Source organism: Myotis yumanensis, unplaced genomic scaffold, assembly GCF_028538775.1.
Source record: "Myotis yumanensis isolate MYYU_CA2020_CCGP unplaced genomic scaffold, mMyoYum1.0.hap1 SCAF_17, whole genome shotgun sequence".
NCBI lineage: Eukaryota > Metazoa > Chordata > Mammalia > Chiroptera > Vespertilionidae > Myotis > Myotis yumanensis.
Window position 1 is genome coordinate 7,839,587 of NW_027223768.1, and position 127,847 is coordinate 7,967,433.

General features: G+C 41.5%; 4 protein-coding genes and 2 non-coding genes across 11 annotated transcripts; all 6 read right to left on the reverse strand.

The window, feature by feature from the left end:
- Positions 1 to 245: 245 nt before the first annotated feature.
- PHTF1 (putative homeodomain transcription factor 1) lies at positions 246 to 26,650 on the reverse strand. Of its 3 annotated transcripts, XM_070395834.1 has the most exons (19): positions 26,181 to 26,650; positions 25,845 to 25,918; positions 24,639 to 24,695; positions 17,708 to 17,777; positions 17,081 to 17,239; positions 14,076 to 14,232; positions 12,720 to 12,854; positions 11,429 to 11,588; positions 10,218 to 10,391; positions 10,019 to 10,108; positions 9,113 to 9,331; positions 7,068 to 7,196; positions 6,401 to 6,673; positions 5,542 to 5,673; positions 4,738 to 4,824; positions 3,513 to 3,668; positions 2,062 to 2,157; positions 1,447 to 1,572; positions 246 to 706 (listed from the first exon to the last, which is right to left on the reverse strand). In XM_070395834.1, exons 2-19 carry the CDS (start codon positions 25,887 to 25,889, stop codon positions 686 to 688), a joined length of 2,286 nt encoding a protein of 761 aa, XP_070251935.1. In that variant the 5' UTR covers positions 25,890 to 25,918; positions 26,181 to 26,650; the 3' UTR covers positions 246 to 685. The 3 variants fall into 3 exon arrangements, with proteins under 3 accessions (XP_070251935.1, XP_070251936.1, XP_070251937.1); XM_070395835.1 differs by lacking the exons at positions 24,639 to 24,695; positions 25,845 to 25,918; positions 26,181 to 26,650 and adding an exon at positions 20,194 to 20,476; XM_070395836.1 differs by lacking the exons at positions 17,081 to 17,239; positions 17,708 to 17,777; positions 24,639 to 24,695; positions 25,845 to 25,918; positions 26,181 to 26,650 and adding an exon at positions 16,426 to 16,892.
- A 1,935-nt stretch (positions 26,651 to 28,585) lies between these two features.
- Positions 28,586 to 58,591, reverse strand: RSBN1 (round spermatid basic protein 1). 3 transcript variants are annotated; one of them, XM_070397156.1, is made up of 9 exons: positions 57,853 to 58,591; positions 50,211 to 50,291; positions 46,603 to 47,276; positions 36,723 to 36,860; positions 36,255 to 36,397; positions 35,115 to 35,282; positions 33,801 to 33,909; positions 32,733 to 33,209; positions 28,586 to 30,729 (listed from the first exon to the last, which is right to left on the reverse strand). In XM_070397156.1, exons 1-8 carry the CDS (start codon positions 58,562 to 58,564, stop codon positions 32,736 to 32,738), a joined length of 2,499 nt encoding a protein of 832 aa, XP_070253257.1. In that variant the 5' UTR covers positions 58,565 to 58,591; the 3' UTR covers positions 28,586 to 30,729; positions 32,733 to 32,735. The 3 variants fall into 3 exon arrangements, with proteins under 3 accessions (XP_070253257.1, XP_070253256.1, XP_070253259.1); XM_070397155.1 differs by having other exon boundaries at positions 28,586 to 33,209; XM_070397158.1 differs by lacking the exon at positions 50,211 to 50,291 and having other exon boundaries at positions 28,586 to 33,209; positions 57,853 to 58,579.
- Positions 58,592 to 59,961: 1,370 nt separating this feature from the next.
- PTPN22 (protein tyrosine phosphatase non-receptor type 22) lies at positions 59,962 to 105,783 on the reverse strand. 2 transcript variants are annotated; one of them, XM_070397701.1, is made up of 21 exons: positions 105,612 to 105,783; positions 94,930 to 95,038; positions 94,581 to 94,657; positions 94,371 to 94,466; positions 93,652 to 93,690; positions 92,469 to 92,540; positions 92,294 to 92,353; positions 91,364 to 91,506; positions 90,786 to 90,852; positions 89,391 to 89,468; positions 86,887 to 86,973; positions 78,432 to 78,508; positions 77,469 to 78,283; positions 75,911 to 75,994; positions 75,653 to 75,762; positions 74,376 to 74,403; positions 71,339 to 71,419; positions 70,972 to 71,087; positions 65,919 to 65,949; positions 63,654 to 63,731; positions 59,962 to 60,555 (listed from the first exon to the last, which is right to left on the reverse strand). In XM_070397701.1, exons 1-21 carry the CDS (start codon positions 105,696 to 105,698, stop codon positions 60,491 to 60,493), a joined length of 2,400 nt encoding a protein of 799 aa, XP_070253802.1. In that variant the 5' UTR covers positions 105,699 to 105,783; the 3' UTR covers positions 59,962 to 60,490. The 2 variants fall into 2 exon arrangements, with proteins under 2 accessions (XP_070253802.1, XP_070253803.1); XM_070397702.1 differs by lacking the exon at positions 89,391 to 89,468.
- Positions 81,163 to 81,326, reverse strand: LOC138996544 (U1 spliceosomal RNA). The gene has a single exon (XR_011468822.1). It is a non-coding gene; the product is annotated as a U1 spliceosomal RNA (small nuclear RNA).
- Positions 89,527 to 89,633, reverse strand: LOC138996535 (U6 spliceosomal RNA). Its single transcript, XR_011468813.1, has one exon. It is a non-coding gene; the product is annotated as a U6 spliceosomal RNA (small nuclear RNA).
- Positions 105,784 to 117,478: 11,695 nt separating the features above from the next.
- Positions 117,479 to 122,685, reverse strand: BCL2L15 (BCL2 like 15). The gene is made up of 4 exons (XM_070396567.1): positions 122,108 to 122,685; positions 121,461 to 121,582; positions 118,218 to 118,442; positions 117,479 to 117,680 (listed from the first exon to the last, which is right to left on the reverse strand). The coding sequence occupies exons 1-4, from the start codon at positions 122,238 to 122,240 to the stop codon at positions 117,663 to 117,665; spliced, it is 498 nt and encodes a 165-aa protein (XP_070252668.1). The 5' UTR covers positions 122,241 to 122,685; the 3' UTR covers positions 117,479 to 117,662.
- Between the last annotated feature and the right edge of the window lie 5,162 nt (positions 122,686 to 127,847).

Consider the following 127,847-nt stretch of genomic DNA (forward strand, 5'->3'; position numbering starts at 1 on the left):
ACTGCTTCACTTCGAACTGCGATGGGAATCAGCCCAGACAATCGATACGGAGGCCATGTGTGCACACACTTAAATCTCTCCATGGCATATCATAGGCATGACTCGTTCACCAACAACTGTACCGCTACCAAATTAACCTCAAATATATAATCGAATTAAAAATGTGTCCACAGTTTAACAGAAACTCAGTTTAAAAAGTTAGTTTTTTCCTTCAATGACAACAAAAAGAAGCCTAGAAACTGACATTCTCCAATAAAGTTCTTTTATTTGAGTTCAACCTAAAATAGTTGGATCTCTCTGCCGGAGAAATGAAATCTCCAATTGTGTTCCCGTACTAGGAAGGACTGAATTTGCTATTTCCAATAAAGCATGTTGGCGTCACGGTCCAGGTCCCCGCCATAGTTACCCAGGAGACCATTTCCGGGAAACGTCCAGAACACGTGTCCTGCCTTGGAGAGCGGCCCTGGTGCTCCCGTACAGTCTCCAGTGTCCTTGCTGTCCAGCTGCCGGAGCCCCTGAGAGCAGGTTCCGAGCGCGCACGCCCGGCTGGACACGCCGTGGACCAGGCCGCGCAGAGGCCCCTCCGTGGAGAGCGGGCGGTGGCATCTCACGGTTTCTCGTCATCTCTTTCCTTAGTGGGTACGTGTCGCCAGCAAGGGGAGCGAGTCCAGGCGCCCGGCTCAGCTTAGGACTTGATTTTCCACAGCTAAGAAAGGAATAAGTTGGTGTTAGGACAAACAGGTGGGGTTAGAAGAACACTTACATGGCTGAGAACCTAGGACCCTTTAACAGGAAGAAAGCTGGCCGTCGCAACCACAGGCCACCGTAGAGAGAAAAGCACGAAAAGTGTCCAGGATGGAGAACGGCACCTGCGGTTCCCGGTTCTGGGTGTCACTCATTCTGACTGGACGTGGCCTTCGACCAGAGAAGACCCCACTCAGCCCAGACTATGAATCTGACATGAGATTCAAGCTCCATATTGTGTGCAATTCAAGAGCACAGGGTGCTGTGCTTCTGTGAAAGGAGGAAACCTAAGCTGAGAAGCCTGTGGGCCACCCGTCAAAATGGCTATTTCTTTACTTCAAGAGTTATTTTGCCCTGGCCAGTTTGCTCAGTGGTTAGAGCATCGGCACGTGGACCAAAGGGTCATGGGTTCAATTCCCCGTTAAGAGCACATACCCGATCCGGCCGGGGTCAGGGCACATGTTGTAGGCAACCAATTGATGTCTCTCTCTCACATCGTTTCTCTCTCTCTCTCCCCTCCCTTTCACTCCCTCTAAAAAAATCAACGGAAAAATATCCTCGGGTGAGGATTAAAAAAAAGAAGTTATTTCCATGCCAGACACACACACACACACACACACACACACAGTGAAGAACAAAGGTAATTATTACATATAGTTTTTAAGACCAAGGCGGATGCTACGGAGTGGCAGTCCTCCTTACTCGAATATTAAATCCTAGAAGATCACTTATAACGCCCGAGACCGCAGACAGGATGACGACGCGTGTGATGTTGAAGATTAGGGGATTCATCGTCAGGCCATAGAGGCGGAAGGGGGTGTCCAGCTCCTACAAAAGCACAAAGAACCGAGATGAGACGCGTGGCTTCTCAGTGTCGGTGACTCCGGGCTGATGTGAGGTCTTAGGTGAGGGCGACTGCTTGCGGCCGTCTCCCCTTGACCTTCAGTAGCTGTAATAGGAGGTGCGGGGGCCGAAGGGGAAGACAGAGGGGACATCTGCAACACCTGCCACATAAAGGGGAAAGGAACAAACAGCTGTAACGGGGCCCACCCTTTCCCATTCGCTAACTGTTAGGGTGGGTCCCAGCAGCAGGTCATTGGTTATTTTCTTAAACGTAATTTAAGAGATGTGACGGGCGTCCGGTCGCCAGCACCCCGTAGCGACGGGAACGTTTTCCTGTACAGCCATTAGCGTCCACTATCGAGTTGGCATTTGAGTCTCCTCGGCCCGGCATCGGCCCGTTCCGGGGTCGTCTCCGAGAAGTAAAGCGACGACTTGATTTAACTGGTAGTGAAAGTGTCACAGGGCCCTACTTACCTTCAACAACTTGGTGGACAGTTTTAACACATTGTTCACTAGAGTAAGCTGTTCCTTCTTGGTTGGCTTTTTTTCCATCTTAAGATATAAATTAATCTAAGGGAAGAAACAGATTACGGTAAATGTCATAGAAAAAAATACAAATACTGCATTACATCTGGCAGATTGTAAGGGTCATATTCCCAAATAAAGTAAGTTTTGAAATTCCAGCAGCTTTATATATATTTTTTTTTAATTGATATTTTACAGAGAGGAAGGTAGAGGGATAGAGAGTCAGAAACATCAATGAGAGAGAAACATCGATCAGCTGCCCTCTGCACACCTCCTACTGGGGATGTGCCCGCAACCCAGGTACATGCCCTTGACCGGAATCGAACCTGGGACCCCTCAGTCCATAGGCCGACGCTCTATCCACTGAGCCAAACCAGCTAGGGCAATGAAATAATTTTTGATGGGCCCAGCAGCTATTTCTATGGAGCACATATGTCATGGACCCTAGTTCCCATCCCTGATCAGACATGTTTGGCAAAGAGAAACTATTTAGTGAAGAAAAAAATGCTAAAGCAATTTAAATACCAAAACAATGAAAACTTTCATTATTTTTCCCTTGTAGGACAAATTCTTCATTATAATTCTAAGGCAAAAAATAAATAAAAACAAAGAACTAATGATTCCAAATACTTTCATTTAAAACTTATGGATAAGCATAAAATTATTTTGCATGTTACATACTACTCTGTATTTATAAGAAACACTTCTCAATCGCAATAGCTACTCACATACTAAAGAGCAAGTATTTTCCAAACACTGAATGTATCCCATGGCTGATACAGAAGAAATTCAAGAAGTTTATTAAACACTAGAGGCCTGATGCACGAAATTCATGCACTCGGCAGGGGGGGAGGTGGAAGAGGGTGTCCCTCAGCCCGGCCTGTGCCCTCTCACAGTCCAGGACCCCTCGGGGGATGTCCAATTGACGGCTCAGGCCCACCTGAGCGGCACTCCCCTGTGGGAGCGTACTGACCATCAGGGGGCATCTCCTGTGTTGAGTGTCTGCCCCCTGGTGGTCAGTGTGTGTCATAGCGACTGGTTGTTCCGCTGTTTGGTCAATTTGCATGTTACCCTTTTATTATATACGATACTTAAATGACAAATACTCCTAAAATCTAATACTTGATGTACAATATGAGGTTAACAGTATGCTCCAGTCCCACCAATAAGAAAACCTTTATAGTATACAAGGTATTTTCAATCCACTAGATCTTAATTCTTATAACAATTCCTGGAGCAGGTGGGGAAGATACTGTCCTCATTTTATAAGGAGACAATCACATAGGGACTAAGGTCATGTGGCTAGAAAGTGACAGACTCTGAATGCCACCCCGAATCTTCTGCACGAATCTTACGGTGCCATCTCTAACCACTGGGCAAGCCGGCAGGGACAGCAGTACCTGTTCAGTAAGCAGTATGGACACGTTGCTGTATTTCTTATTGGTTTCAGACCCCAGTGAGGCCAGGCGCAGTAAGAAAAGCAGTAAAGCTGTTTCCCAGATCAAAAACTCCCAATTATAAGCGTCATTCAGGAAAGTTTTATGTCCTTGGAGAACCTATAGGAAGGACCAAAAAAAGTAAACTTTTTCATTTGTCTTAAAATTTATAATTGCTCCTCTATGCCAGCTACTTAAAAATGTTTACAAGATAGCAATATCTTAACACTCAGAAGAGACTTAACTCATAAAATATTATCTATTTAATTAGTCAATATGTATTTCTCCATCTTTACTAGACTTCTCCCTTTGCATGAAAGACAGCAAGGGTCTGGAAGTAACAAAGGGGGAAACATAAGTAAAATAAAACCAACGCATGCCCAGCCTCTAACCACCGTGTGCCCACTCACAATGATATGGTGACCATTTCCAAAGCCCTAATTTGCCTGTGGCTAGTAGCGCTCCCTGAAACGCGTGGCCCATCCCACCAGGGTGACCAGAAAATCCTAAGGATCCATCCGTTCTTCACTCCCTTTTAGAATCTGAGTAACAGCAGAGGCAGCTCCCAGTTATCAATACCTGTTATATGTCAAGTTTTCTGATAAAAGTTTTGGGTGTGTGTTTCTTCAATTTTTTGTTGTTGTTGATTCCAAAGTAAAGACACTCATGCAAGCCCAAGGTAAAGTGGAATTTATTGAAAAATATACAGAGAGAGAGAATGCTCAGAGACCACATGCAGGCTTTTGAAGAACAGAAAGTCACAGGCAGCAGCCCTCTCCCCAGGGCCACTTGGGCTCCCCTCCCTCCTCTCCTTCCTCTCCCCTCTCTCTTCTCCCCTCTCCCATCTCTCTTCTCTCCTCTCCCCTCACTCTTCTCCCCTCTTTCCCCTCCCGTCTCCCCTTCTCTTAGCGAATTCCACTGCCTTCCAAGACCCTTGTTGACTTTGCCACCATCATGGTGCGATAATTTTATCATCACTCAAAAATTATCAACTAAACAAAACAAAACAAAATTACCAACTAAAATTAAATTAGAGTGATCTTGGAGTCTTAAAGGACCTTTACTCTCATGACAAAAGTTAGGAAAATTAATAAGTATTCAAAAGAGCAAAAGCAATTTATATATATATATATATATATATATACACTTAAATGCAGCGAAGTGTCCAAAACAGAGATGAAACGCTTACCTGGGCGCAACAAATGAAAGCAATGGAAAGTGTCAGTAAGAAGACTGAAGATACAACCACGTCGACGGAACGCTGCGGGCCCCGTCTCTGTGGAGAGACGCGGGTTCATTGCTAGGTTACCAACAGAGACAGCAACAGCGTGAATTTCACTGCGTTCATGTATGTTTGGTTTTGTTTCCTTTTTCTTTGGTCTTTCTGCATCAATGTTAAAATATACACTCATAAGAAGTTCCTGGCCGAAACTGGTTTGGCTCAGTGGATAGAGCGTCGGCCTGCGGACTGAAGGGTCCCGGGTTCGATTCCGGTCAAGGGCATGTACCTGGGTTGCGGGCACATCCCCAGTGGGAGATGTGCAGGAGGCAGCTGATCGATGTTTCTCTCATCATCAATGTTTCTAACTCCCTATCCCTCTCCCTTCCTCTCTGTAAAAAATCAATAAAATATATTAAAAAAAAAAAAAAGAAGTAGTTCCTGACGTGGGATTCTAGCGCCTTCAACTGTAATTAAGCACTGAAACCCCCAGGCTGTTCCACATGAAGGGCCTGAGTGATTCACTGACATCTTTCCAGCTGAGATATTTGCCCCAAAGTCAGAAAAAGATGCGATATCTGATGTTCCGCTCCGCCCTGGGAACTTACACTTTCCTTTTCCTGCCTAAGCTCTTCTTCACATACACGGGCCCGGAGATGAATCACCTCCAGCCACTGACACCATCAGAACGACCGGCCCGAACTGCCCTGCCCGGCGCTGTCCCTGCAGGAGTGTCGCCTCCATGGCCCCTGCTGCCCCTCGAAGGAGACCCACCTTCAGGAAGGAGCGCAGCGAGAGCCATATCTTAATGTTCTCCACCTTCTTCAGTCGGAAGTGAGGTATTTCGTATTTCCTAGCTTTCCTGGCGGAAGTAATGTGGCTGAAGAGTTTTGCAAACAGAAATCTCTAGAGGAGGCGGAAGAAATCACAGAATGAAGTGGACACGTGCGCCTGCGCATCTGTCTGACTGTAAGCGATAGTCCCAGCACATAAAAATGGCTAAAAGGATTGCACTCGAGTCGCCGATCACTAGGCCGGGCAGTGGCGAACCATGACCCGATCCTTCTCCTGCTGCTCCCAGGGAGCACGAGAGGGTCACAGGCTCCTCACGTTTGCATGGACTATTGCTGGAGACCTTTGGGAGACCCAGCTTCAAAAACAAACGTTTACACAGAAGTCTGGCTTCCTCCCAAATTACATTCCCATTCAAAACCCTGTTTTTTGCACATGCCACTGATATATTAAGTCCTCAACCCCTAACTCTTACCAAATTTCAATCATTTTAATTCCCGCTCGGGCATTTTTCACAGAATCCTTTTACTGTGAGAATTACTCCATGTGCTACGGGTGAAAACCAGCAAAGGCACCCTGAGACGCAGGCCCGAAGCAGTCAGCGGGGCTCGCTCCCTGGCTCAGCCACCTACTTCTCCCCCATCTCCCCCCTCAGCTCAGTGAGCTTTCAAACGGCAGGAAGTCACTGTGGAGATTCATAAACTCGAAAGTACCAGAAGCCCGCTGCTCCACCCTTCACTGCCCACATTAACTTTCGGAGAAAGAACAAACTAAGAGAACAGAACTAATCCATGAAGCGTCAGACATAAACGCAGAGGTAAGCAGCTGTATTCCCACCAACCTGTTTGTACGTTCTCTCGGCCACACACATCATGAAAAAAAAGATCCACGTAAGACACAGCCGTTCAACAAAGTTAATTACGGACAAAACGACAACAGGAGTGACAGGCGGGGCCCCACAAAACAGAGTCAGGATCTCCTCGGTCGAGACGGACTTGAGCTGGTCCAGGCCCTTGGCGTGGAACAGGCGATACAGGAAAGGGAAGAAGGCCAGCCCCACGGTGACCGCGTTGCCCAGCATCTGGTAGCCCAAGCCCTGCTGATACGCGTTGACCTGGGAATTAATTCAAAATGCCTGGCATTACTACATACTGAACACAGTTAGGCAGCAGTATTTGTCAAATACTACTTGGGTGATTAAAGACTTAACCTTTACATCTAAAAGAAGTAAAAATAAAAACGATGTCCGGATTTATGTCTTTTAGATCTTACTGCAAATCAGGCTCACACGAGATAAGGAACATGTGTAGGATATACCTGAACGGATCGTGCTCGGAGACCTTTGTAACACAACAAAAGTATTACCACCTAAAGACTCTGACTGCAAAATTAAAAATGCACGTGTCTGTGTTTCGGAAACTGCTCGATCACTGAACACTTCTGTGAAACTGCTGCTGGCCACTAAATAGATTTTTTGAAAAACCAAAAACTCACGACGAAGAGCTCACCCTGCTCATGATGATGCCGCTGATCTCCAGCACAGACATGTCCATCTTCTTGCACTCGTTTCCCTCCCAGATTATGGCACTGACTCGGTCAGAGGCGGGACTTGAGTTCTGAAGCCAGAACAAGTGGTTCTGAGAAGAAAAACAGAGCTGTTTCTATCCACGCTTTCTCTCCTCCATCAGCATGTCCCCCGCGTCCAGCTCCCAGGCTGCCTCGGCCACGGCCAGCCTCCTCCTCCTATTGTCTCCCTCACAAAGCTCATCACCCCAATGGCCACCTCCACGATGCTGAGTTCTGGTCCCTTCCTCTTTGCTAAGCCTTTTTTTTTTTAACCTGGAGAGAAGCTGAAGGTCTTCTACAGCAACCGGACCACGATCTCCAAGGTTGCTTCCCTCTCTAAACGCATGGGCGTGAGGATGAGCTTGGAGTACTCATCGGATAGCAAGGAAAGCTGTCCTAGAGTAACACAGCTCTCCTGGGGTTAGGAGAGGCGCGAGGCCGCGGGTATCACGTGAGTAACTGAGCAGGAAGCCTTTCTCCAGTCTAACCAGGACACAAAAGCACAGGAACCCTAAGAAGAGACGGTCGCAATGACAGCAACCCCTCTCCTCGGCCAGGTCCTGCCTGTGCTTCTGGCAGCGAGCAGCTCGGGTCCCATCTCGCCAGCATGGTCCTCTCTGATCCCCACAAGCCTCCTTGTGGCTGTCCCTGAAACTATAGGCCTTACAGTCTATATCAGACAAGTCAGCATCTAATTACAGGCTGCATTTCCAGTGTCCTTTACTTATTCACCGAATCGTAATCTCATCCCAAACTGGACTATAACTTTCCAATAGAGGACCCTAAGGTGTATGCTCTCTCTACCCCAATGCTTAGCATGCTGATGAACACTTAATGATTTTGCCAAAAAAAAAAAATTCTCAGGCACCTACTATGTGATATGCACTATGGATACAACGTAAACAAGACAGATGTGGTCCCTGACATGTGGTCCTTGCACATGAGCAGGGAAGGAGCGGTCAGAGGTGAGACTGTATCAAAACAAATAAAGGAACAGAATCGAATAATCCAGAAGGGGAGAAGCCACGGACGTTAAAGGGCTGACATCAGATCTGATATCACTCTGGCTGCAGCGTGGAAAACGCAGTGCAGGGGCCGCTGTGGGGAGCCGCTGTGAGGACCAGCTGGGAGCCGATGATGGTGGGCACTGAGCAGTGGGTGGGGGGAGGGGGCCCAGGAGGACAGACAGATGCTCAACAGCAGGATCGAGAGCAAGTGAGGACCCTGAGAAACACGGGGAGGAGGGGAGGGCATGAATGCCCACAGCTTCTGCCTGGGGTGGCTAGTGGTGGCCTTCAGAAACATGGGGACCGAAAGAAGCTGAGGTGTGGGGACTGGGACATGGTGAATCCCATTTGACATGTGAATTTATCTTACCTAGTTATCTATCTACCAGAGGCCTGGTGCACGAAATCCATGCACGGGTAGGGTCCCTAGGCCTGGCCAGCGATCAGGGCCAATCGGGGCCTTCTGGCTGCCGGCCGGGGCCTCCCTTTATTCCATGCTGCCCCCTGGTGGTCAGTGCACGTCATAGCAAGCGATTGAACTCTAGGTCTCCCGGTCGAACACCCAAGGGGACACTTTGCATAGATATATGTAAAAGCCTAATATACAAAGTGTCCCCTCGGGAGTTTGACCAACTGGAAGTTCAATCACTCGCTATGACATGTGCTGACCAGCAGGGGGCAGCGCAGAATGAAGGAAGGCCCCGGCCGGCGGCTGGCAGCCAGCCACTAGGCGCCCTACCTGTGCATGAATTTCGTGCACTCGGCCTCTAGTTCTTACATATGCCTTAAAATTATACTGTAAGTCCAAAGAGTACAAAGGAAGTCAAAATCATCATGCTATGCTCCATTTCCTCATCTCTAAATTAGGGATAATAAAAGCATCTCCTAATAGGATTATAAAGTGAAACGAGACCATACGGTGCTGGCACAGGGGAAGTACACAGTACATCCTGGCTACTGTTGCCATCGCCTGTACAGACCTGCTGAAACACATCCTCTTTGGGGTCACGTTTCGTCCCTGAGTGCAGGGTGGGCGCTGTCCCCTCGCTGTCGCTGGTGACGGAGGACCTGCACTCTGGGCCGTGCAGCAGGTCATCCCACAACATATCCTCGGTCTCCGAGTCGTGGCGGGTGCTCTCGGAGTCTCTTCTCGACATGTTGAGGCTGCGAGAGCCGCCACTCATGCCAGATCGAGAGCACTTTAAAGGAAAACAAAGGGATGTTCTCACTCATTTTTAGAAACGGTCACACATCTGAAGTAACAGGAACACAGTTATGGCGACGGCTGGCTAGCTTTCCCGCGTCAACCACAGGCTTCACCTCACATGACGGAGATGCTCTACCCTGATCACAACATTCCCACGTACCACAGGCCCTCAGCTTTCCTGATGGGACCGTCCGCTCCCACCTCTCAGGGGGCCTTTCCCAACAGCCCGTCCTCGTCAGATGTAACCTCCCCTTTTCAGGTGAATATTCAGCAAGCTTCTCGTTACCTGAGCATCACCCATGACCATAAGACTAGGTCACAATGGGGCGGTTCGTAAAGGGTGACGGGGCCAAGTATACGGCGACGGAAGATGATCTGACTTTGGGTGGTGGGCACTCCATGCAATAAATACACAGGTCATGTCATAGGAATGCACGCCTGAAACCTATATACTCTTACTAACCAATGCAGCCCCAATAAATCTCATTAGAAAACAGTAAAAAAAGATCAGGTCAAATAAAAAGAGTTCGTTCTCTTTCTGAGTGAGAAGCTGTTAGGTGGGCAGAGCTGGAGGCAGGAGAGGGACAGGCAACTACAAACACCGCTTTGGAACAACTATCCGAAAAGGGATGAGAAAGTCACTGCGTTTGAACAGTGCTCTCTCCAGGGGACCCATTACCTGGCTGAAGGCCACCGATTCGAATTCGGACTCGGCCAGACTGTCGGAATCCCGCATAAAATGACACCACTTGGTAGAGGTTTTCGTTACCTGCCAAATATCAAGCCAACGAGCAAGAGGAAACATGTTAAACACTGTGTGACTATTCGATGACTCAGAAGTTAATGCCTAGACTTGCATCAACTACAATAAAGGCCACCTGAGAGCTGATGTGCCTTGGGAGCATCGACTTCCTATGCTTGACTTCGCAGCCGTTGTCGCTCGAGGCCCCTTCCACGCTCCGGCGCAGGATCATCATCTGCGTCCGGGCTTCCCCGTCTTCCTCGCTCGACAGATCATCCGACATGCCGTTCCCCACACGCCGGAAAGCCTCCTGCAGAGAGAGCAGTTCCTCCAGGGGCGCCGACACGCCAGCACCTGCACGTGCACACACCATACAGCACAACCCAGGACGCAGTGCAAGGCAACTCCACCACCGCCCACAGACCCTACAGCGCTCGACCACAAGACAGCAAAATGCTGAACTTGAAACTAAGCGGCCTAAGCCATGAGGCCACGGAGCAGTGAGAAGCGCGGGCAAGAGTCACACCCTAAGTCTCAACCCCAGCCCGGCCATCGCAGGTCAGTTCCTGGGTGTCTGGGGCTCGGTTTCCTCCTGAAAAGCAATGGCAGTCAAGGCGCCCGGGTCGCAGGCCTGCTGAAAAAATGGCCTGAGTTACTCCAGGCAAAGGCCTAGGAGAGCGCCCGGTTGTAGGAACAACTCAAAAATATTCGCTACTTTTGTGATTTCATGATGTCACAGTTTAACAAGTGAGAACACATTTTCAAGATAAGCAGTCCGTCTCAGACACAGAGCAGAACGCCTCTCCCCAAACCTAGGACGCAGGCTCCCACGCCTCACCACAGCTCGTGCCTCTCCCCGAACCCGGCGATGACACCCCCAGCCCTGCCGCAAGGCGGGTCCGCAGCAGGTGCATCACAACCCTAGTCCCAGAAATGGGAAGAATAAGCTACAGCAGCGGTTCTCAACCTGTAGGTCACGATCCCTTTAGGGGTCGAACGACCCTTTCACAGGGGTCGCCCAAGACCATCGGAAAACACATATATAATTACATACTGTTTTTGTGATGAATCACTATGCTTTAATTATGTTCAATTTGTAACAATGAAATTGGGGGTCACCACAACATGAGGAACTGTATTAAAGGGTCGCAGCATTAGGAAGGTTGAGAACCACTGAGCTACAGTCTTACAGCCTCCCTTTCACTTCCTGTGCGTTTATATGGCGCTTATTTGTTAAGAGAAAGTACACAAGCCCATTAGCACGATTTCCCACCTCTCAGGGTGTCAGAAGGGAAACATTCACACGGAGAGAAAAGATCCTGTGAGACTTACACCCACAGCTCTTACCCTGCGGCACTTCTCCCCGTCGGAAAACTTTGCCTTCTCTGCTGTCGGCCACACTTTAACCTCTGGTCGAGCTTGTCGCTTCTTAATGATGGGACGCAGGTGGCCCGTGTCCTTGTTGGTTTCCGTCTCTTTGTTGCATGTTAATTTTACTCTTTTAGTCCTATTTTTTAAAAAAGAAAAAAGATGACTGATGAGCATCCTGAAATTAGCCTCTTCCATGAAATCCAGTAAATTCGGGATTTTACTCTGAAAATCTAGAAGATTCAGAAACCATCCTGGTTAGACTTGTCGCTTGCTGAGGTGGAGGAAGGCGATGATTACCCCTCTACCCGCCCCGTCTCTAAAGCCTCGGTCAGTTCCTTGAGAGGAGGCCTGTGCTGCCAGTTTTGCCGGGAAGCAGGTGCCGTCCTCCCCACTTTCCCTCAAACACAAACGGCCCCTCCCTCCATCGCCTGACGTGCCGCTTTGCAGAATGTCCGTCCCTCTCCTGTGCCTCAAAGCCCGGCCACGCTCAGCTCCGTGGCTCCTGGGGACTCCTCCACTCCAGAATGACCGCTCCGCCTGCGGGCTGCCTGGCCTGCGGTCAGCATGCGGTCATGTAACATCTGTGCCGTGACCGCCCCCTCCCCCCACTAACTCCACAGTAAGCCACCGAGAGGGGAGGCCAGTGCCCAGCACGATGCTCAGTAGAACTCACACACGCCAGCTAAGGAGTGTAAATATCTCTTTGGGAAAATATGTGAACAAACTTCATCTTCAAAACGGTCACTAAAAGAACTTTATTTTCGAGTCACACTCATTAATATGCGGCCAGTCTTGCTTTGAGTCCTACACGTGTGGTCACAGCCTGCAGGGCACTGGGAGGGAGGGTGTCTTGGACCCACTTCCCTCCACCCCACAGCCCCCCACGCCAGCTCCGCCTCCCCTTCCCCAGGCGGCATCAGGGAGGACACTGAAATGACCTCATCTTTTCCAGATCCTTCTTCTCTCGTGATGTAGGTTCGAGTGGCTTACGACAGTTACCCTTTGGGAGTGGCTGTATTTCTGTGATCCTGTGGCTGACCATCACTAAAGGCCCAGCAGAAGGGGACCCTGATGGTAGGTTACCGGGCTTACGGGTGACTGACAGACAGTGGGGACCTGCCGAGTAAGCAGTTCATGCAGCGCCTCCAAACACCAGCCGCGAGGAGAACGTGCTGCACTGGGTGCTCCGGAGCCCAGGCGGAGTCTACGTCACGTCAACACCAACGTGAAGACAAAGTCACAAACATTCCCACGCGAGGCTGCTCACCTGCTGCCAAAGAGAGTCCCCCAAAAGCCACCGGCGAAGTGTCCGGGTTCCACAGCTTCGACTCCTCTGACCTTATCGGAGGAGTTATTTCCATTCTCTCGGCTCCCGTCACCATTCACAGTTTTTCGTAATTTTCTATAAAAAACACAAACATTTCAACACTTCAGATGATTCAAGACCTTTTCTATTTCTGCCCAAAATATCCCCTCCAGAAAGTGATCCTAACTGCTGCCACCTGAAATTAAGGGTAATGAACTTCCTATAACGAAGATCAATTGGCAGGGAAATTTCTGACTGAAGGGCAAAAAGAGGTGCCAAACAAAGACCTGTGCTATCATCCTGTTCAATCATTAGAGAAATAGAGCCGCTATTCAAAAACACTGCAGGACAGCTTTCACCTGCAGACACCGTCCTTCCGGGCACCCCCAGCAGAAGGCACGATGCCTGTAAGTTCGGACGTCGGAAATCCACCCATTTGGCACATTTAATCAGGAGAGCACAAAATAATAGCAACTGTCACCTAGTACTGCTCTCCCATGCAGTTAAAGGATGCGTCCTATAAATACCACCGAGACACAGCACAGCATGCGATTCCCTCAGCAAACATTACAGCAACTGACCTGAATTTTCAAGGAATCTTCTTTTGGGGGGGAAAAAAAATTTATTTTGAAAATAATACTCAAAAAAAGGAAGAAAATAATACGAAAAAATAAGGATAAATATGTTAAAATTCATTACATCAAATGGAAATAATCTTATTTAGCACCTGCTTAGGGAAACAAAAATCTACAGGTACCCTGAGGAAAAATAAAAGCACATAAGCCTAAGAGACCTTTAACAATTGCAAAGCCTGCACATAGCACCCAACCAATCATGACATGAACTCAACGTGGAGAAAAGTCAAATCAATCTTTATTAGAAGTTCAGAGCACTTAGAAATCCATTCTTATCATGCACTATTGAGACAAGGTGAAATTTTTAGTAGCAGTAACCCAACTGTATCAAGATCCTTGTTTATAGTGAGCTTTCACCAAATTTTTATTAAGACTGAATTCTAAAGAATGTTTTTTCAAAATCATTATTTGATATATTTTAATAAATAATATGAAAATAGTATAGGAATTTCCTTTTAAGCAATTGTCCTGAATGACAAAGTCCTACCTGCGATTAAAAATTCATGACAAGTCTCCTTAGCAACAGGGAGAAAAGTGAAAAGCAATTCTTTTCTTTTTTAGCCAAAAAATAATAAAAAATACATGCAAATGGGAAGGTTTTTTATTACTTTAATCCAAGGTTTTTCAGTATCTACAGTGCCTCCCAGAACATACCCGACCACCAGTGCACGTCTCAGCTCACCTTCTTCTCCGACTCCCATTGCTTCCCGACGGCCTTGCGATCTGCGTCGACACGATCTGACAGTGGACAGTCCCCATGAGCAGCATAAGGCACAAGGGCCCAAGCACTTCGCTGACACTCACAATGGGCATCATCAGGTACAGCACAAGTGCCATCACTGAAGAGAAGAGGGTTCAGAATGTAAAGCCTCAGGGGCGTCTTAAACAATTCTAATGAGTCTCAAATTATTTCTACAAAAAACTATCATTTTACCAAGTACCCCAGTAACAGCACATGAGCCCTGCCTCGCAATCCACCTGCACATTAGCTGAGAGCTGAGCCCTTTCCGGCAGAGCGAGCCCAAGAATCACCGCACGAGCCGACGGTGCCAGACGTGTAGCCCAGACAGAGACCACGGGTCTATGAAACCTAACACACAACTTATCTCAACACAAAAAAAACTCTTCAGTAACGAACACGTGGAAAAATATGGAGCTTTCTCTTTACAAGTGACCCAAGAAACGCACATTAAAGGAGCACAATACTATTTTCTAAATAATTATTGTACAATACCATTGTTTGTGTATCAAATTAGGTGACATTTTTTAAAATTTATAATAATGCTGCTAAGACTATGGTAAAACAGGCACCCTCATCTATTATTTTCCAAAAGAACTGTGTCACCAACAATTTCACTATACAAGGTGGGGCAAAAGGAGGTTTATAGTTGTTTATATGGAAAAAACAATAATTAATAAATAATACAAGAGTAAACTGTTCCATGTACTCACAACTATAAACCTACTTGTGCCCACTTGGTATGTACTAAAATCCTTAAAATGCTGACACTCTTTGGTCTGTCAATTCTGTTTCAGAGAATAAGTGCTAAAGAAATAACATAAAATATGGAAAATTTTGTTCGTGGTGGTATAATTAAAAGAAAAAAATCAGAAACAACCTAAATGCTCACAATTTGGAAACAGTTATGTAAATTATGGATCTATAAAATTTTATATAATGGATTACTGAGCAACTGTAAGAAGGCATATATGGTAAATCCATATGACAGACTATTATAAAGACATTAAAATGAGCCCTAGCCAGTTTGGCTCAGTGGATAGAGCATTGGCCTGCAGACCAAAGGGACCCGGGTTTGATTCCGATCAAGGGACGTACCTCAGTTGCAGGCTCCTCCCCGGCCCAGGCCCTGGTCAGGGCTAGAGCAGGAGGCAACCAATCGATGTGTTTCTCTCACATCGATGTTTCTGTCTTTCCCTCTCTCTTCACTCTCCCTAAAAATCAACAGAAAAATATCCTCAGGTGAGGATTAACAACAACAAAAGGCATTAAAATGAGTGTATGCCCATATAGTGGAATATTATACAGCCATTAAAATGATAGTTATGAAGACTTCATCACAGTGAAATGAAATTTAAAACTCAGGTCCGTATTCACACTAACTACATTTCGAGCACCAGTAGCCACATGGCCAACAGCTGCTGTGCTGGGCACTGTGGATGCAGAACATTTCCATCCGCACAGAAATCCCACTGGGCAGCCCTGTCATGCCTTTAGAAAATGCAACTTACAGGTTTGTAAGTTCAGACAGTTTTGTCATTTTTATAACTTAATTCAAAAAAACCAACATAACAAACACAGAAATCCCTCTAAATCCTTTCACCCAACCCGACCGCCACTGCTCTGTGTTCTAACCCGTGTCTTTTTGCACAGGGACAACCAGTGTCCACTGCCCTCCTGCAGAAGGCATCCCTGGTCATCAGTGGCCACAGAGTGCTAAAGAGGACAGCCTGGTCCCTGCACAGAGCGAGGAGAGGGAAACATCGGGTGGTGCTATGCAATAGGCAAATGAGAATGGATTCCTGCGGCCTGGACTCGGGGGGGGGCCTGATCAGGAAGCAGAGAGAGGACAGCCTCTCTGTGGAAGTGACAGCTTCCATCCGAGCTGAGAACTTAACAGAAAAAACACATCCCCTGAGAAGCCTTAGGGTTGTTTCAGAGAGAAAAGCTCTGTGTGAGGGACAGAGAAAAGGCCACTGCGTGGAGAGTGAGCACGGAGGAGAGCGGTCAGCAGGAACAGGTCACGTGGGCACTGCGGGCCACGGTGAGCGGCTTGGATTGATTTTATTTTAGAGGCAGTGAGGAATCACTAGAGGGCTTCAAGCAGGAAAAGGACAGGATATGGTTCCTGTGTTAAAAGCCTCCTCCAAGTGCTGTGAGAGGAACGGCTGGTAGGAAGAAGACTCAGAGCGGAGGGATTCCAGTGGCCCGAGCAGAGGGATGCCGGTGCTGGGACGGCAATGGCTCGAGACAGATAAATAGAGTCAAGACGTGTTTCGGAGGCTGAACTTACAGGCTTGGTGACAGGTTGGATGTGAGAGCTGACGGCAGGAAAGCTAGAAAGACAATATTTCACTTGAAAACTGAAAATTGGCTGGTTGATGACATCATTTAATGAAATGCAAGTCCTAAAAAGGACAAGCTTGTACCAAAAAAAAAAAAAAAGTTTTTGGATAAAAAATCTAGAGTTCCATTTTGGATATGACTAAGCTCAAGAGCCCTGTCACATCCCCACGGGAATGTCAGGCCAGCAATGGCATTTGGAGTCTGAAGCTCAGCAGAGGGATCTGAAGGTACACATTTGAGAACCGTCAGTGTATCCATTCATTATATTTAAAGCAACGGGACTTGAGAATACCCAGAGGTGAGAAGAGAATCGGGATCCCACCGGGAGGTGACCCAGTGCTCAGTGCCAGACCGAGGAAGAGACTGAGAGGCCTGGTGGTGAGGCAGGTGGGGAGAGGAGAGTTAGACTGTTGTGTCTGCGCTCTCCGAGCAAATAATTTTAAGATGCTCTCCACACGCTGTATGTCCCCATGTCCCTCCATTTCTGGGCACTTTCAACCATCAAATGAAAGGATCAATGTAAGAACGGTAAGGTCTGTTCCATCTAACAGCAAAAACAGCAAAAAGAAATGGTCATAGCTTATTCCGATTCCCCCAATTACCTTGCATGAGGTAAAGCAGTAGCAGCCAAACAAAGATTTTTAAAGAGGTAACCTGAATCCACCAGCTGCTGAACAACGGGAAAAGTACCACTCGCACGAGCCCCTTCCGCGTCAGGGATGTCCACGGAATTTCCGGTTTGGCTTTGGCAAATGTTGAGCCTTTAAATGGATAAGAAGACAAAACAGCAAGCATTTGCATACACTGTACACTGATGCCCACTTGTAACACTGTATGATAAACAGGTGAGAGCAAAAATCAGTACATAAAAAAGTCAGCATTTAGCCGAATCAAAAGAATCCTCTTAGACGTAATAACTTCTTGCCTCAATCATGAGGACACACCCTCAAAATGAGTCAGGCTCACCTGAATGTCATACGATGCTGCATATCTGCCTTAATTATAAGTTCATCCCTCCCTCTTGACTCATGTGGAAAACCATGTAATTTGTGTAGCCACCCAGGACTTAAGCAAAGGGAGGGGGAAATGCTGATGCCTAAATGGTGAGGTAAGAAGATTACTTTGAGAAATTTAAGTACACTATCACATAGGGACGATAGCTAAAAGTAACCTTTAGTACCGCATGAAATAATAATACACATGAGAAACCAACCCAATTTCGAACTCACCTCGGATTAAGTCAACGTCAATCAAGTCTGCCTTTATGTGACCCATCTTTTTTGGTTTGTTTTTGAAGCCCTAGGACGGAACAGAAACAGGAGTAAAGAAAAGAAGCTCTTTGAAATGCAAAAGGTAAACTTACGTTTCTTGGTCTCTATCTCTGACTCCCTCTAACTGGAGAGGCTTAATCCTCACGCTCCTTAAAGGAGCTGGTCCTTTCTAGACTTTTCACCTATGTTATAAAATGAAAACGAGCACTGACCAGCGATAAATACCAAACTATGAAAAGCTCCCTTAGCAACAGAAACACATTCGTTCATTCGTTCAATCAACAAATATTCAAGGTGTGTCTGCCACGTGCCAGACACTCTACTGGAGCTGGGAAGACAGCATTGTCATCATGGCTCCATGTTCGAAGGCTGTACGGGATAGAAGGGAAGACATTCAATAAAGCCAAATGGCTGGGGGTTCTCAGGAAAGGCCCGACCCTCCCTCACCATCTTTTCTTTCCTAAGGGAATAGAAGTCATTAATAAATGCATCACCACTGTGCCCGGGAGCGATGAGAAAGTCCCTGTACACTTTTGTATGTGTCTGTGCTGAGCAAAAATAACAAGCACACGCCATGCTTCTGTTTCCGGGGCCCTGTGCTTTCTCCTGCACCTTCTATAGGGGTGTGATCAGAGGAAACATGCGCCAGGAACCGCTAAGCGCCCTACGCGTACTGCTGTAAACGTGCTGCACGCCTCCGGTCCTCGCCACTGTCCTGGGAGGTAGGTACTTGGATGACGCTCCCTTTATACATGAGGAAACCAAGGCGCAGATTCTAACTCCGTCATGCTCCCTTCAGACCACCAGGCACCCTGCCTCCCCCGATGGTACACGATGCCTGCCTGGTCATACACCATGCCTGCCTAATCAACGCAGGGGAAGGTTTGGTTTGAGACCAGACGAGATCGCTGGCCTCTGAAAGGTTCAATGAGAGTGACGCCTGGGAGCTGGGAGTGAATTTCCGAACTGGCCACCAGCGCTGCCCTGCAGCCCAGGAAAAGGCCCCGGGGAAAATCAGCACAGGCTTCTCCAGGCGGCAGAGGAGCGGGCTGCAGACTCTGCAGAGCCCAGCCGCGGGCTGTGTCAGCCCTCTCTCACCTGCCCCTGTTCAAACAAATAATACCGATGGAGTCGCAGCTGCCACCCCAGAGGAACTGCCTTGCCCGTCTTACTCCTCCAACCTCTGGAATGTTGGGACTGGCAGCAACCTTTGGGCTGGGCCTCAACAACATTGTGCCCTAAAGGAACTGTTTGCAAGGATAACAAGCAAACAGGTAATATGACCAGGGGACTGAAAGGAAACGCACAGTTTAGAACTAGCATCACTAATGAGCTGTCCGCGCCTGTAGAAAGGCCTGCCTTCCACTCTGTACTCGGTCCCCTTCCCTTTCTCGGAAGTGCCCCTGCCTTTGCCTCCTGATTGGGACACTAGTCGGGCTTCTGCCTGAATCCGCGCTTCCCAACTAGCTATGCTTTTATAAAATCTGAAATAAATGCTGTTGCCTTTCACCTTGGCCTTTCATGTTTTTTTCAAATATTTTTATTGATTTCAGAGAGGAAGAGAGAAAGAGGGAGAGATTGAAACATCAATGATGAGAGAGAAATCGCTGATCGGCTGCCTCCTGCATGCCCCCTACTGGGGGTCGAGCCCACAACCCAGGCATGTGCCCTTGACCAGAATCAAACCCGGGACCTTTCAGTCTACAGGCCTACGCTCTATCCATTGAACCAAACCGGCTAGGGCTGGCCTTTCATTTTTAAGTTAATACCCCCAACATAACAGCAACAATTGACCAATGTAGTCCTACCTTTAGCAGAGGGATGAAAGCATGGGGGTGTGACTGCCCTAACGGACTCTATTTAACAGGGAATAAAAGATCTGTAAGCCCTGCAATACATCTCTCCCTCTCAGTGTCTGAAATTGCCACTGTATTGCCATTAAAAGAATCAAACTACTCTAGAGCCAGGCCCAGAAAAGGAAGTCACCGCTGACTGAGGGCACACGGTGAACAAGAGAATAGCGGCAAGGCAAGGCCAGCTCTCAGGAACACGTTCCAACTCAGATTTAAAGTCCTAGGAAGATTCCCAAAGGAAAAGGTCTAACCTGAGGCCCGGAGGGTGGATACGAATTTGCCAAGATGGACATGGGTATGTGTGGCAACAGGGGGAATCGAGAAGAGCATAAGAAATAAGACACAGCATGACGCAAGCTGAAGGAATGTCAAGAAGTGAAGATTATAATCAAGCTAAGAATGTGAGTTTGCCGGAAGGATACTAGGAAGTCAGAGAACAGTTTCAAATACGAGAAAAACAGTCGGATTTGTGTGGAAACATTAACAAGATCACAACAAGCCCGCTTCGGTGAGGATGAGGGGCGAGGGGAGACAGAGGCAGAGGAAACTGAAAAAGCTGCTCCAGTCGCCAGATCAGTCGCCAAGTTTTACCTGGAAGGCCAGGCGGGATGTCAGGCCCGTGGGCTCCGCGGTCTCGGGCAGCCACCCCACTTGGCGGCTGCTCATCAAGCTGCTCTGCTCAGACGCAGCCGATTCACAGGGAACACGCAGAGCCCGCTGTGCTCAGCGGAGGCGGCCAGACCAGGTCATCAGAAGCATGAACTGGGTAACGTGTTATCTCAAAAGGTATTAGAAGGCAGAATCTAGAAGTTCTGGTCATTGAAAATGGGGATCGGTGTGAAGACAAAGCCACAACGTGAGCCCTCTAGCTCCTCAGTGAACAGGAAAGACAAGAGACATGCCACTCACCAAGCCTGAAGTCTGTGGGAAGAATTCTCCTCCCACAGGAAGGACTGCAAGTCACATGACCACACAGCCATCTTCTCACGAGACACTGGGATACCCACCTATCAACATGCATATTTACTTCTATAACTATTAATCCACCTCAAACATATTCCATATGTCTATCTTATTATTCAAGTAATTTCATTTAATACATTTTCCATTTTTGGAGTATTAGTAAATGGAATTCTGACTCTTTATTTCTGTAAATGATTTGGCCATATTACCCAAGGCAATATTCAGATACAGTGCAATCCCCACCAAAATCCCAGTGTCATTTTTTAAAGAAACAGAATGAGAAATCATCAGATTTGTATGTAACCAACCACAAAAGACCCTGAAAAGCCAAAGCAATCCTGAGAAAAAAGAATGAAACTGGAGGTATCACACTACCTGACTCCAAATTATACTACAGAGCTACGATAATCCCAACAGCCTGGGATTGGCCGAAAAACAGACGCACAGATCAATGGAACGGAATTCAGAGCCCAGAAATAAAGCAACAGGAGTTGAGAAAGGAGCCAGAAACACCCAATGGAGAAAAGAAAGCCTCTTCAATAAGTGGTGCTGGGAAAACTGGAAAGCAACATGTAAAAGAATGGAACTAGATCACAGTTGTCACCATGCACAAAAAATTAATTCAAAATGGATCAAAACCTAAATATAAGATCGGAAGTGATAAATTAAAGAGAAGAAAACACAGGTACTGCCCTAACCGGTCTGGCTCCGTGGATTGAGCGTCAGCCTGCGGACTCAGTAATTTTTACTCATTAGTATTATCTTATCTCTGTTTCTCTCCCAGTTTATTGTAAGCTCCATGAAAACAACAGTGCTGAGTGTTTTTTTGCTCACTATTATTTGCACAAAGTGCACAGCCTCCTGCCTGACCTATGGTAGGTATGTACTCAACAAATACTGTTAAATGAAGAATTCATAATCACTGTTTCAGTTTTATATTTGGCATTTCTTCCCCTTCTTTACTTTGACTTATTCTTTTCTTTCTCTGGATTCTTCATATATGAACTTAAATCGTTGTACTCTTTCTTCTCGGTCAGTCTAGACATTCTTTTGTTAATATAGACATTTTGATGAATTGACCAACAAAATAAGACCCCAAGCGTGGAAGCATGGAACAGACTAACATACCTCAATATGGGGTGGGGGGGGAGGGGGAGATGAGAGAGAAACAAAATAACTTATATTTATATGCATAGTTCATGGACACATTCAATAAGGTGGTGAAGACCTGGGAAGGTGGGTAGGGGCTAGGTTGTAAGGGAGGAGGGGAGAAATGGGAGACATCTGTAATACTGTTAACAATAGGTGTGTGTGTGTGTGTGTGTGTGTGTGTGCGTATATCTGCTAAAATATATACCCACATACATGCACACACACATACATTTTGAGTGATATAATTTCATCAAGTATTACTTGGGAAATATTCTGTAGATTTTATTATATCTATTTGACTTCTATCCTTCAAAAGTACAGAGAGGATGTAGGATGTAACCTTTCTCTACTCAAAATCCATAAAAAATTTTCCATTTTCTACAGAATAATATCTAAAGTTCTCAGTAAAACAAGCGAGTCAGCTCCAAACTGGTTTATATCCTATCATCTAGTTCATCTACAAACCTTATCTCTAATCAGATTGGACTTCTAGCTCTTCCCTTTACTTCCATTTGTAAATACTTTCTGTTGTGCTCAGCACCTAGCAGAATGCCTTAAACACAGTAGCTCAATAAATGTTTGTGGAGGAGTTCATACCACTTTTCATGATTCAAGTTAAGATTTTTTTTAACATTTATATCTTTTATAATTTTGAATTATATTTTATTATGTAATTTTTAATTTTATTGTACTGTGATCTGAAATTACTCTTTTGTTTTTTATTCCTTTTTATTTGTTTTCAAAATATTTATATTTGTGTAATCTATTTGTTGTTGTTGTTATTAATCCTCACAGGAGGATATTTTGTTCCATTGATTTTTTTAGAGTGGAAGGGAGGAAAACAGAGAGGGGGAGAGACAGGGAGAGGGAGAGGGAGAGAGAGAGAGAGAGAGAGAGAGAGGAAAACATCGATGTGAGAGAGGCACATGGATTCAATGCCTCCTGCACGTGCCCCGACCCCGGGCCGGGACTGAACCTGCAACCCAGGTACGTGCCCTTGACTGGGAATATAATCACTGAGCTACATTTGCCAGGGCTGTGTGTAATCTATTTCTAAATTGCATTAAATACTACTTTGTATCCCATATTTTGGTCAATTTTAAACCTCTAAAACGGCTTTTCTCCCACCACCATTAGACTGCAGACTTCACGAAGGCAAGAACCATGCTTGTCATATTGAGTGTACTAGTATCCTTAGCTCCTAGGACATGTTGGTGCATGTTTAGAGTTGTCTTTAATTTTATTATTTCCATTGCTACTAAATTAAAAGGCATACATTAAGGAGTTCTTAGATTACCTTATGAGAGAACAATGAATAAAAATATACATAACAGATGGGGTTCAATTAAATACAACAGACACCGAGTTCCTATTATGAATCAAGATGTGTTACGAGTGAGCAAATACAATTCCCGCCCTTGAGGCCTATGAAGATGCACAGATCAACAAATAACCTTGATCAGAGAACTAGAAGGAAGGTAGTGCACAATGGCTTGGAAGTAGACGTTGAGGAAGTGTTTAAACTGGGTAGGGGAGGGAGGGAGGGAAGGGCATTCTACGGTAGTAAGTGAAATCCTTTAAAGGACAAAGAATCCGAACCCCCCCGGCAAAGCATAGCGCGTGCGCCAGATGCAGCTGGAGACCACGAAGGAGATAAGCGCCCAGTTCCGGGCCCTTTCCCTTGCACCCCGCACACTAGCCATACTTTTTAGCTGCTCACAAAGGAGTAACAGCAGAGGATTTAAAAGTGGCAAAATGAAATTTGGGAATTTAATCATCCTAACCCCATCTCCCATTAACGTAAAAAAATCAAGGACTGGACAACATAGTGAAGTTAGCCAAGCACCATGTAGTTCAAACAACTTTCTGGTTGACGGGTCTATAACCAGAACGCACCCTAAACGTGTTGGTTAAATGTACTTCACCAGAGAGATGCATGTCCCAGGCCAACCAATGCGACGCAGGTAAATAGAACAAACTATTAAACTGTGTTACACCCACATACACGTATTTTTTAGAAATGTTAGTAGAGGGTCTGTAGCAAATCTTTAAAAAGGTCCAAAACCACGAATCCGCAGCCCTTACTCGGCACTTTCCAAGGAAGTGAGACCCTGACTGCAGATTTAAGTATTAAAGTCAATGAGAGAGACACTCTTTAGGGCAGGGCTGGCGTTTAGGCTGTCCCACATCTCAAGACTATCCAGTTCCAGGTGGCACCAAGCCGCCTTCCCATGACTAGTCTGTACCATCCCCCCAGCCCCCATCCATGCCGACCCCACCACCCTGACTTTGGCACAGTCGAATGTGTAAGCCCCCTCCCCTATCATAAGTTAATAAACTGGCACTCTGAATCCCACATCGGTGTTGGTTGCTTAGTTAGCATGAAATAACCCCAAGCATCTGCTCGGTTCTAACAGCACTGTAGAAAAAAGTTTACTCGAAACCAGTCATTGAAAAGGTGATTCCTGCCACAGATGGATTTTATTTGGCTTGGAGGGGAAGAGGAAGAGAAAGAGGAGGGGGGGGCGGGGAGGAAAAAGAGGGGAGGGGAGAAGAGGGAGGGGGCACAGGACTAGAAAGTCCAGATATTTCAAATAAAAATACACATTCCCAGCTTCTCTTGAAAACGCTGAAGATCTGTCCACAGTGGGCCTATACTGGCACAAAGCAAAGCGGGGCAGAGTGGAAAAGCCACAGCCCCACTGAATGCGGGACCTTGTTTTCTGATTCAGCACAGACCAGCCACTTCTTTCTAGTCCCCAGTACTGAGGCCAAAAGCCAGCCGTCATTTCCCGTGCTGCTTGCAGTGCTGTCTGCCTTACAAACTTCAGACTAAAGAAAGCCATACCTGATGGAGCAGTGCAATCCACTCTTCACATTAACACCGTAAAACAAAGCGAGGATCCAAGAAATCACTTTACCTTAATCTGAGTCTGTTCGATCGACTTTTCCCATATCTGCTGGTCATAGGCTCCAATCTGAAACAGGGAGAGGCTATTTAAATGATACAAACCTCACAAAGTCATAAACTACCAAATATCAAGATGACATGTGGGAGATGCCTGTGCTGCTCAGAGTTTGACTAAATTAAGTGTGTGTGATATCTGGAAAACGTTCCCATGTCTTAAGGGAACCTAGAGAGGAATAAAAGGTAAGGGACAGACAGCTCAATAAGATAGCTGGCAGGACACAGACACCAGGGAGGTGAGGGCATGAGTGGGGGGGGGGGGGGTTGCAATGGGGGAAAAAGGACACATATTTAATACCTTAATCAATAAAGAAAAATAATAATAAAAAAAGTTGGCAGTAACCACCCTTGCTGGTTTGGGTCAGTGATTAGAGTATGGGCTTGCGGACTGAAGGGTCTCGGGTTCATTTCCAATCAAGGGCACCTATCTCAGTTACAGGAGGCACAAGCCGAGGCAACCAGTTTATCTCTGGATCTCTGGATCTCTCTCTCTCTCTCTCTCTCTCTCTCTCTCTCTCTCTCTCTCTCTCTTTCATGGGTGTTTCTTTCTGTCTCCGCCCCCCCCCCCCCCTTCCATTCTCTCTCTCTTAAAAAATTGATGGAGCCTGACTGGTGTGGCTCAGTGGTTGAGTCAACCCTGAACCAGGCGGTCACAGTTGGACCCCAGCTTGGAGCACATGCCTGGGTTGCGCGCTCAATCCCCAGTAGGGGGCGTGCAGGGGGCAGCCGATGGATGATTCTCATCATTGATGCTTCAATCTCAATCTCAATCTCTCTCTCTCTCTCTCTCTCTCTCTCTCTCTCTCTCTCTCTCCTTTCCTCTCCCTGAAATCAATAAACACATTCCTTTTAATCAATAGGGATAAATATCCTCAGGTGAGGATCATTTTTTAAAATATTGTTGATGGCGCGCAGATAGAAGTTTCGGGTCTAACAAGGCGCGGTTTGATCAGAAGATGTTTTTCCAAGAGTTTCTGGGGCGCGATGGTGTAGCGGCAGAAGGAGGCGACCGGGGATCGTACTGGGGACCTGGAGCGGATACCGTGTCCCCCGTCTCCCCAGGTCCGTCGGGGCGCGTGCAGGAAGCCGGGGGACTAACGGGAGCTCCGCGGGGCGCCCCGCAGGAAGGGCGCGTTGCCAGAGGACGCGCCGACGTTACCTTCTTCTGGTACCACGATATGGCATCTCGCTCGCCGGAGGCCATCTGTCTCCCGGCCGGAGGGGGGGGTCTCACTGCAAACGAAGGAAACCCGGGGTGAGCCCGGCGGCGGAGAGGCGCTCATCCCGGCGGGGGCGGAACTCAGACTCGGCGTCCGCCACTCCGCGCGAGCTGCCGTCGGCTTCCCCGACTGTTTGCCAGGAAATGTTTTTAAAAAACAAACCAGAAAGCGTCCGGGCGACGTTTTCCGCGAGTGTGTCCGCGGCTGCGGGGAGGGGAGCGGAGGGGAGGTCCCCGGAGCCGCCCTGCCCCCCGCCCCCGGCGCCCGGCTCTCACCTGGTGCCCGCTGCTGGGCAGGCGGGCGGCCGGGACCGTCCTCTTCAGTGGCCCCGGCCGGGCCGTGAGGCTGGGGGCCAGGCGGCGGGCCCCGCAGGCCGCATCTTCCCCCCGAGGCGGCGACGCCGGCGGGGCCGTTACCATGGAGACCGCGGAGGCCGCCTTCCGCCCGGCGCCCGGGAGGACGGTCTGTGGCTACAGACCCGGCGTCCTCCAAGCCCGACGTACGGGGTCAGCGGAGTGACCCTAAAATAAGCGAAGAATGAATGGGGGACGGAGGGGGGAGAAGGGCTGGGGCTCGCCGCCGCCGGGCCCCACGGCGGTGGCCCAGGCTCGGCGCCCGCTGGAGAGCCAGGCGCCCCGGCCCCGGGCCCGGAGGCAGCCGCCGGGGAGCTCGGGGCGTCCTCGCGGGCGGCGGTGACTCAGCGGCCGGAGCGGGGCGACAGCAGCTCCGCGGACCCCGTGCGGCCGGCGCGGCTTCCGCTTTCCGGGTTTCGCCGCGGAGGTGGCCCCGCCCCCGCCCGGGCGCCCCGCACGCCCCCGCCGCTCCCCCGCCTCCCCCGGCCGCCTCCCCAGCAGTGACTGTCCCGGGTTCGCTCCCGAGCAGATCGCCGTCGACAGTCGAATGAGTCCCCGCTCGTTTCTCGGCGGTTCGTCCTTTATGGTCGGTCTTCCCCGTGGGCGGTGGCCCCACGCCCCGCGCCGGCCTGGCGCACCTGTTCGCGATCTTTGCTGATGAACCGCGTGGGTTTGCGCTGTGCTGGGCGCGGGGCCTGGCAGGCTGCAGCTGTGACTTCCCTGGGGTGCTCGGGAGTGAGGGGTGCGAGGCGAGGCTTGCGGGGGACCGGGCGCTTCCCCAAATAAGGGGGGGGGGGGGCGGGGGCGGCCTGCAGGACCGTCTCCAGGGTAAGAATTCGAGGCTGGCCGAGGCAGGACACGGGCGCAGCTGCTGCTCCCTGACGTGAAGATTTAAGGATTAAGGCTTTCAGCCGCTCCCTCCTCCGTGGAGCTGTGGTTTGTTTTGTTTGGTTGGCGTCATTAGGGAAACAGGGACCCCGCCTCACCTCGGTGGCAGCGGTGTCCTGGCTCGCCCAGCCCGTGGCATCGGGCAGCTAACGCTCAGCACGTTGGTTAGACGAGCTGCCACTTCAGAAAGCCTGAGACGTGCGGTTCTGAATGCTTTACAGGCATTTCCAATCACCCATGGAAGGTGGAGCTATCCCCGTCTTATCCATGAGGAACGGGGGGTGAGAAGGGAGCGGGGCCTCCCACAGAGAGAAGGGGAATGACCTCACCAGGCTTCTTTCTACATCGCCCTGTTGGCAGGGGGTTCCTTTCTGCTTCTGCTTTTCTTGACAGCTTTTCCCTTCTAGGCTCTAGTAAACATTACAATTCTGTTGGGTCTCAAAGACAAATGGCCAAGTTAAAAAAGAAACACTGGATAAGTGACAAATGAGAAAGTCATTTTTTGTGTGTATCTAAGTATTTGAGACAAAAATTACGTTAGTAGCAAACATTTCTACTTCATTGCTCAGCACTGGATAAAGGCTTTTGGGGAGTTTGTAGAACTGAATCAGGCAGATCACGTTGGAGGAGGAGTCCCTGGCAGGTGGATCACATTAGGGAGGAGGAGTCCCTGGCAGGTGGATCACATTTGGGAGGGTTAGTATGTAGCAAATCATCTTTCAGAAGTATCTACACTTCAGTGCTTCCTAAGGCTGCTACTGAGCCAACATGGCTTTGAACCCAGAACTGCCTTCAGAGCCCTGCTCCACCAATGAATCTTCCACAATTTGTCAACCTAGCAAGCCTGCTGTCTCACCTGTATTATGGAGATTGTTTTGTTACTTTCCCACGGAAAAGGCTGTGAGGATTAGAGTGAGATTCCCTCATATTGTCTGGCCCACCACAGTTACTCAAAACACAGGAGTTCCCTTTCTTTTCCTTTACTAATCAGAGCCAAAGGCTGTCAGTGCTTAGGATGGGTCCCTCAACTAAAAAGTTCACACAAATAAAAACAGAGGGAAAAAATCCACTGGGTTGTCACTTAATACATCAATGACATCTGTTTGCAAAACTCTACACACCACCTTACCACTGCATGCATGCACTTTCAAAAATAATGACAGCAGCAGCATGAAGATTTAAGATTGTCCTCATTAAGTAGATATAAACTAGTTGAAGCAGCAGGAGACATAACTGCCTCAATGTCAAGCATGGTTTTTCTTCTTCCACAAAACTAGTTGTATCTCAATATGAATGGGCTTTTCCCCAGACACCTATGACCTTTTCTAAATTATTAGGAAGTAATAGAGGACACGGATGAAGGGGATTAAATACTTTAAAAACAGGTTCCTGGTAGCTAAGAATTCACACATGCTATTCATTTCATCATGAAACATCAGTAAAGGACAAATCAGACTTTGTTTATTAAAAAAATACTTTACAGGAAAAAAAAAACCTCTATGCATTCCATTGTCCTATTTTACAAAGAAATAGCTTAACAAGTTAACACACTTAGACAGCTACAAAAAAGCACTGTGCTAAAAGATTATTCACACAAATTTAGGTTTAAGACTATTCATTAAAAACCTTTTTAAAACACTTGTTAATGTCAATAAACAAACTAAGGCCACACAACGCAAATAGTCCGCCAGGCAAATTATACATTTCATCTATATGCAAAGACCTTAGATAAATTAAAGCCACAGGAAAAAAAAGTCTTAGCTGCCAATCAAAATGGAGTTTAGTCACAAAAAAACACCATTACATGAAAATTTACAACATGTGATAGAAGTAGTACATAAGTATTTCTTTAGCGAGAATTGAAAAGTGCTATATTAAGAGACAGTGGTCTCAACTACATGCACAAGTGGATCCTAAAAAATGTATGAAGAAAATGGAAGGCCATAATATTTATGGAGAGATACTTGCTTTTAAAGCAACAAACTTTAGCATGGGGATAGGTCCCTCCTATGCTAAAGCAAAACACCTCTTGTACATTTCCTCTACTTACTGCATGACCAATAAATACAGCTACAACCTGTTGTTTTAAATAAAACTTAGCAGAAATACTAGTGAAAGGTTCTCTTTTAAAAACCTGTAGCAATGACAAAACAGATTCATTAGAAAGACACCAAGTCAATTATCCTGAAGGCATAAACACCAATTTTTAATGGCAAATACAGATGAAAATGTATTATGGGCTAATATTAATGATCAAGAATATATTCACTAAGGGTTTTCTTGAATTTTGGAGTCTTGTTCCTAAATTAGCTTTCATTCTCGACAATATTTATAGAGGGGAAGGCAATAAGCAAAAGCGTGAACTTTATGCCTCTTAAGACCGATGCAAGATGATGCAAGACATCTTTTCCTAACGTTTAAAGAATTTTATTAAATAAGCTCCTTTTTCCTACTACAAGAGCTTGTAATATTAATCATCTGATATTCCAACTGTCTCTAAGGGGGAAGGGCACCTTTCAAAAGTCTTTAAAAATAATGAAGTACCAATGAAACAAATTGTTAAGTGCTGAATAAGCAAATTAATAAACGCACAAGTAAGCCTAGGAATTCCTTCTTAAAGAGTTAAAATTCTGAAGGGGGAAACTCATGTAGGTTTTTTTTATTATTGCTTTATGAATTTGGAATACCGCTTTGAATCCTAACCCTACTCCTAGCATATCTTGGTGTAATTACAGAATGACTTCTGGGGCAGGGGGAAGACTTTTATCCTTATTCATGAATACCATAAAATCGTTCTAGTTACGACATTAGAAATACTCACATATTGGGTCCTTTCCATAAGCACATTTAAAAATCTGTGCTCCACAACAGCGGTCACCAACCGGTGGTCCGTGGACCACTGATGGTCTGTGAGGTCCGAAAGGTTGGCGACCGCTGCTCCATAAAATACTAAAACTTATAGCCACATTCTGCAAGTAATCTCAAAGAGTTGGCACAACGGATAAGATACCAAAAAGGAAGATCAGCTTAAATTTCAGTTACAACTTCACTGCCATCAATACTTTACAAATCAGAAGACGCCAGTTTGCTCCATGCCTCACTCCACCAAACCAAATAATTGAATGAGTTAGAAAAGTTGCAATCATGTGTATCACTAAACTAGGATACAGCTTGGAAAGCAGTAAGAAACTCAAAACTGGGGCTTTTATATTGCTCAGTCTTTAAAGCATGCTATTAATATCTAATACTCACTCACATAGGACATTCAGTTTCCAGATACATTACTAGCTAAATGTTTCTCTCTCCATCCTATTGCAATTCTAACATACAATGAATTTATTAGTACATGATTTTAAACATTTTTATACTCTTTTAATGTGTTAATATTGGAGGTGAGGGTAGAATGTGTCAAAGGAAAGTGGGGATTTGCTTTTGATTGTAGGTCTTTGCAGATCCGCTGGTTCCTGAGTGATTAAACACAGTGCTGGCTGTCAGGAGACAGACTCCTTGTGTATTAGCAATGACCAGCTCAGATGACAGGTGGCATCTGCTGGATGGCAAGTGGGAGATGGGGAAATCGGATCTTGGAAGACAAGGAAGGAAAATAAAAATGAAAGTTTTTGCTTTAGCAACCTTGTTCTTCATGATTATTTTAAAAAACAAATGTTGCCTGAGAAGAATTTTACTTTGCACAGCCTCGTAAAGCTCTATGAAATTCTTCTGGACAGAAAAACAGAAACAAGAAAGAACCCAAACCCACATACTTTGTGATTAACCCCACCCCCCGATAACAAAAAACACCCTTAAAGGCAGGTCCCTTAAGAACTAGTCTTGATAAACTAGAATTTACCCTAGAATTTATACCCAAGATTTAAAAACACCCCTGCAATAATCACATTACTTTTCATACCATTCTAATTACCTTATTTACAGAGATAACGAAAACCAACATCACTTCCAATTCATAAATGGTTTACATTGAAATGTTTCTCTATTTGTCTTTATCCTTTTTAACAGAGAATACATACATATACATATATATAAGGAATAATACAGATTCTAACTAATCACTGCAGTATTTGCTGATGGTTACTTTTCTATCGGTTTACACAGTGACCTCTATACTTTGCTAATATGCATTTAACTACACAACAATATTGCACAAAGTAATATTTATATAAGATTTAACCTATTTCAGAATATTTTAGAGAAAATTCATATTTGATATTTCAAAAGATGCAGCTAAGTTTTCATGGTGACAGACATAATAAAGCAGCATCTTTTTTGCCTATGTTAATGTAAATATTCCAAATCTCACCCTCCAGGAAAAAAGAATCTCCAAATTGCACTATAACCAGGTAGATATAAGAATCTGGTCTTAGGTGTGGGGAGTACTCTTCCTTTAATAAACAAAAGGCCTATAATATTATTAACTAAGAGAAAGTAAAATGTGTATCACGTTAACGTTCTAAAATAACAGAAAGACTACACTAGCTATATGAACTGTGCCTGTGTAAAAAAAATTTAAATACTCAGGCACCAAGCACGGGGCTACCTGAAACTCTAGGATGAAGTCGGTGCCATATTCTTTATTGGAAAGTGGCTACACAGAGTCATAGCAAATAAGCTCTGGTATTCACTGTTAAAACTGAATTGAAGGATCTGAACAGTAGGTCTTTATCGTGAAGAGGTTGGTGCCAGGAGACAAAAAGATTTTCCTAAATGTCATGCACAGAATATGGCAGCCTCCTCAGAAAGATTGCTCTCATTCCCTCAGTTTGATACTCATGATCAGTTTAGGAAGCAAAAGTATCCACACAAAATGTGAGGATGCCAGGAAGCAGAACAGTAGAGTATCAAGTCAACGTTATCTCTTTTACCCAAAATATTTTCCATAGTTACCTTGTATATGAACCATGGATAATGAATGAGCAAGGACTATACATCTTTAGATATTTTTAATTGAAATATCCACTGGGCTTTAAATAACAGACACAAAGAAGACAGTTTGGATCAGAAAGTGCTTGCTTTCTCTTCTGTTAAACCAGAGAGCCACTGAATTTTCCTTAGAACTACCTGTTCTTTACGGTTGGAACTAAATAACTTACTTGCTTTTGAACAAGATACAGGAACTCTTTCCTGCAACCTATACCGTTTTACTGTAGAAACTGAATCTGTGCCATAAAGACAGAGCACTAAACCATAAATCTGATCTTCTACCATAAAAACAGCAACTATGGCAAGAGACAAGACAAAATTAAGGGAAGTGAATAATTTACCAAAAAAGAATCTGTTATTCCAGAGAGTTATTTTGATTTGAAGAAGAGATTGAATTATTACCTCACACCTGGAAACGGAAAGTAGCAGCAGACCCACTATTACGTACTGTACTAACGGGATAAGATACAACTCTTAACTTTGCATAATCTGTGTAAAAAAGATATGCTTGACATTTGTGGAATGTCATTTCTCTTTTTATAGAATTATAGGCAAGATTTCTCCAATAAAACTTAACTTAAGCCAGTTATAAAACTATAACTTCACATCAAAATTTAAAAAAGTTAAAAAATGTGTTTGGATATGTACATATCACACAGGAGTGCTTGAATGTTCCTGTAGCTTGTGTTGCTGCTCGGAGTCCAGTCTACTTCCCACCTTTAACACTGGGACAGGCTGTGTCATCTGGTCTTGCTGCAGATTCAGTTCTGATGACGGTGGGACGGAAGATGAAGCGGTTGTGAAAAGCTGCATCTCTGCGCATGTTTCTTCAGGTTCCGTTTTTATCCTCACACACTGGGAGTCAACTTCTAATTCTCGCTTTCCAGTTACATCGCGGTCCATGTTAGAGCTGCTTTCTGTGTTCTGAGTGGCGTCCACAGCAGGGTGGTACTGTTTGAGCCTGATATGCCAGGCGAGACTGCACACTGCGGACACCGTTTTGAACTGATGAATGACATTTCTGGGGATGAAGTAGATATCATTGTCGCACAGCTGAATTCTAGCATAACGAATGCCTTCCCGCCTCATTTGGTTTAGTTTGGCTTCATCCACCCACTGCACACACTAAAGAGAGGGAAAAAGTTGCATGAGACTTTAAAGTAAAATGCATAATAATTTAGTCAAATAAAATATTATTATTAGCACAGGAAAACAGAGGGGCCAAATGAAAGCTAAGCAATACTAAATGATAACAGCTTTTACATTTCCTGTAATGTCTGACAAACCTTCTTCCTCATGTTTTACTACCTCTCTAGCAACAAAGGACTGGCTAAAGTCAGCATGGGCCTAGGGAACCATTTAAATTAGTATTTCAAAGTGCAGCTAACAATCAATACTCTTTGCCACACAGGAGGGCAACATTTATCGCTCCTCAGTCTTTCATCCTTTTGCAGGTGAGGCACCCAGTGCAATGGGGTTAGCAGCTGAGGCTGCAAAGGGCCAGAACTGGCATCCCAAGTTAAAGAGATTCTCAAACATTCCGTTTGGGAAGCTCTGTTTCAATGATTTTTGACACCCTCCACACACAGCCTTAAATAGTAATAAAATTCACTACTCCATGTATCTTACTGTAAGATAAAATGCAAAACAAAATGGGTAAAGATACTTCTCTCCAATATCCCACTCAAAGGGTAATAAAAACGCAGGAGTTATTACCTGAGAAACTGGAGGTTCGTGAAGGTCTAACTGAAGTCTCTGTACAACATCAGTGAAATCCTCAGCATGAAAACAAATCACATCTTTGGTTATGCGAGGTTGGTCACTCCTAAGACGGACACAATGAAGTTTTAGGAATAATCATCTCATAATGGAAATAAGGACACATTTCAGTGTTTCTGTTCCTGGAAATGCTGCTACTAGCACAGAAATAGGTATACAGCTCCCAAGGACAAAGTATACATTTGCTCCTTTAATCAACTTGAACAATAAACAAAACACTAAAAAAGCTGTTTTAAAATAAGAAAATTATATTAGTTGTTACAAAACTAAAACAACAGTGACTAGAAGCAGAGTTTTAGTCTAACCTGGTTGCATTTGTAATCCTTTCACCACTTTACCCACCATCTCAGTGCCACCCTGTGATATCATCAACCACACAAAGATCACACCTTTCAGTTTTCAAAGTATTGAAAGGGGAAAAAAACTGAATAATCTTTCATTTGAAATACTCAGATCAAACGCTATAATAATATTGAAGGCCCTGACATAAATATGAAAAACAGAGTAAAAAAAAAAGTTTTTAAATGAGCTGAATTCTATGTTCTGAGCTTTGTTAAAACTGTGCCCCCAAATAAATGCAAAAGGGTGCAACCATTATGAAACACAGGACGGTGGTTTCTACAAAAATTAAAAATAGAATTACCACATGATGCAGCAACTCCACCTCTAGGTGTACGCAAAAGACTGAAAAAGCAGAGACATAGGATATTTGTTCAGAGCAGCCAAACGGTGGAAGCAACCCAAGTATATCCACTGATAGCTGAACGTGTGAACAAAATGTGCATATACATATAATGGAATGTTATTCAGCCTTCAAAAGGAAGGAAATTGACACCTGGTTCAATATGGATGACCCTGGAGGATATTATGCTAAATAAAAGGAACTCACAAAAGACAACCACTGTATGATCCCACTGATAGGAGGCATTTAAAGTAGCCAAATTCACCGAAACAGAAAGGAGAATGATGGTTAGCAGGAGCTGGGGGAGAGGAGAAAAGGGCGCTATTGCCGGTGGGTACAGAGTTTCAGTTCTGCAAGATGGAGAAGTTCTGGAGATCTCTTTCACAACAATGCCCATATACCTAACACTACTGAACTGTACACTTAAAAATGGTTCAGATTTTACTTTTAATTTTGTTATGTGTGTTTTACAATTTAAAAAAAAAAAAAAGGTCCCCAACCTTTTAAATTGAGTCTACATTTTCTCAGACAACATTAACCAACTTTGCAGTTGAGTTCCATTAACTTACCATTCACCAAACTGTACAGCTTTCAAAACCCCAACAGCGGCAGTACTCTGCCAGTCAAACCCCTGACCCACATGATCAGCATGCGCTCTTGTCCTATCTTCAAAGAGTACTTCCCGGGGTTCACTGGTCCGAGGTAGGTACTGGAGATTTTTTATTTCATTCATTGATCTGGAGTTGATTTGGTTGTGAAGTAAAGGGAAGGACAAAAGTATTAATAGTAATTAGGCAAAAAAGTTGACTAAGACACCACATTTCAAATAAGAGGAGGGCTGAGAGGGTTCAATGACTTCTATAATTAGTATTTAACACACACACTCTATTGTAATGTTTAATGTGATTACCTTTCTCTCTTGGTATGTCATGACAATATAGAAACTATGTCTTGGCCTCAAATGTAGTGTTTGAATATATAAAATTTAGTTGTCTAGTAACAGAAAATAAAATTCAAAGTTCAAGGCTACATGTGGGCTTTACTCTGAGTCATTTTTGACTCTCAAAATACCTGTAACTCTCACAACATTCTAGGTGAATATTTTCTAACATTGAATGAGAGTAGGCCTTGAAAGCTTGCCACTATGAGAGAAACCTCAGAGGAAAAGATATAGACTTGACAATATATAAACAAAAATTTCCTAAGGGGGGACCTGAAACATAAAGAAATCTGAAACTAAAAGAAAAACTCACAACATTAAAAAAAAGTGAATAGTCATAATGTATAGGGAAAATTTATAAGTGAATATACCCCAATAGAAATACGGGTAAAGGAAATTAAAAGGGAATCACAAAAGAAGTACAAACCACTCAAAGAAAAGCAAATTAAAATGACACATATCTATCCAATCAGATCAACAAAGTTAAGAACGTTAGTAGAGACTATGGGGAAAAATTTATATTCCCATCCATACAGTAACATGAGGATTCACAAAAGAACAAAAAAACAAACAAACAGAGGCGGCCTCACTCTGATGACTGTGAGATGAGTGGACCAGACGAAGGGACTGACCGCTAGGGACTTACTTAAGATAGCTCTCCGAATCATCTAGACAAATGATGTTCAAACTGTGTTGAAGTCTCAATCATTTTTATAAGCTGTCAACTAAAACAAATGCTTTTGCTTATCTGAGAAAAGTGATTGTTTACCGTCGTCTTTTGAAGGGTGACTTTGGCATATCTGCTGTAGGGATCATCTGCTCTCCTGGCCTTACCCACATGATGGGCCCATCGTCACTCTGGGACCGACACTGGAGTCGGAGGCTGGAAAGTGTACCCCAGGGCAAAGTCATCTAGAAGTCAGATGAATTAGTCACATAAAAAATGTTTAGACTATTTACAAAATAGATAGTCTTTAGGTAGCCACCCCACCTAAAACAAAACTCTGGGAAGCTTACTTTGTGTATGTATATGTAGAAATAAATGTATTAGATAGTAATTTCTATATACAAAAGAATACTGAAGTTAAATATTTTATAGCAACCGTTTTTTAAACATTTCTATTCAAAACATTGGGTAAAATTTCATTTTAACAGACAAGATTAGCTTAATACTTTTAAATGAAAAGTATCCACTTACGTAATGATCCGAACTTTAATAATATGAATTAACACTCACTTTCAGAAACGGTGATTCTTCTAACATATCAAGGAACTCTGGGAAATAATCACCAACTTCTTCATCTACTGCTCCGACAAGACTTATCTGCCGCATAGGACCTGCTCGGTAGGTGCCACAGCAGTACGTCCTGTTGACCTGAGATAAAACCAAAGAGGGGAAGAAAGGCCTGAAGGTACTCTAGGATATGTTTAAAGAATGAGAACAGGGCATTGTTTCCAATGTTGCTAGTTCTTCTTCACACTAAGAACTCAAAGGTCAGTTACCTTGGACAAAGTCAACCGTTACAGAAAAGCACCCACACACACTGACAAATACATTGATATAAGTCCCACACCCGAAACCGCACGGTGCAAGTTAGTCTATGGTCCCAACATCTCAAGGAAATATTGAAGACATTTCGATAGACTTAAACTTCTCTGAGGATAATAATTTTGAGCTCTGTAAACACTTCAAAGTGATCTTTATTTAGGAAAATTAGTAAATAAACAAAAAAATTGGCAGGGCAAACCATGGTCAGATTAATCCTCTGTATTCATTCTGTACTCTCTACCTTGAGAGCCTTCACATCAGGCCAAATGGCAGGCTGACTGATAACCAACCCAATCTTCCATATAAGATCCTCCACCCTAGGCAGGCTCATCTTTTTCTCTATCCAACTTACGCCAATGATTTTTCTCTTGAATCTGTCGTACTTGGAATATCCTCTTTAAACGTCACCTATTTTGCCTTAATAGAAAGCATAAATGACCATCTAGTATTTCTTATACAATTCTTTACTATTCGTTCTTTAGCAGCATTTTCAGAACCAACCATTTTTTTTTCATAGACAATTTAACATCACTGTCATGCATACACATACACACAGAAAAAAAGTCTTAGATCTTGTTCTCAAATAGCAAACATTTATTTTTTAATTCCTTATAAATTTCCCCCCCCAAGATCACCCTAGGACTAGGTGATCTTTAAGCAGCAACAGCCCAGGCCAGAATTACCTTGCGTATATTTGCACAAGTTACCTTCCATTCGTTTGTATGATCATCATGCTACAAAAAGCCAGGGGAGGCGGAATGGGAAAGAGAACGGTCATGGGATGTAGGAATAAAGGGAGGGAGGGGAAGTAAAACAGCTTTTCTAAGCATTGGTCTAACCTTTCTCAGCCAAGCACCCCAAAATGATTAAAGCAGAGTTAATTTTCAACATCAGTTCTAGAAATATCAGTCTCTCCCATTCCCAATTACCAGACGTTTCTCTACCTAAAAAGACTTTCAAACTATACATGATGATGGCATCTTATCAGAGAAAATTCTAAAGACTTATCACAATTTAAAGTTCATGTAACTCAATACCAATCCTGAAGTACACTGCCTATAGTAATTTTCAATTTACTTGGTCTGCTAGCTTTGAGATTATGCAACTCAACACATTTTTAATCTGAATTAATATTTTTAGATCATAGTACTCCAAGTTTTCCTAATTTAAATACCATTTAATTCAACAGCACTGAACTTGAAGACAACTTAAAATGCAAATACCTAAGATAATTAATAGGTGACATGAAGTATCCTTTCCTGTTTAAAAAGAGGAAGTAAACCTGAAATGGGGGAATTGTTACATTTATGTTTGCTGAGGCTAGAAATGAAGTAATCAGCTATGAAACTCTGGTTTAAAAAAAAAAGTAGTGGTAGTAGTAAAGCTGATTAGAGTGTCTATCACATGAGTAAAAATGTTTAAATGCTAATGTTTGTTCTGCATTTAAATAATTAACAGCAAAGCTTAGAAGATGGACGGCATTCATTACCAGAAAGTCAACAGCTACCACCTATGTGGCACTGATAACAAACAAGAATATTACGAATTATCCCCTAGTATCTGATCTACTGTTCTTACCTACCATTCTGGATTTTAGTAACAGAACTTCCTGGGCATACAGCTCAACTAGGCTCCTTGGCAGCTAAGCGTGGCCTGTGACGAGGTTCTGGCCATTGAAATGCTAGCATAAGTTACATATGCAATTTCCAGAACATGTCTTAATAAGTAAGCAGCCTGCTCTCCACTTCCTCTTTCTCTCTTTGGAGGGCCAGGTTCAACCATGCATATGACAACACCAAAGGGAATGGCAGAAGGAAAGCAGAATCCTGGATGGCCTCCTGGAACACCTTTGGACTTACTATTCAAGAAACGTTTATTTTGTTCTGGCCACTATCTGTGATTTATAGTGGGTTAGCCTGCAACTTGTATCTCGTATGCTCTGTACTGACGGAGGCAACAGTCTCCTGCACAGATAATCTGGATTATTATCTCCTGCTCTGGACTAAGAAAAAAAGTCTATAACTACAGCACTCCCAAAACAGAACAACTAAGATAATCAGAATTTCCAAGACAAGAACCTGAGATTCTAGTATGTATCTGAAATGAACAACCTCAGGTGATTCTTAGGATCTGGCAAGTTTGAGAAGCTTTGGCCTGGAAATCGCACTCAAAAGCAAAGAACAAGTTGAGTCCTACCACCTCCCAAAGTGTGTATACTGCCGTGAAGGAAGAAACAAGTGTTAGGATGACTGGAAGAAGGCAAGTAGAGACCAAAGAACAGAAAAACACTACAGCTGCCATGGGAACATGGAACATAATGCCAAGCAGGGGAAAGTTGGCCTTTAGTAAAATCGGAAGGCGAAATGGGGAGGGGAAGACTGTGATATCAAGGAAGAAAATACCTCTAAGAAAATAGTAACTAGCTTTGCATGCATTCAAAAAATTTAATATAATAGCCAAAAAAGTTTAAACAAGTATGTGTGAATACTATACATACTGCTGTCAATATATATGTAGTCCTTTAGATTAGACACTCAACTTTAAAAGTTATCCTGTACCAATTGCTGGGAGAGTTAACATGCTTAATTGTGCTCTCAATACATACATCCCTGTTTGTTTGCTTTTTAACCCTCACCTGAAGATATGTTTCTCTTTACTGATTTGAGAGAGAGAAAGGGAGAGAGAGAAACATCGATCAGTTGCCTCCTGCATGGTCCCTACTGGGGATGGAACCACAACCCAGGCATCGAACCAGCGACCTCTCAGTGCATGGGATGATGCTCAACCAACTGAGCCACACCAGCCAGGGCTACATACACCTTTTAGTAAGTCATTTAAAAACTCAGAAGATATGAGCTTCATTCATAACTGCCAAAAACCTGGAAGCAACTAAGATGTCTTTAGTAAGTAAATGGATACACTGTGATACATCCATATATGGACTACGACTCAGTGCTAAAAAGCAATGAGCTATCACACCATGGCAAGACATGGAGGAACCTTAAAATGCATTTATTAAGTGAAAGAAGCCAATTTGAAAAGACTACATACTTCAGGGCGGAGCAAAAGTTTATAATTATTCATACGGAAAATAATATAATAACGCAATAAACTCTGTTTCAAATACTCACAACTGTAAGCCTACTTTTGCCCCATCCTTATATGACATTCTGGAAAAGGCAAAACTATGGAGGCAGTGAAAAGATCAGTGGTTGGCAGGGGTGGGGGTGGGGGAAAGGATGAATAGGCAGAGCACAGACGATTTTTAGAGCAGTGAGTCTACTCTGTGTTACCTGATAGGTACATGTGAGTCAAAACCCACAGAATGTACACCAAGAGTGAATTCTAGTGTAAACGATGGACTTCAGGTGATTATGATGTGTCAGCACAGGCTTATCAATTGTAAGGCATGTACCACTCTGGTGGGGGATGTAGATAATGGGGAAGGCTATGCATAGGTGGGGGCTGCAAGTATTTGGGAAAGAGGTCTGTATCTTCCCCTCAATTTTGCTATGAACCTAAAATTGCTCTAAAAAATAAATTATTCAAAACAAAACTTAACACTAACCTAGAAATACACTATGTGGAAAGCCCTGTTGTGGAGTTAGGGAGAATAATCATTCAACAGAACTCATGTTTCATGAAGAAACTTATTTAAGCTGATGGTTTAAAAAGCAGAGAGGAAAAAGCTAGCCAGCAATCTTCCTAACCGTGTGGCCTGTGAATAAAAAGGCATTCCCGGTTTAAAACATATAGTAACACAGTAGTATGAGTCAAAAGAGTATAAGCTATACTTAGAATGACAGAAAGAAGAACCAAACATACAATTTTTATGCTGTTTTATTTTATAAAACTTCTTAAAGTATGTTTTCCTTTTCTCTAACACACTGATGTGTAGCCCTTAAGAGTTTCTCCATTACCTTCAAGCTCCAAAGCACTCTTCTATTCTTAATTAGTACCACCAATTCACTACGAAATGTTAACTATTTTAATCAAACATGGACCCTTAAGCCCACTGTCGGCCCTGCCACAACACACAATAAATGAAGAAATAACATTTGTTGATTTTTTCCGGAACAGTAAACATTACCACGTTATAGTAATAAAAGCAACATTTTATAAGAACTTCTAAATAAAATTAAAGAGCTATGACCCTCAATAAAAGACTTCAATATTATGTAAGTTTTACAGAAACCTTTTTTTAGAGCAGAACTTAAAATACACATTTGCCAGGTAAAGAGAAAAAAATCCCATTATGGTAGATACACTTTTTAAATGAATTCCCTCTCCCCCCGTCATATACATATACACACTTTCTTCACCATACATATGCTTCAACTACTTAGCTGCTATAAGGTGAAAATAGTCTCAGATGGTGATATTTAAAACAACTCCCCATTTAACTTCACTATATTTTTAGTGTTTTTGTTACTTGTTTGTAATTCATGTACAGAATTTAAGACCTACAGCCTTATTGGTTTGTGGACCAGCAACATCAGCGTCATCTGGGGGTTTGTTAGAAATGCAGACTATAAAACAATTCCTCTTTGAAGAACTGCCACTCTTTACCCTTGGAAAAGGTCACAAACAAAATGCAATCTTCCTCACCTATGAAACAAAGGCTTGGAAATGACCCCACCCACTCGGAAATCCTGTTAGTCCATAGGGTGACTAGAAGGATATCTGAACTGCTAATCAGTTTATCGAGGCCACAGGATTTTTATAAGGAGGGGAGCCAAGTATTGCATACTTACTGCAGAACACTTCAAGGTTTAAAACCATTAAAAATGTTTTTCTAGTGCTGATAGTTGCACAATATAATTATCTAAGCCAGAGGTTCTCAACCTGTGGGTTGCGACCCCTTTGGGGGTCGAACAACCCTTTCACAGGGGTCGCCTAAGACCATCGGAAAACACATATATATATAACATATATATATATTGTTTTTGTAACTATGAGCCTTCTCTATGAGCATTAATCACTATGCTTTAATTATGTTCAATTTGTAACAATGAAAATACATCCTGCATATCAGATATTTACATTACGATTCATAACAGTAGTCAAATTACAGTTATGAAGTAGTAATGAAAATAATTTTATGGTTGGGGGTCACCACAACATGAGGAACTGTATTAAAGGGTCGCGGCATTAGGAAGCTTTGAGAACCACTGATCTAAGCAAAAATAATAAATTATATTATTCCTAAAAATACACACGCGTGCGTGTGTGTGTGTGTGTGTGTGTGTATTCTTTTTTTTGGGGGGGGCGGGGGGCGGGGAATACGTTTCTAATTTTTCTCCATTAACTGACCAAAAGATTCCACAAACACTTGAATGCTTTGGTCAAAACAGTTATTTAGCTAATGACTATTTAAAACTAATTAGACTTGAATAATTCTACAGAATTGTAGCCCTTTAAATCAAGAACTCAAACTTTACACAGTTATCCTTGCATCAACTGCTCAGAGTTAAGTTATCAAATCTGAGGATCAGCTTGGCGCTTCAATTGATATTTATCATGAACTTACCTCCTTTGGTGTTAGAATATTTAAGTTTTATAGAATATTCAAAGAAAAAAAACCACCTATATGTGCATCCTAGCTTTACGACTATAATAGTTTAAAAATATAAAAATAACAGAAGCTACAGGTTTTCTTGCCCCAAACAAATTATATTTTACTTCCTCTGGCTAGTGGAGGTGAGTTCTACAGTAGTGTTTCTCAAACTCTAGTGTGCATGTGAACTACCTGGGTATCGTGTTAAAATGTAGATTAAGATTCAGAAGACCTGGTTAGGGGTCTGAAAGTCTGCATTTCTAGCAAGCTCTCTGTTGATGCCAAATTCATATATTGAGCACACTTTCAATAGCAAATTTCTTTAAAAAAAAAAAAGCATAACTTACAATATTAAGATGGCTATGGTTTGCAAAGCATTAGTCTTGATAATGTTTCCAATTTAATTCCCAATTGAGCAACCTAACATTTTCCCAACCTTACTTCATTCCTCATATGGATATGACATTTAATCATTCCATCATTCATAAAAGCTAGAAAACTTGTCATCTAACTTCCTTCTACCTCTTTGTCTTTATCTCTTCCCGTTCCACACGTGGGTGCAGCACAGGATTCCATTCCCCACTTTCTCTCTTCCATTCTAATGCTGTCCCTGATCACCTATAGGCTAATGGATTCACCTTCTGCATCTCCAGCCTAGACATGTCTCCCAATCATAGATCCACATATTTAACTACCTAGTAGACATATCTAACCATAGTCTTCACAGGTACCTCCAACACAAAACACCTCAAACGGAACTCATCAATACCTTCCACCCCCAAAACAGCTTTGTCAACCCTGTGTTGACTTTGTGACCAGCACCACCATCAGCCCATTGTCAAAATCACATCTTAAGACTCTACATATACTTCTCCCTCACCAAGTGCAAATAATCCCATTTTCTAATTACTGCTCAAATTTCATTTCTTCCCCTCTGGCATCAATATCAGTTTGGACATGAATTATCTGCCTGGTTACCACAGTAACCTAACCAATCTTCTTGCTTCCAATCTCATTCTCCCACTACTGTGTAATCTTTGCAACCATAACTTGATAGCATGCCCCTCTTAAAATTCACCAATGATTCCCCATTACCTCTAAGAAAAAAACACTAATTTTTTTTTAGCACATATAAAGCTCTTCACAATCTTGATTTTGTCTGTCTCTCTGGTCTCAACTCTCACCACCCCTTAAGTCAGCATGTATTCTTGCTATATTAAGCTATTCCCAGCTTCCTGAAAGTGCTACATTCTTTAGTATCTGTGTGTTTGCATAGGTAGTATTCTTTTAATGCCCTTCTTAAGCTAAGTACTCCACTCAAGCATTATTACGTGCTTTAAAATGCCTTTTCTAATCACCTCGAGCCCAAGTTAGGTAACACCACAAACTGGGCTCCCTCTCTTACAACTGCTTTCCCTATGCATACCTCTATGCTCTTGCTTGTCAAACTGCATTATAACCGCTGGTTTATTCATCTTCTCCACTAAACTGAGCTCATCAATTAGTCCTTTTAAGAACAGAATGTGCAGTTTGTGATAGGTTCTCAATAAACATTTGCTGAGCAAAGTATCTTGAAATATACTCATGAATAATTATTATGGCTACATATTTAAATTATAACCTCTAATAATTGTGTCTCTAAGGTAATAAAAAATTCACTTTATTTTTGGCTCAATAGAACTTGATAAGACTTCACAAAACACAGAAGTCCAAAATACTTAAGGTATTCACTTAATTCCCAACAATCTAAAGGTATTTGTTAAAAATATTAGAATAGCCTCTGAATATGGTATTAAACTGAGATATTTTCATTTCACTGATTACAGTGTTAGACAAATGAAAGCACTAGTCTCTTGTCCAATGGCTGAAGGAAGGACGGAGTGTGATCAAATGATGCACAAGTGGCCTAAGTTTGCAGTTTGCTCCCTGACTTCTACTTACTGGCTACATAACCTTGGATAACAGTAAACATCCCCAACCCTGTTTCTCTGATGGAAAACAGAGATAAAAATTGTTTACCTACCACGAGTTGTGTTTAAAATATTCAGATATGAATGTGAAAGCATTTCTATAAATCATGAAGTGCTAAGTAAATCTGAATTACTGTGTTAGTTCCCATCCCAACATCTGCCAATGATTCCACCGCTGCAAATCTGAAGTTTCTTAGGCTATACCAACTTCCACACCCACCTCATCCTTCTCCTCAATGACTCAATATTCATAAATAAAATGAAGTTCCCTCACCAAGGATCATCAGAGCTTGACAATTACTCAATAGTCCTCAATATTCTCATGTGGTTAAAGTTAATGACATCAAATTTTTAAATAATCTGGTATGTTCTTAGAAAGTGGTTATTTTATAAATATGAAAGTAAATCTCAAGGTAAGTTGTTGGTACAGTCATTGAAATTTCAGCTCCACTGAAAAAAATCAATTGGAAGACAAAAATCAGCAGGGAATATTTAGAGATATCCACTAAAACTAACTAATATTAAAAAGTCATCATCACAAAACCAAAACTCCCCACCGCCCCAAGTTTCTGGCTTACTTCTCAGATATGCTTGCTGGTCTATCAATCAGAAGAGAAAATTTGCTGCAGCTTTCTAAACTAAAAAAGTGAAAGAGCGTATTAATTCTGCTCTCAGCAAGATCTTTGTTAAATAGGGACTTATGGGGACTATGGATTACATTAGGAGAAGTATTTTCAGTCCCTTCTGCAATATTGATAAAAATAGGATTCCTTAACTTTCAAGGGGCTATACTCACTCCTTTAAAAAAAAAAAAAAAAAAAAAGGAAAAAGAAAAAACAAAATCTACTACAAAAGTCAGCACTTCGGTACCTGGTTGTGGTAACAAGGCCAAAATCCAAGACGAAGCCCTTTATTGCACATCGTGTTCCAACATCTTGGGCAGCCCCATCTTGCGACCTCTCCAGATTGGCTGCTCCTGCTCTCTCTACTGCAGAGAGAACTTCAATTAGAGAAACTGTGAAGCTCACAAATCTAAACTGGATACTCCCCTCACTGGAGGCAAGGATGGTAAGCAGCACTAAAAAGATTCAAGTTAGAGGAGATTTCAGATCTAAGTGGCTTGAAACCACTCTAATGCAGACAGCCGAGAGTCTTATGACGCAAGTCTATTTACCTACAAAAAAAAACACCTCTTAAGAACGGCAGCAAATTATCAGATAACCTGAAAAAAACAGGTTATATCATTATAACTCTCTAAGAGTGTCACATTCTCCATGAAACGTGTGTAGAATTTGTATCTATACCACAAACTTACAGCTGACCATCCACGTTCACAATCCTTATGAGAAAAGCAAGAAAAATCTGCAAATCTAGAACATATTATCAATTGCAGTTTATGCCCTAAGATAACTTCAGTGGAAAAAAAAAAATGTTTCGTTTAAAACCACTGGATAGGAAAGAGAGTTTCCCTGCTGACTTAAGCCTGGCTGCCCAAGCAAGGCTTCAGAAAATGTCTTCACCCACAGCAGCGCGTGGGCAGAAGGAGCGGCAGCTATGGCGGTCTTCCTAGTGACACTTCCAAGTCACATAGAGAAGGGATGTTTCTGGAACAGACTGCCAACAAGTTACTGGAAGAAAAGCAAAAACCTGGCAAATAGATAGGTCAATGCCCTCGGATGTTTTATGATGACACAAAAGATGAAGTTTACTAGAATTACCTTGAGGCTACCAGTTCTAAATCACACCGCCCATGCTAACATTGCCTAATCTGCAAAAGAATGCATTAGTTTTCAGCTGATTTTCCATGAAGACGTGTAATCATGTGTAACCGTTTACGTATAAAGCATTTCTTAGACCAAGCAAGTCATATGCCACATCCCAAAGAACTTCAGCAATCAAGATTTTTCAATTAGAGAAATAATTTGAACCACATTTACCACCAGGAGTTTTGAGTGTGCTGGTATGTGCTGAGCAACCAAGTGAGGGTTGGCATGTACTGTAACTGTACTTACTAAATAATGTAACAATGAGTTCGCCTTACCTGAGTGTGGAAATTTGAAATGGTGGTTGTTTCGATATCTTTCTTGCCCAGAATTTCCATTTTCACTGGAGTGTTGGGGAAATTGAAAGCAAAATAGTCCAAGAAGTCCGGGAGATAAGCAGCCGCCCCATGCACTATTGCTAAAGCATAGTAAGCAGCATTTTTCTCATTTTCACTGAATGTCAAAGCAAGAAACTCCTCAGAAAATCTCTCCATCTCCATTGGAGACAAAAATGAGAGTTCATCCATGTACGCATGAAGGATCAGAGCACCGCCATTGGACTGGTGTTCCTCATGAATAAAGTTGCTAAACTTAGTACCTGTTTTTAAGAAATTTCTACGAATAGAATGCTCCTGGTGGGTCATGAAAGGTGTTTGTACTCCCTGGGGTACCCGATATTCGTGCATGCCCAAATTTAATCGGCACAGCTGTTCATCTTTCAGATACCTGAAGGACTCCTTGTTAACTCCCGAAGTGCTATTTGCTTGTCCTTGGGTGAGGACTTCCTTACTGATGCGCGTCAGGCCAGCACAGACAGTCTGTACTTCCTTATTGTACATTTTAAGGCGTCTTCCTCGCATGTCTTCTCGGTGTTTCTTTTTCTTTTTCTTCTTTATTTTCTTCAAAACAAAATCATCAGCTCTCTGGGTTTTACCATTTTCATCTGGTGTTTCTGGCCACAATAATTAAAAAGAAATCAGTTGCTAGGTCTAGTGTCAACATACAAACTTCTTAAGGTACTTTATATCAAACTAAGTAACCTATTCTTAGTTTCTATGAATTTGTCATTATTACAGCTTACATGTTTATAAAATGAGACAAAAATCTTAAAATACAATAATATTCTGGTTTGAGGATTATGCTAAAGAGTAGATAATGCAAAGGTCAGCATATAACTTAATATAACCTGCAATCAAAAAACAAAAGGAAATAGAGAAGTTATTGATTTCACATATGCTATGCAGTATGGTAACCACTGTAAAATCTACATTGGAGCTCGTCGTATTTTGCTATCAGTTACACGTTACTATGATACAGATAGGTGAATCAAACAAAGGCAAATTAAGCTGTAAGACACCATTTTGCCTACAAAATTGGCAAAAACTTTTTTTTTTTTTTTTGCATTCTCATGTACTGTTGCTGAAAGTATAAACTAGTACAACTTTGATGAAGGGCAATTTGGTACTCTCCAAAATTAATATGTGCCAAAAGCCTTGAAAATATTTCTAATTTTCAGACCCAAAAATTCCACTCCCAAGTAAAAATTACCTAAGAAAATAACTGAAGACACATAAAGACACTGTGAGAGTACTAGAAGCCCGATGCACAAAATTTGTGCAAGAGTAGGCCTTCCTCCCCTCAGTGGCCAGCACAGGCTTCCCTCTGGCACCCGGGACCCGGGCTTCCCTTGCAGCCCCGGCTTCGTCCAGAAGGTCATCCGGAAGGATGTCCAGTCTAATTAGCATATTATTTAGGAAATCCCCCAATTGTCTATTAATAAGATACTGATTAAACTCTGGTACTTACATATGATAAAATACTACCCAGCCATTGTAAATTATACTACAGATGAAAAGAACTGACAAATTACAAGGTTACAAAATGCTTACATTGTCACTCTTCCAGAAAGCCTTCTCTTAGTAACTCCTACTGTATGTTTCCTATTACTATGCTTCTCATCACAGTACTTACCACATTCAGTGCTATTATTTAACTTTCCACCTTTCCTCTAAATTGTAAGCAATCTACTCTTTCCAGAGCAGCTACATATGTATAAATCTTATCCCATTTTTATAATATTAAACGTTCATCATTCAAGCATTTATTTATTTAGTACCTATTATGTACCGAGGACACTTCTGGGCACTAGGAATGTGGTATTAACCAAGAAACACATGATCCCTACTCTCTTGGATCATACAATCTAGTTGTACAAGAAAAAGGAAGTTACCAGTAGGTGACTCTAGATCAGTGATGGCGAACTCATTTTTTTGGTTGATTTTTCTTTGTTAAATGGCATTTAAATATATAAAATAAATATCAAAAATATAAGTCTTTGTTTTACTATGATTGCAAATATCAAAAAATTTCTGTATGTGACACGGCACCAGAGTTAAGTTAGGGTTTTTCAAAATGCTGACACGCCGAGCTCAAAAGGTTCGCCATCACTGGGCTAGATGCTGGGGAAGCTCCCTTTGGGAGATGACAGTTAGACTAAGACCTAACTAGAAGAGAAGACAAGCATGTTTTTGAGAGAAAAATATTCCAGGGAGAAGCGAAGTACCTAAAGAGAGGAAAAATTCTGACTTATCTATAGGTATTTTGTATATATACAACACAGAAAAATATCTGGAGAAATATATACCAAAGTGTTAATGGTAGTTATCTAGGCTGGCAGGATCATAAATGTCTAGCTTTCTTCTTTTTTATTTACATGTATTTTCCAACTTTCTACAAAAACATATATTATTTTCATAATTAAAAAATGTATTTTTAATTTTAAGGGACTGTCATGGATTGGCAAATCCAAAATAGAATGGCATCTTTTATTTACTAGTTGGAAAATATATCTAGCAAGAATTCTTTAGGATTAAATATCAGGTATTGTCCTGACCCACCTTCAAGCACGTTGTGGTATGTACTGTATAGATTTGATCTAGCCAACTACAGTATTTCTGACACAATACAACTAATTCAGTGCTGAGGTAACTACGCCCACTAATCCTGTCACTATACGTGGGAAGAACAGGCTCAATAAACTTTACGGTAAAAAATTTTCTTGGTATAAAATATGTAAATATATGATAGTTGCAGTAGTCTATACAAAATCATTCTAATAACCAGATACACAGGTTATAAAATCTTCTAAAAAATTTTTTAAAGTGCAAATCAAAGACTTTAATATGATACCAAATGATTTTCATTCTATTTAATACTTGCATTTAAACAATAAAAAGAAAACCATCTGCAAACATCACTTGTAATTAAACAGATCATTTACCAACATATACATGTATTACTTAAACTGGCAAGAGAAAAAGCACTCTTTTTTGAGAGGGGGTGGGGGGATCATTTATCCTCACCTGAGGATATTTTTTCCACTGATTTTTTAAGAGAGAGTGGAAGGGAGGGAGGGAAGGAGGAAGAGAGAAAAATATATGAAAGAGGCACATTGATTGGTTGCCTTCCCGCATATGCCCTGTCTGGGGCTCTTGACTGGGGAATTGAACCTTCAGTGCCCAGGCAGACACTCTAACCCAGGGGTGGGCAAACTTTTTGACTCGAGGGCCACAATGGGTTCTTAAACTGGACCAGAGGGCCGGAACAAAAGCATGGATGGAGTGTTTGTGTGAACTAATATAAATTCAAAGTAAACATCATTACATAAAAGGGTACGGTCTTTTATTTTTTTTTTTAGTTTTATTCATTTCAAACGGGTCAGATCCGGCCCTCAGGCTGTAGTTTGCCCACGGCTGCTCTAACCATTCAGTACAATGTCCAGGGCAAAAAAGGTCATCTTTTAGCCCTGATCCGTTTGGCTCAGTGGATAGAGCATTGGCCTGGGGACTGAAGGGTCCTGGGTTCGATTCCGGTCAAGGGCATGTACCTTGGTTGCGGGCGCATCCCCAGTGGAGGGTGTGCAAGGGGCAGCTAAACGATGTTTCTGACTCTCTGTCCCTCTCCCTCTCTGTAAAAAAGCAATAAAATATATTTTTTTAAAAGTAATCTTTTATTCTACATACAACTAAATATTTGAGTTAATTAAAACACTTAGTAACAGTCATTTATATTTCTTATCAAATAAATTAATCTAAATACTTTTCCTATATATCAAATCAATAATTTAGGCAACTCTCCCAAGCAATTAAATGTTAATGCCATTAAATATAAAGGTTAAACCAATTTTTTATTTTTTTTTAAACCAATTTTTTAAAAATTATCTAATTACCCGATGCTAAATGTTTAGCAATTTCACAGAAAAAAAAAATCTCTGAATAGATCCTGTTATTTCAAGCTTCAGAGGATGTATTTGGTATGCAGAAGATGAATTGTGACCTAGATCCAACACTGAAATTAACACCAAAGAGTTGCCTTAATAGTAACACATTTTCTATATTACTATCAGATTACCAATGGTACTTCTAACATGGCCAAGTCTCTGTGGGTTTTATTCCAAAACTCATTATACGAGAACCATTCAATTAATTCAGCATGGTCCATCTCAAAACAACCACCACATAAGGAAACGAAAAAGCCCTAAATTGGTTTTAATCTCATATTTCAATATGACAAAAGTTTAAAATGTGAAATTTTATTCACTAATCCTGTTTTTCAAATTTTGATTTTTATCTAAGGCTAAGGCTGAGATAGAGAAAGCTCACCTTAGATTATAGAGAAATCTGAGACAACTTGTCACACTAGCTGATGAATTTCTATGAATAAACTAATATTAATTTTAAGTTATTATGGTGGCAACTAATTGAGAATGGCACACATATACAAAGTTGTTAAAGGTTATTATACTAAGTTAGCCATCACTGCTTCATGAAAATGATATCAAGGCTGCCTTGCCTTGAATTAAAAATGTTATTTAAAAGTCAATGTCTCTGCAATATAAATTATATCAAATCAATATGTTGTACATCTTAAACTTACACAATGTTATATGTCAATTATATCTCAGTTATTTAAAAAAATCAATGTCTAAAGAATGAACAATCTTTCCTTTTCTGGTAGAGTGTGTTAGTGGTCCAACAGAGAATGTATTCAGGCCAACTACACTTAAATAAAAAAACAGCCTGAAACATTATATGTTATTTATATTAGGTTACAAAGTCAGTAGGTGACAACCAAGATTCAGACTCTTGCTTGTCTGACTCCAAAACTCAAACTCTTTCAATACACTCCGTTCTGTTCTTTCTGCTTCTCTATCACCTCCTGTTGGCCACACTCCCACTGGATGATCAACTACAATGACCTCATCACAATCAATGGACTGGAGGTGGCTTGGAGGAACCTCCAATAAAGGGCGCATTACTTCAACAAATATTTTCCGGAGTGCCCACTGCATAATTCTGCATGATCATAACGATAGCATTATGTTACACAAAAATACGAAAACTTTCATTGCCTTAAAGGCTTTTTTGCCTCTCTGAGTAAGGAAAAGTACAGTCCCTGAAGTGGTTGCTCTGATAAATGAGATTATCTGTTTACTTCAGTTCTCTGTATAATCCCGAAGTAATTCCTCACTCTTATCACCAAGACAATCAACTGTTTCTGGATTTAAAATTCCTGCCAGTAGCTCTTTGACATCATAGAAACTTTCAATTAGGAGTTTGCCCTCGAGACACTCCCTGTGATAGCACAGCTGACCAAAGATGAAAAAAATGTGAGAAAGGAAGGCTGACTCACTGGAAATACATAAAAGCAACCCTGTCATTTAATGACACTGGAGAAGAGAGCTACGGGAATCAACTCACCCCTTTCCTTTTTTAAAAAATATTACTACAATAATAAATTTAACCAAGAATAATTAAAAAGAAGCATTCCTTCCTTTGATGGGTTTTGTGGAGGAAGTCTGTTCTAAGCTTTGAATGCAGCTAAAAGGGAGAGGGAAAAAATTAACATTTCAAAAGACTCAGGTAACTCAGTTTAAGCCTGTTCCTTACAAGAAATTAAAAAAAGATTTTATATCTCTTAACATTTAGTATCTCCTAGATTCAGTTCTATCACTTTCTAACTAGAAAATTTTAAGCATGTCACTTTACCTCTTCAAAAATCAATTTCTGTACCATTTTCTAGATAAAGCAAGTTTACCTTGGTATTTAGATTAAACTTTCATTTCAACTATTTATAAGCAACTCCACATGTCTAGCATCTGACATTTATGGGAAGCTACACGTGAGCTTGGACTGAGTACTGCTGGGCTGGTATGCAGGGGCTGGTGTGCAGGAACATGTCTCTCTGCTGAATGAGCTGCCTCAGGGTCTGCAAACTTTTTCTATAAAAAGCTTTGCAGGCCATCTGATCTGTCTCCACAACTCTCCTCTGCTGCTGTGGTGCAAAAACTGCCGCAGACCATACATCTGAACGGGTGGAGTGGTGTTCCAATAAAACTCTATTTCTGGACACTGAATCTGAATTTCATTTGACTTTCACATGTCATGGTTTTTTTTTGCCAAACATTTAAAATATAAAAAACATTTAAGAATATATTACCTGTAATATATAAAGAATTCTCAATTCAATTAGAAAACAATTCAATTAGAAAACGGGCAATAGACATTTTAATAATGAGGATATATGGACGGCAAACAATGACACACAAATATGTTAAATATCACTAGCCATCGGGGAAATGCCATGGTGAGGAATCTCTATACATCTATTAGAAGAGATAATATAAAAATACTAACAATACCAGATACTGGAAGGATGTAGAGGAAGCAGATCTCTCTTACACTGCTGGTGGGACTGTAAAATGGAACAGATTGTCTAGAAAATAGATTGGCAATGTCTTTAAAAAAACTAAACACACACTTACCATATGACCTAGCAATTGCATTCCCCGAGAAATGAAAATTACATCCATACATAAATCTGAACATGAATGTTCATAGAAGTTCTACTCATAATAGCTAAACTGAAAACCAAAATCTCTTTTAAGAAATAAATGGTTAAACGGTGGTATATCCATACCGTAGAATACTACTCAGTAATGAAAAGGAGTGAGTTACTGATAAATGCAGTAACTTGAATGTATCTCAAAAACATCATGCTGAATGAAAAAAAATCTCAGAAAATGACCTACTTTATTATTCCAATTATATAACATTCTCAAAACCATGAAATTATAGCCCTAACTGGTTTGGCTCAGTGGATAGAGCATCAGCCTGAAGACTGAAGGGTCTGGGTTCAATTCCAGTCAAGGCACAGGCCTAGATCGTGGGCTCAATCCCAGTGTGGGGTGTATAGGAGGCGGTCAATCAATGATTCTCTCTCGTCTTTGATGTTTCTATCTCTTCCTCTCCCTTCCTCTCTGAGATCAATACAAATATATATATTTTTTAAAATCATGAAATTATAAAGTTAAATAAGTGGTTGCTGCAGAGTAGATTAGTGGTTTCTAGGGTTTAGGGAAGGTGGGGGCACATAGGAGGTTTCTAAGACTATACATGGGTAGCATTAGGGGGATGTTCATGGTGTTGGAATAGCTGTGAATCTTGACTGCAGTGGTAGTTAAATTAATCTACAGGTGATAAAATGTCACAAAAGTACACACACACCAATGTCAATTTCCTGGTGTTGATAGTATGCAATAGTTATGTAAGATGTAACCATTGAAGGAAAGAACTGGTCTGTACTATTTTTGCAATTTCCTGTAAATATTTAATTACCTCAAAATAAAAAATTAAAATAGTTCCTAAATATCTGAGGATAAGGGAAGTCATAGCTTTTTAAATAACAAGGGTCTAGCCACTCTCCTTATTAATCTTAGAGTTGTTTCAAGGACGGAGCATGATAAAAAAAACAAAGACAGTTTGAACAGTGCCTAATATCGGCCAGGCACTGTTTTAAGTGCTTCCCACGTATTGCCCCATTTAAACCACATAATAACCTTATAAAAGCAATACCACAACCTTATTCTACAAACAGGAAGAGGGAAGCTGATGGAGGTTAAACTAATCTGCCCATGGTCACACAGTAAGTGGTGGAGCCGAGATTTAAACTCAGATGGACTCCAGAGGCATGCCTCCTGCGTGCCTCGGTAACAAGTATAAAGATGCTCAGCAAAAATATAAAAGGTATTCAAAGTGTGTGCAAAAGTCTGGATTATTTATTGATTTATTAGAGAGAGGAAGAGGGAGAAAAGAAGAGAGGAAGGGAGGAAGAGGGGGGAAAGAGAGAGGAGGGAGGGAGGGGGAGGGAGAGAGAGGATTTGGTGTCCCACTTATTTATCCATTCATTGGTTGCTCCTTGTATATGTCCTGACCAGGGACTGAACCTGCAACCTTAGCAAATCCAGAGGAAGCCCTAACCCACTGAGCTACCCAGCCAGGGCAGAGCCTGGATTAAACAAGGTTAAACCAGGTTATTTTATGTAGGGTTCTAAGAATGCCAACGTGTACCCTGGCCAGTGTAGCTCAGTTGATTGTCATCCTGTGCACCGAAAGGTTGCCAGTTCTATTCCTGGTCAGGGCACATGCCCAAGTTGGGGGTTCCATCCTAGGTCGGGGCACGTGTGGGAGGCAACCGATCAATGTCTCTCTCTTTCAAATCAATATGAAAATATACATATATAAAATGCCAGTGTATGTCATGTATCCAGAAAGTAATGGTATTTGGTTTTTCCCCAGTGTATTTGGCCAGGAAGCCTTTTTCCCCCATAACAACGTTCTCATTCAAATGTTAAAATATTTAAACTAGATTTATTCTGATCATTTCACAATATATACAAATATCAAATCCTTATGTTGTTCACCTGAAACTAATATAATGTTATATCTTTATTTTTTTAATCTTCACCAGAGGATTTTTAAAATTGATTTTAGAGAGGAAGGGAGGAGAGGAGAGTGAGAGGGAAGGGGGGTGGAGGGGGAGAGAGAAGAGGGACAGACATCGATTTAAGAAACATCGATAGCCGAAACCGGTTTGGCTCAGTGGATAGAGCGTCAGCCTGCGGACTGAAAGGTCCCGGGTTCGATTCCGGTCAAGGGCATGTACCTGGGTTGCAGGCACATCCCCAGTGGGAGATGTGCAGGAGGCAGCTGGTCAATGTTTCTCTCTCATCGATGTTTCTAACTCTCTGTCTCTCTCTCTTCTTCTCTGTGAAAAATCAATAAAATATATATATATAAAAAAAAAGAAACATCGATAGGTTGCCTCCCATACTCACTCCCAACCGCAACCTCCATATGTGCTCTGACAGGGAATGGAACCTGCAGCCTTTTTGTATACAGCAGGATACTCCAACCGAGCCATCTGATCAGGGCAATTATATCTCAATTTTTTAAAAATAGTTTAAATAACCTGATCTTAACCCACTTGTCTTCTTTACCTATTGCTAAACTACAACTGCTTCAAGCTACGCTGTCCAATGTGGTAGCCACTAGTCAAAAGGAACTATTTAACTATAAATTAATTAAAATTAAATAAAATTTAAAATTCAGTTCCTCAGTCACACTAGCCACATTACAAGTCTTTTAGACTTGCTTCAGCCTGGCCAGTGTGGCTCAGTGGTTGAGCATTGACCTGTGAACCAGGAGGTCACGGTTCTATTGCCACAGGTTGGGCTCCATCCCCAGTAGAAGGCAGCTGATCAATGGCTCCCATCATTGATGTTTTTCTTTCTCTCTCTCCCTTCCTCTCTGAAATCAATAAATAGGTATTAAAAAAAAGACTTGCTTCAAGGGCCCCATATGACTAATGGCTACCATATTAGACAGCACAGATACAGACTATTTCCGTCAACGGGAGAAAGTTGTTGGTTGGACAACACTGGGTTAAAGGTCTGCTTTGTTTTTTAAAAAACATGACGCCTGTACAATTTCCAGAAAAGCACATTGTGAATTATTTACATGTAATTACCACTGTCCCCCCTTCAACGGGGTGCTGTCAGAAATTCTTGATGGGACTGGCTACTGCCATCTCATAAGCAAAGAAGTGGGAAAAATGAATAGGAGAAAGAGAAAGCAACATTGCACAGTAGGGAGATGAAGCTGATATTGGGATTCAGGAGATCTGGGTTCTACCCCCTAGTAGGTCAATGATTTAAGAATTTTAAAATATTTGTACTTGGTACTACTTTGGGCCTTAGTTTTTTCCTCTTTTACTATATAAATTTGAATTGGGTGATCTCTAAAATTACCTCTAGCTCTGTATGGTTAAAACATGCACACACACACACGAAATGAGGTGAGAAATAAGGGTAAAAATAAAAGAGAACAAGATCATTGCATACTGATGGTGGAACTGGCACTCTGGTCAGCCTGGCACAAGTTCTACTCCTGAGATTAAGATTTGGATACCACCACCGGAAGAAAGATTTACCTGAATTCAATAAATGCCACTGAGCAATTATTTGCAATCAACTGTGCTATTTGGAAGTAGCACCCAAAATAAGTAATGATTGGTGGTAGTCTTAGTTTTAGCCTAAGACCAAGTTTGTGAAGGAATCCAAGACGAGCTCATTAACATGTTAATAACCTAACTGGCCCAGTACTAAGAAACACAAAAGTATCTTAAAATCTTCTTGAGGAGATGCCACTAACAAATCACATAAAATCATATACAACGTACAAACTCAGGGCATAATCAAAATTCTACGAGAATATAAACAACAAATGCTACAGGTACTTGGAAATAGGAAGACGCCCATTCTGCCCACCCTAATTGCTCTAGAACCCACACTTAATTAGGTAGCCCTCCATTTTCTGTGTTAAAGATTCTTGGCTTTAATCGGGGTTATTGGAATTAAGTAAATTATCCACTGGTTGTGCCAGACAAAATAAAATGCAACTGGAATTCTCGCCTCTGATACCTACGACTGCACACCCCACGTTTCAGGGGGCCCGGTGGGTCCTACTTCCTAGGATCCAAGGAGAGAGAAAAACCTTCCCCATCCCTTTCCTGAGGATTAAGATCTCATATGAAAATTAAAAATGATTTTTTTTTTTACCTGCAGACTTAAAAACAAACACGAAGATAAACTGCGTTTGACATTTTAGCTTGCAGAACCTAAGGCGATCAGCGTGAGTCGAGTTAACCTCCCTACGAATTCAAACTCGTTACAGCCCCAAAACATACCCGGGAAGACTTGGGAGAGGAGGAGAGCGAGTATGAAAGCCACCACCGAGGAAAACAGGAAGGAAAGGATTTCAGCGACAAGCCTTCCCTTTGGAAAGGCCGTCTTTCGGATACGCCACCTACAAATCCCACGCCGGGGACCGCATCGCGCGGAAACCCTGCCGAATTTGAAAACAAACGTCGGCCAAGGCTCCGGGAGGAGCGGGCGGGGGGGACGGGCCAGGGGGTTAGTGAGTAACTGACAGCTCGGCCTGGAAACCAAGAGCCTCAAGTAGGTCAGGCTGTGTCCACGGGGTGCGATCCAGGGGCCGCCCCGGTGGGCGCGGGGGCGCGGGGCAGCCAGAGGCGGGCAGGGCTTGGGCGTCTTTCCGAGCGAAAGGGGCGGGATATCTACGCCGAGAGAGACCCAGAGCCCCAGCTCGCGGCCGCCCGCTGGCTCTCACCTCTCTTGGGGGCCTTGATCAGGGGCACCCCACCGGCCCTCTCGCCGTTTTCCTGCTTGTCCTTGTGTCGGAGATCGCCCGGGACGCAGGAGCTGGGGCCACCGTCCGAGCCGCGGTGATGGTGGTGCCGGTGCCGCTCCTTGTGGCCCTTATGCTGCTTGGGCCCGGCGGCCGCGCTTACCGTCAGGGGCGAGAAGGTGAAGAGGGCCGAGGTGCCCGGGGCTGGGAGCGGGGCGGCGACGGCGGGCCCGGCGGGGGCCAGCGAAGGCGGCGGCGGCGGCGGCAGGAGCAGAGGTTCCACCGGGCCCGGGAGGGTCGGGGCTGCATTCGTTGGCGGCAGCGGCCCGGGATGTTGGCGGCTGCGACGCCGCCGGTGAGAGGGAGCCAGAGGAGCGTCCTGGCTCGGCCGCCCCCGCTTCTCCTGAGACCCCCCACTGCTCGCTCGGCGCTGCCGCTTCACGCCCCGCGGCGAGACCCCAGCGTGGGGCTTCTCCTTCCCCTCTTTGTCCGGCTCCTCCTGCGCCGCCACCGCCCGTACTACGCGCACCGCTCCGACCTGCGCAGCCATTTCACCCACAAACACACATTTAAATGGCCCGACCGCCCCCCCGTCCGCGTATCGCGCAAGCGCATCCCGCGCACGGCCCGCTGGGCATTGGAGTCCCTCCGCTGCCCTCCACTTGTCGGCGGAGCCCGGTCCGGAGCTGAACATGCCGGAAACGGCCCTTCCCCGCCGCTCTCCGCAGGCCTCTCCACCAGCTCTGGTCCAGCCCCCTGGGCCGCGCGGAGCCTCCTGGGAGCGGTAGTTCTCCCCGCCCCCCGCCGCCTGCCTGGCTGCGGGGGCGGAGGAGCTGAAAGAGAGCGTGCGCCGAGTCACGCTCCGGGCTGCGACGCAACCGCCGCTGGGCGGAGAGTTGCCGCCAACCGCCTTAACGGCCCAAACAGTGTTCGTGGCTCTCCGAGTCGGGCGGCGCGTTCCCATTATCTTCTCCTTGCCCTCCTCCGTCATGGCACGCGGACTAGGTGGTCTCCATAGTTACTTTTAAATGGCATGTTCCTCTTTTGACCTTTGTGAGGTAAAGGAACCTCCGGCCATTTCTCCTTGAACAGGCGATGAGATGAGGAGGAAAGGGGAACTTGGTGTATAAAGCGAGGGCGGGTTTGCTTTTAGAGTCCAATGGCCCCGCCCGTCGGCATTGCCATGGTGACCGCTCCTGGCGTAGAGAGGCAGGTGCCCGCGCCTCCAAGGAGCCTGGGCGCGCCGCCCCGCCCCGCCGTCCGCCCACCTCCCCTAGCGCCTGGGAAGGCGGAGTCCATCGCTATTTTGAACACATTCCTACAGTTAGAGGGAAATTCTAAATGGAAAAGGGTTTTAAATGTTTAAGATGTTTCACATCGTAAGTATAAGGTTGCATAAATCCGAGATGTGTGCCTATCAGAGAACACTCCCCAAATCGCCACTGTTCACCAAGGCTTCCGCTCAGAAATTGATTGACAATTTCATAGTCACTTGAGATTGTACCTAGGATTCTTTTAGCATATTTGGTCCTTGGTGAGGGTATTGGGGATAGTTGGTTACGGTGAAGTACGTAGATAAAAGCCAGGGGTTCGATGCTACACTCCATTTTGCTCACTGAAAAACAAGCTTGCTGAGCACCTACTGTGTTCATTGCGCTGCGATGAAAGGTAACAGCCAGCGCTCGCCTGCACTGGGCTTCCCAGTGAAAATACTACGTATCCCATGCTTCTAGAAGCCACAGACTTTTTAAAAAAATTAAAAGCAGTAAATCATTTCGGAGAACTCTGGAGAATCCTTTGTAATAATTACTAACATTGGTTACATAAAATTAGATTGGAAAGATCAGATACCCTTAAAATATGTCAGATCCATATTCATTTAGAAAAAAAAAAACACTTTAAACTAGTCGTGCTTCTGATTGGCTGTAGGTCGCACATGTTTACACAGAACCTGTGAAATGAAAATGCTACCAAAAGATAGCTATTTTGTTAATCATTCTAGATTTGGTAATTGAGTAACTTTGGTTAAAACTTATCAGGGATGTAATTGAACATCTGGTTAGTTGATATATATAAATAAAAAGATTACAGTCATTTTTTACATATTTTATTCTCTTAAATATAACTTCTTTTCTTACTATTCTAGTTTCCCACAACATTTGGGAAGATGTTCAAGGTAAAAATAACTCCCAGGGGACAGTCATTGTCATAAGCAGTAATTTTGTATTTCAACCACAAGATAAGGTTTTTAAACACATTTTTATAGTAAATTCTGGCAATGTAGACATTTGAGATCCAATTCTTACCAATCCTTCAAGTTTATATTTATGTGAAAAGTAAAGTCAAATATAAATAACTTCCAAAAATGAAAAAAATCCATTCCCAAAATCTTTCTCCTATGGCTGAAGTGGCAAACTCTCTGCTGTTTCCAACCCAATGTAAATGAGATTCAATGTAAAATTTTTGGCACTTAATTGCGCATTGCTTTTCTTAAGAGCTGTTACCACATTACCACATCTGCACTGTTGACATTACGAATCTAGAGCACTTTACTGTAGCTAGCTGTGTTCTGGTAATTTTTCTTTGCAGGTGCACTTGCAGCCTATAGTCCACAGTTCTGTTAAATATTCCAATTTGATGGTGGGTTCCTTGGTCCTTTGGGTTTTGAAAAACGATTTGCAAAACCTGGGAACAAAAATAAAGCTGAGAGTGAAAAGGGGGAAAGGATTAATATGTACAAATTGCCAGTAAAAAACAGTCATGGGGATATAGAATAGAGGCAATAATAATTTAATAACTATGTGTGGTGTCAGATGGGACTTACCCAGGTGATTACTTTTCTAATCACTATGTTGTACACCTGAAATTAATATAATATTGTATACCAACTGTTATGGAAAAAGTACAAATTTTTAAAATAAAACTGAAAAAAGTTTTTTATATAAATATGAATACATAGATTTTAGAGTATGTTATGATATATTCAAACACATGGATTTTTTTTAAAGGTTAGGCAGCATCTTTGATCAATTTAGTAATAGATTGTAAAGGCATAACAGTAATTAAGTTAATGCTGAAATGATAACAATAGAATGCTAATAACATTTTATATTTGTAGAACACTTACAAATTTAATAATGGTAATAATTAGATAAAGAAACCTGGTATAATGGTCTTTAGTAGTTCAGCATATTTTTTTTCAGCTTTGTTGAGATATTATTGATATATAACATACAGGGTGGGCCAAAAGTAGGTTTATAGCTGTTTGGATGGAAAACAATACAATAATAAATAATAATACAAGAATAAGCTCTGTGTTTTGCTTACTCACAACTGTAAACCTACTTTTGCCCCGCTCTGTAGCTAAGTTTAAAGTGTACAATATGGTGATTTGATACACATATAGTTAACTAACACCTCTATCCCCTCACATAATTACCATTTTTTGTGGTGATTAAGGTTTACGCTCTTCAACAACTTTCAAGTGTATAATACAGTACTGTTAATTATCGTTATCATGCTGTTCATTAAATCCCCAAAACTTACTCATCTTATACCTGGAAGTTTGCACCCTTTAACCAACATTTCCCCATTTTTCCCCATCCCTGCAGCCCAGGCGACCACCATTCTGCCCTGTATTTCTATAAATTCAGCCATTTTAGATTCCACATATAAGAACACACAGTATGTATGACTTATTCACTTAGCATAATGCCCTCAAGGTCCACTCATGTTGTTGCAAAAGGCAAGATTTCCTTCTTTTTTTATGGATAAATAATATTCACATCTATAACTTACCTTTATCCATTCATCTGTCAATGGACACATGAGTTCTGTGTTTTGGCTACTGTAAATAATGCAGTGAACATGGGGTGCAGTATCTCTTTTGAGATAATGATTTCATTTCCTCTGGGTTTATATTTAAAAGTAGAATTTCTGGGTCATATGGTACTTATAGTTTTAATTTTTTGAGGAACTTTCATACTTTTTTCCATAGTGACTAGACTATTTACATTTCTATCCACAGCCTCACCCACACTTGTCTCTTGCCTTTGATAATGACCATTCTAACAGGTGTGAGGTGACATCTCATTGTGGTTTTGGTTTGCATTTCCCTGATGATTAATGATGTTGAGCATCTTTCCATGTACCTGTTGGCCATTTATCTGTTTCTTAAGGGGGAAAAAGTCTACTCATGAACTTTGCCTATATTTTAATTTGACTTGCAAAATAAAATCCTTTATCTACATCTTTTCACCTACCACTAACTTATCAAAAAAAAAAACACTGGGAAATTTCAATTTCAGAAAAATAAGCATTATCCTATATATTAAAACCCTAATATGCAAATTGGCTGAACCATAGAACAACTGGTCGCTATGATGCACACTGACCACTAGGGGTCAGACACTCAACTCAGGAGTTGCCCCCTGGTGGTCAGTGTACTCCCACAGGGGGAGCACTGCTCAGCCAGAAGCTGGGCTCATGGCTGGCGAGCACAGTGGTGGTGGTGGGAGCCTCTCCTGCCTCTGCAGCAGCGCTAAGGAGCAGCAGGCGGGCAGTAAGGAGCAAGGCATCCCGGACTGCAAGAGCCCTGGACTGTGAGGGGGCGCAGGCTGGGCTGAGGGGCCCCTCCAGTGCATGAATTTCATGCACCGGGCCTCTAGTTGCTTTATAAGATTACTAGAGGCCCGGTGCACAAATTCGTGAATGGCTGGGGTCCCTTGGCCTGGCCAGTAATCAGGGCCAATTGGGGCCACAGGAGGTAGGCCAGCCAACCTGATCAGGGCCATTGGGGTGGGCCGGGGCGTCGGGCCGCGGGAGGTTGGCTATGGGAGCGTGCTGACCACCAGGGGGCAGCTCCTGCATTGAGTGTCTGCCCCCTGGTGGTCAGTGTATGTCATAGTGACCAGTCGACCGGTCGTTTGGTTGTTCAGTCGTCCGGGCATTCGGTCATTTGGTCGCTTAGGCTTTCATACATATAGATTGTATTAAATTCACTTATACTTCTGCTTCAGTCCAGAAAGCCCTCCATTTACTGAGAGCTTATGTTTGAAAAGCTTAGAAAAAATAAAGTAATAAACAATCCTGGAGAACTAAGTATGTAGCTAATCATTTATATCTCTCCCTCAAACACTCCCCCCTCACCTATCCTAAAGAAGGACAATGCAAAAATGTTGCACCACCAATGATGGCTTTTTCTTCGTCCTTTCAAAATATATGAAGAGTAATGACAGTTGGTTCTTTATCACTTCAGCAACATATGACTTCTCTTTTCTTTGATGGAGGATATTTTCAAGGTTCTCTTGCACTTAGCAGCTTTAGGAGTGCAAAGTGAGCAATGAAAGATTTGAAATACAAAAGGAGAACAGAGAATGGTAAGCTTGAAGACATCCCTGAACCTTTCATTGCATCATCATCTTGCAAAATTGTGGGTAGGTCCTGCAGAACTGCTGAAAGCATCAGTGAGATATTTATTAAAGCATCCAGCACAAAGCCTGACACATACTAATTCGTGTGTTGCTTACATCTGAACCATTTGGTTACCTAGCTTTATTTTCTGCATATGCTAGGCAAACCCATGTAATAGAATAAATACATAGTGGTATGTAAGATGTTAAGCGGTAGCTGGGGTCAAAAATAAAAAGATAAATTGCATGAAAAAGAATATAAATATAAGGACCTATACATGCAACCTCAAATCCTATTTAAAGTTGTACCTCTTATACTATAAAAGAATAATTTAGGTAAACATAAACTATGCTGTAAAATAACACACATACCAAAATTTAGCAAGGAGCTGGAGTTACTTGACTGAACAGAGTCTGCAGGCTTGTTTGGTGAGGAAGAAGTACAGAGACCTAGAATGAAAAGAAAAAATGTGAGGGAAAGTATAAAGACAAACTGAGATAACTTTTTACCTTTTTATTGAATCTATTGCGATGACATTGGCTAATAAGGTTGTACAGGATTCAGGGGTAAATTCTATAATACATCATCTGTATATTCTATTGTGTGTTCACCACCCATCACCATGCACACCCTTACTCAAATCATTTGTTCTCCACAGTAGATCATCCATGGCAAAGTCTGTGATTTTTCTTATACTATCCTCTACTCCTGTAATATCTTTCTTCACTTTCCAGTCTGCCTTTTTCTCATTATAGATGATTCTAGTTAGGCCCAGAATCTCATCTCCCCAAAGCACTATGCTTCTTTGTTTTGCCATTTAGCTACTTCTTGGTAGGCTTAAAATATATAGTGTTTCTCTTCCCAGAACCTTAATATTGAGGTATCAGTTTCTGCCCAATTTTGAAAGCAATCCAGTGAAAACATGTCCCACATTTTGCGGGAGCACTGTCTAGCAGTGAAAAAAGATAATTTCAGGTTTGTATAAACTTTCTAAGAAGCAGCATATAACTGGCGAGAAATTATTAAATAGTCATTTTTTGTTTTGTGTTCAACATTTTCAGAATACAGTGTAACGACTGTGTGTGTTCATATACACATATCTAGTACTAGGATTCTAGAAACATCTCCCCATTCATGGAGGTACTTGAGTATGAATCACTAAAGTACATATTGAATTTCAGTCAGATTCAATTAAAAATATATTTATTGAATACTTACTATATGCCAAGCATTGGGCAAGGCACTGACGATGGAGACAGAAACATCAATGATGATAGAGAATCATCTATTAGCTGCCTCCTGCAAGTCCCCCACTGGGATCAAGCCTGCAACCCAGGCATGTGCCTTGACTGGGAATTTGACCAAGACCTCCTGGTTCATAGGTTGATGCTCAACCACTGAGCAACACCAGCCGGGCTGATATGTTCTTTTAGAAAAAGAAATCTGTGTATTTCGTAAGCTAAATTGATCAAATCAATCTTTGGCTATTCAAGTCACTCACTGCTTTTTTTTTTTTTTAGTTGTGTAATTCCCCTGTTTTATACTATAATTTCCTCCTCTTGAAATGCTTAAATTCTCTTTTGACTGGCTTTAGCCATCTTACTTTTCCATTATACTTAGTCATCATAGGTGAGAAATCGGTTCATTTCGGAGATCAAGTATGGTGGCAATGAGAGCAGACTGGCACAAGTTTATGGAAAGATAGAGTGAAAACTCAGGAGAAAAGAGTAAGATTCAGCTATAAACCTTCTCACTTGGATAATACCTTACATCAAGTTTTCTCAGTATTTTGTCCCTCCCTAAAATACCAACCAGCTGTTTGGTCCTTGATGATTAACCAAATTGATCAAATTTGTAAAACTGTATCATCATCGCTCAGCCAGCGTGGCTCAGTGGTTGAGCATCGATCTATGAACCAGGAGGTCACAGTTCAATCGCCTGTGTTGCGGGCTTGATCCATAGTGTGGGGTGTGCAGGAGGCAGCCAATCAATAATTCTCTCTCATTATTGACGTTTTTCTCTCTTTCTCTCTCCCTCTCCCTTCCTCTCTGAAATCAATAAATATATACATATATATAAACAACAATTGTATCACCATGTTTTATATACTTTATAGTTATAAATAAGGATTTCTAAGATAATCAAATTCCCACCATTTCAGGAGTCTTTGAGTTTGTTTTCATTACAATATAGCAAAAGTAGTAAGCAACAGACTATTGCTAATAATACTTGGTAAAAATAGAAATGAGTCAATACTTTGCTTACTTTATTAAATCAACACATTTGTTGATCAACACATATGTGACTGTTTTCAAAGAAAATACATCTGAGGTTAGACTGCTGGGAATTTTAAATAACACACTTGGGTGCCAGCGTCTTAGGATGAGTAGAAAGTGACAAACATCATTCTATTATTCCACACACCCCGGCCCAACCCTTCACTCCGTACTCAGTATTACATTATCACTGTGGAGCCCAGCACAGTACATTGTTCGGGGGTGATCTGACCCATAGGACCCAAGTAAGCTTCTGTTTAGGAATAATATTAACTTTTCACAGAGTGGTTATATAAGGAAGAATTAAATAATCATGGAAGTAGTATACATATTCTAAAAAATAAGTATAAAGAAGCTTACTCTTTTTCATGTTCCGCAAAATTTTCAAACTCTGCAAAAATGAAGAAAAGGAAAGTGTTGATTTTTGGTGTGAAATCCAAACTACTTGAATCAAGTAGAAATACAGATGTCAGTCAAAAGGATTGATTTCCTTTAATAAGAGCCATCAAAGTGCACAAAACCACTTGGCCATTTTAAACTCAGTGCAGTCTCCACTTGATTTTATTTCACTCTTTTCCCCACCCATCTGAGAATGACACTATGTATTTAGAAATAGTGTATCAGAATATCAGGGAAAAACAGTTTCTACGTTTCTTTTTTGGGACCATTCCAGAATCCGCGATGCCTTCCGAAGATAGCTGTGACACACAGCCACTGCCATGCTAGCCAGGAATGTTCATCAACCGTATTCTGTACTCCGTTTCCTCGGGTCCACTCCATACTGTTAGCCATGCCACTTCCTTCACCTTTCTTTCAGCAAACCCATGGATTCTGCCTCGTTCATAAAGAACTTACCCACATTTTTTTCTTTTCTCCACATAAAATAACCTACCCACATGTTTTTCTCCACATATCCTTAGCGCGTACATTTTTAATCTGTTCCATAATATTCAATGCTGCTTGATAATTTTCAGATTGTTTCTTATGTAGGCATTCTATTCCAGTAGAGTAACTGTCCTCTTCTCGAGGGCAGGTAGATGTCCTCTATGACATTTCTATTTTCCTAACACCGAACAGAAATGTATTCTTCTACATAATAGATATATAATAAATTCTCTTTTTTTGAAAAATTTTATTTTGATTTTAAGAAATAAATCATTTATTTATTATTCAAGTTATCTTAGTAAAAATGCTACCATTCTTATTTTCCATCTACCCTGTTTCCTAACCCTCCCCCACATAAAGCCATCGTTATTAGCTTCTTATGTATCCTCCCAGTTACATATGAATACAGAATACAGATATAAATCATATTTTGCTCCTTTTAAGCAATAGTTAACGATTATAATAAATGTAGTGAGAGAGACCTCATTTTTTAACCTTCATAGTATTCCAATTTCTGCACATACCATGATTCATTTAATCAATTTTCTTAATGATTAATATTTATGTTGTTCCTAATTGCCTGCTCTTATAAATAATTTTTCAGTAAATAACCTGGTATACCCTTCGTTTCATATATGTACACACATTTTTGAAGGATAAATTCCTAGAAGTGGGTCAAAGGGTACATGCATTTGATATTGTTAGATTGTCCTCCATAGAAGTTACACCACTTGACTCTCCCACCAATGCAGGCATGTGCTTATTTCACAGTCTGCCTAACAAAGAATGGAGTCAAACTTTGGAATTTGCCATTCTGATGAATGAAAAACAGTATGTCAGAGTGGTCTTAATTTGTATTTCTCTTATTATGAGTGAGGTTGAACATGTCAAATGTTTAAAGGGCAGACCGTGGAGTAGAAGATGGCGGCATAGGTAAACACGGGAGTTTGCTGCCTCGAACAACCACTTCAAAAATACAACTAAAAGACGGAACGGACATCATCCAGAACCACAGGAAAGCTGGCTGAGTGGATGTTCTACAACTAGGAGGAAAGAGAAAAGCATACCGAGGCTCAGAGGAGGCGCAGTGCTGAAGTAAAATACTAAGGTTCGGAGTGCATGTGGAGTGGGCTGGAGGCTGAGGGCGCGGTTGTTTTCAATCGGGAGGGAGTCTCAGGCTCTGAGCTCCAGTTCCGGGCGAGTCTCTAAGGACCCAGACCCATACGGGAGAAGCGGGACTGTCTGGCATCGCTCAGAACCCTAGGGCAGCTTTCTCTCCGTAGGGCTTGCAGCGACTACTGGGACACTGAGAAGCAGAGCCTCTGAGGGCAAGACTGAGAGCAGCCATAATTGCTAACCCCGCCCTGTTGATCCTGTGGGACCCGCCCCGCCCAAGCCCTGCAGGGAGGCTTTTGCTGGATAGCCTCAGGCAAAGGCTAGATTAGCACCTCCCTAGAGATCCAGGAGCCAGGAAGCCCAGAGGTCAGAGTGGGACCATCCAGCTTTAAGCTCCGTGGAACCATAAAAGACACACTCAGGAGGCAGACTCAGTGAGCACCAAAGCCCCATCGAAGCAAGTCTAGCCCCAGAGGGGTGTCTCCAGCACAGAAGTTCTCCCACCGCAGACACAGCTGATTCTCACAGCCAATTGACCTGGAAGTCAATTCCTCACAGTGATAACTACAACAATCAAGGCTTAACCACAACAAGACTGTGCACAAAGCCCACAATGGGGTGCACCAAGAGTGTCTACCTTAGGTAATTGGGACACTTAGCACAGAAAGGCACTCTATCGACACAGCGAAGCATAAAAAAATGCCGAGACAAAGAAACAGGACACAAACGACAGAATTGGAGGGAAGCAAACTGTTGGATATAGAGTTCAAAACCACACTTTTAAGGTCTTTAAAGAACTGTTTAGAAGCCTTCGAAAAGACTGGTAAGACCGCCGATAAATGTAGTGAGATCCTCAAGAAATCTAATGAGACCCTCGATGTTGTGATAAAGGACCAACTAGAAATTAAGCATACACTGACTGAAATAAAGAATATTATACAGACTCCCAACAGCAGACCAGAGGGTCGCAAGGATCAAGTCAAAGATTTGAAATACGAAGAAGCAAAAAACACCCAACTGGAAAAGCAAAATGAAAAAAGAATCCGAAAATATGAAGATAGTGTAAGGAGCCTCTGGGACAGCTTCAAGCGTACCAACATCCGAATTATAGGGGTGCCAGAAGATGAGAGAGAGCAAGATATTGAAAACCTATTTGAAGAAATAATGACAGAAAACTTCCCCTACCTGGTGAAAGGAATAGACTTCCAAGTCCAGGAAGTGCAGAGAACCCCAAACAAAAGGAATCCAAAGAGGACCACACCAAGACACATCATAATTAAAATGCCAAGAGCAAAAGACAAAGAGAGAATCCTAAAAGCAGCAAGAGAAAGAAAATCAGTTACCTACAAGGGAGTACCCATACGACTGTCAGCTGATTTCTCAACAGAAACTTTGCAGGCCAGAAGGGAATGGCAAGAAATATTCAAAGTGATGAATACCAAGAACCTACAACCAAGACTACTTTATCCAGCAAAGCTATCATTCAGAAGTGAAGGCCAGATAAAGAGCTTCACAGATAAGAAAAAGCTAAAGGAGTTCATCACCACCAAACCAGTATTATATGAAATGCTGAAAGGTATCCTGTAAGAAGAGGAAGAAGAAGAAAAAGGTAAAGATACAAATTATGAACAACAAATACACATCTATCAACAAGTGAATCTAAAAATCAAGTGAATAAATAATCTGATGAACTGGTGATTGTAATAGAATCAGGGACATAGAAAGGGAATGGACTGACTATTCTTGGGGGGGGGGGAGGAGAAAGGGGTGTGGGGGTGAGTGAAGAGATTAGACAACAATCGTGCACCTATGGATGAGGACAGTGGGTGGGGAGTGAGGGCAGAGGGTGGGGTTGGAACTGGGTGGAGGGGAGTTATGGTGGGAAAAAAGAGTAACTAATGTAATAATCTGAACAATAAAGATTTAATAAATAAATAAATAAATAAATAAAGGGCAGACCGTGCATATTTATTTTGCTTAAACTATTGGATCATGGGGTGGTTGTTGTTGTTTTGCTCACTTTTCTATTAGAGTTATCATTATCAATGAATTTCTAGGAGCCTTTATACATTAAAGAAAAGCCCTGGCTGGTTTTGCTCAATGGGTAGAGCATCAGCCTGTGGACTGAAGGGTCCCAGGTTCGATTCCAGTCAAGGGCACATGCCAGGGTTGCAGGCTCAATCCCCGGGGCGGGGGTGGGGGGGGGCGGACGCATGCAGGAGGTAGTTGATCAATGGTTCTCTCATCATTGATGTTTCCATCTCTCTCTCCTTCTCCCTTCCTCTCTGAAATCAATAAAAATACATTTTTTAAAAAAGAAATAACTCCTTGGCTATGATGCCAGTTGCAGATATTTTTCTCCAATTTGTTCCTTGTCTTTTGATTTTAAGTTTATTTTTATTATTATTTTTTGCCCTGCAGAAATTTTCTATTTTATTTAAGTGAATTTATAAATCTCTTTTCTTATGGCTCCTGGATTTTGAGTCATTCCCACTCCCAGTTGTAAAGTAAACTTTCCAAGTTTCTTTAGTACTTTTTTTGGGTTGGTTTTTGTTTCTCTTTTTTTTTAACACTTAAATCTTTTATCCATCTAGAATATATCCTGGTATAGCTGTGAGATATGGATCCTATTTTTTTTTCAGGTGCTTATCCAATTCATCCAACAACAATTAAAACATCCATCTTTAATCATATACTATATTCCTATACATATTTAAATCTATTTCTGGACTTCCCATCTACCATGTTGGTATGTGTTTTTTCATACACCAATATCATACCATTTTAATAATTGAGGCTTTACAATGTTTTAATGTCTGGTAAGGCGACCCTCCTTCCACTGCTGTTACTTCTATTTTTAATTTTTTGAGTTTACTGGCCATTCTTGCTCTTTTCATCCCCCCCATATGAACTTTGGAATCAGTTTGTCTCATTCCAGTAGCAAAAAAAAAGTTGATGGTTTTATTAGGCAGGCTTTAAACTGTTGTTTTTTTTGTTGTTTGTTTCCTTCTATTAATTTTTGTTTTTTAAAATATATTTTATTGATTTTTACAGAGAGGAAGGGAGAGAGATAGAGAATTAGAAACATTGATGAGAGAGAAACATCGATCAGCTGCCTCCTGCACATCCTCTACTGGGGATGTGCCCGCAACCAAGGTACATGCCCTTGACTGGAATCGAACCTGGGACCCTTCAGTCTGCAGGCTGACGCTCTATCCACTGAGCCAAACCAGTTAGGGCTCCTTCTATTAATTTTAATTGTCATGAGACCAACAATGTTAGTGACCATATTTAATCTAATTTTCCATCTTAATGCTGGCAGCTGGCAGGAGAGAAGGGAGTAGGGGGTTAGGGGACACTTCCAGTAATGAAAAGCTTCTGGTGTATTTCCATAAACTCCTATCTTTTTTACCTTACTCCTTGTGAAACATTTTCCAGGAGTCTTCAATGTTTGTTTTGAAGATGTTGAATTTTCCATGGTGTTAGGACAGCTAGCAGAATACGTCTCTATAGGTTGAGCCTGCATACCTGAAAAAAAAAAAAAAGTAATTTGTTGCATAGCTTCCTAAGCTTTCAGGTTTTATATAGGTATATATCCAGTAATTCTTGGCTTGGCTTTTTTATGCACTACTTTTACAATACAATATGGACCTTTAAAATGTCTTATTTTTATCTTACTTAATCATTTCTTGTACCTTTTTCATTTAGGTCTCACTTTATTGTTAGCCTTTTAACAGTCTCATTTCTATAACTTTTTGGAGAGAAAGTGCTGCACTTACAGTCCTCGTCAGCGAGGAAGAAGGACTCTCGGGTCCTTTCTGGGAGTGGAGGGGGAGGAGAAGAGCGATCTTCATGCAGATCTGTGATGAGAACAGGGCACAATAAGCAAAAACATCCATCACTTAAAGTCTCCAGGCAAGACCCCTCTTTGATCTTGTATAACTTTTCCAACTTTTCAATATTAACCTACAGCAACCAAATAAAAAATTATCTGAACTATGACTGGAGCCTCAGGAGCTTTGTTCTTCCAGCTCTTTAGCCAATGAGCCTCTCATTCGTCACAAACTTGTAGCTCACTTACAAAAGTGTTTTCCAAAGAAACTGAACCTGAATTGAATTAAGTTTCTAGTTCTTACAGAGCATCCTGAAATCACAAGTAGGCAAACAGCCAAACGCAAACATTTTCTTTTTTTTTAAATATATTTTTATTGTTTTTATTGATTTTTTTACAGAGAGGAAGAGAGAGGAATAGAGAATTAGAAACATCGATGAGAGAAAAACATCAATCAGCTGCCTCCTGCACACCCCCTACTGCGGATGTGCCTGCAACCAAAGTACATGCCCTTGACCAGAATCGAACCTTGGACCCTTCAGTCCGCAGGCTGACGCTCTATCCACTGAGCCAAACCAGTCAGGGCAAATGCAAACATTTTCATGGCCCTGAAAGGAAAGTCCACTCTCATTCAGCAGCCGCTTCCCATTCCCTGCAGATTAGATTGGCAACCACACATCTGCTTTCTCCATAGATTTGCTTGTTCTAGGTATTTCCTCTGCTTCGCTTCTAAGTTCTTCAGAATCTTCCCCCATTTTACCTATACCAATCTATTTTCCATATTTCCCAGAGTAGAACCTCTGTTGCAATTAAATTAACCTATTCACCATTTCTCTACACCAGGGGTCCTCAAACTACGGCCCACGGGCCACATGCAAATACAAATATTGTATTTGTTCCCATTTTGTTTTTTTACTTCAAAATAAGATATGTGCAGTGTGCATAGGAATTTGTTCATAGTTTTTTTTTAAACTATAGTCCGGCCCTCCAACGGTCTAAGGGACAGTGAACTGGCCCCCTGTTTAAAAAGTTTGAGGACCCCTGCTCTACACACATGCTTATTTGTACCTTTGAGTCACTGTGACCCGGATCCCTGCTCCTGGAATTCCCTCCTTTATCACCATCTATCCATAGTCTTAAATTTCTTTCTTCTACTCAGTGAAGTCTTTCCTAACCACTCCACCGATACCTTGCTTTTTCTAGATTCCTGGTGATTATAATCAGGGCCACACAGATTACCATGTAATAGTTCCAAGTGAGTATTAATTTTGTCTACCTAATTTGAATGTAAGCATTAAGCAGTACTCTTTCTTTCTTTTAGGAAAATTTTTGAATATATTTCAAAGTAGAAAAATTAGTACAATTAATCTCCATAAACTCAGTTCAACAATTTTCAAGATTTTGCCAGATTTGCTCAATTGTACCCTTTTTTGCAAATGTGTAAATCTTCTGTTATTCACAATATGTCATTTTTGTTATATTCAATATTATACTAGAGGCCTGGTGCATGAAATTTGTGCGTGGGGCAGGGGGGTCCTCTCAGCCCAGCCTGCACCCTCTCCAATCCGGGACCATTGGCTCCTAACTGCTCACCTGCCTGCCTGCCTGACTGCCCCTAACCACTCTGCCTGCCTGATTGCCCCTAACCTCTCTGCCTGACGGCCTGATCACCCCTAACTGCTCTCCCCTGACAGCCTGATCGCCCCTAACCATCTCTGCCTTGGCCCCTGCTACCGTGGCTTTGTCCAGAAGGATGTCCGGTCTGATTAGCATATTACCCTTTTATTAGTATAGATTAGTTTCAAGTGTACAGCATAGTGGTTAGATAATCATATACTTTACAAAGTGTTCTCCCCAATATTTCCAGTACCCACCTGGGACCATACATACTTATTACAATATTATTGGCTATATGCTTTACATCCCTGTGACTATTTTGTAACTATCTGCACTTCTTAATCCCTTCACTTTCTCACCCAGTTCCCCAATCCCCCTCCCCTCTGGCAGCCACCAGTCTATTCTCTGCATCTATGAGTCTGTTTCAATTTTGTTCATTCATTTTGTTCTTTGGAATCCACATATAAGTGAAATTATATGGTATTTGTCTTTCTAGCAGTACCCTTTCGCATATATCCTCCTAAGATGATATAAGGCACACAGAGCTTGCCTGGGAAATGCTCACTTAATAATTATCAAATAAAAAGTATAGTAGGTAACATTTAATGAGAGCTTATTATTTGACAACCACTGTGCTAAAAGCTTCATGTGCATCATCACACTTAGTCCTTGTGGAAATCCTCTAAGAAAGGAGTTCTATTATTCACATTTTATAAATGAGAAAAATTGATAATTTAACCAAGGTTATGCATTTTGATAACTATGGGAACTATGGGGATTTGAATTGAAATCTGTCTGACTCAAAAGCCCATTTTTAAAATCTCCATGTTATACTATCTATTTATGTATAGTATGAATTCTATAAGTGAATAATATGTTAATATGAAGAAATATGTTAAGGGCAACTGCAATCTGGTATAGGGTATGTAAAGTACCTATTAGTGCTCAATAAATGTTAGCTGGTGATGTTGTTATTCAATGTATAAGACAAGCAAAGCTCAGGAAAGTACTGGAGAAGCAATGGCAGGTTAAAGATCTAAATGGCCACAAATAATTTTTAGAATCACATTATGAACAATGACAAAACCTATAAAATGGGACTACTGCAGTCTTAGAGATTCGACCTGAAGTAGTTTTTTTAAGGGGCTATATATCAGGGAGCAGAATCCTAAAATCCTGTCTTCACCTGGCCCTGACAAAGCAAAACTCCTAGCCTGGGAAACCCAGAAATAGATCAATAAACAGTGGAAGCTATTATGGGAAGCATGCCATCACCTGAGGTGAATTATTCTAAACTTAATGAGCCATTCTTACAATACAGATGCTTAGGGCTAACATCTCATCTAAAGCTATGAGAATTTATTTACCTGATATGGGATTCCGGAGTTTTACAATCTTAAAAAAAGAGAGAGAGAGAGAAAGGATAAGTGAGAGAAGAATATGTACACAAATTTACAAACTCAAAGCAATGCATGGCATTTTTGAAGTTATATTGCATATACAGATAAAGATAGTTATGAAATGTTGACCCTATTTTTTGTAATGTGTAAGTGTGCTGAGTTATGAAAAGACATCAACTCTTAGTGATTTTTATATGTCACGACAGTTGGTCCTAAATTTATTCTGTTTTGACCTATTTCCTTTCTACTCAGAACATTTCCTGAAAATTTAATTGAGGGTAAATTGTTGAAATGGAAATTACTTCATGACATTGGAAAAGGAGTGAATTTTCTTTTCTCTGGGAATTGTTAATTGAAACACCATTACTTGTAGAATATTATTAACAATAATAATAACAATTACTAGTAAATTAAAAGTATAATTAAAAAGGTACAGAGTATTTGCCTACCACATTGTGATTATAGGCATGTTTAAATGTTTTAGTTAGTTACTTTTATGATCTCTTAAATTGTAAGAGAGTTGGTTCATATAATATATACAAATGCATAACAGATTGTTGAAAGTGTAGAGTTTTCTTCTAGGGGCAGGGAACATTATTCCAAAAGGTTTAACTCAAATAATATGGACACGTGTCACTCAAAACTTTACTCTCTATAATACCTTATCACAGCTAACACAATACACTCAACCAAATGACTATTGTAAACAAGCTACCTGCTTATGAAACATTTACTTTTGCTTTAAGTATCCTTCAAGAATCAGCTCAAATGTTTCCACTTTCACTGTGTTTTCATTTACAACTTCCGACCTGAAGGAATCTCCCACACTTTCAAGCCTCTTCTCTTTCCTATGGCACTGGTCAATTTGCCTTGTTATAATAAACTAGAGGCCCAATGCATGAAATTCGTGCAAGGGGCTCAGCCCTCGCAGCCCCAGCTTCATCCGGAAGGTTGTCCGGAATGTCATTCAGCTGTCTGGTCTAATTAGCATATTATGCTTTTATTATTATAAATAGACAACAATACTTGTATACACACCCTATATCTCCACTGCTAGACTATGAGTTTCTTAAGGGCAATAATTGGACCTTATGCATCCTCTAGCACATTGTTTTATAAGTAGTATCTACTTAATATTTATTGGCTGATAGGTGTTAAAAATACAAGCAGTAGGACTATAGTCTGTCGAATCCAAATGAGTAAGAAAAAAAGAAGTTATGGACCTTGATTGGCCTAAGTCTCACCAAGTCATCAGGTTTGCTGGATTGAGATGTTCCACTCCATTCTAGTGATGTTCCAATTTTTGTCATCCCAGCTGAAGGTAAAGATTGGGGAACATGCAGTGGGACTTCTCCTGGAAGGAAGTAAATATGGTCCAATTCTTAGGAGAGTTATAATTCTTTTAGACAGCAAATGTTACTCAGCAATAGCACACACAACACTGAAAGGACTTGAGAAGTGCTAGTAACCTAGCTTTGTGTTACTTACTGAACGATACTCACCAGCTTCCTCTACCACAATGAAAGATTCAGGTGTCCGCTCAGGAAGTGGAGGGGGAGTTTCATCGTCTATTCTTGGAGAAGTTGCTATCCAAAATGTCAGAAGTAGAATTATAATTTTTAATTAGGAAAATCCAAAGAAAATTCTTACATTTTAACTTGATGGAAATCCCACCAAGTGCCAGTACAATGTTTAAGCTGATATCTTTTCACTCAAGGAAAAAGCAAAATAAATTCTCTCATCTTAAGTTGCAAACCCAGGAGCTTTATGCTTCTTCAAAATGTATGATTTCTGTTAAAAGCCCAAAAGTATTTTGATTGAGTCACTGAGTATCAGCTAACATAACAAAATATTATATTAACTTAAATTACATAACTCTTCCTTTTGTTTTACATAGAATATACAATACAGCATCATAAAAGCATTCTGACATGCCAGAGATTCAGTTACAGACTTGGTGAAATCATAAAGATTGTAGTATCTCTTATTCATTCTACAAGGATGAAGAATATGTATGTCTTTTTGTCTTTTAAAAAACAATGTTGTATTCTGTATTTCTGTAGAAATATTCAGAATTTTTATAGAAAAAATGTAATGCTATTATAAGAAACGGCCACCAGATGGCACACATGTAAATGTTCTTACAATCCTTGAAGATAAGGATTTGTCTTTTAACATTGATGTTCAGAGAATTTAACGTATTATAGGTACCTAGAAAAATAAAATTCCTTTAAATTATAAAACAAGGTCAAAATATATAAAATAATCTAATTAAAGAAGGAACTAGATCCAGATAAAGTATTTTTTTGTAACAAACCTATGTGTCGACACATCTATTAAGACACTACTGCCCTAACTGGTTTGGCTCAGTGGATAGAGCATCGGCCTGCAGATTCAAGGGTCCCAGGTTCAATTCCGGTCAAGGGCATGTACCTTGGTTGCGGGCACATCCCCAGTGGGGAGTTTGCAGGAGGCAGCTAATCGATGTTTCTCTCTCATCGATGTTTCTAACTCTCTATCCCTCTCCCTTCCTCTCTGTAAAAAATCAATAAAATATATTTAAAAAAAAAAAAACAAATGGCCCTTGCAGAAAAAAGGTTCCCCACCCCTGGCATGGATGATGGATCATAGATCATATGGATCATGGAATGTTACATGTTTGTTTTTGTTATTTTCAATTTATCACAGCATTAAAACACTCCTGGAATTTATTTCTGAGAAGGAGAAGGAAGCAGAGAAGGACAAGGGGGAGGATGAGAAGAAACCAAATCTTCTGTAGAAACAAAGTGAAATCTAAAATGCCATATAAACAGACTGTGAATCTCAGAGGGAAGGTGGGGTTGGGTTGGTGGATGGGAAGAGATCAACCAAACACCTTGTATGCATATTTGCATAATCCATGGACACAGACAGTTGAATGGTGAAGGCCTAGGGCAGGGGCAGGGGCAGGGGTGGGCTTGAAGGGGTCCATGGGGGATAAAGGGGAACATATATAGTACTTCCAACAATAAAGATTTTTTAAAAAATAAAATGCCATGTAAGCTTTTAAAAATAACTTACCGACATCTGCTATCTCTTGGTTCAGTGTGGAGAGGAAATTAGTGGGAGGATTCAGTGCTAAAGAATCATCTGGATCATAATAAGAAAATAGGGTTGCAGAGGATGTTGGCAACGAAGAACAAGGTAACACAGTTCTAGCTTGTTCCTCAGGTAAATCAAGAGACATCTTAGAGCCAGAACTTCTTGGAGACGATGGAAAATAAGGACTATCCACTAAAGACATGTGAGAATGTGCATTAAAAGCCCTAGCGTCATGCTGCTTTGTACTGGAGGCATTGCACACTTGGTGCTTTGAGTCACGTGACAGCGAATAATTCAGTTCTGCTGAAGAAACGTGCATCGCTTTTTGAGCCTGCTCAAGACAAGAACTGTTCGGTTGAGATGCCAAACAAGAACACTTTTCCTTCACGCCCAGCTCATTGGTGTCTCTCTGTTGTATCAGTTCAAAGGGAGTTGACTTGGTCCGCGTTATTGGCCTCTTTGCGTTGAAATGTCTTCCTGCTGCATTCACAGGTTTAGAATTAGGACCTGCTCCAAGCAGAACAGAGCTCAAGTCCAAACTTTGATACTTCTGAAGAGGCTCCCCAACTATTGGAAAGGTCTTTGTCTCCCATTTCATGGCTGTGCCAGCATTTTTGTTACAACCATAATTTAGTTCCAAAAACTCAAAAGAACTATTCTGTTTAGCAGGGTGCAAAGCCAACCCTCCCTTTTCACTTATTTCAGAAGTCCTCGGCTCAAAGGAAGGAGCTTCTGCATTTTTCACCTGAATCCTTTGTTTGCTCTGTCGGTTCATCACTTTTGCTGCTTTCATGCTGCCAAAACCAAGAGGAAGTAATAATGATATCATAACCCCGGAAGGCTTCTTCCATAGCTTTTCCCAGCATCACAATGACTGATAAGCATGAGATATGCCCCCGAGACACAATTAGACAGCATGTAGATGTGTAAAATTATACTCACCTTTTTGGTAAATCAGGAGAATAAGCGTTTGCTTCCAGACCGGGATTCTGCTCAGGAACTGGATACCTTGCTTGAATCTTTAAGAAAAATAAGGGATTGCTTTTTAAGTGAAGCAATGAAAGTGTGATATTTTATATTCATAAGGCTGAAAAGTTATTTTTCAGAAAATATAAAGACAAAATAATTCATAAAAGAGTTAGATGAATTTCCAAAATATTGAACCCAACAAGAGCATGTTCACAAACTGAGACCAAAAGGATGAGAATAAAGAATTGTCAGTGTTATAGAAATTAGAAAGGATTTACTTACAGTAATCACCTTTTAAAATGGGGGCGTCTTAAAATGTTCTTGGGAGTAGCTTTATTCCTAAGAACACTCGACCTTCAGAAGTCTCAGCATCTTAACTCTGAATGTTAATAGGTGTTTATTAGGTCCCCATACCTCCCTCACATTGTTCTACCTTTTCTTCCTTACAATGCTTCAGACACATTTGGTTTTCGCCATTGCTTAAGCATAGTAAACGTGTTTCCAATTCAAGGCCTTTACACTTTCTGTTCCCTCTGGTTGAAATACACTTGCTCCAGATTTTGCATGGCTGGCTCTTTCTAAGTAATTATTTTCTACTTAAATGTCAGCTGCATAAGGAAACCTTCCCTGACCACGCAACCCACAATCACACTCCCACACACTTGCCCAGCCACTCTCAACCTATATTTTCTTCATAGCAATTATCATATTATGAATTTTGTTACTGAGGCTCATGGAACCCAAGATACCATTGAGTGAAAACTATATCTTGATTTCCGAGATGTTTAAATGTAAAAAAAATAAAAGTCATCAGCAATTGTAAGATTCCACCTGTTATGGGTTTGATTGTGACTTTCAAAAAGATATGTTAAAATTTAACATACCCCTGATATCATTAACTGACCTTATTTGGAAGTAGGGCCTTTGCAGATATATTTAGTTAAGATGAGGTCATGCTGGGTTAGGGTGGGCCCTAACACATGACTTGTGCCCTTATAAGAAGAGAAAACAGACTCTCAGAGACACTTAGGGGGAACGCCATGTAATGATGGAGACAGAAACTGGAGTAATGTATCTGCAAGCCAACGAACACCAAGAATTGCTGGCAAATGCCAGGAACTAGGAAGAGGCAAGGAAGATTTATTTCCCTAAGGCTCTGAGAGAGAGAGAGAGCACGGCTCTTGCTGACACCTTGATTTTGGACTTCCTGCCTCCAGAACTGAGAAAATAGACTCGTTGTTTGAGCCCTCTTCAGTCTGTGGTACATGTTACAGCAGGCCTAGTAAACTGAGTCGGAGACTTTACTACTCCACTTCCAATAATGGGTAGAACAATGAAACAGAAGATCAATAAGGAAATACAGTACAGACATGAGCAACGCCATAAACCAATTAGGCCTAATAGACACACATACAATACTCCACCCAACAACATGCACATTCTTCTCAAACATATGTGGAACTTTCTCCAGGACAGACCATATGTTAGGCCACAAAACAAGTCTTACTAAATTTTAAAAGTATCTTTTTAAATCATAGTGAATTGAAGCTAGAAATCAACAACAGAAAAAAAAACAACTTAAACATGTGCAAATATATTGTAAATTAAACACTCAAACAACAATAATCACACAAAAAGATGCTTAACATCACTAATCATTTGGAAAATGCAAATCAAAACTATGAGATACCACTTCACACTTATTAGGTTGGCTATTATCTAAAAAACAAAACAAAACAAAAAAACCCAGAAAATACTAAGTGTTGGCCAAATTGGAACCCTTGTGCATTTCTAATGGGGATGTAAAATTTTGCAGTCACAGTAAAAAACAATATGACAGGACCTTAAAAAAATTAAACAAAATTACAATATAATCCAATAATTCCACTTAATGGTATACACCCAAAAAATTTAAAGTAGGGTCTTGAACAAATATTTTTTACATCAATTTTATAATAGCTAAACGTTGGAGACAACCAAGTGTCCATTGAAACAAAATCGGTATGCACACACAATGGAATATTATACAGCCATAAAAAATAAACCTCTGATACATGTTGCAAAATGAATGAACCTTGAAAACATGCTGCATGAAATAAGTCAGATAAAAAAGAATAAGTATGTGACTCCACTTATACAATGTATCTAGAATAGGCAAATTCATAGAGACAAAAAGAAGTTACTAGGTATTGGGGCAGGGGGGTATTGATTTGGATGATGAAAATGTTTTAGAAATAAACAGTGGTTGTCATACACATTGTAAGAGTACTTAATACCACTACATTATACACTTTAAAATGGTAAAATATGAATGAGGAAGTGTCTCCTTCTCTTCTGCTTTCTGGTACAGATTGTATAAAATTGGTGTTAATTATTCATCAAACATTTGGTAGAATTCTCAAGTGAAACTATGTGGACCAGAAGATTTCTTTTGGGGGAGTTTTCAAATGACAAATTCAGTTTCCTTAATCATTATGGGGCTATTCAAATATCTATTTCATATTGAGTGAGTTGTGGTAGTCTGTGTTTTTCAAGGAAATAACCCATTTTGTCTAAGGGGTGAAATTTATATGTGTTGAGCTGCTTATACTACATTCCTTTATTAATTACCCTTCTGATATCTGCAGAGCCTGTAGCGATATCCCCTGTTTCATTCCTAATACTGGTAATTATCATCTCTGCCCCTTTTTTCTTTCTCTTTTTTTAGGGGAGAGTGAGAACACAGTTCCCCACTACAACGAATTACGCTGTTGAGTTTCCCACATCTGGGGAAATTGCAAGAGTCCGAACATCCGGAGTGCAATGGATAAGCCCCGCCCTGGGAAAACCACCTTCATGATCATGATATCTCCCCTGCTACATACGTATGCCCTTTCCCCCCTTTATTAGTATTCCTCGAGGTTTGTAAACTTTATTGATCTTTTCAAGGGACCAGCTCTTTGTTTCACTGATTTTTCTCTATTGTCATTGATTTTTTTATTTTTTTGGCTCTTTTTGTTTTCTAGATTCTCAGAGTGGAAGCTCAGATTATTGATTTGAGACTTTTACTGTTTTCTAATGTATGCATTTGGAGTGCTATAAACTTCCCTGTCAGCACTGTTATAACTCTGGCCCACACATTTTGACGTGTATTTTCATTTTTCTTCAGTTCAATTCATTTAAAAAAATGTATCTTGATACTTCCTCTTTGACTCAATGGATTATTGAGAAGAATGTGGCTAATTTCCAATTTTTTGGATCTTTTCCTGTTATCTTCCTGTTATTGGCTTCTAGTTTGATTTCATTGTGGTCAGAGAATACATTTTTTATAGTTTCAATTCTTTTAAATTTTTCAGATTGTTGAATGGCCCATGGTATGGTTCATCTTGCTATACGTTCCATCAGCACTTGAAAAGAATGTGTATTCATGTGTTATTGGGTGGAGTGTTCTAAAAATATCTATTTGATCTGGTTAGTTGATGGTATTGTTGAGTTCTTGCTGATTTTCTGTCAAGTTTTTCTATCAATTGTTGAAAAAGAGATATTCAAGGTCTCCAACTATAACGGTGGATTTGTCTATTTCTCCTTTCACTTCTATCAGTTTTTGTTTCACATATTTTGGTCCATATGCACTTAGGATTGCTATGTCTTATTGGTGAATTAACCCTTTTAGTGTTATAAAATGTCCCTTCCTATCTGTGATAATTTTCTTTGCTCTATTTTATCTGATATTAATACAGGGTGCGGCAAAAGTAGGTTTACAGCTGTGAGTGTGTGAAACACAGAGTTTACTCTTGTACCATTATTTATTAATTATTGTATTAGTTTCCATGCAAACAACTGTAAACTACTTTTGCCCCACTCTGTAGAGCTACTCCTGCTTACCTTTTATTTGTGTTTACATGATATATCTTTTTTCCAATCCTTTAAACCAACCTTATATTGGAAGTGTGTATCTTACAGACAGCAAATAGTTGAGTCATGTTTTCAATACACTTTGTCAGTCTATCTGTTAACTGGTGTATTTACACTACTTACATTTAGTGTAGTTATTACTTTTTTTGTTTAAAATATTTTTATTGATTTCAGAGAGGAAGGGAGAGGCGGAGAGAGAGATAGAAACATCAATGATGAGAGAGAATCATTGATAAGCTGCCTCCTGCATGCCCCACACTGGGATCGAGCACACAACTTGGGCATGTGCCCTGACCAGGAATCGAACTGTGACTTCCTGGTTCATAAATCGACATTCAACCACATTGGCTGGGCTACATTTAGTGTAAATTTTTAATGTTCGGGCTTAAGTCTGCCATTTTATTTTATTTTTTCTGTTTGTTCTCTCCATTTCACATTTCTCTTTCCTGCCTTTTTCAGAATTTGATCTTATGTATAGTTTTTTAAAGAAATGTTTTGGTATAGCTTTTGTAGCTGTAGCTCTTGGTATTACATTATATATACATAACTTATCACGGTCTACTTATCATTTTGCTAGTTAGTACAGAAACCTTACCTCCCTTGGCATTCTTTTTTTTTTTCCCCTTGGCATTCTTAACTCTTCCCTGCTTATAATGTCATTGTCTTACATATGTTCTCTGATACATTTAAAACCATATCAGATAGTGTTATATAATTTTTGCTTTAATCATCAAAAAATTTAGAACACTTAAAAGAAGGAAAACCTATTATGTTTACCCATGTTTTTGCTTACCATGTTCTTCCTTCTTTCATAATTTCCTTTCTGTTTAAGAAACTTCCTTTGCTATTTTTTTAGCGTAAGTCTACTGGTGACAAATTCTCTTAGTTTTTTTTCATCTGAGAATGTCTTGATTACCCCTTCATTCCTGAAGGATATTTTCACTGGGTGTAGGATTCTGAGTTGAGAATTCTTTTCTTTCAGTACCTGAAAAATATTGTGCTACTTCCTTCTGGCCTCCATGGTTTCTGATGACAAATCCATTGTCATTCTAATTATTTTCCTCCTACAGTTAAGATTGTTTTTCTCTGGCTACGTTCTATAATCTTTGTCTTTAGGTTCAGAGGTTTAATTATGATGAATCTTTCAGTACATTTATAGCTGTACAAAAAATTGCCTTTTTTCTCCTCTGCTTCTTAGATTCCAATGACACAAATGCTAAACTTTTTGTTATAGTTCCTTAGTTCCCTAAGGTTCTGTTTTTGTTTGTTTTTTAGTCTATTTTATTTCTGTTGTCCAGGTTGGGCAATTTCTATTGTTCTATCTTCCAATTCACTAATTCTTTCTTCTGTACCCTGCATTCTTTTATTGAGCCTATCTACTAAGCTATTTTGTTTCAGTTACTATATTTTTCAGTTCTAAAATTTCATTTCTTTTTTATATTTTCTGGGGTTTTTTTTTCTGAGTCTTTATATTTCTTTACTAAGCCTTTCTATTTATTCATTTGCTTTTTTTGTTTTTGTTTTTCGTCATTTGTTTTAAGCATGTTTGTAATTGCTCATTGAAGCATTTTTATCAAGGCTGCTTTAAAATCCTTGTCAAAATAAAATAATAAAAAAAGATAATAAAAAATAAAATCTTTGTCAGATAATTCTAACATCTCTGTCAGCTCAGCGTTGCCATCTATTGGTCTTTTATTCATTTGGTTTGAGATATGAGGCTCTGGATCTTAGTTTAACCTTCTCCTTTAGCTGTTCCTTTGTTTTTACTCCATTCTGACAGGAGAAGGAGGTGCTGCTAACTTGTTGCTACCAGGTGGAATCTACCTCCACCAGTCTCCTCATTTAATCTGTTGATACTCAAGGGAAGACATCATGGGAGAGGCTCCCATGTCATCTCTGACATTGTGGTGGGACCGGCCTCATTTCTGTTGGATGATGGTGACGGTCCTGACTGTCCGTGAGGTCTCCTCTGACCGTACTTCAGTAGGGAGGCAAGGCGGTGCCGTGTTTCTGCCAGGTGGAAGCTCAGGTTCCCCGTGTGGTCGCCACTGACACTGCAGGCAAAACACATCGCAGGCCACTGGGAATAAAAGTCCTAGCTCTCTACTTGACCTTTCTGATGCCACCCCAGAACTTTATTACAATCTAGGGGATGGGGTTCTAGGCTCTGCACTCAGCCTTTGCTGGCAGGGTTGGGGGCCATTTTTTAAATTTGGTGTTGACTGGAGTAGAGAGGTTATTATCTAAAAGCCTTATGCCTTGCCCTAGCTGGTTGGGCTCACTGGATAGAGCGTCAGCCTGCGGACTGAAGGGCTGCAGGTTCGATTCTAGCCAAGGGCACATGCCTGAGTTGCGGGCTTGATCCCCAGTAGGGGGCATGCAGGAGGCAGCCTATCAATGATTCTCTCTCATCATTGATGTTTCTATCCCTCTCCCTTCCTCTCTAAAATCAATAAAAATATATTTCAAAAATAAATAAATAAAAGTCTTATGCCTTGCTGGGCCACCCCTTTCCTGGTCCTTTGGCTAGAGAGAATAGGCTCTTGTTAGTCTTCTTTTGTCTGTACTGTTGTCATTTCCAGGTTGTTGGCTTCTTCAATTCCAAGCCTGGAATATATGAGGCAAAGGAAAATCCAAGGAACTCCCCATCATGTCTTTTCTTGGGTCACAAGTCCCTAGCTGGTCTGCCTTCTTATATTTGTTTTACATATAATGTCCAGGGTTTTTTGGTTGCACTTAGCGGGAGGAATAAGGAAAAGTATATCTACTCACTCTTCCCAGAAACAGAAGTTCTCTTGGCGATCTTTAACCAGTTTCTTCGGTGGGAGCTTGAACCATGTACCCATGTTCTAATTTACTGACTAAAGACCCACTCCAAACAACCCAACTGACTGGAGTCACAGCACGGCCACTGGGCTAAATTTGAGTATTGACAATTCCTGAAACCTAAATAAAATATTAGCCCACATGCTCTAGCAACACATTATAAAATATTTTTTGTTCAAGAAGGGTTTTCCTAAGAGTAGAAGGATGGCTTGATTTTAATAGGTTAAAGGAGAAAATCCATGTGATCATTCCACAAATGCAAACATATGCAATTGACTGAATTTAACATTCTTTCTGAAAAAGATTCTTAATAAAATAGAAATCAATGAATACTTTCTTTAAACAATTAAAATATAAATATCTCCAATCAAGTCAGCATCATACTTAGTAGTGAAACATAATATCCTGCCCATTAAATTCAGTCATCCATATCACTTCTATTATTTAACCTTGTTCGGGCAGTACTAGCCAATGATATAGTCACAAATAGGATATAAGTAACATTTTCTGGCAATTATACTCTTATTTCCATCATCTTCCACCATGTTGTGTTCCCTTGGAGTTAACATTAAGTATAGGATTGCTTAATTCATTCCCTATCCTCAACAGTTTTTTTGGCTACCTTTCCCTTTCCATGTTTCATAATCAACTGATAAAATTATGATCAGGGTCATCTCTTATATATTTTGTATTCTTAATGCTGTGAAAACAGTAGGTCTTTGGTGAATATTTTCATGTTAGCAATCCAAAATGTGATATAAAAATTAAATATATAAATATATATATATATATATATATATATATATATATATATATATATATATATATATTACCCTGGAAGGTAAGCCAGCAAGTTTGTCTTCTTAAGGTTTGTTCAGAACCTAATACTTTGTGATTACACAGTAAATATTCGACTTACCAACTTTTGAGATAAGTTCAAAATAGCACATCCTAGAATACTCAATATTTTTAAATTGGAATTTGGTCAAATCATATTTGCTTTTATACCTAAGGCCTTCAGCTAAAAGTCCTTTGGATATTCTAAAACATTATCAAAACTTGATGAGACATACGCAATAAAAAGGAGGCTAGTGTAACCTGAAAAATTACATCAGTACTCAATTATGGTTTCGCTTTGTAACTGTCACTCTCATTTCTTTTTTTTTTAAAATATATTTTATTGATTTTTTTACAGAGAGAAAGGGAGAGGGATAGAGAGTTAGAAGCATCGATGTGAGAGAAACATCGATCAGCTGCCTCCTGCACACCCGCTACTAGGGATGTGCCCGCAACCAAGGTACATGCCCTTGGCCGGAATCGAACCTGGGACCCCACAGTCCACAGGCCGAGGCTCTATCTGCTGAGCCAAACCGGTTAGGGCTGTCACTCTCATTTCTAACTCACCACACAACTGTCTAAAACATGGGAACAGAATATATGCTTGCTCTTTCACACCTATTGTTTCTAAATTTAGCTAAAAGTTGTATGCAAGAGGTTAACCAAAAGACAAATTTTCTAAGTTAAAATACTTCAATTATTTGTGTTCTCTTCAGGAGATTTGCAGTGCAGCTCATGCACATTGGACACTCCAATTTAGTTATGATGATAAGTAATAACCTAAGTCCTGCAACTAACCTAAGATCCTTTCACCAAATCTCATGTTTTTTTCTTTAAAAAAAACTTACAAAACATCAAGTTTAAAGTTTACCTCTGTTCCAGAGTGTCTATCTCTGATGACATCCATATGCCTCTTAAATAGTTCTATGATGGCTTTGTAGACCAGTTCATACTGTGTCTGGGGAGCATCACAAACCGGAACAAAGGAAAACAAACAAAAAAACTTGGTAAACTACAGAACCTGATTTCAGAAATATGAACACCAATCAAATCCTAGGCTAGCAAACCTGAAGAGACCATTCACATTAGTTCAACGACAGTGCCTTGTGCTTGTATAGCCCATTTCAGATTTCAGAGCACTTTTAGGCTGCTAGGAACAGCTAAATATTTGATCTACCTCTAACTAATATACAAGGAAGGAACTTGCAGCATGTTTTCTATGTTCTAACCCCCTTTTCTTACTTATCTTTCCCTCCATCTTCATCCCTCTATTTCTGTTTTCCTTGCTCATGTGTTAAAATTTTTATTTAATCTTGGATGCATCTGTGTGTGTGTGCAAGCCACCTTTACCTTTTCTGGAAAACAGTAGATAGATGGTTTGAATATGTATCATTTAACTTGGCCCTTATGATTGACCTAGAAACAAGCTAGGCTGTCATTCCTGTTTATAGACTATTTGTCCAAGGTTATTCAGAAGTAATTTCCAGGACTTGGGTTAGAACCCGGATCTTCTGACTCAGTTTAGTGCACTGAGATCAAACTGCTGAAATTATGTCTTAGCAAAGAATCAAAGAAGACTGTTGAATAGAGTTTGAAAATGTATGGTTATAAAATGATTTCATTATAGAGAAATGAGTCCTCCACATTTACAATGTTTATGGGTTTTTACTACTCCATTTTTGCCTCCGTACCTGCTCAAACACTTGATTTTGTATGTACCTTTCATCTGAATAGGCCTATTCAGGGTTTTCCCCTGACTCTTTACACAATCTTATACAAATAAAGCACAACTTTTTCCAAAGATAATTTTAGCAGGAGAACAATGAACAGTCGATGTCAACCAACATGACCATTGGTACACTCTTTAAATTTCTAAATAGAGAAAAATCACACAGGAAACACTCGTTTGGTTTCTGTGCTATTTCCTGGTTAGAGCAGTGTCAGAAAAAGCAGGTACAACTAGTAAGATATTTGTTCCACTAGTCGTTGATAAAGCCAAAATATGAAGACTAACTTAAAATTATTTCAGCTGTCTTCCAACTCTTAAAAATAGGATAGATTTGGACTTTTTCTGAAATGGGTATGGTTTTATTTATTGATTCAGTATTACAGTTTAATATTATACAACTTGGTTGTATACATTGACATGGATCAGCTTTCTCTTAACTCTGACAGCCCTAAACTAGTCAATGCTTTCATTTCATATAAACTTTCCCCCTCACAGATTGAATATAGAACACACCTACAGTCAACACATGAAAAAAAAATTATTTTTTTCCACTAGCTATTAGTGGAAAACCTGTGTGGGCCAAACAGAACGTTTATATTATAATAGCTCTTCATTTTTTCCCTTCAATTCACAGCTTCTAGATGAAAATATCTGAACTGCCACTGTCAATTGTTTTACCTCTAAACCTATGTGTCAGTTAATTTGCCTTAAACACGTTAGGGTTTTGCTATTTAAGCAGTAAAAAGTAGTTCTAACAAATTATGCAAGAGTGTCTGATCCCTAATATCAATAAATGTGTGATGAATGAAAGAATGGGTGAATGATAAACTGTATCTTCAACATGGAGACCATTTAGATATGTGGGTAAAATTATTGGTGAGGTAATATGGGTGAAATTAAATATTGTAGAAAGTGAGAGATTTAGGCTGGGATTGTTTCACCTAGGAGGGAGAATTTGAACTTGGAAAGGAGAGGAGAAAAGGGAAAGAGCATTACTAATGGAGTGAATGAGTGTGAGCTATGTGGGCTGGGTTCAAATTTTGTGATACATATATAATCATATATATAGTGTGATTGTAATTATGTTTTTTAAAAAAGTATGCATAGAATAAGGACCAGGAGAGACTATAGAAAAATAGTACCAGTGGCTACGTAGGTGATAGGATAATGGTTAATTTTACCTTCATTTTTCATTATTTCCTAAAATGAGCACAGACTGCATGCTCTAGATTCTGTTACCACCTACTGAAGTAGAAATATCTCTGATTTTCTATGGTTTCAGAAATAAATTACTACTACAAAGTTTCAAATTAATATGACCCAGCTATTTCTTTCTAGGAAGTCAAACAACTTGTTGAGGTGTTGTTGTTTTTTTTTTAACATATTTTGTACGAAATATTATATTGGTTTCTCAATATTTTCTGGGAAGTAAGATATAAGGGATGAAAGGAATTTGACCCATTGGAAGGGATACCAGAAAAAATATTGGGATATTCAGAGTTGGAGAAAATGGGAACAGACTAATGTACTTAATAGTAAATTGGTGTTATGACTAAGGAGTCAGCTGGTTTTGGATCCTTACTATTAAACAGAGAGGTGGAGCAAGACTCAGACACATGTTATGATCCATTCATCACAGTCCATACCTGAGTTTGAACTAATGAAGGCCTCTGTGTTCGCATTTCCTGAATCAAAGTGAAAACACTGAAGTTCTCGGGAATTATCTATCAAATAAAAGGAAAAAATATCTTACTCCTTTGTTTCTATCTTTGTGTTTTTTTTTTAAATATGGAACACTTCACGAATTTGCGTGTCATCCTTGCACAGGGGCCATGCTAATCTTCTCTGTATCGTTCCAATTTTAGTATATGTGCTGCCGAAGCGAGCACTGTTTCTATCTTTGTTAATAAATTATTGCCACTTTCTCATGTCTTGATACTTTCATGATATCTGCTCTCCAAACATGGGATAATATCAGAAAACAGAAGTGTTTTTAAAACGAATGAAGATTCTCATCACTTGCATCACAATTTACAGCCTGCTGTTTGCCCTAGAAAAGACTAAAGAAGCCCAGTAGGATGTGGTTCAGCAGTTGAGCATCGATCCAGGAACCAAGAGGTCACTGGTTGATTCCCAGTCAGGTCATATGCCTGGGTTGTGGGCTCAATCCCCTATAGGGGGCATGCAGGAGGCAGCCAATCAATGATTCCCTCTCATCATTGATGTTTCTATCTCTCTCTCCCTTTCCCTTCCTCTCTGAAATCAAATATATATTAGAGGCCCGATGCACGAAATTCGTGCAAGGGGCTTGGCCCCCACTGCCCAGGCAGCTGCCTCTTCTGCCTCGCCTCACAACCTCGGCTTCGTTGGGAAAGTTGTCTAGAAGAACGTCCGATCTAATTAGCATATTATGCTTTTAATATATAAATATATATGACTGAAGAAAGTCTTCAAAATGATTTCACATGGGGTGATCAAATGTCTAAAGTTAGAGGTTAAATGAAGAAGGCTCAGTAAATGTGCATGTGCAAGTATGAGTTTTATGAAATAAAAGAAGTTGGCAGATAGTTCTAAGGCCCATATCTTAAATTTCCCATTTCGTATTAAACCTTTAAAAAACAATGCGTTGGAACACAGTTTGATTGTAAATTGAGTGCATCTACGAAAGTGGTGTGCATACAGGAAGGGTGACTGTAACGCAGGGCAATGGTCCTCCAACTACACCATTGCATAGGAAGCACCTGCAGAGTCACTGGGCCCAACTCCAGAGTTTTTGCTTCAATCCATCCTGGGTGGGGCCTAACATTTTGCATCTCTAACAAGTTCTCGGGTGATGCTGATATTAACGCTAATCGTCTGGGGACCACACTTTGAGAACCACCAACTTAGGGACTAGTTTAATAATTCATCTTCTCTAGAATCCACGTCAACATTCTAGAGAAGATGAATTATGGAGATAGGTGTTTTGAAGACCCAAACAATTCCTAAGTCTGAAAGTAGAAGGGTAAACCAATGGGAAGTGCCTGCTGAGAGAAACTCACCCCATCTTTTAGCAGCATCCACGTATAATCGATAGCACAGATAACACCAGTTCTTCCACAGCCGGCACTGAAATAAAAGATCACAGTCGTAGCATTTGTAATTGCAGACAGTGGGTCATTGACAGTAGCTGGACAATTTCCCCAGCAGATTTGAGGAAGTCAGAAACCTGGAGGCAATAAAACTTTCAAAACACTACCATTTCCCAATCCTGTTTGCAAATTGCCACATGTCACACTGAACTTCAGGACACATCCTGGGCAACTGCTCACAGCAAGAGTCTCTAGAGCTGTCCTGTTCACAAGCAACTTATCAGAAAACTATTCATTTAATTCCCATGTTGAATTTTTTATAGCTTGTTTCTGCTGTGACCTTTCTCTTTCTACCACTCATTTCTTTTGCTTCATTCCTTTTTGATCAACTGGACAAAGTGAGGCGAGGATCAGGAGCCTACGTCCCGTGTGCTCATACCGCCTTCACTTCCAACAAAGTCAGTCTTCCTTCAGTTAAAGCAAGAGTCCTGGCCAGACTGGGACACATGGGTTGTTCTGGGGAGAAGGTTCACACAACAGCATCATACCTGCAGTGAATGCATATGGGAACCCTGTCATCCGCTTGGTAACAACGCACATCCCAGATCAGCTCAAGGATAGGGTCTATAGATGCAGGCACATCATGGTCAGGCCAGTTCTTGTAATGAAACTGGTAGATAGTTCGAGTTTCCTAAAAGAATAGCCAGAATAAAAGGAGAGTTCAAGGTTGGGGCTCTACCTCATTCCACCACAAGAGTACTCTGAGTTACTAGGTAGCATCTAGATCAGGGGTGGGCAAACTTTTTGACTCGAGGGCCACAATGGGTTCTTAAACTGGACCAGAGGGCCGGAACAAAAGCATGGATGGAGTGTTTGTGTGAACTAATATAAATTCAAAGTAAACATCATTACATAAAAGGGTACGGTCTTTTTTTTTTTTTTAGTTTTATTCATTTCAAACGGGCCGTATCCGGCCCACGGGCCGTAGTTTGCCCACGGCTGATCTAGATCCTTTTTGCAGTTTATGCTGCTTTCTTCTCTATAGACTTCTAGTGACCATATACCTTTGAAGAACAATTAAGTGATTTCACGTTACTTACTATTGGCCTGTCCCTATCTGTCCCAATCAAAAGAAGAGATAACTCAACCAGAGCTTCCCAACTGGGGAAATTCAAATGGGTCACAGATATGCTGATATATTAAATTCCCCTGTCTTAGCAAGACTGTGCAGCCTGAGTTCTCAAATTGGTTTGTAGTCACTGTACAGCCTCCACTCACCCTACAAAAACTGTTTATATGTGGCCACGGTGTGGAATAGATTGGGGAGCCCAGATTACACCAAAGGTCTTTTTTTTTAAATACGAAAATTTTCCCAAAACATCAAGGGCTCCACCACTCCCCATTGTCTTATGCCCAGCCCGAGTTACATATATATTCACCTGCCTGATCTCTGTAGGCTTTTGAATTTCTATACTTACACTGTTGAATTTGACTTTTAGAGTCCTGATTGTGTAATCAGATTTTCTATTTTCAGCTTCCTAAAAAGTAAATTAAAATATTAGTTATTTCAAAGACTAAGATTCAAAAACTACCCTCTGTAAAGCAGAGCTTGGAGCACTGGCTCAGCCATATGGAAACAGGTGTCATACTTACACAGGAGACGGAGAAAGGGCCAAGTTGTAGCTGCATCTCTCCCGGCTCAGCCCAATAGCGCTCACACTTTTTCTGTAGCACAAAACAGAATATAGTGATTTTCCTCTGTATATTCTAGTCTCTTTTGAGTAACAACACCCGCTCCCTCATTCAGAAGTAAGTTCAGCTCTGTCTTTCACCTAAGGAACTTCTAATCCCCTTGGCCTTCAAACCCAACTATATGGTCAGGAATCTCCAAGGATGGGAAATCAAACATTAAAGGCTGTATAAATTACAGACTTCCTAGAAGTCTGAAGAAGTAGAAATGGGAATCTGACATTTCCAGTATTTCAGAAAGATTAACAAAAGTCACGTCTACTAAGAGTTGCGCAAGTTCCCTTGGTTTTAGCTAGAATTGTATCAATTCAGAATGGCAACAATAGGTTAGAATGCTGCTGAATAGAAATATAATGTGAGCTACATATGTAATTTTAAATTTTCTAAAATTTTGAATTGCCACATTCAAAAATGAAAAAAGTGAAATTAATTTTAATAATATATCTTACTTAGCCAATATATCAAAAAATTTTCAACATGGCATCAATATACAACAGTCATTAAATATTTGACATTTTAAACTGTCTTCAAAATCCAGTGCATTTTTAATATTCATAGCACATCTCAGTTAATATGTGAAATTTCATTGGAAATATTTTATTCCCATTTAGATTTCAGAAAATTTATAGTTGAGATTCACATACCTAAGTTGTTTCAAACATACTTAAAATTTTCTAATCACTGAATTCAGTATCAGTTTTTAAAACAAAATTCATTAAAGTATAAATAATTGTGTTCCTCGGTCACACTAGCCATATTTCAAGAGCTCAGTAACAATGTGTGGCCAGTGGATGCCATGTTGGACAGCATGGGGTTAGAAGCTCTGACTGGCAGTTAAAGATGTCTGATTAATAAAATAGGAAGATGAATGGTTACTTTTAAAAGCATACCTCAGTTTTATTAAAATACAGTCTACTGGGGAAATGGACAAAAGGGGTCCTCAGGAGTAAAAACAAAACAAACAAACAAACAAAAAAACAAAGCCTTGTGAGTCATTTCATTTGGCAGCTTAAGGAAAGTTTTGCTACCAATTCCCCCCTTCTTTTTCTTCTTTCCTTTACCTTTAGGTATACTGAAAAGAACTCACCTTCCCCATTTCAAACTCCATGCATGCCATAACAATGATCTGGGGGGATGAAATAGATAGAAACTTAACTATTGATATAGTTAGAAAGAGCAGTTAATACTTGGGTCCCAGGGCCAAGAAGTGTTAATTATTCTTTTCTGTTATTTTTTAAATGTTTTTATTGCTTTTTTAGAGAGAAGAGGGAGAAGGATTAAGAGGTAGGAATACTGATAAGAGAATCATCTATCGGCTGCCTTCTGCAAGCTCCCTACTGGGAATCAAGCCGGCAACCTGGGCATGTGCCCTGACCAGGAATCGAACTGGTGACCTCTTGGTTCATGGATTGGCACTCAACCACTGAGCAACACCAGCTGGGCTTCTGGGGGGTTGGGGGGGTTGTTTTGTTTTGTTTTGTTTTGTTAACCAAAAAAGAAATCTTGATCAATTACAAACTGTTGATCCTACCCATCCTTCTTTCTGTCCTCACTTCCCTTTTCTCTATTCAAATCAGTAAATTCTCATTAACAAATGAGCTGGTCAAGATGAGAACTTTCATTTCCTTGAAGAGTGACACTGTGATTTTGACTAAAAGGTACCACCGGAACACTGAAATTCTAGTGCCTGACCAAAAAAAGCACTATTTTAATACATAAGAAACCTCAATAACATATTCCAATGCCCTCACCCCCTCTGTCCCTAAAAATGAGAAAAGATAATAACAAAAATAACTCTGCTCTTACCAGGACACTGTATTCCCAAATCATCCTCCAGAAATCCAGGAGAGTTGTAGACAAAGGTCCCTGCGTAGCAATATAAGCCTGGGGTCCATAAACTCCCTGAAGGGGAACAGAAATTACATGCGGTGACTACAACTAGTAACCTTTCGCTCTTGTCTAGTGTATTTCCTATCCCCTCCCTTTTTTTAGGAACCTAGAGAATATGCAGTGTACCTTAATGAAATTGGCATTGATGTAACTGGAATCTTCATCAGAGGTTATTAAGGACAGCTCTACTCGGCTATGATCATCTATAATACAAAAGAAAACTATAGAATCATTAAGGGGACTTAATCAGAGGGCTTTGTGTAAGTCAGGGACTAACACTGTGAATGGTGGTTTGAAGAGTGAGTGAGTGAGTGAGTAAGTGAGTGAATGCATATTCTTTTGTAGTCAAAAATAGTACAAACTACCTTGGCAAAGCCATGTTCCAGGACTAAGAACAGCAAGCAATGGGTGAAAAGAGATAGGGATCATTGAATTGGGGAGAAGGTATAAGTCCATAGGGAGAAATGAAACTTACAGGGCAAGATATCCTTATATCTGTTTTTCTTGATATTCTTGGGCCTCTCAGCCACAGTTGAGGGATAGGTTTTGTCTGCCTTATACTTGGTGGCGAGTCTTTTCAGCTTCTGTAATAAAATTCCAACAATGAAATCTTCCCAGAGAAAATAGGTGAGGAGCTGTCTCTAGAGAGCTTTTGAAGGAACCAAAGTTTCACCACCCTGATGCTGCCTTTTAGGACATTAATTCGAAGCTGTTTCTTAAGAAACAAGACTCAGAAAGAAACTTTGACCCTCCTCCCTTTCCCGCCCAAGAGATTCAGACAGAGAAACTTGCTTCAGGAAGGAAATCTTAGGATGTCCCCTGTATGATATATAGAGGGCTTCAAGGGAGGTAGGTCCCGGTGTCCCGGTGTCCCTCGGTTTCTGAGTTGCCTAGTTCCTGCCAAATACCTGTAAATCGCCCATTCTCACTTCTGAAATCTAATACCCAGTTCCCCCTCCCACTTTCTCGTTTGCCCAAAAATGCCTTATACCCAATGCTGCCTCACTGTTTTTGGAATTTTCCTGGAATTACCATGCCTGTGTGAATGCCTCATGCGCATGTATTAAACTTTGATTTTCTCCTGTTAATCTGTCTTTGTTAATTTGGTTATTAGCCCAGCCTATAAGAACTTAGGAGGTGGAAGTATTAATATTTTTTCTAGTCCCCACACTTTCCTTCTCCACTACCCAAACATTCCATTTCGGCCCTTTTAGCATCTGCTAGGACTGAATCCATTCGTGACAGAGCCCCAGGGCATACAGATGGAGAGCTGAGTAACATTTGGAGAAGTGAAATGATCACAGTTACTTCAGTTGAGCCACAAATAGCTAAAACTTAGAGGTGAAACTGGTGAATATTTAACTAGTGAACATCTTCTGAAAACAAACTTTGGGAACCACCCAAAAGGTCAGTTGTGATAAGTTTAATTTACTTTCTTTACAGCTACTACAGGGCTATTTTAAGTAGAAATGGAGCTTAAGCTGAATAAAATCTCTCTAGACCTAGCTAAATTTCAAAGATTCAGTCCCAAAAGCAGTCTTTTTATTTTTTTATATAGGATCCAAACTTCAAGCCCACCCCATCAACCAAACGATGACTTTTAAATAGTACCATATTCTGTTAGTAGATGATGATCTAGGTCAGTCTGGGGTTAGCATAATATGATTGAACAAGAGTCTGTAAGATAGTGAAGTAACTCCCTAAAATTATTCCCATTTGCCAATATTATACTGTAGACCCAGATTTCAAGTCAGAGGAAATGATGGTTCTTCCTTAGAACCTTCTTATAAAACAACCTCGCACCAAATTTTGTTTAACACCCCGTCATTCAAAGAAGCAGGCAGGATAGAAAGAAGTTAGGAAAAACTCCAAACAAGTGGAATGAGGAAGTCCTCTCACCAGAGTCCCCACCCCAACACATGATCAAAGGGAAATAGTTTATTGCAGGAAACTCCTGGCCACAGAAGTCAACACCAACAAGGACTGGCTAAAACCTGATCAATCCAAGATGGAAGAAAAATAGACCAGAGAACAACCCAGAGGTCACAGTACCATCTGATCATGAAAACGGACACAAGTGAAAAGGGAGCTGACGGGGACCAATGTCATGACACTTCTGGAATGAACCATATTAGGAATAAGACACACACACGCCCTCACCCCCCAATCAGAAGACTGAGTCAGAGTTTGGCACCACAAAGTTTAGAAACAACCCACCCTTGGAAATACAGAAAATCCCAAGAACTGACTAATCCGGCACGCAACTTACAAGTCGCCCACGTCCACTTGGAAGTGTGCTTTAGCTGCCTTCACAGTGGCGTCCTGTGAGACTTGCAACCAGAAGGGCAGCAGGCAGCTCAACCTCTGATCCTGTCTCCAGGAGCCTAAGGCCTAGTCTCTTTTTCTTGCCCTGAATAAAACTTGTTTTTACTCTCGCTTGGACTCGTTCTGAATTATTTCCTATGTGAGTCAAGAGCCTAGAGGTCCCAGACTCTGCGGGGGCAGGGACAGCCCCCAACACAGAACTGGTCCAGTGACAAAACCGCCTTTAATAGACCTGACTTTTGGGAACCCTTGCTCAACTGAGAAAGATAAGGGGAAAACATCTGTGATACCTAATAAATATTGGTTGAATTACAGAAAATAGTTATTATTTGCCCACTAATAGTTGGCCACATGAAGATCATGAATTACTTCCTATGGTCAGATCCCTCAGGGTTTGCTCAGTTTCCATTCTCTTAACTTCCCTCTTGAAATTTCCTCCTCCTGCGGACCTTATTAGTCGACATTATTTTGGTTCTCCTCTTTCTTAAATGACTTCCCCTTCCTATTTCTCACTCTTACTGGCTCTCTGTCCATTTCCATATTTTAATTGTGAATTATCCAAAATTCCCAAGTTAAGTCCTCAACTTTCTGCTCTTCTCTCACTATATACATATACTCAGAAATATCATATACTCTTATAGAAGGCATACCAACGTTTTTAAAATTTGTATGTAACTGGTCAAAATTGAATTATACTCCCAACCCCTATTGAATGTCTCAAATTTATATATTGAGATTAGATTGCTAAATTTCAATCCCACCCATGTCCTAGATATTTCCACTTGGGTAAGTTATCATCGTTGTTCCCACTGTTAATGCCAACGGCACTGTCTTTTTTTTTTTAATTTTTTTACAGAGAGGAAGGGAGAGGAATAGAGAGCTAGAAACATCGACGAGAGAGAAACATCCATCAGCTTCCTCCTGCACACTTCCCACTGGGGATGTGCCCGCAACCAAGGTATATGTCCTTGATCGGAATCGAACCTGGGACCCTTCAGTCCGCAGGCTGACGCTCTATCCACTGAGCCAAAGCGGTCAGAGCCAACGGCCCTGTCTTTATCCCAAGTAGCCATACTCTAGAAGCTGAGAGTCACTTTGGTTCCCCTTCCCAAAATTCTCACTTCTAATTCAGTCAGCAGGCTCAACTGATTCTTTTTATGCAATATATTGCATCAACCTTCCTTCCTATGCCCACTGTATATACCTTAATTCAGGCCCATTCCTTTCAAGGTTGAACTGTTAACAGTTGTTTCTTAACTCATCCTCCCACTTTTCTGTCTTTCCCCATGGAAATCCATTAGGCATGATTATGCCAAAATAATACTACTAAAGCATTGCTTTCTTTATCTCTCTCATGCTCAAAACAACTTCAGTAAATCTCCCTTGTTACTAGGAAAAAGCCTATACTCCTTAGCCAGGTACTTAAGATTCTCCCCACTTAGACCCTGAAGGGAGCCAAAGTTTTGTCACCCTAAAGCTGCCTTTTAGGGATAATGATTTTTTAAAATATATATATTTTATTGATTTTTTACAGAGAGGAAGGGAGAGAGTTAGAAACATCGATGAGGGAGAAACATCGATCAGCTGCCTCCTGCACACTCCCTACTGGGGATGTGCCCGCAACCAAGGTACATGCCTTTGACTGGAATCGAACCCGGGACCCTTCAGTCCACAGGCTGACGCTCTATCCACTGAGCCAAACCGGTTAGGGCAGGGATAATGATTTTTAAGCTGTTTCTTAATAAACAAGACTCAGAAACAATCTTTGACCCTCTCCCCTCTCCTGCCCAAAAGGTTCAGAGCAACCTGCTTCAGGAAGGGCGATCTGAGGATGTCCCCCTTAGCTTAATTTGAATTGAGTCTGGTAGATGGAGGGCTTCAGACAGGGGCCTGTTGGCTAGATACCCTCTGTGTCCTATTGTTTCTAAGTTGCCTAGCAAGGATTTTCCTGCCATGTGTGTTATTCTCTGACTACCTGTAAATCGCACATTCTCACTTCTGCAATCTAATACCTTGTCCCCCAACCTCTCCCTTTAACCTTTGTCCAAAAATGTCTTATATACCCAGTGTTGCCTCACTGTCTTTGGAATTTTCATGCCTATGTGAATTCCCCATGCACATGTATTAAACTTTGATTTTCTCCTGTTAATGTGTCTCTGTTAATTTAAAGGTTAAACCAGCCAGAAGAACTTAGAAGGTGGGAGGACAAGTATTGATTTTTTTTCTTTAATGCTCTGATAGGGAATTGAACTATGACCTTCTGGTTCATAGGTGGACGCTCAACCACTGAGCCATGCCAGCCCGGCCAAGTATTAATTTTTTTAGCCCTCACAGAATTCTTGTGGTTTTTCAGAATTGGATTAGGAGAAAAGATACTGAACTAATAACTACCCTGCATATTTTTACACCAAGATGCATGCAAGTTTAGGAATTTAACTAAGGACATGGCCACAGACATGAGTGACTCTGAAACATCTGCACTAGCGTTATATGCTCAGCTCTCTTTGCTCGAGTGCGCCTTCAGAATGATCATTTTCAGGTTACCATTGCCTCCAGTGCTGCTGAAAAGATATCAAGTCTCAGAACTGTTCCTTCTAGAAACCTCCAGAACTGAGCCTAGTGCATCTCCTTGTTACATTGTCTTATCTGTTTGTTTTGCTTTGCTTGCGTGTGGAGTGCTTTCCAGGAAGAATGCCATAAGCAAAGCCCTTTTTAGAAGATATGCCTCAGTTAATTTGGTAAAATCTATAATAATAAAAGGGTAATATGTTAATTAGACTGGACGTCATTCCAGACGTCCTTCCTGATGAAGCCAGGGCCAGAGGGAAGCCAGCCCTGGTCCCGGGTGCCTGTGGGTGGCCTGAGGGAAGCCAGTGTCGGCAGCCAGGGGAAGGAAGGCCTACTCTTGCACGAATTTTCATGCATCAGTCCTCTAGCGTTACAGATAAAGGGTGTGTGTGTGTGTGTGTGTGTGTGTGACCAATGCTTATTTCGCTGCCTTGACTGCCACCTTCAACAGTGGGACAGGATGGCTTTTTCTCTCTACTCCATTCATCCTCCTGGAGTCATCAGGCTGGATGACAAAGTGAGACACTCGGGGAACACCACAGAGGAAAGTCCTATAGAATTTGGAAAGTGGGAAAGATTTTTACACCTAGATATCTTACCTTGAGCTCAGTCCACTGTGAAATCCTCCTTTTTTTTAATTCTCTTTTTCTCCCCACCAGACCCCCAGGCTCTAACGCCCCAAGAGTGAACACAACTGAGAAGAACTGGGACAGAAGAACTGATACACCTCACTAGAAAAGGAGAAACTCTGAGAGTGGGGAGCAAGAGGGGGTAAAAGAGAAAGCAGGGCCATGGAAGCAGCTTGGGGTCAGGGGAGAAGATAGGTCAGAGGGGGGAGGTAAATTTCTCTGCAAATTACAAAGTAGGGGATGTGAGCTGTCTAGGGGCAGCACCAACGAGCGAAATGAAGGGAAGAGATGCTGAGAGAATAAATAAAAGAGGCCCATAGAGAATAGGGAATATAGTCAATAATATTGTAATAGTTTTGTATGGTGCCAGGCGGTACTAGACTTATTGGGGTGATCACTTCCTAAGTTATATAAATGTCTAATCACTATGCTATATACCAGACACTAATATAATATTGAATGTTTACTGTAATTGAGGAAAAAAACCCCAAACACTAAAATTGAAAAGAAAAAATAAAAGAAGCCAGTATCCCTCCTGGGCCTGATAAGCTAAGAGTATGCTCATTTGGTTTGTGGGCTCTACTACCCCTTTCCTTTCAAGACAGAAAAACAGAATTGAGGTCCTTGCCATAAAATTCTAGAAATCAGGCCTGAATCCTTGATATGTTCTTCTCACTGACTAGTCAATTAATTGCTGATAAATGAATTAAGTTCACTCTCAAAGGAGAACAAGAAAGAAAAAAAGTACAAGGCCACAATCTCTTTGCTTCAAAGACGGCACTGTTGTGCAGAAGCCATCACGTAAGTTGTATTTTGGAGTGGGCGAAATGAAACGCGGTCCTCCTGCGCTAGCTGGGAGAAGGGAACCAGAGCTGGGCTGTGTCCAGAGCTCCTCAAGGTAGGTCCTCAGTGCCTTTCGACTGCAGGTCAGCATCATCTCTCCCTCGGCTCCCACAGGACTGAGAACGCATGAGTGTGAGCAAAGGGAATGAGGAGCGTGGGCCTCTAACCCCAGCAAACAGGGCGGCTGCAGGAAAGGAGGGCGAGACTGACCTGGCCCTGAGTGGCCCGGCTATATGCAAAGATGGATTTCATAAATATAATGTAGGAGAGAGAAGAAAGGCATAAAAAGAAACAACATGACTTCATTTACATAAAGTTCAAAACCCGGTAAGATGAACGTCTAATTGTTTCGTGATATAAAAATAGGTCTTGAAGCCATGTGACAACACAGAACAAAGACAATGTCGGCATGGTGTTCACCTCCAGTCTGGTGGGAGCTGGGGGCAGTGAGGGTCTGGAAAGACACCCCTGGGACTTCTGGGGTGTGGACAATGTTCTAATTCCTGATCTTAGTGGCGCTTGTGTGGGTGCCTGTTTTATTACTAGCTGTTAAGTTGTGTATGTGTGTTTGAAGCACGTTTCTGTGTCTATGTTAGATGCCGCAATTTTTAAGTTAAGACCAGTGGATAAACTTGAATCAACGGAGTGTGGATGAAGGTAGGGAGCTAAGACCACAGGCTCATACTTAGAAAACTTTCAAGTTTCAGAATTTTAGACCAAGATTTCAAATCCTGGCTTTGCCGTTGCATGGGTAAAATGAAGCTGATACTTCCCTCTTGGATGGGTAGTGATTGAGACTATCTATGGTAAACCACTTAGATTGCCTCACATATGGTAAGTAGTAAAAAATGTATATTGTTTTTTATAGTTATTAAATTAAGACTAGCAAGGTGGCAGAGAAGATGATAAATTCAGATACTGCAAATTAAAAAATCTCTTTTGGAAATACATTGGCAATACTTAACCAGTGAGATGCTAATATTCTTTGACCTGGTAACAACACTTCGGGGGCTCTCGCCTCAAATCCAAAAGAAAGGAAAACCCACATGGACAAACATAGCTACTGCAGTATTATCAATAATCATGAAAAATTAGAAACAGCCTAGATGTCCAACAGTAGAGATGTAATTTAATTATTTGGGTACCTGCTAGGTGTCAGGCATTTTGTGTATTTATTCTAGTACCTTCTCAGCAGCTCTGCAAAGTGAGTATTATTTGTTCTCACTTTTTATTACTTTGTTCAAGGTCACACAGCTGACAACAGGCAGAACCTAAATTCAAACCAAATTTATCCGACTCCAAAGTTGATACAAGTACAGATGGTAAAGCAAGATGACCTGAACTCAAAACTCAGTTCAACCACATGCTAGCTGTATGACCCTAAGTGAGTCAATTAACCTCACTGTGTCTCCGTTTCCTTGTCTATAAAGTGGAAATAATAACAGTGCCTTCCTCAATGGATTGAATGAGTTGCTTTGTAAGTACTTAGAAAGTTTCCATCACAGGTACAGAAGTATTAGCTATTATTAGGATTATTTTTTCATTATACCCTGCTGTGTGAGAGGTCATGAATGCAGATTTTAATCAACATGGTAATATTGGTGTAATGTTAAGCGAAAATAAGAATAAAAAAAATTGCATTTATACTTATAATTATAATAATATCAAAGGATAAGAACTAGAATTTCTACACAAACAAAAACCCCAAAACTGTATTTGTTGGGATGTTGATACTATGATGAATTTATTTTCTTTTAACTTACAATAATATTATTTTATAAGAATAGCAACAATGGGGCTTTTTTAAAAAAGAAATTTTCAATAGTGTGGCGGCACACTGCAGTTTCTGCTATATAGAAACGATGTTACACTGGTATAGAAACTATACTAACTTACCCTCAAGTCAGGTAGGCCCTGTGAGGGACTCAATGTTATCTATCGGTTGAAGCAAGATACTAATTTCACAGGCTCTGAATGACAGCTCCAGGTTAAATTTCATGTCTACAGCTGAATGCTGAGTGAGCTTAGACCAATTACTTAACCTCTTCAGCCTCATTCTCCATGTCTGTAACTCGGAGATTATAATCAAATCATAGGATTGGGTTTTTTTTTTAATGTATAGTAAGTAAGATAATGAATGTGATGCTTCCTTGACACCCCACTAGGACTAACAAATTATAATTAAGTATTTTATGGCGGAATCCGTTGTTTAATGTCTGCCTCGCTAAGACTTCTTCCAGTGTCTTAGGAAACATTGTCACCAAAGCAGGAGCACCGCACTGCCACGCCAGCTTCCAGCGCAATGCTTTGCACACAGTGAGCACTCAGTAACTGTTTGAATGGCTGCCTGAGGACCTTACAAGGTGGTCAGTGGCAGTTTCAACTACAGAAAAGCTACTGGATTTAGTTTTGGCCCCGGGAACCAGACCTGAGCAGCATGGTACTGGCTTTTCCGGCCACAGCAGGGCTACGTGCTGTGCACAGAGATAGCCAGCCAAGGGGTTGCGGGGACAAAGTCTAAGCCATGGACCCTGTGGGCCTTGTGTCACAGAATCAGTCCTTAATCCCCAGAAACGCCAAATCCTGGAAGAATACATTAAGGGATTAAGGTGGGATGTGGGACATGACCAGGTGAAATGCCCCGCAATTTAATGGCCATATTTACCTTGTTTCAAGCAAGCAATCTGGCCCCATTCACTACTCCCTAACCCCCAACCCCTCAAAGCTCATCTCTCTGGTATCTCAGCTGAACTTTTAGGTGGGGCTGAAAGCAAGACTTTGTTTTTCCACTGGAGGACGTGAGTCAGTGAATAGTGAGGTTCCACTTAATCACCCAAAAACAAGGTCCTTAAATCAGGAGCTAGAAAAGCAAGGAAGTGATTAATGTAAAAGTCAGGGTAGTGGTTATTCCTAGGGCAGGGCAGGTCAGGGGTGGGCGTGGGGGTGGGGATGAGGAACCCTATGGGGAAGGGATACATAGAAGTCTCCTGAGGCTGACAATGTTCTAGTCCTTGACCTGGGTGGTGGTTGCTTTATAATTATACTTACACACATTTTATGTACTTTTCTAAATGGGCATTATAGTTCACAGTTTTAAACAGCTGAAAAAAACACACATCCATCTATAAAAGGTTTCTAAGCAGGGAAAAAATGACCAGATTTGTATTATTAAAAGATCACTTGGTGTTGAACGGAAAATTGATTAAAGGTGGGGCAAGGCTGGAGGCAGAGAAAATAGGAGGTGAAGTGACTGTCTGATTTGGTGAGAGGTTACAATGACTGAGCTAAGAAAAGGTGAAATATTAGGGATATAGTCTATATTATTTTTCAAAAACACAACCAAAGTAAAACAGGCTGGCCCCCCTCGGCTCACTTTTTACCTCTGAGCATTGGGTGAATTTGACTCGGGAATCACAGTCCAGGGCAGGTACCTGCCTAAGCAGACACATAGGCCCCAACTCCCCCTAACCTCCCTCCCTACTCAGAGGGACTCAGACGGCCTGGCAGGTGGCAATTAGAGCACTTATTTCACGACAATGCAATATTATCCAAGTAGAGCTGACAGAGGGATTTCTATTATAATATGTTATAATTCAATCATAATATCTGATCACTAGAGACTTTACAGAGTACTTTTCCATCTACTATCTGGTACCAGAATGTTTGCTCCATGAGGGCAGAGATTTTTACTTTGTTCACTATTGTATCCTCAGTGTCTAGAACTGAACTTGGGACATAGTAGGTGCTCAATAAATATTACTGAATGAATGGCCACATTTGATTATTATTGATATTTAATCATCACAACAACCCTGTGAGGATAGGTAGGACATGAATTCTTCTCCCCACCTGAGAAGTTGGAAAACAGAGACTTGAGGGAACATGTCAAATCGTTGCTCATCTGGCTGGAGACAGAATCACAATTTCATTTCAGGTTTTGTACTTCAATTCCCTTATTTTTCCCACTTCTCCACAGCCGAAGAGCTAAGGTTTGGAGTTGTGATAGCTCTGAAACACCAGCTGGGAGTCCCCCAAAATACATGCTGAGCACCATCAGACATCCATGTCTCTGCTGTGCTGGGTTACGGACGAGTGAGGCCTGCCGGCACCATGGCATCAATAACCACAGCTCCTCAGAGATGCGGGGCTCCTGGGGGAATCTAGTCCCGCTGGGCCTAGGCTACCTCACGCTCATTCTTCTTCCACAGCCCTCACTTGTCTCTGCTCTCCCTCCTGGCCATCCCACCCTCCGAGCAAAAGGTTAAGGAAACACTGTTATTGCAAACAACATGTTCCAATCTTTTTTTGTCTTAGAAGAAAAATTAGAAAATGTGGCAGCAGTAGTGTGGGTGCTCTAGAAGAGTCTCTGTCATCCAGTGAAATCTCACGGGGAGGCTAAAAAAGTGTCCCATGAAAAGTTCATCTTGGTCTCTCGCCTCTTAATGAAAGTTATCCATTGGAAACACACATTACAACAGAGCCACCTGGGGATGCCAGATGTTCCATTAATATTAGTATTTATACACCTGGAATGATGTATGTCTGCTGTAGATTCCTAGTCAGACTCCAAGAACTAGCAAAGAAAACACTAAAAGCCGTATTTTGGAAGGAATAATTAAAATACACACAACACACAGAGAAGTCAAACTCTTAGGTTGCCTTCCTCCGCTCCTCTCCTGCGAGGTCCGATAGTCACCTATCCCAAGAGCAAGTTGGTCTGGGAGAGTTGGACCACCCGAGTCAGTTATGTAGTCTATGTAACTCCCCTGAGGGTGTCACACGTCGGACTCACCAGAAACTCATTGGCAAACTCCTCGTTGTTGATTTTCTTGCTCTGGGCCTCATCCAGGAACCGCTGCAGAATTTCCCTTTCGTCCATGCTGCAGGGCGAGAGAGATCATGAACAACTGGGTTAAGGGAGGGCATGTCCAACGCGAGTCATGGCCGAGACACCGGCGGGAAGCCACTGGTACAGACCCAGCAGAGCATGCTGAAGGCTGTGGTTTACTGACTTCATCACAAGCCTGAGAGGAAATTAGTACGTAACCCGCCTCTGTGGTCACACAACAAAGCCATCACCTCACTCCAGGGCCCTAGCGCCTTCCTCCTCAAGGAAGGAACCTGGTTGCAACTCAAGTTTTTAACAAACAAGACACTAGCCAGAACCTAACGTGTGGTCTGCTCAGCCCAGCCCCGTGTTGCACCCCATCGCCCTTAAGTGAAATTCACCTTCTCTTTGTTCCTACTGAAGAGGCAGAACTTACACTTTTCACCCAGAGATTTTGCCTCTCCCCTTCTCCCCAGTGAGCACAAAGGCCCTGTTGACACCTGTTTCTTCATGTCCTGAATGAACTCTGCAAAGTTCTGTTAGACCCAGAAAGGGAGGCAGACACTGTTTGGAGTTGAGAAGTTTTTTTAAAAGTTTCCCATCAGTGTGATCCATGGCAAACTCCTGTTTAACCGAGAAGGCATTTCCATTCAGAACTCTCAAGTCTGCCATATGGACCTCAGACTCTCGCGGTCAGCTGCTCCTGACAAAGCCGGTGCCTCACCCAGGGCTGGGCAAGTGCTGGCCTCCGTTAAGGGAAGTGTTGTGGATTTCAGGACTTCCGTGAGCCTCCAGTACTTTTTGAGCCTCAGTTGAACTCTGGATATAAAGACCAAGAGCCCTGGTCTATATAGGACCCAGGAGCACAGGAAGTTGGTCACAATATCCCCCGTATGTAATGAAGGGAACTAGGAAGGAATAGGAAAAGAGCGAGTCAACTACCTTGCTAGCAACAGCTTGACTTCCAGGACAAAAAGCCTGAGAACTATTTCTAGTAAAGACATTTATGTTCTGCAAAAAAAAAAAAAAAAAAAAGTCATTGTTTTAGGAAGTCACACTCTATGTGTGGCACTTGACCCCATCTGACAGGCAGGCTGCTCTAAGAAAAACTTCCCACATCTCAGATTGTCTCCTCCATGGGTACAAACCTACCCAAGAGAGTCTCACTGAGCGAGAGAATAACCCCAAAGCAGCATGTCATCTGTTTGAGGACAGAAGTTCCATAAATGTGTTAACAAAATTAGTCTGGCCCTAGCTGGTTTGGCTCAGTGGAAAGAACGCTGGCCTGCAGACTGAAGGGTCCTGGGTTTGATTCTGGTCAAGGGCATATGCCCGGGTTGCTGGCCTGATCCCCAGTAGGAGGTGTGGAGGCGGCAGTCGATCAATGATTCTCTCTCATCACTGATGTTTCTATCTTTCCCTCTCCCTTCCTCTCTGAAATCAATAAAATACATTTTTAAAAATTAGTCTGAAATAACCCTGAAGAAAATTCACAAAGGTGCTGTCAGGGCTTCCTCTAGTTATTAGCAATGCTTTCTGTTTTGCAGCATTATTCACAGTCTCCGTAGGAAATCATGATTCTGAACGCTATTAGGCTTCATCCACTTTGCTGAGCCTTGCAACAGGAAAGGAACAGTCGCCGAGGAATACTGCTTAGGGATCATGTGACGCCAATAAAGAACTTCAATCCCAATCCACACAATAAATTAAAATGAACCATAATTCTTCAACAGTATTTGCTGAGACTAGGGTAGTATTTGTCAAATTATCCCCTTTAGCATTAAAAGAGAATTTCTTACTGCTCTAAGTAATGCATTGTTTAATTTGGCTATTTTAAAACATATAAAATATGGGGCAATTTTCAATTATATTTTTTTATTGATTTCAGAGAGGAAGGGAGAGGAAGAGACAGAAATATTGGTGATGAGAGTGAATCATCCATTGGCTGCCTCTTGCACACCCCCTACTGGGAATTGAGCCTGAAATCTGGGCATGTGCCCTGACCGTGACCTCCTGGTTCATGGGTTGATGCTCAATCACTGAGCCACACCAGCCTGGAAATAGGGGGCAATTTTTAAAAGGCCAAAATTTAAAGTTCACAATAACTGAAACTATGTAAAACTATGTACATGTTTAAATGAAGACTAAAGATGTAAAAAAAGAATCAATTGTGTAGGTGTTGGGATTAAAAATGCTTTTAAAAAATTATTCTTAAATTACTACATAATTTTTTAAATTAGAAACACACAAAAATCAATTAATTTGTTCAATAAATTTATTGAGTACCACTAAATGCTGAACACTACATGAGGGGCTGGGTATACAAGAGTGAACAAGCCAGAATACAGTGAAAAAACATGCTTAGAGAGTTAAGAAAGCATCTCAGAAAGTAAAGATGTGGACTTAATTACTGATAAAAATAAATATATTCCAAACTAACTTGCTTATTTGCAGAGTAGCAAAGCATAATCCAGAAAGGAAAATGACTTTCAGTATTTGGTCAAAAAAAGAGATACATACAATTTCATAATCTGCCCACTAAGAATGCCTTCACTTCCATCAAAACCGGAACTTTGCTATTAATAAACAAGAAGATACCTAATAAAATGAAATTTAAACCTATTTTCCTCAAGTCCGTATTTCAGAACAATCTCTAACTTTCTTCTCTTCTTAGGGAGGGATAAAATGGAGATAGGTATAAGCAAGAAAAACATGCTTAGATGCCCTTCATAGACTTTTACCCAAAATATAAGGATCTGAAAACAGTGTCTTAGCAGAACTGCAGATCTTTTTCAAGCAAGCAGCAATTCTTAGGAGTCCGTTCAACTCTAAAACCAAAAGGTATAGAAAATCGTGAAATAACCAAACCTCAAAAACCCACTTAGCTAAAAGGTCATTTCCTGAGCAGACCACTCAAGCAAGCAAACACCAAAGTGAAGGAGACAAGAAAGAAGATGTTTTATTTTGAACGAATCTAAGCAACTGCTTACTTTTTCACACTTCCTTTTGCAGGTACTGGAGGGCAACAGGCACATAATACTTTTGGATGAAGATTCTGGTGACTCATTTGTGTCTTGTGGGAAGATCAAGAACAGGGAGGGGAAACAATTCATGCAGCAAAGATTGGCAGGTACTTAAAATTTTTTTTCAGAATTTACAATGAAACATTTAAACCGGTGTGGCACAAGCCCTGAGTGAACACAACAATTCCATGCAGTAAAAGGCGCGTGAACACTTCATCAGAACCATCCAGGGTGAGTGCCAGTGGAAAGTGAAGTCGTAAATGAGCAGCTGAAGGGTGAGAAAGGAACACGCGACTGCTCCCTCCTGTGGCTCTGGGGCTTGCTCAGCAGGAAGATGACAACAGAGAGGAGTGCCCATGACACTGTCACCTGTTCCCACAAGAGGAGAGTGTGCCACTTGAAGGGGAAATAGCAATGTCACCGAGGTCGGGAATTAGATGACAACAAAACTTTCACCAAAGAGAATGTCAGGGGAGATTACGAGGACAAGATGCTAGTAAACTAGTCAATGGGTTTCTGAGAACCTCCTTCTTTCTCTATGAGGAGGCATGGTTTACCCGGGGGAAGCTACTTCCCCTCCCTCCCAGGGTCATGGATTTGATATGGGCTATGTGTATTCTCTGTGAAACACTCCATCCTTTGCAAACATCCTCTTGGTCACTGAGGCCTATTGGTCCTTTCTCCTCAATGTCTTTTAGATTCAAGCTGCCTCTTCCAGTCCCAGGTTAACCACCACTCCCTTTTCACATCTGGACTCCCCCAGCAATAAGCTCCCAGCTACCTTCGTGTCTATACATTTTCCACTCTAGTATCTACTAGTAACGAAGGCTGGGTGAGCGTTCTGAAAACTCCACTTTAAGGCTGAAGAGCCAAAGTACTGACTGATAGTCTATGGGAATAAGTCCGGATTCCTCAGCTCGTCACAAGCCCCTCCCCATCAAGTGTCCCCACTCGCCTATCCAACCACATCACCCATAGACCTTGTTCTGCTGCTGCCTCTCACCTTTCCCCCTAATGTTCACCAAGATGAAAAAGAAAGCCAAAAACCTAGTTACTCTTAAAAAATCCTGTCCCTAACTCCATCTCACTGTGACTTTCTCTTAGCCTGGATCCTTTTGGTATAAATCTTTATATTTATATTCAGAAATTGTCAGTTTCTTCACATGCTCTTTGTCTCCCACCAGTTTATTTAAGAGTTCATTCAAAAGAAAACACACGAAATGTCCCCTGTAGTTTTAAGTTTATCAGAGGCAATGATAGTATCTTCTATGCATTTGCATAACCCATAGGGCTTAACGCGATCTTGAGCCTACCTGAAAGCAGTCTATTGGATGAAGTGTGCTGCATACAGGGATGTGCTTAGGCTTTGGTGAGAGGCCCCCGCTGACTTGGTCACTCGCTGCATCAGCTACTCCAAGCCTCTTGCCTGGCACAGTCTGTGCTGGTCCCTGGCTGGGCACTTTCGCTGTGCTGGGAGCAGAGGGAGGTCCAGGAACGTGACAAAGAGGCCCTACCTGAATGTGGCTGCTCAGGCAGCAGGGCTATTATGACAAAAGGAATGGAGCTACTAACGAGACACACAGTCCAGCCCCAAAGCGCTGCAATGGACAGAAAAAAAAAATGACCTCCTTTATTTCCAGACTAGCCTTCCTTTCTTCTTTTGTAAAGAGAAACAGAAGAGGTTTCTAAAGCACCTCTGCTGAAGCCTTTTGCTCATGTTCTCACATCATCCACAGCAGGGACGTGCCCTGCCCATCTTCCAACCTGCTTCTCACCACTACAGCATTCTGAGACTCTTCAAGCGTGTCCGTTCAGCTGCCGTCAACTTCATAGTTTCCCACACACACCGCTCAGGGACTCATACTCTGCCTTTGCTTTCACAAATACAATGCTCAGGAGGCAAAGGTCAACCAATAAGTTGCCACAGAAATAATTTACCTTTTTAAAAAAATAGAGATTCAAGATACTTGGTGAGGCTTGGTTGGCATCTTATTAAAACTATAATCAAACTTGAAGTCTCATCTTTCGTTTGATGAAGTAATTCATTCATTATGAGACCCACACACATGCAAGAGAATGGGAAGAGGGGTGCTGCAGAAGTGTTCAACAAATTATTTTCATTCGAGGATCCGTTACTCTAATAAGGAAGATAAGCACACAAATAACTATAATTTAAGAGCATTTGTGATAAGACCATAGACGTGGTACAAACAAAATTTTGAGAAGGCAAAGATCACTTCTTATTTGGGCTATCTCGATAACCTCAAGGGGGAAGTGACATTTGAGTTGGGTCTTCAAGTTGTCTACAGAGCCTGAGAGAAAGCAATACAAAACACAGAGGACAGCGGGAGGCAGATAGCGTAGTGAGTGGCCGTTTCACTGGGGTATTGGTTATGTGCAGGAGTCTGGAGTGATAAGTCTAAAAGGGCAGCTGAGGCCAGACCCGGGAGGAAATTTGACCCAGGCTGAAAAGTATGCTTTATTTGATGGGTAGTGGAAAACCACTGGAGGATATTTTTTAACAACTTTATTGATGTATTACTGACATACAATAACCCATACATTTCAAAGTATACAATGTGGTAAGTATTGCTGTGTGTATGCACTCAATGAAACCATCACCACAATCAAGATAATGAACATATCTAATCTAATCAAAGTTCTGATGAAAGGTTTTAAGAGAATGGCAATCAAAGCAATGCTTTGGGGAAAAGTTTCTTGATTTTTGAAAAATCTTTATTGTTGAAAATATTACATATGTCCTGCTTCCCCCATCCCCCACCCCACCTAGCCCGCCCCCACCCCCCGCCTTCACCACACTATTCTCTGTGTCCAGGATTATGCATATATATGCATACAAGTTCTTTGGTTAATCTCTTTCCACCCACCCCACCTTCCCTCTGAGATTCCTCAGTCTGTTCCATGTTTCTATGTCTCTGGATCTAATTTGTTCATCGGTTTCCACATATGAGTGAGATCATGTGATACTTGTCTTTCTTGGACTGGTTTATTTCGCTTAGCATAATATTCTCCAGGTCCCTCCAGGCTGTCTCAAAGGGTAAGAGATCCTTCTTTTTGATTGCTGCATAAAATTCCATGGTGTAGATGTACCACAGCTTTTTTATCCACTCGTCTACTGATGGGTACGTGAGCTGTTTCCAGATCTTAGCTATTGTAAATTGTGATGCTATGAACATAGGTGTGCATATGTTCTTTCTGATTGGTGTTCCAGGCTTCTTAGGATATATTTCTAGAATTGGTATCACTGGGTCAAATGGCAGTTCCATTTTTAATTTCTTGAGGAGACTCCACACTGACTTCCATAGTATCAGGATGCATTCCCACCAGCAGTGTATTAGGGTTCCTTTTTCTCCACATCCTCACCAGCACTTGTTGTTTGTTAAAGTTTCTTGATTTTTTAAAAATAAATGCTCCCTTCTGGTAAAGTTATCTCCTTCAATGGTATATATAATTTCAAAATGAATTATAGCATATCTAAAATGGATAAAACCATGGACAAAGGGACCACAGTTTCGGTCGATCTGGTGGCAGACTGTGTATAGGACAGACTGGAATGGAACAAGCCTGGGACAGGAGGATTGATGAAAGCTTAACTAGCAGGCTTTACCAATAGCCCAGGCGGGTGTTAACTCATATAGGAAGAATCAGAACAAAATGGAAGGAATACATGAGAAAGGCCTGTTGGGTGAGTAGAGCTGGGGAGAGGGAGAAGGGAAAACTGATGGAGGTTTTGAGCCAGCTGGATGGCAATCAGGAAGAGTATGGGAATATGAAGGATATACAGAAATAAAGAATGAGAGTTTGTGGATATGGATGTTGGAAAAATTGAAGTCAGTCAGACTTAAAAATCACCCACATCAAGGTGAAAGGTAAAACCATAGACTGTTGGCTTGCCTTTGTGAAAAACAGAGTTAATGAAGGGAAAAAAGTTGAGCTAGAACTTCAGGAACTACAAGTCACAGGGGCTCCGGACTGTTTAGGCAGTGCTCTCAATAGCCTAAGAACTGGGCTAACCCCTTTACAGAGTGCACTGCTTCATTTACCCCTCACAAGAATCCTATTGAATCAGTTACCAAATCATCTCTATTTTAAATGTGGGAATTAAAGTACAAAGGGGTTGGATTACTTACCCAATATCACATGATCAATCTATGGTGAAATTAAATTGTGAAAATCAGACAACCTGAATGCATTCCTTTCTTTTCTTTTTTAATACATTTTTATTGATTTCAGAGAGGAGGGGAGAGGGAGAGAGAAAGAAATATCATTGATGAGAGAGAATCATTGATCAGCTACCTCCTGCATGCTCTACACTGTGGGGATCGAGCCCGCAACCTGGCTATGTGCCCTGACCAGGAATCAAATCATGACCTTCTGGTTCATAGGTCAATGCTCAACCACTGAGCCATGCCAGCTGGGCTAATTTTTAAAATAAATATTTTTATTGGGAAAAGCCAAGATGGCGGCATAGATAAACACCAGAGATTGCTGCCTCGCACAATCACTTCAAAAATACAACTAAAAGACAGAATGGACATCATCCAGAACCACAGGAAGGCTGGCTGAGTGGAAATTCTACAACTAGAAAGAGAGAGAAAAGCATACCGAGACTCAAAGGAGGTGCGGTGCGGAAGTAAAATACAAAGGTGCGGAGGTGCATGTGGACAGGACTGGTGGCTGAGGACACGATTGTCTTTTTCAATTGGGAGGGAGTCTCAAGCTCTGAGCTCCAGTTCTGAGTGAGTCTCTGGGGACCCAGACTCATACGGGAAAAACGGGACTGTCTGGCATCGGTTGGAACTCGAGGGCAGCTTTCTCTCGGAGGTGCTCACAGCGATTGGGGGGGGGGGGCTCTGAAGGCAGGACTGAGAGCAGCCATACTGCTTGCTCCGCCCTGTTGAACCCCTGGGGCCCCACTCCGCCCAAGCCATGCACGGAGGCTTTTGCATATGAAAGGCCCGGCCCTTTGTAATCTGATTTACTTAACAAACTGCAGCTGGCCCAAGGCCCCAGGGCAACTTGCGTTGCTTTACAGCTGGCTTCTGCTGGGTAGCCTCAGGCAGAGGCTAGATTAGCACCTCCTTAGATCCAAGAGCCAGTGTACCCAGTGATTAGAGTGGGACCATCCAATTACAACTCCTCAGATCCATAAAGGACACACTCAGGGGGCAGACTCAGTGAGCACCAAAGCCCCACTGAAGCAAGTCTTGCCCCATAAGGGTGACTTCAGCACAGAAGTTCTCCCACCGTAGACACAGCTGATTCTCACAGCCAATTGGCCTGGAGGTCAATTCCTCCCAGTGTTACCTACAATAATCAAGGCTTAACTACAATAAGACTGTGAACAAAGCCCACAAGGGGGTGCACCAAGGCTGTCTACCTGAGGTAATTGGGGAGGCTGAGCCTCTGGGCCCTATAAGACACCTAGCACAGAAAGCCACTCTATTGACATAGCGAAGCATAAAAAAATGCCGGGACAAAGAAACAGGACACAAATGACAGAAATGGAGGAAAGCAAACTGCTGGATATAGAGTTCAAAACCACACTTTTAAGGTTTTTCAAGAATTTTCTAGAAATCGCCAATAAACTTAATGAGACCCTCAAGAAATCTAGTGAGACCCTCGATGTTGTGATAAAGGACCAACTAGAAATTAAGCATACACTGACTGAAATAAAGAATATTATACAGACTCCCAACAGCAGATCAGAGGATCACAAGAATCAAGTCAAAGATTTGAAATACGAAGAGGCAAAAAACACCCAACTGGAAAAGCAAAATGAAAGAATCCAAAAATACACAGATAGTGTAAGAAGCCTCTGGGACAGCTTCAAGCGTACCAACATCCGAATTATAGGGGTGCCAGAAGATGAGAGAGAGCAAGATATTGAAAACCTACTTGAAGAAATAATGACAGAAAACTTCCCCTACCTGGTGAAAGAAATAGACTTCCAAGTCCAGGAAGTGCAGAGAACCCCAAACAAAAGGAATCCAAAAAGGACCACACCAAGACACATCATAATTAAAATGCCAAGAGCAAAAGACAAAGAGAGTATCCTAAAAGCAGCAAGAGAAAGACAGTCAGTTACCTACAAGGGAATACCCATATGACTGTCAGCTGATTTCTCAACAGAAACTTTGCAGGCCAGAAGGGAGTGGCAAGAAATATTCAAAGTGATGAATAGCAAGAACCTACAACCAAGATTACTTTATCTAGCAAAGCTATCATTCAGAATTGAAGGTCAGATAAAGAGCTTCACAGATAAGGAAAAGCTAAAGGGCTTCATCACCACTAAACCAGTATTATATGAAATGATTAAAGGTATCCTTTAAGAAGAGGAAAAAGGAGAAAAAGGTAAAGATACAAATTATGAACAACAAACACACATCTATCAACAAGTGAATCTAAAAATCAAGTGAATAAATAATCTGATGAACAGAATAAACTGGTGATTATAATAGAATCAGGGGCATAGAAAGGGAGTGGACTGACTATTCTTGGGGGGGAAAGGGGTGTGGGGGATGCGGGAAGAGACTGGACAATAATCGTGCACCTATGGATGAGGACAGTGGGGGCGGGGAGTGATGGCGGAGGATGGGGTGGGAACCGGGTGGAGGGGAGCTATGGGGGGGGAAAAAGAGGAACAACTGTAATAATCTGAACAATAAAGATTTAATTTAAAAAATATTTTTATTGATTCCAGAGAAAAGAAAATTGTGTAAATTTAAGGTATACAATGTAATGACTTGATATATTTGTATATATAGTGAAATGCTCACCACAAGAAGGTTAGTTAACACATCCATCACCTCACATAGTTACAATTTTTTGTTTGTTTGTAAGAACTTTAAAAATCTATTCTCTTAGCAACTTTCAAATATGTAATATAGTCACCATGCTGTCCATTAGATCCCTGGAACTATTTCATCTCATAACTGGAAGTTTGTACCTTTTGACCCCCTTCACCAATAGTCCCCAAACCCCCATCTGCTGCCCCTGGCAACCACCAATCTGTCCTGGTTCTATATTATTTAATTGAAGTTGCACTTGCTGAGAATTAGTTCAAATGTATAGACAGAAGAATCTTATTTCATGATCAGAAGAACATTAGTCTAAGTGAAAACAGTGACTTCGTTTAAGAGGTCAAAAACCACAAAACTTACAATGTTGAATTTATAGTCATATAAGGGACAAAGGAATACATCAAGTATCTTCAATTGGAAGCAAAAAAAAAAAAAGCTAATTTCTACTAAAGAGAAACATGAAATCTTATTTCTGGCTTACTAATCTATTGTGATTTATCTAAGAATAGAGGAAATAGCCTACTTTGAAAAAGTCAGAATATATTTGTAGGGCTGTGTCTTTATTTCTATATAGATAGCTGGCTGGCTGAAGAGAGGGGATGTGGTTAGCTCTGTAAACTTTAGCCAAAGACATTAACACCTTTTCAAAAATAGATATAGCAATGTTTTCCTTCCTGACATGTAGGTAGCTAACCTGGTTTCACAGCTTTTGGATGAAGAAGTCTATGTACTTGATGACTGCCTGCTAATCTATGAGATTATTAAGGACTGTTCTGATATATAGACTATAGAAACCATATGCTTTGCTTCCAATTCCCTCCACTCTCTTGTGGTGGGTCATGGGAATGTATACCCTCTCTGGACAAGTCAGGAGTCACAAAATGCTCTAATTTGCAAAAGGTCCTGGAACAAGTGTAGACCATGTAAGAACTAACACACTCAAACTAAATTCTGAAAAAAGAGTTAGCCTACTTACACTTGTGTTTGCCAGGAATTATCCTGATGCAACAGGGTTTAAATTTCTCAATGATAAATGTTCATTTAGCTTTATGTCAGGGGTCTGCAAACTTAAATGGCCAAGAGTATATATTTTAAGCTTTAAGGGGCCATAGGGTGTCTGCTATAACTACTCAACTCTGCCATAGCCATGCTAAAACAGTCATAGATAGTACGTAAACAAGTGAGTGTAGCCGCATTCCAATAAAACTTTATTTACAAAAAAAAAAAAGAAGAAGGAGCAGGCTGGATGGGCCTGTGGGCTACAGTTTGCCAACCCTGGCTCTAAAGTGACAGTTCTTAAATTTGATCTGTACATCAAATCACCTGGAGAGCTGGTTAAAAGGTAGGAACGTAGGCTCCGACTGCCACCCCCCGCCCCCCCCCCCCCCCCCCCGCCCTACCCCTCCACCCACGCCTTTTACAGGAGCAGAATCTCTAGGATAGGACCTGGAAATCAGCAATTTGTAAGGTCCACAAGCGGCATGTGCCTCACTTTGAAAGTCAATGTGGCACGCAGCTAGCTTCATCTAAGGTGAGATGGCCCTCCTGTCCTGGATGTGGGCCAGCACTTCTGCATTCTGTGGCAGAAAAAATGCAGCAACTGTTTTATCTTTCTTTGACCTTTCTAATAGAAGGGCAATCTTCTAGTGTCACTTCCAACCTTGAAAATGCATAAAATAATCCTGCTCTGATGAAATTAACATGAAACTGAAACTATGAATTTAAAAGAAAATCCTCAACTTAAACTAACAAGATTTCCCAACCAAAAATCTCTCTTGGCTGCAAAATTAGTGGACAAGATTCTCACCATAGGTAGAGCTAACTCGGAAGGAATAGTTTACTGTGTGCTCCCTCCTCCCCCAAATAACTCCAGCAAAAGCCTGCCCTGGAATTCCACTGCTAACAAGCACCACTTTGTGTCCGGAGGTCTTTGCTTCAACAGAACCTCATTAAAACTCACATCAAAACAGAAGTACAAAATCTCTGTGGACCTCTCGAAGCTCCTCCCAACTTTATTGATAGGAAATAAATTATCCAACTAAGTTCAGTTCTGTCCAAAAGAAAGTGATTTTTGATTTGGTTGTTTCTGTTTTAATTGCCAGAAATCAGTCACCTGATTAGTCAAAGAGGAAGAGATGTTCAGGCTGGGAAAGAGCTCTGCCTCTTCTTCAGCTCTCCAGATTTTCCTAGAAAGGACAAGGAATAGCCAACAGTCACAGGGATGCTCATCAGGGACTTCCTAAGGAAAGCAGGAGTGATCTGAGGTTCCATCAGGGAATGCAGCTCTTGCTGGGACTTCTGCTGACCCTGGCCGTGAAGGGGAGTGCTCTCTGAGAGCAGATGGTCTGATGATGACTAAGGCTAGGCTGAGAACACCTTGTATAGTTATTGCCCCAGCAGACACCACTAATGTACCAGCTAACAGAGGGAAGCCAGGCCAAGACTAGAACTCAACCAATATACTTTACAGATGTGTAGGGAGTGGAGATCTGCATTATATAGTTAGCAGTCAATATTTTAGGCAGCATGACTCTGGAGTCCAACATCCACAGGCTGGGCTTCTGAATGCTCTCCTTTTCCATGGCAAAAGCAATCCTGGCATTTTCAGCAAAGTAGGGAGCCCTTTTCCTGCTTGGTTTCCAACTTACAGAAAGAATCATAAACTGGAGTCCCAGGTATTAGTAGCAAATGGCTAGCTAAGACAGGGGCCCCAACATACTTACCCAACCTCCCTGGCCCTGGATGAACTCCCGGATGGCGCCATTCCCATTGATCATATCTGTCATGGGGGTTGCCACCTGTCTTGCCATTTCTGGAGCTAGGCGGATCACACATTCAAGCAGTTTCACTGAAACTGCCAAAAAGGCTCTCTCATAAGCTAAGCTGGAATCCTGAGCACACCAGGCCTTGCTGAGAGATTTTACTGTGTTCTGAAGGACAGCTCCTACCTGGGGAGAAACATAGGATATATCAGTGGAGTTTCACTAAAAAGTACAGGAGTCTGCAGGTATGGAATCTAGTAAAGCAAGTGTTCCCCAGAGAGCGGCCAATGTCCACTGTTGTATATAAAGTAATGTTAGGGAGTAAATGGATAGGCTTTTCTCATTTTAATATTTTATTTATTGTAATGACTATTAGAAAAACCAGAAGTAGCCCATCAAACCCATGATTTCAGATATTATTGCATAGGATGAACCAAATAATTGAAAGAGAGACAAATGCTTTGAAAGAAAATTATTAAGTAAGTGATAGTACAGCTGGTCATATTGTTTGAATGATTGAAGTCTGGAAAGTTATAAAGAAAAAAAAAGAGTAGTCTTCCCAAAAATATTTGGTCCAAAAGCCATTAGGTAGGCCTAGCTGGTTTGGCTCAGTGGATAGAGTGTCAGCCTGTGGACTGAAGGGTCCCGGGTTTGATTCTGGTCAAGGGCATGTACCTTGGTTGCAGGATCCCTGGCTCTGGTTGGGGTGCATGCAGGAGGCAACCAATCGATGTGTCTCTCTCACATCCATGTTTCTTCCTGTCTTTCCCTTTCCCTTCCACTCTCTAAAAATAAATGGAAAAATATTCTTGGGTGAGGATTAATAAAAAAACAAAACACAAAACCATTAGGTAGGGCCAAGCAAGATCTATTGCAATGTGGTGTAGAGGGAGGAGGCATGGCCATCAGAGCAGGGTGTCAGAGCCCAAACAAGCTGAGAAGGGTATCCACCTAAGGGAAGCTAGATCTTGATATCAAAATATCGTTTTCCATGAAAAGGAATCAGAGCTCCCTGGAGAGTGGCTGACTTCCGGATAAGATGAGAAAATACAGATCTTCTGATAGAAATTAAGGAAGTACTCAGAAAATGACAGGGACATGCCAAAAAGAAATAGTCCAGATTGAAAGGACTCCCACTGGCCAGAGCTGGGTAAGGTGAACATTCAAATAAACAATGACAGCAACAGATTATAACCCATTGAATAAAGTAGAAATTCATAAATCTATGTTGATGTAAAAAATAAATTAATAGATTGAAATTTTGATGAGATATGGGATTTGTACATGGTTTCAAAGTTCTGCCCTATAAAACCATTAATTACAAAGGTGAAAAGAATAACTTTACAGTGGAGAAGCCTTGCAGACACCATTGGGAGTGATTCAATTTACCACCAGTAATGGGACCAATTGAAATCAGTGCCACTTAATAGAATGACAACAACACAGCAACACTTCTGTGATTTTCCAAAGGTACATACCCTAAATCTATTCAAGAGGAAACATCAACCACACCCAAGTTAAGGGACATTCTACAGAATAAATGAACCATAATCTTCAATGTCAAGGTCACAAAAATCAGTGAAAGACTAAGAAGCTATGACAGATTGAAGGAGACTAAAAGGTCATAACAACTTAATGCAATATCTGTGAATCTGGCCTATGTCTTTCTGCTATTAATGACATCACTGGGACAACTGGCACAATTTGAATGGAATCTTAGGATGAGATGAAAATGTATCCATGATAATTTCCTGGTTTTGATGGTTAGATTGTGATTATATAAGAGAATGCCCTTGCTTCAAGGAAAATAAAAGGATTAGGGGGTGATGGAATATCATGTTGGCTATTTACTCTCAAATGATTTAAGAGGGGAATTCTTTGTATAATACAAGCAGCTTTTCTGTGAGTTTGAGGCTGTTTCAAAGCAATCTTAAAATTAAAAAATTAAAAGTAGATTCAGCTCTCAGCTACCGAGGAAAGCATCAGTATGAGCAACTAGGAGTAATAAGGCTAGTCCTGCCTGAATGAATAGTAGGTATACTCCTCACACTATGTTCAGTAGGAAGAATACAGCATAATGGTGTTGGGATCTGTCTGGGTTCAAATCCTAACTTCAATAATTAGTGCTTAAGGATGTAAAGTACAGTATAGGGAATATAGCCAATAATATCGTAATAACTATATATGATGCCAGGTGGTTGGTGGAAATACTGAGGGGAACATTTTGTAAAGTATATAATTGTCTAATCACCATGCTATACACCTGAATATATTACAAATTAATATTGAATGTAAACTGTAATGGAAAAATAAATTTTAAAAAAGAAAAGAAAAAAGAAGTTACTTACTGTGTAACCCAATTAATTTTTTTCCTAGTTCTCAGTTTCCTTTCTGCTTAAATGGGTATCAAGCCAGAAAATACTTTCTGAGGATCTATTATGTATCAGGCACTGTTCTAAATTGTGTAAATACTGCAGTGAACAAAATGGGTTAGGTGTTTGCTCTCACAGTGTTACATGCAGATGGGGAGAGGTTGTGCTTTGAACAACAGTTTCTATAATACCTCATAAAGTGGTGTAAGGCTTATATGAGATAATAAGTGTAAAGCATTTACAAAATTCCCTGACACATGCCAAGTGAAGAATTCATATTAACCATCACTATTGATGTTAATCAGCAACATTATAGAATATTGTCTATGGTCTATCTTTATATCCAATACAGAGCCCAAGTGCTTCTGTCAGTAATCAGTATTCTGTTGAAGAGCCAGATACACCCTAGTGGGCTCCTGTACCATTATCCTTCATTGCATCAAACTTGTCCACTGCCCATCCTTCCTAATGTAATGTCACTGCTGGGGAAAAAAAGGCGCCCACATCCAAAAAAAGAAGCATTAAAGCAGATGCATAAAAGAATAAAGTGCCTTATATATGCTCTATGCCACCAAGCACAGCTTTGACAAAAAACCAGTGTTAACAATGTGAAGGCTGACCAGCCTATGCCCAAAGCTTTTCATCTCAATACCACTTCGCCTTTGCTTAACTCCTAAAGAATTGGCCATTGGAAATTCGTGCTGTATCCTCTTGGATAAATATAAGTCCCCAAATCTCTCACAGAATATTTCTGGTCACACTCCTGGAGCAGTAAGAAAAGGGTGTCTGAAATAGGAAAAAAGCAGTAAATAGAAAACAGTAGGAAGCTGACCTGTCCCTGATCGGTTTCTGCAATGACACTTCTGGCAGAAGCTTCCAGTTCTCCGTTGAACTCGTCCCCCAACATCCGAAGGCGACCAGCAATGATGGCCACGTCAAAAGAGCAAGCCTCTCCTAAAACAGAGCAACACAACCCACAATCACATTTGTCACAGTGTTTGAGGGGAGGGCAAGTCCAAGGAATCCGAGCATTGAAGAAAGTTCTCCACAATTTTAAACAATTTGGGGATCATTTTCTCCTGAGAACATCTTCAATGTTCTGTCCACACCAATAGTCAGAAAGTCGCCCTTCAGTGAGAATCCATTTCCCTTCCATGAAGATGCAGGTATTGCCCAGCCGGCTGGCTCAGTGGTTGAGCGTCAACCTATGAATCAGGAGGTCACGGTTCGATTCCCAGTCAGGGCACATGCCCAGTAGGGGGCATGCAGGAGGCAGCTGATCCATGATTTTCTCTCATCATTGATGTTTCTCTCTCTCTCCCTCCATCTCTGAAATCAATAAAAATATATTAACAAAAATAAAGATGCAGGTATTGCTGAAAGCTTAGAGTTTGCCTATTGAAACTTAAATGGAAATAAGAAAACATACTTCCATTCTCCTATGGCCCTGCAATCACCACTGCAGGCCAGGAGCCTTACCTGAATCTGTTTCAAGTTCACCTTCACCACATAGGTCCCGGTTAGTCACCTTTGAAGGTGCGCCTAATAAGTCTCTGAGTAGAAAGTCCATGATGCATTCTGTTTGCTCCTCAAAGGTTTTGGGTGTCTTCATTTTAGAGATTTGCTGCCAAGTTTTGTTTTTCCACCAAACAAGCAATTTTCAGTTCAGCGGGAAGTCAGAAACACTGGTAAACGAGCAGGTGTGTTTATCTCTTGCAAAGTTCCCTAATGGGACACAGAGTCCTTAGAGCCTTTCCCACCAACTTTCTTCAAAAACAGGTGCTCAGATATGTGGGACTGCTCTGAGAGCTTACTGTCCAGAACTGGGAGATCTGCTGAAGACTTTCAGTTCCTTTTCTCAGAACCACACCCTCAGCAGTATATCTAAAGTTAATGAATAACGTATAGTTAGGTTGCCAATTTTGCACTGAGATAGAGTTGAGGAAGAGCCTCTTGTGTAATTTCATTAAGAAATACTTCCTTTGTTGTCCTCAAAGAAGAAAGGTTCTGAAGCTTAACAGACAGGCACTCAACTCCTAATGATTTGCCAAAATCACAGTGATTATTTACTGAGTAGCTATGTGTAAGGAACTATACTTGGCACTACAAATAACACAGAAAAATGACAGAGACAAAGTCCCTGTCCTCATGGAGCTAAAGTGTACTTTAGCATGAGTGACAAATGTTAAATAAGTAATCACATAATTGCTGTGCTTATTGGGATACAGTGTGTTATCCTATATAATAAAAGGCTAATAGGCAAATTGTCCCCTCCACCAGGAGTTCAACCAGGGGGCAGAGCTGGCTGGCCAACCGCCCTCTGCCCCTCCCCCCAGCTTGCCCAGCCCAATTGGCCCCGATCCGGCCAGGCTGGCCAGACCCCACCTGTGCACAAATTCGTGTACCGGCCTCTAGTTAGTGTATAAATGGGAAACAAACCTAAGGGGTTAGGAAAGCTTCCTTGAAGTAGTAATATCTGAGATGAGCACTGAAGGACAAGTTGTATTCATTTTAAAAACACATACACATACACATACACACACAACTTGGGCATTTGAGGCATTGTAAATGGAGATAATACAAAATATTTTACAGGGATTAAGTAAGATAATGTTATGTGGAATGACCCAGCAGTGTCTGACATGCAGTAAACATTAAATGTCTTCCTTTCAGCCCAAGGCCCAATGACCAGGATAAAGGGATCTGGGATTTACTCTTTAACAGGATTAGGTAGGATTTTCCTAAAAGGGTTAGACTCCCCCACAGTTTTACAAAGTCTCAGGATTGGACACTTGCCCACAGTGGCTTCCTTCTTAATGCAGCTACACCTAGATATTGGGTTTGGGCACCAGAAGCAGCACACAAACCTATCAGCTCTTCTGGGGTATTCTGACCTGGTGAACTAATAAGAAATTCAAGCATGAACAGTAAGGCCGTTGCTCAGAATGGAATTTCTGTCTTGCAAAATAATCAGAGCCAGTCTTTTGTTTTCTATTTCATTCTATAAAAACAAATTATTGTATACTGCTTTGCACTAGGAACGAGAATTAGGTAGCTAAAGAGCCATTTTCATTTGTCATTATCTATCTCCAGGGTTGAAATGTCAGTCACTACTAAGTAGGCTTCAGACCTCTAGGGTCAGAAGGTCCCTCACAGATAATTTGAAATCTTGCTCCCAGCATATGTCATCAGTTTGGCTCAAATAAACTCTTATTGGAAAAAAAGAAGAAGAAGAATGTCCCTTAGAGATAATTCTAGGCCAATCTCCTTTCATAAACAATCTAAGGATTCCAACACATACATTTACAACATACTTTTAAAATAATATACAAAACAAAAAATGTGTAAAATAGCTTGCCTAAGGTAAGTGGTAGAATAGAAACCAAGTCTCAAATAGTAAACCTTTTCCCACCTTCCTCATTTCACTACTGATATGCTTATGGGCAAATGCCATTTGTGGTCTCTAATCCTATATAATAAAAGGCTAATATGCAAATTGTCCTCTCGACCAGGAGCTCAACCAGGGGATGGAGCTGGCCAGCCAACCGGCCAACCGTCTGAGGCCCCTCCCCCCAGCTGACCCCGCCTGATTGGCCCCACCCCCACCCTAATCGGGGCAGGCTGGCCGGACCCCACCCATACACGAATTCGTGTACCTGGCCTCTAGTCTTCTATAATGAATATTGTGAGGCTATAAAAGCAGAGTATACACTCTCCTGGGCAATGTGAAATCAACCTTCTTCTTTTTTTAATTTCTTTTTGGGCCTCTGAAACCATCCCCACACGCCACCCCCAGCCCACATACCTTTTACTCTTGCATTTCTAATACTGGACTCCTAATTAATACTGAAAAATGAAGCCAGGTTTTTTTTCACTATCACTTGCTTTTTTTGCCACTCTGACCACAATTTACATTGTTCTCCCGAAAGCCTCTTTTCATTATATCATTTCACTGGCTCAAAGCCCAGGATCTTGTTATGTGCACATAACAGGTCCACACGTGGATGAGAATCCTCGGATACAATTCCTCTCAAGGTGGAAACCTATAACAAAGAAAATAAGTTCTTTGTCTTCCCCAAACGCCCAATATATGAGCAAGGGATAGAAAAAGTGTAACAGAACTCCCATTCAAAAGGGAGAGTGGAGTGGAGGCATATAACAATCACTGGTCCACAGCAATAAAATTATGGTCAGAAACTATGTAGATTGCCTCTGCCATGTTCCAAAGCAGCATTGTCATTACATGTGTTACATTCTATTTACCAACTAAGACAGACATTTGAAGACCATTTTTTCTAAAAAGTACAGTATCAACTACCCTCTCTAGTTTTTTAAAATAAACATCTAACATCATCAAACCATATGTCTGCAGAGGCTTCTGGGGGAAGAAATATTAAATAACTACATGATATGCATGGTTTAGTGGTTTTGCTTATAAATTAGTAAAACCAGGCTACAGTTCAATCAGCGCTTCATTGAGACATCTTCAAATTACACTTTTCAAAAGCAACAGTTTCATATTCTACTGTGCCCCTTACACGACAAAAAAGCAACCAATAGTTGGGATTCCTTCAGTAACATTTACTCAATTGCTGAGCCATACCTAATTTTCTTTTTAAAAAATCTTTATTGTTCAGAGTATTACAGATGTCCTTCCCCACCCCCATTGCCCTCTCCACCCAGTTCCTGCCCCACCCCAGGGCTTCACCACCCTACTGTGTCCATATATCTTTGGTTAATCTCTTCCCATCCTCTCCTCCCCTCTTCCCTCTGAGATTCGTCAGTCTGTTCCATACTTCCATGCCTCTGATTGTTTTATTCACCAGTTTATTTAGATTTCTTGTTTGCTTATTTTGATTTTTAGATTCCATTGTTGATAGATACGTATTTGTTGCCATTTTATTGTTCATATTTTTAATCTCTCCTCCTCCTCCTTCAATAATATCCTTCAACATTTCATATAATACTAGTTTGGTGGTGGTGAACTCCTTTAGCTTTTTGTTTGTGAAGCTCTTTATCTGACCCTCAATTCTAAATGAGAGCTTGGCTGGATAGAGTAATCTTGGTTGAAGGTCCTTACTATTCATCACTTTGAATATTTCTTGCCACTCCCTTTTGGCCTGTGAAGTTTCTGTTGAGAAATCAGCTGATAGTTGTATGGGCGCTCCCTCGTAGGTAACTAACTGCTTTTTTCTTGCTTTTAAGATTCTCACTTTGTAACCCTTGGCATTTTAATTATGATATGTCTTGATGTGGGCCTCTTTGGGCTCCTTTTGTTTGGGACTCTTCTGTGCTTCCTGGACTTGTAAGTCTATTTCTTTCACCATGTAGGCAAAGTTTTCTGTCATTATTTCAAATAGGTTTTCAATATCTTGCTCTCTCTCTTCTGGCGACCCCATAATGCGAATGTTGGTATGCCTGAAGTTGTCCCAGAGGCTCCTTACACCTTCTTCATATTTTTGGATTCTATTTGCTCTTCTGATTGGGTGTTTTTTGCTTCCTCATATTAAAAAACATTGATTTCTCAGAATCCTCTACTCTACTGCTGAATCCTTGTAAATTGCTATTTAAGTTAGTGTAAGCTTAATTTCTGACTGGAACTTTTTCATGTCTTTGACATTCTCACTAAGATCCTTGAAAGTCTCATCAAGATCCTTGAGTAACCTTATAACCATAGTTTTGAACTCTGTATCCAGTAGTTTACTTGCTTCCTTTTCTTTCATTTGTGACATGTTTGTCTCTGCATTTTGGCTGCTTCCTTGTTTAGGCATGGGCTATGTACACAGTCTTATAGTTGAGCCTTGATTGCTGTTGGTGTCAGTGGGAGGAATTGACCTCCAGGCCAATTGGCTCTGAGGACCAGCTGCGACTACAGTGGGGGAATACTGCTGTGCAAGAGGCGAGGCCCAGCTGTGAAGCAAGGCAAACTGGTGTTAGTGCTGGGCCTTGGGCCTTTTATTGATGGGGTTGAAGCATGTTGTCACCAGCGGTAGTCTGTCTGAGAGATTTTAGCAAAGTTTGAGGCCTGAGCCAAAACAAGCCATTCACATAGAAAAGCTGTTGCAAATGGCTTGGGTGGAGCTGTAGATTGGACAGGGTGGGGTCTCAGGGAATCCCCAGGGTGAAGCAAACAGTGTGGGCAGGCTGAGTCTCAGCTATGGATCCCAGTCAGCCTGTGACAGGGGAGGTCCCAGCACAGGAACAATGACCCTTTTGAGCACCCGTCCGGTGGAAAGCCACTCCTGAGTCCCTGCCCCAATTCCAGACAGTCCAGCTCCTCCCCATATGTGTCCGAGTCCCCCAGAGCCACTCAAGTGCTGGAGCTCAGAGGCATCAAGTCCAAGTATGTTTGTGTGCTGGCCCTTTAAAAGGAACAGCTGCAGCAGCCTCTGTATGTCTGTCACAATCCCTGCTGGTGTTTACAGCCTGTAGTTATGGTGACTTCTCTTCCCAGCTCTGGAACCCTGGGCTGGGGGTCCGGCGTGGGGCTGAGACCCCTTGTTCCTCAGGGGCAGCCTCTGCAGAGACCATCTCCCTCCCAATTAAAAAAGCAGCACATGCCCATCTAGCATGGCTCAGTGTTTGAGCATTGACCTCTGAGCCAGGTCATAGTTCAATTCCCAGTCAGGGCACATGTCTGGGTTGTGGGCTTGATCCCCAATAGGGAGCGTGCAGGAGGCAGGCGATCAATGTTTCGCTCTCATCATTGATATTTCTCTCTCTCTCTCCCCTCTCATTTCCTGAGATCAATAAAAATATATTTTTAAAAAATCAGTTTGTAACATTTCTTCCCCAGAAGTTAATGGCATCGAGGGGAGTTGCTTCACTGGCCCAGGACAGTTCTAGAAGTTTGTACATGCTTTGAGCTCCTTGGCTGTGAGATGAATGGATGTGCCGAATCCCTGAGCCCGAAGGACAACACCATCCCCAAAAGCAGAGCACGGCCTCCAGCATCGACAGGACCTGGAGCCTGAGTTCCTTCAGCTGGTATCCCTCTATGCATGGCTGAAAAGGCAGGGCAAATTCAATGCCTGGACTGCTGAGAGGAACTCTGCCTTTGAGTGCTGGGCTCCTAGAAGGGAGTGACAGATATCATCATGCAGGGGGCCCGAAACGTTGGCCACATCCCGAGTGTGGCAGCCTACAAGGTGGCCCACAGTGATGAGCGCGTGAACAGGCCTGAGCACAGGAACCAGGGGCTGTAGACGGCAAGGTCTTC

Excerpts from the sequence above, each read along its gene's own strand:
- PTPN22 (XM_070397701.1), bottom strand. The coding sequence starts at position 105,698 with ATGGACGAAAGGGAAATTCTGCAGCGGTTCCTGGATGAGGCCCAGAGC. Across the intron at positions 91,507-92,293 it reads TAAAAGTCAAATTCAACAGT|GAAACTCGAACTATCTACCA; the intron begins GTAAGTATAGAA and ends CTATTCTTTTAG. Across the intron at positions 78,284-78,431 it reads TCTCCTGATTTACCAAAAAG|CATGAAAGCAGCAAAAGTGA; the intron begins GTGAGTATAATT and ends TGGTTTTGGCAG.
- RSBN1 (XM_070397156.1), bottom strand. The coding sequence starts at position 58,564 with ATGTTCAGCTCCGGACCGGGCTCCGCCGACAAGTGGAGGGCAGCGGAG. Across the intron at positions 36,398-36,722 it reads AAGAATCACCGTTTCTGAAA|ATGACTTTGCCCTGGGGTAC; the intron begins GTGAGTGTTAAT and ends TCTGACTTCTAG. Across the intron at positions 33,210-33,800 it reads ACGAACCTCCAGTTTCTCAG|TGTGTGCAGTGGGTGGATGA; the intron begins GTAATAACTCCT and ends CCCTCTCTTTAG.
- BCL2L15 (XM_070396567.1), bottom strand. The coding sequence starts at position 122,240 with ATGAAGACACCCAAAACCTTTGAGGAGCAAACAGAATGCATCATGGAC. Across the intron at positions 121,583-122,107 it reads TGAACTTGAAACAGATTCAG|GAGAGGCTTGCTCTTTTGAC; the intron begins GTAAGGCTCCTG and ends GCTCTGTTTTAG. Across the intron at positions 118,443-121,460 it reads CAGAAACCGATCAGGGACAG|GTAGGAGCTGTCCTTCAGAA; the intron begins GTCAGCTTCCTA and ends GTTTCTCCCCAG.
- PHTF1 (XM_070395834.1), bottom strand. The coding sequence starts at position 25,889 with ATGGCCTCCGGCGAGCGAGATGCCATATCGTGGTACCAGAAGAAG. Across the intron at positions 3,669-4,737 it reads CTTTCATTTGTTGCGCCCAG|GTTCTCCAAGGACATAAAAC; the intron begins GTAAGCGTTTCA and ends TCCTTCCTATAG. Across the intron at positions 707-1,446 it reads TTCTAGGATTTAATATTCGA|CTGTGGAAAATCAAGTCCTA; the intron begins GTAAGGAGGACT and ends TTCCTTTCTTAG.